The sequence below is a fragment of the Mytilus californianus genome, unplaced genomic scaffold, assembly GCF_021869535.1.
Source record: "Mytilus californianus isolate M0D057914Y unplaced genomic scaffold, xbMytCali1.0.p SCAF_8, whole genome shotgun sequence".
Taxonomy (NCBI): domain Eukaryota; kingdom Metazoa; phylum Mollusca; class Bivalvia; order Mytilida; family Mytilidae; genus Mytilus; species Mytilus californianus.
In genome coordinates this window covers 38,882,689-39,024,039 of record NW_026262734.1, presented here as the reverse complement: position 1 = coordinate 39,024,039, position 141,351 = coordinate 38,882,689, and the positions used below count along the sequence as shown (strand labels likewise).

Sequence of the window (141,351 nt, the reverse complement as noted above, 5' to 3'; positions counted from 1 at the left end):
CTCTGCGGAAGACATGAATTAAATATTCGAGGTGAACGCTATACAAATTTTCTTATTATTATTTCAAAGGATCATATTAAAGCTTATATATTATTTATTTCATTGTTTTTATATATTCCATTCAATTCAAAATGTATTGTCTATCGAAAATAGTACATTGGCGGATTAAGTGATTTTTTTGGTGTTTTTTTTTGGGGGGGGGGGGGGGGGGGGATTTGGCTGGTCCTAGGCCTCTCTTAGTAGAATATTTGTGGTATATTGCATTTTACTGAATTTCTAATTTCTGTCCCTTTGTTTTCTTAACCCTAATTTTAAAACCGTAATATATATGTAGGACTCTAAAGTGCGATGGGGACGCAAAAGGACGATGGTCACGCTAAAGTGCGATGGTGTGCACTAAAGTGCGATGCCTCCATACGCTAAAGTCTGATGGTCCGCGAAAGTATAGACGTAGGAAACGTATTTGGATTATGACGTTTAAGGTCGTTTATACAAACCAAAAATGAATATTCCGGAAGATGAATTAGGAGTATTTGATAAACAACTTTTAAACCAGATGTCTATTACTTAATTTCAGACCTAAACGTGCTTTGTCGGCTGAAGCAAATGTGTCGCATAGGTATCCTGTATCCTGCTTCTATTGGAAGCTAACAGATACATTTAAATAATAGTTTACGTTGCAGTTGACTTTGCGGTCCCCGTCATAATATTGTCGATTTTATTGAAAGTAACGTCGGTAAAATTATAAATTGTCGGCTAAAACATTAGTTTGTACATTGTAGGAAAATGTAACATGTATTTGTACTCGTTACGAAAAAGGAGAATATCGCATTTATTTCGCATTTAAATTAAAGCTTGTTCAAATAAATGTTACTTATTCCGTCAATGAACGCATTTTGTATTTGTAATTTACAATGACGACTGTAAAAGGGGAGGTGGGGGGGGGGGGGGGGGTCAGATTATTGATAGACTGTGTGAACGGCAAGCTACACCAGTTATCCAAATATTTAATACGCCCGAATTGTTAAAAAATCATTTAACAGGAAATACAATATTTTGTGACACCTACATTACCTTTTCAGCAATTATTACATTATTACGTGGTCTTCTAAATTTAGAAACAATCACTTAAGCCTACCAGTATATTATAAAGCCTATCACATATATTTTACCTTAGCATACTAGCTTTTGCAAAAAGATTATTTTATAAAGTCGATGTACTTTAACGTTTTAATCCCTCGAACCTTACCCTATTGGTCCATTGCACTTTAGCGTGATATACCATCGTACTTTAGCAAACAAACAACCATCGCACTTTTGCGTGAGACACCATCGTACTTTAGCGTAGACCATCGCACTTTAGCGAGACCATCGCACTTTAGAGTACCATCGCACTTTAGAGTCCTACATATATAAATCATAAACAATTGTTCATTGTAAAAAACATTGTAGCATGAAATGATATTGAAAAGATTATGAGTCCTCTGTTCTCGGTTCTAAAGACAGTTTTACAAAGAATCTAGTGATTTCTAATATATCTTAATACTCCAAGGTTATGGTAAAATGATTTCAGAACAGAAAATTATCATTAAATTGAAAAGGGTTAAGTTTGATCAAAATAGTTATATGTTTTGTTACTTATTAGGAATATGAAATATTGTCCTTTGCTAAATTACAGTTACAAACTAGAAAACGTTATTTTTTAAGCCAGAGAATGCCTTCTTTCTTAATCACATTTTCTTTGAAAAACCCCGGACCATTTGTTTAAAACCCCGGATGTTTTAAATGTAGCTCTCGAAAAAACACGGACAATGTAAAACACTGAGTTATAAGTGAACTACAAGAAAATTGTGCGTCGTTTGTGCTCAACACATGATTAGTATTCAGAATAAGATAAACAGTCACGAATAAAACTATTATATACGCAAAATACAAGTAAATTGATCTGATCGTGTGTAATATCACTCGAAAAAACCTGATCTACACTCGAAAAAAGTGGACCGATTCACTCGAAAAAACACGATCTCCGCCGGACACTATGCCTACCGTGTAAATAAGATCTTCAAATAAGCAAGCATAACTGATTGCATTTAAGGAAAAACATAAATACCAAAATGGCATATATTTCTTCCAGATGAGCGATTCAGGCTCTTGGGGGCCTCTCTATTAAATTTTATGCAAAATTTTGTTGGAACCAATATGTACTGTTTTTACTGCGAAAGACATAACAACAAGAACCACCCATCAAAATCAGAACAAAGACAAATAACAACTGATGAATAAATTTCGATAAAACGGGATTAAAAATAACATAATCATAGTCACGACTAGTTAATTGGGAAGTTTAATCTGAAGTCATTCGAAGTCAATCCGCTATTTTAGAAATTCCGTAATACTGAAAGATTTGAAAATTACAAGACAAAAATATAGTAGCCAGCAATTCAACATGTAATAATTTTAAAAAAATTATAGAACATTAAAAGTGAATTTACTATATTTTACGAACGTATATCTATATTTAACATTATTCAACAGTAACGCTAGTGTAGTGACGCAACGACGCACAAACAAAAAAGTTTAAAAAAAATTATGGTTTTGTTAAGAATGATGGAGAAAGAGCGTGGGGAGAGAGTATCGATAAACACAAGTTATTCATCGATTCTGATAAGAACACCCAGACGTTTTCGCATTTTACCATCAGTTTTATCAGTTCTTATACCATCCTCTGAACGGAGTTAAGAGATCGATTTGTTAATTGAGAGGAAAGGTTTCTCGCCCAGCTACTATAATTCCAGCGATTGTTAATGATTAAAACGCGAAGATCAGTTGCGTATATATCGAGCCTATGAGCCTGATCTCCAACCGGAAGAGCAGTTTCTTCTCAAGACCCAAAGATGGGTTGCTCGTTCGAATATTTATCACTGAAAGAAACAAGATCAACAATGTGAAACATTGTAATGACGACAAAGAACTGTATCCTTATGCATACTGTATTCTTTGAATACTTCTTACAATCACTACAAACCAATTAATTTAAAAGTCTGAAATGGCCTATATCTGTACTCGACTGTATTGATTTTTACTCGACTAGTCTGAATGGGTCTGAAATTTACTTGATACTAGTATAACTCGACTGTAGTCTGAACTTGTACTCGACCTTTACTCGACCAGTACTTAACCATTTTATAAGTGTCTGAACCTTGCTCGACCATGTCTGAACCTTGCTCGACCTAGTCCGAACCATACTCGACCTAGTCTGAACCATACTCGACTAAGTCTTAACCAACCTAGACCAATTTCTGAATCTATATATCTATTGTAGTTCATCAATTTAGGAACTATTTTTTAGTTATTTCCCTTGGCTATAAATTTGAACAACAATTTGAAATCCAAAAAATATTTAATATAGCATTGAAACCAAAATTTCACAATGAACACAATATAATCATCAACACCATATTCATCATATATATCACCTCTAAAATAAAAATAAAAACAAGATGATCAAAGGAAATGATTTCTAGTCCGATAAAAAAATATCATGTAATAAATTAAGTTTTCAGTTAAATGAATTTTTATATACATCTGACATCATGTTCACATTGCATTAATAATTATGTACATCAAAAATACTAGTCTAAGAACTTTCGACCATTATACAAATATCTTGAAGGTTATTCAAAACTTTTTGAATGTTCAGATATACTTTGTGGTTACTTTGAAAATTTTCAACAATAACTTAAACCTGGAAAAAAATTAAGAAAACGGACAGAGAGTCGCAAGTCACAAATTTGATGGGAAAAAAAGTCACAGGACAAAATTCACAAATAATTTATTTATAATTGTTTGAATATATAAGTGAAAGTTCTTGAAATAATTACTTTTAATGACATTTATTCATGTAACAGTTAAGGAAATTGTTCAAAAGCCTAGATAAATGAAGATTTGTCAAATTTAAATCATGCTAAGGATATACTTCTTGGCACCATAAAGCCATTTAAGTAAGAAGCAACTTTTGACAAATTGTTTTCTTAACAATTATTTGATCATTATTGATTTTTTTAGAAGACATTTTTGTTTACCAAATTGCTTTTATATAGTTCAAGAAAAATACAAAAATATTTTTGTCCTGTGACTTCTGTCCTACATTCTAAATCTATGGTGTCAGTCGAATTTAGTTAATAACGCAATGAACATTTAAAAAAAAAACTTAATAAATTTAAAAAATGACACCAAGAATTTAATATTATAGAACTTCCATATCAATCCTTGATAAACTTTTAAAAAAGAAATTGTGTTCCAAAGTTTCAGTGAAACTTTAGATTGAATAAGTTTTGTCAAAATTTAAGACATGGCACATAAGAAGCACCTTAATAAGGTTTAATTACCTCAGTACAGGTGTGTTTTACAGGTAAAAAGAAATCCTATTGTAACTCGCGTATTATTTTTCTATTCGATTCAAAACTCCTTGCGATTTAAGTTTTACATGTTGTTTAATTTTCAAAGGATGTTAATTAAAATTCATCACTATCTGACTAGGTGTGCTCTTTTAAATTAGTGTGCCTCAAGCATGAGGTATCACTTTATAGTTTACCTCTGATCAGAAAAACAATTTTAATCATTTCTTAATTTTTTTATCCCTTTTAGATATATATATATATATAATATATTCAGTCTTTTTTTTTACCAAGACTCAGACTTGAAAATTAGATAATTTAACTATCTCGATTAGATAAATCTAAAACATGTATTCATGTAAGGATGTAAGGATGTAAAAATCTATAAATATATCTTTACTTGACTGTGGCTGTTGTGATATCAGTTAAAAAGATAGTTATATAAACAGTAACAATTAAAAAAAAGTAGAAGTTATTGGTCAAGTATGGTTCAGACTGGTCGAGTATTGTTCAGACCTTTGGTCGAGTATGGTTCAGACTGACAAAATAGGTCGAGAACTGGTCGAGCATAGGTTAAGAGTGTTTCATACTGGTCGAGTAATAGTTCAGACTTTTTTCAATGGCAAAGATAAGGTTCAAGTATAAATCAGTTTACAGTCGAGTATGGTTAAGATGGGTACGTCTAAACACTGCTAAGGACTCCTACATGTAAGTGCACTAAGGACTAATAATATGCCACTAAGGACTAGAAGGGGTGGTGTTACATGTAAATGTTTTCCTATTATGGTAGAGATTGATATTTAGTGCATTAATTCCAAATTTTATAGAAAAAGAACCACAAATAAATGAGTAATTGGACAATGTTTAGGCACGTGCCAGTTTTTCTTTGATATTGCCGAAAATCAGTGAACCGTTAGACAACTGTCAAATTACATAACTGATTACACTTGTATCAACAAGATTGGTAAAAGTTAGATACTAATAAAGGAATTATTTTCAGTTTCAGATTATTTCAAAGATCAATTTTGATTTGACTTCGCACCGAATAAGTTGTTGAAATTTTATTTATGTTTTTTTTTTTCAGAATGAAGAAGTATTTTGGAATTATTTCTTGTTAATGAAATTGTTTCCTGTGCAATTTTCTCGAGTGTCGTTTTTAATTTGATATAAAAAATAAGGAGATGTTGTATGATTGTCATATGTTCGTATTAATAAATGACAGAAATTTTGGTGTTTTTTTAATATTTAATACATATTCATACATATATTTAACGTTACATAACAATAATCAGACATAAAAATATTAAAAAGTCGTATCAAAATCGCCGCTGTGGTCTTTAGTTTGACAAGGTTTCTTAGCAAGTCGCTGAGGCAATGGAATAGTAAAGTCATACAAAGTACTTGTCACTTATGTTCCCTTTACTGTTGTAAAGCTCGATTTGTCACTGTAATTTAATGATAAAACATAGAAAATTGTTTTGTGTTTTTACAGAGGATGACCTTGAGGTCACTCCGATGTTTTGCTATCGCCTAAATTTCCATTATGCAAATTAGTTTTGGGATTTCAACCGATCTATAAAAGTTATAGATCCGCGGTCATTACAAGGGAAAAAAGTGCATTTTTATACCTGCGATTCCGTTCTCCGTTCGTACGATGTTTCATCAAAAAATGGAATCATTTCATTTGTTGATTTAGTACTGAAAATTTGACTGAATTATCTCCTTATTAAATACGGTTTTATATGTTTAATAGGTGTTTAAGAAAGAGGTCAGGTGCTCATGTTCATTCATAAAATTATCGTTCATTCATGAATTTATCGTAAAATCAAAATCACTACACAGGGTCACACAGGTTGTATACGTAGTCAAATGATTACCTGTATAGTATCTAAAAATAGACAAACTTAACTGACTCCCCTTACTGTAGTGTGTGATAACATTTTGTGAGGGAATTCGATGTTTGCTATACCACTGTTCATTTCAACGCACTTTATGACGATACCACTTTATCAATATGAATGAAATTTTTTGCAGTGTTTTAAGAAATAATTTTACTTTAAAATCGCGTATCATTTGTGAACTATTAAATGTTTTACAAGGACGAATTTTCTGTATAAAGTCAATAATTGTGTGAACTTTTGAAGCCCAAACTTTTTATAGCCTTAAATACGCTAATGAAAGATCCGAAAACTATACCCATACAGAACGACATATTTTTGAAATTGTAGCAAAACGTTTGGTTGACAAATTTTAATTCGTTATAATTGCATAAATATTAACTTGAAATATCTGTCATTTTCTCCCTACCCAGTTTACCTCTATTACTCATTATGATGTGGACTTGACATTGTTATTGAATCTTATGCAATTTGATTGGATTAAGTTATTATTAGATTACCTTCAAACTGTTCATGCTTTTTCGTACGAGTATATTGATTAAATCAGAGCGTGCATGAATGTGTACAGAAAATTAAATGACCTGCAAACTGGACACTGGACCAGTCCATATTATGTTTTATCAATGAATAGATTTTTTTTTTATTTCCCAAATTACAGGGCCCATAAAGGGCATAAAATCAGATACAATTGATTTACATTATTGGTAACAACAACAATAATAGCGGCATACAAATAGATATTTAGTATATAAGCATTGGTCAGAATCAGATGAATGAAACTTAAGGTATGAAAGGTAACAATTGCCACTTTTTATCTTTTCACATAATTTTCCACATACACATTAGATAAATTATTTTTGATAGCCTATTGCGGAGAAAAAAGAGAAAGTTTACTGTATTAACGTTCCATTCCATTAAATACGCCATTTTTCGAAGATAAATGCAGAATAACATTTATGCACGGCTACGCCAGGTAAAATTGTTGTTTATCCTAAAAAAAAATACAATTTTCAGTTTCATTAGAATATTATAATAATAATAAATCCCAAATTTATGTAGTCATTAGATAAAGTCCTTATATGTCCGATCTGCCTATTTTTGGACATCAAAAGACAATACGATCGTTTTAAGGTCAATTTCGTCTACCTCACACAATCTTGTTAGGCACTATAATGAAATGGACCTGAAATTTATTTCACATGTTTCCTGAAAATTGATAAATATCAAAGCAACATAGAGCTGTTTGTTCTAGTTCGTATAATGACAATTTAATGTCATGTTTGTTTGTGATGACCCCCCTTTTCGGGATTGCATCAGAATTATAGTTATCTCGTATCGCATGAGGATGACACATGTCAACTGAGCAATTATGTTTGGGACTTAGTTTTAAGAAATGACGTCAAAGTAACATTATGAAAATATTTTTAGTAAGCTGAAATATATATTTATTTTTTACATGTTTATGTCTTGTAAGATATTTTATTTCTGTCCCGTTTTTCAACATTTGCGTCTGGAAAGTTGAAATGTTTTAACTGAATGGTTAATTTAAATTAATTATGAAAATGGTTAAAATTAAATCAATAAAGGAAATTATTGCCCAGTTACAAACACTACCAGGGGATAATCCATAACATGTTGTCTCCTTGTGAAATATAAAACATATTTAAAATGATTTCCTGCTAAAGTCTTATATTGATATAAAGTTAAAACCGTCTTGCTTCTCACTAGTCAACACTCCTGTCCTGTCAGGTTTAATTCTTATATATATGGATGAAAAATAAAAGTCCACAAAACATTAACATGGCAGCAATTGCTTTTACATCCTTTAAGACTTTTGATTTTTTTTACAGAAGAGTGTCCACCATGCACTTGCATTACACTATAACAATAGTAGAATAGTATGATATACAAATAGATGAAAATTATATATACATGCAACCGTAATATTAACATAATATATAACAACAAACCAGTGTATTCTTTGGAACTATTATTATATTAGTATAATAGTCTAAGGTATACTGATTTGTATCACTACATTATAATAGTTATTACGGTGAGGTTGAATTTCCTGTCATTTATTCATCATCCAAGCACGAACTTGTATAAGAAAAAAAAAATCTCTGTAAATTAACCTCAGTTTCAGGTATAGAGATGTGATCTGTTTCTGTGACATGTGCTTTTGACCATCCACAAGAACCTGCGGTCATCCGATGTTCAGTACTTCAGTACTTTGATTTTTTAAAGTAAAGACAGATGTTTGTCCCGAAAAAAATAGTTGACGCACATCAAAGCCGTGCACTGGTCGGAAGAGAAATAAAACAAAAGCAAAATATTTGTCCTTTTAATCATTGTAAATAAGAACAAAACTTTTATATATTTATAGGAAAGACAATACTTGGTCATGTTTTATGAAGATTTAAAGCCCAAGGCGTAGCCGAGGGCTTTAAATCTTCATAAAACATGACCAAGTATTGTCTGACCAATTTAGAACATATTCAAACTTTCGAGTGACCTTGCAAAATTATCCTTTCCCATTGTAATATTCAAAACTAAATAAGAATTCACTTTTTATAATGAAGTGAGTATATAACATAGGTAATGACCATTACAATGGATGGAATGAAATACCACTGACATAGTTTGTGAGGACAAAAAGGATAAATTGTTCAAACATTTGAGTTTTTCTTCTGCATCAGGTAAAAATTTAATACTTTAAGTATACCTTAAATTTCTTGATTTTAATTAGCACACAATGTTATATCAATCCGCTTTCTGAAATTTGAATATTTTTTGATAATTATAAAACTTACTTTATAAATATTTGAATTACGACCATTCAACATCAGATGCTTACTTTTTATTGATGATGAAACATGTATTGTGGGTTTTTCTCTCTCAAAAAAATCCTTTGCTTTATATATCAGCAGTCTGACAATGTTTTCTTGAGAAAAAAAATCGAATCGAATGTCTGGTATAACAATTGTATAAAAGATGATTTTACCTACATCATTGCCCCCATTTTATTTTATTTTTTGTTTGTTATATATACGTACCATTAATATAAAGATTTGCAATGTTCTAAATGCTTTTTATAATTCTTTTCTCTTTCATCTTTAATCAGTAGGCTATTTTCCCAAGGAAAATGCCTCAGGGGATTGTACACTTCGTTAGTGAAGTTATCAAGAGTTCACTTTCATAATTAATCTACAATGAAAAGTCATTCATGTTTAGCATTTTATAGTGCATGGAAAGCCATGTACTATGAAAATTAGAAGGGGAAAAACGGACGAGAAGGGGTGAGTATGTTCTAAACATTTAGCACTAGTCTTTTCGATACAACTGTTAATTACTTAAAATAGAAAGATTATGATTGTTTAATCAGTTGTTATGTAAGTTGGCACGTGTCAATCAGTTCCCTGATTTTCGGCAATATCAAAGAAAAACCGGCACGTGCCTAAACATTGTTCATTTTCTTATTTATTTGTGGTTCTTTTTCTACAAGATTTGGAATTTATGCATTAAGTATCAATAATCTCTACCATAATATGATTTTTGTTTACATATAACAGCACCCCTTGTAGTCCTTAGTGGCACTAAGAAGTCCTTAGCAGTGTTTAGACGTACCGTTGTTAAGATTGGGGTCGAGTAATATCAAGTAAAATTCAGACTAATTCAGACTGGTCGAGGAAAAATCAGTACAGTCGAGTACAGATATAGGCCATTTCAGACTTTTACTGGTTTGTAGTGAATGCCATCAACAACTGCGACAGCTGATTGATCTTTCAGCGTGCTGAAACGTGTTAAAACCTATCTTAGATCTACAATGGGACGAGAACGGCTATCTTCTCTAAGACTTGCACTATTGCACATTCATGCTGATTTTGAAATTGATTTGAAAGAAATTGTTGACATATTTGAATATACTAAACAAAGAAAAATGTTGTTTGCATAAATGAAACCAGTAAATTGTTGTTATTTGCAAATATCTTGTCAGTTTACAAGTTAAAAACCATATGTTTACCCCTAGTCGTCTTTTTTTGTCATTTGGTTGCTGTCTTATATATACCCCTCATCTTCGTTAATTCACATTAAAAAAATGGAGGTTACATATTTCACAAATTCGTTTCACATCGCTACATGATTATGTGCTTAACCCAAAATGAAGTGAGGAAGTCAACTGTTATATCTTAATAATTTTGTCATTTTCCAAAAATAGTGTCCATTACAGATCTTTAATAGTCTCTGTAACATTTATTCATAACTTTGTTGGTCAGTTAATAGCCTGGTATATATCATTTAGACACTTGTACATTGTTGGAGGACGTTTGTTGATATCTAGTTTGTCGATATATTACTGTCTCGCTTGCGTAACCATTTACTATTAGACATTTGCGGAAACTAGGTCTATACCTAGGATTACATTTAGACTTACGACTACAGTTGACGAAATACAAGGAGTCATCTCAAAATATAAAAATTTAACAATAGATATAGCTAGTAAAACCAAATGATATTTTTGGTTATGTAAATAAGTCTTTCCGACGACACACCAATGCAGCGCAAATGGTCACAACACATTTAAATCGCTGTATTGGATATGTCACCAAAACTCCCAATTACTTTGTATTTTTTTTCCGATGTTCAAGCTTCATTGTATAGAATGTAATAAGTGTGTTTAATTTTTTAGACTTCCGCTACATATTCTGGGGTTTTCGAACAATATGTTGTCTTGTATAAGGTGCCAATACTGGATGTCTGTTCAGATATATTTTGTCGCCCACCAAAAACAGCAGAGAACCATACGCGTTCCCCGAGAAATACTTCTTCCGTTATCACCAAAATTGTATCTTACCTTATTTAAGTATAGCAACTAAAAAATCGTACTGTACAAACGGTGTACTCGAAAATCACGGGAAAATGCGATAAGCTAGTAACACAACATAATTATTAACCCCGCTGTAGGGCAGTGCTTTTGGAATATTTATGTTCTTCGTTTTCACGATAACACTTTTGTATCCGAAACTTCTCCCTAACTGACTTAAATAGTGTGTGATTGTTTTTAACAATTTCTTCTTGCTTGATATACCTTTGCACCTTTTATCTCTTTTAATTAATGGAAAAGTTTTGCGGATTAATTTTGTGTGATCGTCATAAGTGCACTCAAAAGTACAATTTCAAGAAATTGTACAGGTCTCGGCTCATGAGTTACTGCTCATGCTTCGATCAGATCAGACCCACCCATGTTCATTGGAGAGAAAGAATTATCGACACCGTGAAAAAAAAAATCTCTACTCAAATGATTCCGAAGATCTCTATAAAAATTGCACAAAAATAATTAACTCAGAACCCAGTATTCATTTTTACCTGCGTCGCTGAAGGCAAAAGCAGGTCTTGTAATCGCTGGACTCTGTCCGTCCGTCCACCCTTCCGAAAGACCTTGCATAAAAAAACTTTTCTTAAAGTTTTCCTGGCCTCTATCGAAGGGAATGATTTTATATTTGGTCTGCAGCTTAATGATTATGATTTGCAGCGTGTAAGCAATTTTTCCATCTGCTGTACAGCCACCTACTGTTTAAGACTCATTGCACAAGATAAATTTTCGTCAAAGTTGTTTTTGGCTTGTAAGGAAGGGAATGATTTGATATTTTGACTGCAGCTTAATAAATATGAGTTACAGCTTGTAAGCAATTGTTACATCAACCATGAAGCCACTTCCTGTTTTCCGATAGTTTGAAATTTTACAACACCCTTTTTTATAAGGAAAATTCTCGTCAAAATTTTTCTTGTCTTCAATGAAAGGGAATGGTCAGGTATGCTTCAGTATGTATCCAACATCAATCCGTTACTTGCAGTGACGAAGGTCCAGGCCTGGTATTGGTCTTGTTTATGTTGAAAAGGAAGATAGGAAAATTCCAACTATTTGAGTACACCTATTTTATATTTCTACAGAGTCTGACGAATATTCGACACAAATATGCTCATTGATAACGGTATTGTATATTTTTCTTATATTTTTAATTTTTATATACCAAAAACGTGAACAAAAGTGTTTGCCTCTCTTTTGTCCAATTCAGAAAAATAAAAGATAATAAATATATACCAATCGGCAAGTAAAATGCCATGAACAATACAAAGTTCTTAAGCAACCAACCGCCGTATCCTCTCCTTTCCCTTAAAAAAAATATGGAAAATGTATTTCTTAGCATAAACATTAAAATTGTCAACATGCTCCTTAGTTGATCGTCCTTTCTTTACGCATAGCCAACGACAATACGATTTTTGATTCAGCCATGCTGGATCTATGCGATCACTCTGGTTTTGGAGATGGTGCAGTTTACTAAGTTGAAGACATATCATGAAACTAATTATGTGTTTTTGTGACTTGCAGAAACTTTCTACACCATTTTAATTATCAACTGCAAACTTTTGACATGCTGTTTGCCCTTAAATTAAGAAAAGATTGGTCGAATAGTGACTTTATTTTAGATATACACTTGCATATAGTTCCTTTCTAAATCAAAAGTTATGATGATTTACTATTTATGAATTAATTTGAAAAAGTTTTTGTGCATCAATTGAATCAGTTGATAAGAATTTTGAAAGTATTATATAAGTATCTTATGCTTGTGTAAATTATTGTTCAATGAAATGTAGGTCAACATGTGTATTAATATATCTAAGTTGATTCCCACACTTTTTTGAAATGGTATTACTCCAATTCGTTCCATAGGCAAGTAAGAGTCAGAATGATTATTAACTGTCATGATTTTCAAATAAGTATTAATTAGAAACAACCCCATGCTTAATTCATAACAGTTAATATCTCATGACCTGTTACATAATTAAATAGACACAATTTATTACACACCTAACTGAATACACACATTCTTGGCCTCAATAGTAAACCTACAAATGTATTATTTATTTTGATCCAAACTACATTGAAATATTCTGTTAATTTTGCTAGCTAGCTGAATGATTAATCTGATGTGGGTTTTTTTCAAAGAAAATACTTAAAATGAAAAAAATATGTATAAAAAATGCAAGCAAATCTTATTTTACTTGTAAAATCAGTGCCATTATCATCTGACATAAGTCAATAATCAAGTTCTAATTAGTTAGTTACAATTATCAGAAATTTGGTTGAAATATTAAACAAAATTGCATAATTCTACCCTGAGCATTTTCTGCAATAAAATTTATTTGTTTGTTTTAAATTTAAATCCCATTATATTGCTATCTAACAGTAATTGGAAATATCTCAGCATTAGGTATTTGTACATTCAGATTTGAATATAGGAAATGTATTTTTTCTTAATGAAGAATGAACACCAATTTAGATAAAAAATAGTTATTATTTTTTTTTATTTTTGTTGTTGAGAAAGTGCATTTATAAGGTCTCTTTCTGGAAATGATTAAACCTGTCATTATTAATGGCATATAAAAAATATATTACTTGTTTTTGACAATTTTCCTTTCCATTCTTGTCAAAAATAAAATCTGACAGAGTCAAAAATTGAAAGATCAGTATATATATCTATATTTGCATCAATATTGCAAAATTCCCTACCTTTGGACAATAAAATAGAAATTTTACAGTTACATTGGAAATAAAAAGAGAACAAAATTTAGAAAAAAGTATGGTCAGAAAGAATATGAGACTAGCTATGAATATGGCTGGATCACAACATCAACGATGCTTTGATTTTTTTTGGTCTCGTGTAAAATTCATTAATTCATTAATTCATTAACAGCATGTTGAACCTGGATAACACCATGTAGAATGATTAATGTGTACATGCTACTTCATATTATTCTTAAAACACCCGTTGTTCAACTATAAACAAAATCATAGGAGTTAGACTTTGCTTTGGGACGACGGTTTATATTTACGCTTTGAGACGACCTAAGATTTAAATGCTACCTGAAAGTGTAGTTGTAATTATAATCGTAGGTGTATGACAGTTTCCGCAAATGTCTATTGTACCCATTGATTCACATTTATCGGTATGTCAAGCAAACTTGAATAATTGGATTGTTTTGAAATGTGTATGAGTTACGAGTATTTTTACTCTTAAGATTTTTTTGTGAAAAGAGCCGCACACTCCTTTTTCAATGTACGAATCAAACTTATAAGGCTTTATTTGTGCACCTTTTTGTGTAAACTTTTTCGTCATCAGCTGACTGCTTTGGTCTCATCATAGCGGCCAAAACTAGCAACACTCGGGCCTATGACAGCCTCTAGAATACTCAATAGGCAAATTACAAAATTTACGAGAACGACGCCAAGAGGCGGGCTTCAGCTGGCCCCTAAATAATAAAGTGTACTAAACACACATACATTTTTATCGCAGTTTGCTTAGATTTGAGTTTTTTAATTTTGATAATCGTTTCACTGATAATGTTCACCTAAATTATTGATTTATTAATTGATGGATAAAAAGGACTGATTTTACGATTAAAACCACAAATGCTTTTGTTAATTTATGGAGATTTTTTTCTTATCATTTGAAATAAAAATACATCTTATGAAACAATAATCATTCCTCTTTGATACATAATTTACCAAATATGGTAAATTATGGTCATTGGTTGAATTTATTACATTAGACTTGAAAATAAAGAAAAAAAGGAAACGAAATTTAAAATATCAAGAATTATAACACTTAATTATTCCATTTTTAGGCAAAAACGTAATGTCCAACGTTACATTTTGTGTGCAAAAGATCGGAGCAAATTCATTTCATGTACCGTTGATCATTTATAGAATAACTAATCGAAGAATTCAAATAGAGAAAAATATTCAACGAGTGACCGAACAACACATTAATTCACGAATGCGCGTAGCGCATGAGTTAATTATCAGTGTTGTTCGGTCACGAGTTGAATATTTTTCGATATTTGAATTCTTTGATTAGTTATTCTTTTTATTACATTGGCAAATGGCTTTTTTTAATGAAATTAATGTAGAAAATGTAAGGAACTATATCTTTTTCCTATGCATTCACAATTTGTTTTGATCCGACGTTATCGACGTCTTGACAACGCCTATTGTTGTATGACGTCAGAGAGTGAAATAACCACGTTTATTTCACATGTGAAATTATCGGTTTTTATTTGACTGGGAAATCAATGTAATTCATTGCTACCAATGTAATAATAGTATATAATATATATATGACGTTGCGCACGATGTTGGTACTACTAAAGCGTTACACGCCGTTCCGCATAATGAAGCGATTTCGACGATTTCAAACAACGTTTCAAGCGTTCAAGCTTATAATTGATGAGGTCATTTTACTTTGTGAATTTGGTAACCGATTTCGGTTTGTCTGAAAATGCATAGTTTAACAAATAAAACTCAAAGTGGTCGTACACATACTTTTTTTTAATGAATATTCATTTATAGTTGTCAGTCTTTCCAGGCTATAATTGATCATTTTACTTTTGGAAGCAGTTCGCATTAATGAATCATACATTAATTTCCAAATTTATACATATTTCTTTTTAATATAAATTAGATTTTGATTTTATTTTCCCTTTTTAATGCATGTTTATACATACTCCTTTTGTTGCATTTCTTTCCGTTTCCGTTTCCTTTCTATATTTTATCATTTCCCTATGCTTTTTTTGTCGCAAAATTTCTAGGTAGTTAAACATTTTGGATTCATGTTTTTCTCATTTCCGTATCCTTTGTTTTGTTGTAATAGCCAGCAATGGTTTTTCTATATTTTTTTTTTATCAACAAAAAAAAATATGCATGTTGCTTTTGATGATTTAAAACTTGCAGATAGACAACGCTCCTTGAATAAAACAAATGTCATTAATGTGCTGAAAAAAACTAAGATCCCGATATTTTTCATATCAATCTCATGTGGTCAACATTTGAATTTAAACTTAAACTTTTCCTTTATCAAACATTGGTTATATTATAACTTATATTTTTATTTTCATTCGAATTAAACTGGAAACAAATAATCATGATATAAAATTAAATACCCGAGCATGACATCAATTACGTTTTGCGAACGTTGGGACAAAACGGCTATACTTTTTGAAACGATATAAACATCTTGTTGCCTATCAAAAAAATGTTATATATATTGTTTAAAAAGAAAAAGAAAAAAATTTTACCGCCAAGTTTTATTTTCTTTGATCTAACTATGCTTATTTAATTTACAGCCGGTTAAAACCTCAATTGTAAAGAAAATACAGCGTGTTTTTTCGTTGGGACAAAATGGCTATACTTTTTGAAGTCATTGCAATAGAAATTATCCGGCAAAAAAATATCATGAACCAGGAGAAAAGTAAAAAAACTTTCAAAATATCATAAATATTTTTCCTCTCAGCTTTTCCAATTTCACGGTATAAATGCGCAAACCCGATATATGCTCACTTTACATATGCTTGGACATTTTTCAGACCGTTTTCAAAAATAACATTTTCCGGTTTACGGTTTCAGTGATGTTGATTTTGCTTTAACCCGCTAATAACAATAACAATAGCATAATCTTGTGAAGTTTTACGATGGTCAGAAAAAAAGTACTGTAGGAAAGAAACGTAACTCCGATCTTTTGCACACAAAATGTAACGTTGGACATTACGTTTTTGCCTAAAAATGGAATAATTAAGTGTTATAATTCTTGATATTTTAAATTTCGTTTCCTTTTTTTCTTTATTTTCAAGTCTAATGTAATAAATTCAACCAAAAATCACTATATTTTTATCGAACTGACCAGTCTACGTATTTATTTTCATGCTAATCTATAGCAAAATGGAATTTGTACCAACATCGCGCGCAACGTCATATATAAAACGTCTAGAAATTAGTCAATGCTCTTTCTTACAAGGGCGCTGGATCGTTACGAGTATCGATACCTGTACACAAAAAATACTTCGTTTATTGTGTAAGATGACCTTATTTAATTCCTACGAGAAGGTAATATCTCCCGAAACGAAAGCTGATTTTTATTAGCTATAGTTAGAGTAGGGGATAAGAAGTCTGCGCAATGCTAGGCTGTGTTGTCGAAGAAGTGAGAAGTGAAAAGTACAGGTTCCAGCCCCGCTCGGGGAGGAAGTAAAGAATCAGATCTACTCTGACATTGTCAGGCTGATTTTCTAGGCACTTTATAAATATTCTAACGCCTGGTATTTCTTAATCATAAGAAATCCGATGGATAAGGTATAATTGCAGTTGTCACTACACTTAGGAGACATATATATATGGTGTACAAATTTTTGCACCTCATGTTTGCGGTATACCATCTTCTCCTTTAATTTATTATTTTCTGTTTGGTATTAAATTAAATATAAGATCCATGTTACATCTGGTGATCAATTTATTTGGCAATCGTCAATGGCAGTCAGCTGGGTTTAAGAACATCAGTTGTTCGACCTGTTAGTCAAATGCGTTTTGTTAAAATATACTTTTCACTTTTTTGGTCTTTTGGAAAATGTTGTTTGTGCTGTATTTAGACCCCTCTACCAAGAAATTTGTTTTACATGACACGTATAAAAATTTCGGTTTTTATCTAACGAAATCATAGATTTGAACGTTGTTTTCAATTTAGACTTGTTTATATTTTTTTCTTTTTTGCTTGTATTAAACTTGCCTTCGGGTTAATATGATCCGTTCATCCTATTTCGATTCTTTAAAATTCAAGAGTCTATCCTAAATTGAGGTAAATTATATGTCCTTCCAAATACCGTTTAAGAACATCAGTTGTTCGACCTGTTAGTCAAATGCGTTTTGTTGAAATATACTTTTCACATTTTTTGGTCTTTTGGAAAATGTTGTTTGTGCTGTATTTAGACCCCTCTACCAAGAAATTTGTTTTGCCTGCACACGTATAAAAATTGCGGTTTTTATCCAACGCATTCATAGGTTTGAACGTTGTTTTCAATTTAGACTTGTTTATATTTTTCCGTTTGGGCTTGTATTATATTTGCCTTCGGGTTTATATGATCCGTTCATCCTATTTTGACTCCTCAAAATTCAAGAGTCTATCCTAAATTGAGGTAAATCATGTGGCCTTCCAATAACCGTTTCGATTCCTAACATCACTGAAGAGACATTAATTGTCGAAATCCGGATATGGTGTACAAAAAATCTTTGCACCTTTGTTTGCGGTATATCATCTTCGCCGCAAGTTTATTGTTTTCTGTTTGGGATTAAATTTATAGTTAAGATCCATTTATTACACCTTGTGATCTGTCTATTTGGCAATCGCCAATGGCAGTCAGCAGGGTTTAAGAACATCTGTTGTTCGACCTGCTAGTCGAATGCGTTTTGTGAAAATATACTTTTTCACTTTTTTGGTCTTTTGGAAATTGTTGTTTGTGCTGTATTTTGACCCCTCAACCAAGAAATTTGGTTTGCATGCACAAGTATAAAAATTGCGGTTTTTATCCAACGCAATCATAGGTTTGAACGTTGTTTTCAATTTAGACTTGTTTATATTTTTTCTTTTCGGCTTGTATTATAATTGCCTTCGGGTTTATATAAGCCGTCCATCTATTTCGACTTCAAAATTCAAGAGTCAATCCTAAATTGAGGTAAATTATATGGTCTTCCAAATACCGTTTCGATTCCTAACATCACTGAAGAGACATTAATTGTCGAAATCGGGATATGATGTACCAATTTTTGCACCTTATGTTTGCAGTATACCATTTTTTCCGCAAGTTTATTGTTTTCTGTTTGGTATTAAATCAATAATTAAGATCCATTTTGTTACATTTGGTGATCCGTTTATTTGGCAATCGCCATGGCAGTCAGCAGGGTTTAAGAACATCTGTTGTTCGACCTGCTAATCAAATGCGTTTTGTTAAAATATACTTTTTCACTTTTTTGGTCTTTTGGAAAATGTTGTTTGTGCTGTATTTAGACCTCTCTACCAAGAAATTTGTTTTTTGCACGCACACGTATAAAAATTGCAGTTTTTTATCCAACGCAATCATAGGTTTAAACGTTGTTTTCAATTTAGACTTGTTTATATATATATATTAAACAAGTCATGTATAATATTGAATTTATATCATTTTTCTTTTTATTAAACAACTAATATACTATAGAGGTCGAGAATTGTGAATTGAGTTGTGTTATTAATGTCTACTATATGTTTTAATAGCTAACGGTGTACCTGATGCAACCTTTCAAGAAATGATTTTTAACAATTTCAGATTGTTTTTCCCCAAAACTATTACCTTGGACACAGCCTTTATGCCTAACTAGAATCTTCTTTCCACGATTTTTTTAAAATGATTTAGTTGTCTTGTGAGTATTCATCTTGACAAAAATAGTATGCTCCAGCATGGGCGAGGGTCTGTATGGGCGAGGGTCTCCCATTCCTGTATTCTTTAAATTTTTAGGGCGTTTTTCTCAATTTTTTATACTTTTTATCCATTATTTTCTATTGTTTATATTTTAGCATCTCATTATTCTCTATTTTCTTGGTCCATTTTTTCTTTATTCGTTATATTTTTTGCCCATAGTGTCTATACTGTAAACACCCATCCACACCCTCATGGGCCTATTTATCAAATTTGTCCTGAGATCGGTCCGAAGACATGATTTAGGATGAACTTAGGACTGTCCTACGATGTGGCCGAGCATGTACATTGAATGGGGTTTACAGAATAGAGAATAATGACAAAAAAATTAAAGAATAGAGAAAATAGGGTGCTTAAATATAAAGAAGAGAGAATAATGGGGTGCTAAAATATAAAGAATAATTGTGTAAAAAGTCAAGAATAGGGTAAAAAAAAATACTGATTACAGAAATAAATGATTAACAGAATAAGGAAATTGTGCGTTTTTCTACACATACAATTTATTATTGATAATTGACCATAAACTAGTACAGATCATTTGGTATATAATGGCGAAATGATCGTAATCGGAACTGCATGTTTCATTGATCTTAGCTAAGCAATAGACTGGTCCCCTGTCCTTTATCTGTTTGGCTCTGACAGATAATATTGGTTTTTTATTTTTTGGGGGGATATATATTTTTTATATTTGCCGAAAAAGTAAAACGCTGGTACATGTATCTGATCGTATCTGTAGGAGTCGTATAAAGCATTTATGGCATCATATACCCAATATAAGATGTTATAACCATGTCTTGTATGTCTAATCAGGTCTCTATTTATCAGCGTTAATTGATCCTTTGTTTGCCATCATTAGTTTTTGTTGTCCTCTGCTTTGTCTCTGCATTTTTATTCTTCTGGACTGACGCTTTGGTTTTGATACTTTTTTTATCTAATATATAATTTCAATTGCTTCTGACTGACTCTTTTTTTGAGATTTTAAATGTTACAAATAATATAAAAAAAATACTGCTTACCCTTCCGGAGCACCTGAGATCACACCTCGGATTTTGTTGGGTTTTGTGTTGCTCAGTCTTTAGAAATTAGTTGTCTATTTTGTGTTTTGTAAACCTGTTTGTCTTTGGCTGTTTTTGTTTTGATACGCCCATGTATGGGAAGTATTATGGTATACCGTTGTCCTTCTGTCCGTCCGTCCGTCGTTAACACTGGACAATAACTCGAAAACGCTTTCACCAATTTTCATGAAACGTGTAGTTTTCATATTTTAAAGCAATGGGTCGATATGCTGCTGGTGGACTATTAGGGTATCATCAGCTCAGTAGTCAGTACTTCGGTACTGACATGATTTATAACAAACATTTCTCAAATTGTCCGTTTATAATTTTTTTAATTATAAAGAAACTGAGGTTTTAACTCCCTCAGGCAAAGTTGACCTTAGATGGATTTGGCTATTTTTTAGGTACTTTTGGTCATATAACTCTTCAACTGTTTCGGTTCTTATACATCCTTGGTTTTCAAATATTCGGCTTTGAGCGTTCCTGATGAAGGTAAGTCCAAAAATGCGCTTGGGACGCATTAAATATATAACGTGTTGTTTTCATTTTTATATCTATTGACGTAAGATCACTTTCGATTTTTATAAATTTGATTTTATGTTTCTGAGTTTTGGGATTTCATTCATAAAAAATTGAAGATTTTCTAGTTTTCTGACTATAACTAAAAAAAGCTTTGAGCAATTTCATGAAACTTTAGTGAATTGTTTATATATATTGACATACTTTCCTTTCGACTTAATTTTTTTCTGATTTTACGTTTTTGGAGTATGAATTATAGTCATTTCGTACCCTAATCATTTCGTACCTGTCCATTTCGTACCCTGGCAAAAACCATTTCGTACCCTGACCATTTCGTACCTCATGGAATATTAACATGTATACTATTTCGTACCTCATGGAAGATTTGTATGTATATCATTTCGTACCTCATAGAAGTTTTTATGTATACTATTTCGTACCTTATGAAGGTTTGTATGTATACCATTTCGTTCCTCATGGAAGATTTATATGTGTTTCATTTCTTGGTAAAAAATGTCTCATTGATGTGCGCCATTTCGTACCTTATGGAAGATTTATATGTCATTTGGTACCTCATGGAAGATTTGTATGTTTACCATTTCGTACCTCATTAGTCCATGAGGAACGAAATGGTAGTTGCATTTGCCCCATAGGGTACGAAATGGTAACTGTTGGGTAACGAAAAAATCGTTACAAACTGTCCATTTTCACACTTTGGATGGTTATAGCATTTTATTCGTTAAAAAATCGAGGTCACAAACTTAGTTAAAGTTCAGGCGCAGCTCTTTATTTACCATGGCATTGTTAGTTCTTTTCGACTTATGACTTAGAATACCCCTCCCCTTTGGCAACTTCTGCATACGGTATCTCTTTGGTAACATCTGCATACCCTTCGGTAACTTCTGCCTCTCTGTCATAATTATTGTGAGGCACGAATTTATCAAACTGATTGTTTTAAGAAGATCCTGATTTGATGTGGTAAATATCAAAATATACCCCAAAAAATCAAAGACAATATCCTGAAATATTTCAGAATCTCCATAATTCGATTTCAGAATCTCCATAATTCGATTTAATGATGTCCTGCAATATTTCAAGACCGATTCAGGACCTCGAAATCGAAATGTGGAGGTCATGAAATATTTCTGGAGGTCATCAATGATTTATGGAGGTCATCAATGATTTATGGATATCCTGGAGATGTGTCAACGAAGCTGTCTTAGGACTAGAACGTGTCTTCGGATGGTCTTAGGATACGTCTCCTAAGATAAAATATGTCCTAAATTTTGTCCTAAACTTAGGATAAATACATAGGTGTCTTAGGATAGTCCTAAAAGTTTCGATGTCCTAAGTCCAAATAAAAACAAGAAATATGGCCTTTATTCAGGGATTGAAGAATTCATCTTTGTGTAGATACTATCCCATTTCTTCTCCTTAATATTATTCGTCGCCACATTTGATAGGTTGCGGAATAAAATCTATGTATTTTTATTTTTGTCATTCTTTAATTAACATCTCAAATATCGTTTGACATGACTGGCTGAGATATCAATTTGAAAAAAAAAATAATATAAATAGATTATCAGTTTGTGTCCCAATATTTTGGTCATTAAGTCCTCAATGCTCTTCAACTTTGAACTTGCTTTCGAACTTTTTTGATCTGAGCGTCACTGATGGGTCTTATGTAGACGAAACGCGCGTCTGGCGTATTAAATTATAAGCCTGGTACCTTTTGATAGCTGTTATTTGTGTGTGTCTCTGTCCTGTATGTTCTTCCATTTATTTGTATTGTAGTCCTGTCATGTAATCTTGTCATTTTAATGTTATATTTAACATTGCTATAAAAGCGGGAGGTTTGGCTAGCCACAAAACTAGGTTCAACTCACCATTTTTTCCTAAAATGTCCTGTACCAAGTCTGGAAAATGGCCATAGTTATATTATAGTTCGTTTCTGTTTGTGTTGCATTTTAGTGTTGTGTTTCTGTTGTGTCGTTGTTCTCCTCTTATATTTGATGTGTTTCCCTCAGTTTTAGTTTGTAACCCGGATTTGTTTTTTTTTTTCTCAATCGATTTATGAATTTCGAATAGCGGTATACTACTGTTGCCTTTACATGGACTATTTATTTATTATTTCAACCAGATTGCATGGATTGGATATAGACGTTTTATAAATACAGTTACCATGTTGAAAAATGTTGGTGAATAGTCGTTATATTGTCTTAACATGGTGGGATAACTTCACTGAAGGTTCATTATCTGTGGAGATTCCATGAAAGAAATATCCCAACTAAAGCAATTGAATGTAAATAAATGCAATCTAATGTCTAATACTATAAATATTAAATGCCACGAATGCAATAAAGTTGTCATTGAAGTAATGTCTTCATGGGCTGACAACTGTAACAGGTGCTCATCTCTGGCGCTATGATAAGCACCGTGTATGCATTAACATCATCCAAACTACCGAATATATATCTTGGTTCCATTGCATATAATTATGATTGCATTTAAATTCTCTAGATTTTTGCTGTTATCAGAGAAGCTACGTGATTGTGCAATTAATATAAAAATAAGAAGATGTGGTATGATTGCCAATGAGACAATTCTCCACAAGAGACCAAATGACACAGACTGAATGAATATGTTTTACTTATATTATACCGTTTAAGAGTTTTAATAGCAGAAATAACGGCACATTTTCACAGATGATAAGAGGTCCTAATTCAGTTTTAGTGGAAATATAATCACTTCTTTAAATTGATATAAAGTATGATATTGAAGAAATTTCAAATAAGTTTGTACTCCAAACATAAAGATATAAAAGTTTCATATTTTCTCTGTTAAATTAATGACGCTTCTTTAAATCTAAGTATGTATAAATCGTATAAAACATGAACTAAACATTCTTTTCTGACTTAAAAGAGAGATTATCAATTCGCGTCCATTACATTACTATAATTTGGGTTAATTCAGCAATTAAATATTCGTCATCAAAGACCGCCCTTTTTCGTTCTCACGTTCTTTCTTAGTTTGGTCTAAATCTGTTTTAAGGAAACTTTCCTTTGACAAAGTTTCTTTTAACTGATACATTTCTTCCTCTTGACAGAACATGTATTCATCTTCTTCTGTAAAATGAATATTTACAATTTTTTCCGTCACAGGAACATTACCAATTTCTTCTGTAATTTCTTGCCCATTCAGGCAACATCTGGACATCGGTCTTGTCCGTCTGACGACCCTCACCACTTACACTAGTTGTATTTCTTACATCTTCATGTATGTCCTGGGTACATGACTTTTGTACAACAAACTCTTCGTTTATTTCCTCAGTTTTGTCCTGTATTGGGCACAGTTCTACTAGAACACAATTTGGTTTCAACTCGAAAGGGTGGTCGTCAAGGTTGACCACTCTGACTGGCATTCTATTACCAAAAGGATCAACATCTGCTACTATGTGTTTTCTGTCATCTGCCATTACCGGCCCTACCATTGAATCTCTGGTTGACAGTAACTCACTTCTTTCCGCTTCTTTGTCAATGATAAGCCCAGAATTTGTGTCCTTAGCTCCGACTCTGGCTACTTCATCAGTTTGCCTTTTAGTCTCACATTCAATCCACTCACCATTAAAATGTAAGCCATGCTTAGGATTGATTGTGATGTCCATATCATCAATAAAGTCACATTCTAATACCATATTGTCACCAATGGGTGCTACATAAACTGGCCATTTGAAGGTTTCACTTCCCAGATCAACTTCCACCTCTGTAATTCCTCTTGTTGTCAAGTTCTGTCCGGCCTCAGCAACTATCAAATTTCTTGCTGCTCTCCTTAATTTTGGCCGTTTACTCTCAGGAATCTGATTATACAGCTTCTCACTTAAAACCGTCACCTCTGCTCCAGTGTCAATAACTGCATTCGTCACAATCTTGTTAATGCCCACTGGAACTGTAATGGTAGCTGCTGTCACCCGATCAATGATAATATTCTCTTCTATCCTGTTGATCGGTTCTGCACTACCCATTACCTCCTTTGGTGTGTTCTCTGGTGTGTTCTATTGTATCTCCTCAAACAACATCTTTAGGTTTAAGTCTTGGTTCCTTGTTTCTAGGCTATCGTCCTCAAATGATCCGTGTGTGTAAGTCGTACCCACTGTTTTTGTCTGTTCCACCAAATGCTTCTTTTTTGGCAAGGTTTCTCGTCATCATTCAAATCTTTATCTTCAAATTTTTCTTTAGCATGTTTAGGGGCTGACACTTGGCCGATAGTCTCAACCCTTAGCAGTTTAAAGATTTTTCAGTTTGGTGTTGATTCCTTTCTTTATTCCTTATAAAACCACTTCTGTTTTCTTTATGATAGGGGCTTCTCTTTTCTTTTGTACAATCCTTTATGTAATGGCCATCCTCACTACCGTTAAAGCATCTGGAATTCTTCATCTTGGTAGTATGGTCTCTATACACTTGCTTATTTTGCCATGGACTACTGTCATAATCCTGTTGTGTATATATAGTACTTTGCCATTTCTTTTTGAATGATTGTCTCCAGTGACTCCGAAATTCCTCTTTCAAACTGATTCAATCTTTCCTCTGTTACAAATCTTTTTCTTCCTACTTTTCTGACCTCTATATCTTCGGATTCACAATCATTCCTATAACTGTCCTCTGTTGTACCAAGCTGACGAATGTTTCTGTCTCTTGAACCTCTCTTGTAAGTTTCATATAGCGTGACATGGTGTACTACTTCTGTTATACTGGTAATCCTTTTAGTCAGCAGCTCAATAGCAATACTCTTGTCCGGCAGTCTTCTGAGCATATACTCAACACTGAGTGTACTGTGTGTTGCTGTGTCAATTGTGGGGAAGGACTTCCTGACTAGCATCTCGACCCTTATAGCATACTCTTGTATAGTTTCTCTGTCATACTTTCTCAGAGTATGAAGCCCTGTGTGTATGTTTCTGGGTACCCATAATCTCCAAATCTGTTTGACATGGCTGCACAAAAAGCTGAAAATGATCTTTTTGCCTCTGGTGTTAGAAATGAGGCATGATAGATCATCTTTGGCTTTGGTTGATGGACTCCAATTGTTCATTTCCGCAATCAGTTGAAATTGCATCACATATGCGTTCCATGGATTTTTTCCGTTATAGAATGGCACTCTTGTTCTGCGTCCATTGTCATTAAATCTTGGAACTTCTGTTGCAGTATGAAAATACTGTGGACCAATGGAATGCTGCATTGGTAACAAATTTGGCTCTTTGATTGGTTGATACAATGAAAGAAATCACTATTTTGAACTGGATATTGTGAAACATTACTGTTCGGGGCTTGATTCTGTATATATCCGCTTATCTGTACTGTATTTTGCGAATAGTTGCTTCTTTGCATTGTATTATGAGGATAGGTGTTGCTCAAAAATTGACTCTGAGTTTACATGTCATTGTTAAGAACTGGATTCTGTGAAATGTTGCTGCTAACAATATCTTGGTTTACATGGCTTTAGGTACCAGCATATACATTCGGCTCTATATACTCTGTTGACTGGCTGGGTAATTGTGTTGACCAGATTTTGACGAGGGTTAGTTTGACTTGAACTTGGTATAAGGAAGCTGTTTTGTTGGGCTGTTCTCTTTAATTCAAAATTTTCATTTTTTACGGCAATTAATTGTCTTCCTAATTGTGAGAGCTCATCACTATCAGAGTTTGGTGATCTTGAAATTAAAGCGCCATCACTTCTACTTTGGGTTGGAACCAGGAATGGATTGGAGTTATTCTCAATTCCTTAACTTATAGCAGGTAAGTTGACAGAATGATCCATTGTACAGGAACTTTGATCAGTCAAAGGAGTAATCTCCCTTGCCCCTTCATTAATTGAAGTAGGAAATATATTTGGGTACTTATTTATTGTCTCCTCTTGATTAAAGTCAGGGACAAATCTTGCAGTAAAATAATCGTGAGAGTTTCTAGGGCCCTCAAAAATGGGCCTCAATATTTCCAGATGATATAGCATGGTTGGGAATTGCTAAACTACTTGGTTAGTTTATTCCAGATCCCCTTCCCCTTCCTAAAGACATTGATTCCGTAGACATACTAGGTTTCTATTTCTCAAATTATACATCATAATTTTTACTGATGAATAGAGTATAGAGTTTTAATTTACTAATCAACTTGGATTAAAGTTTATCCTTGTTAATCGTACATTTTTTTTTCTTTGTTGAAGTTGGTAAAGAATTTCCTATGCCTTACTTTTAAATCAACTTAGATTAAAAATTTATCCTTGTTGAACACACTTTAAAGGTTAAACAATTTGGATTATGAATCTGTCCTTACTTTGTGAAATAGACTATATAAATTACAAATTTAAAATAGACTATAGACGTTCAACTTACTACAAACTTATATTTATATTTATCCTTGTTGTAAACAAATAATTTTGTGAAGTGGAATATTTAATTTACAACTTTGAAATAGACTATAATTTTTCAACTTTAAACCTATTGAAAAATCACGCACTATTTAATCTAATAATTCAACTTGGATTCAGATTTATCCTTGTTGAAAAAGAATTAGTTTATGAAATGAACTATATAGTTTACGACTTTCAAATGAACTATAAATTTTTCAACTTTGACCGTATTGAAAAATTACTATTTAATTTAATAATCAACTTGGATTCATATTTATCCTTGCTGAAAATATCTCCTTTTTTTATAAAGTCAACTTGGATTAAAATTTATCCTTGTTGAATAAGGTATTCAATCTTATTATAGCTCAACTTGGATTTTATTTTATCCTTGTTGAATATTTGACTTATAAAATTTTCTAGTTTAAAATTCAACTTGTATTAGAGTTTATCCTTGTTGACGTATACTTATTTACTATATTATTTCAATTTGGATTTATATTTATCCTTGTTGATGTATATTTTAATTTACTATATTATTTCTCTCCAACTTGGATTTATATCTATCCTTGTTGAATATAAAACTACTTAACCTCCTTTCTGCCATAGGGCCCATTTGGCCGATGCAGAAACAGTACTTTTGACTGCCAAGGATCGGCCCAAAGCCGATGTTGTTTTCCGCTGTGACGTTGTTCCTTGACGTCATAGAGAATTCGCAGTGCCCAGCGAAGCTGGCGTGGAAAGAAAATCAGCCGTTGTTCAGAGTTCTGCTACCGGGCTCATGGACTTTTCTTTCGATGACGCCCCATCACGATCCAACCATCCTTATTATTACATTATTACCCAAAAGTGCATTGTCATTTGCTTACATTCACATATTTCTTTCTATTGATTTTTCCAAATAAACGGATATGTTTAAAGGTCGTCCAAGCTCCAATATGTTAATTGTATAAATGCGTCTTTATAATATTCCGGGTGCCTTCGGCTATTATCTGCTCTTTGGTCGGGTTGTTGTCCCTTTGACATATTCCCAATTTCCATTCTCAATTTTATAATATAGCAATCAAACAAAACTTTCTTTTATTTTGTTGGTGTGCATATAGACCAATGGACTTAAAGAGCATAAATTATTTATCATTCTAATATGACGTCCTTATTACGATTTGTAAACAAAGCCGTGTTATAATTAGCACAAAATATGTTTGACACATGCGCACAAATTTACTGTTTATATTCTCGATATTTTCATTGTTATTCTGATCATACATGGAAGCTTCTTATTTCTCAAGGTATAAATTTAAAGAAATAGGTTTGCATTGATGTCAATGGAAGATTTTTTTACTGAATTCACCCCTAAACATTTTACATATATAATATTGAGAGATCATTTAACATGTGATAATTTAGAACGAAGTCGGTTTTTTTTTAATTTTTAGTAGACCCTAAAAAAATTATCAATTACTTACAATGTTTTATTTAACCTCTATTGACTCTCTTAAATTATTTGAAGATCAGAAGTGATATTCACCATTATGCAACGAATTTTTTGCAGACTTTTTGGGTTTTTTTTCATATTTCATAAATTAATTAAAATCAAGCGATCATTCCATTACTTCACTGTTTTATGAAGTATCAAATTATACTCAATAGGAAACTAATTCGTCCACTGTGACAGTACCAACCATCAACTGGATGAAAAAGTTAAATCCACATTTAATAGATAGAAAGTTAGATGTAGTGTGCTTTTAAATTTATAGTTTTGCATGTACATTTAAGAAGATAAATTTTAGTGGTAGAGATAAAAGGTGGTGGGTATTATTAGCTTAATTAGTCAGGTTATTAGATATGTAATTTATTTTGTTGTTTATTCCATCATGTATATTACTAGTTTAAAATTGTTATAAATTGAATATGTTCATTTTCATGAAATGCATTTATAAATATGAAAACAAAATTGTCATATATTTTTTTGGTAATTCACAAAAGAGTAGTTAAATTTCATGTTTGAATGTGAAAATCTGCTATAGGTCTATCATTCTGCATTGTACCTTGAATTTGTTGGAACTGCTCTTGAAATGATTCAAGAGTATAAATACCAAATAAATATTAACATAAATTCATAAAATTTTGTGTAAATTTCTTACTGACAACAGACATTAAAGCAAGATTAATATAGTGATTCAGAAAATGCTAATTATCAATAATGCATATTTTGTTCATGTTTGATGTTGCAATTTTTACTTCGATAAAAACATTGCATTAATTTCTGATTTTGCAACATTGTTTTAATAAATTGTCAAATGTTTATAAAGTAAAACTTTGATACATATTACATAAAGCCCCTACAACCTTTTCTTATTACTAATTTTATTAACATCAGTGAAGGTCAGTGGTCATAAAACTGGCTAATTATCCTGTTAATAAAATGTACAGCACTGTCCATATATTTTCATCTTTAACACCTAGAAGTCATTAAATGTAATCAGATATCCTGCATTTATCATGCTTCACCATATGATAAGGTCACATTCCTGAAAGACCCTCCTACTAAATTATTAGAAATCTATAATTTTGCATCAACCATTAAACTTTTAAGTAACTAATTATAATCAGTATTTATTAAAATGGAAATTGGTTAGATTGTATCTTCTATTTAGAGTACAGAATAATATTAAGAAGTAACGTGGATAGTGAAATGTTGTGAAAATGGTTTTTGTAATTTGCTATCATAATAAAAACTTACAAGAAATATACAAATTATTCTAATGGTTTGTACATGGAGTTTAAATTTTAAAATTTAACTGTGAAGAATATAGGTCAGCTGTTCAACATTTAAGGGAGCTACCATTTGATTTTTATGGGGGTGGGAGGCTAGGATGAAAAATTTTGTCCTGCATTTTTTTTTTAGTTGTAATCTCTGTCCTGCCTTTTTATTTTTCACTCTATTCGGTCCTGCCTTTTTTTTTAGTTTATCCTGCCTTTTTTTTACTCAAAAATCCTGTCCTGCCTTTTTTTTTTTAAATTTCATCCTAGCCCCCCCCCTACAAATCAAATGGTAGCTCCCTAAGAACTGCATGTGATCTGATAATAAAGCTGGAGTTGAAAAATTAACGTGATTATGCTTTGATTGTATATGGGAAATAAACAATGAAAACACAACGAAATAAAAAGAAAACAGTTTGTATGTATATTTATACACGAACCAGTATTACCACAAAACACAGATCAAGTTTGAATTTTGATGGCTTCACTTTACCCATTCTAGAGTTATACCCCTTTGCATATGAAATAAATGCTGAATTTTTAGTTTCTGTTTTCTAACTTTAGCTTGCTTCAACCAAATGTTATGAAACTTATACACAATGCTTATTACCACATAATACATATCACGTTTGAATTTTGGTGGTGTCACGTTTCCTGTTCTAGAGTTATGCCCCTTTACAAAATAGAATTTTTAGTTTCCGTTCTCTAACTTTAGTTTGCCTCAACCAAATGTTATGAAACTTATACACAATACTTCTTACCACAAAACTGAGATCAAATTCACATTTTGGTAGTGTCACTTTTACCGTTCTTCAGTTATGTCCCTTTATAGCTTTATATGATATGCCATCGGGGGCACCATCTGTGTCCCATGGACACAATCCCCATTTATATTGGTTGTTAAGCAACACTGATATTTCTAGTAACAGGAACTGCTACTCATTTTTCCTAGTTTGTGTAGTCTTCGAGAAATAAATTATGGAACACCACTGGTACTCTATGGAAAATGCATAACGAATAATTGCCCTCTTGTTACCATGACAAGTATAAACAGATCAAGTTCAAATTTTGTACCGGTCTTATGATTTTGTGCAGAGTTGTGGTTCTTGGACTTAGGAAAATTACGCAAGTAATAAGTTTTTCCGCACTTTATTTGTCATGCTTAAAGATATTGATTTGATATTTAGTATATAGTGTTACAATGACAAGTTGCAGGTCAAGTTCGAATTTTATCCAGGTCTGTTGATTTTTTGCAGAGTTTTGGTCAGGGGACAAAAAATGTATGCAAATAATCAATTCTCCACACTTTTTCACGGTGCTCAAATATATCTATTTGATGTTTGGTATATAATTTGACCATGATAAGTTACAGATCAAGTTCGAATGCTGTTCTGGTACAGTGAGTTTTTAACCGGTATGGGACTATGTATTGCAGTGCAATACTATCCACACTTGATTTGGTAGTTTTACCCTTTGTCTTAAAACTATAAATAAACAAATCATCAAAGGACACTGGAAACAAGATGAAATGGAAAATAAATGCAATCTACATGCAACACTAAACAGAAAACAAAAAAATTACTGCATCAACAAATATCCCCTGTGGATAACCAGCAGACCACCAATACTTTAATAAATGAGGATTTTGATAAGTCTGTTATAAAGGTCAATCCAAATCAGAGAATTTTTGAGAACTTATACAAGAAGAAGTTATGTGAAACAAACATAAATGTGTAGATAGTAGCAAAATATTGCCAATATTTTTGCCAATAGTTTGCCTGTCAGGCGTTTATGAAGTTCATGACTGAGTTTTACATTAATCCTACTAAAGCATAAACAAAATAAACATCAAACATTACGAAATGAGTATTTGCAATTTCAGGCATGTTTATAATAAGCTTATTTTACTATAAACATAGTAAAACATCATTATTACAGGCGTACAAAAGGCTCACACAAGCTCTAAACTATAAACTTTTGTATTTGATTGACATTTGCCTGGAGGAAGCTCAATAGAATAAATATGTTCCCTATCATAGTTATCATTTTGTCAAAGAAAAAAAGAATTCTTTATGTGTAAGGTACATGAAACAATAATCTCAAGTACTGTAACTAACAATGGAACGCCGCTGTCATTGCTTTTCGTCATCTTGACAATTCGCCGTTTCACAATCTACTGCATTCTGGGTAATAGTTTAATAGACGTACATCAAACCGTTGCGATTCATTTTAAATGTCCTAAATAATGAATATTTGACAAATGATTCTACAACGGCGAGTTGTTAGAAATGTCATCAACTCTAGTAGTAGCTCCCAACTGACGGCAATTTCAAGACGGCTTCGATATATGACACAATCTTTGGTATCTATCAAAAACTACAAAAACTGCGTTTGAAGATACATTTAAATGCCAATGAGTAATCAAATATTTGTAAAGACTCCGGTGTCGTCTTTCGGTCAGTAAACTACACAAAACACACAATTTAAGGATGTACTAAGGTGAAATTAAAAAAATCTAGAATTTAAAATTGATACTATAAGTTAGAAGAGAATTAGTTAAGAAACAAAATAAGCTAAAAATATTGATAGGTTATGGAGCTACTTTTCGAGATATTTATTTTTTTTAAATGGCGGGAAAAGCCTGACTCGGACTTTTACCTTATATTTGCAATGGTATTATTTGGGTCTCAAATAGAAAGAAAAGAAATCTAGAATCTGCTTAAATTTTGGTAAATGACCTTTTATGAGCTATTGAAGTCGTATATAAAAAGTAAAATGGGTGTAATTGGGGAAATATTTTACCCTGTACTGTAGGAAAAAACCCAAGGAGTCCGAACATCTGACAAAAACTCCTAAACCTCACCTAAGTACATACTTAAAAGCGATTGCAGACACAAACAGGGATATAGATAAACATAAAGTCTAATATCAACTTCTAGTAAACGTTTCACAATATTTGTTACTGAACATGACTTTGTGTAGACTAAATGCTCCTTTGCCCGCAAGATATAACAAAATAATATTATAAATGATTTTAATAAACAAAAAATAAAATTGTTGTTTTAAAATATTGTTCGGCATTTTACTTGTAAACGTACTATTTACATGGTGAAAACTTATTAGAAAACATTTTTCAATTTCACAACATACAAATACTTAATACATTAAACATGCCATAATTCTATGATTATTTTTTTTAAGCAGTAACACTTCCACTGTGACTATATTTTGTTATTATTTATAGGCAATAATCATTGTTACATCTTTTAAAAAAAATATTGGAATTGTATTTTGTTTTCATATCTATATCCTATTGGTTCTTTTTTAAAGTTTCAATTGCTTTCAACTCATTGATCGTCCTCGGATTATGCACGAAATATTTGCCACTGGATGTTAAGCAAAAATCAATCAATAACTCCTTGAACAAATAAGTTGGATTAATAAATCCTGATGTAATTACCCACAGTGCTTATATATATACCGGTATCTCTATTTGTCAACAAACCAAATTACATTGGTATATACTTAGACATGTTAGATACACACAATATAATTAAATTATTGTATGCACAGCAAAAACACAAAAAGCAAAGAAACAGCGCTTTTATTGCGTCTGCGCAGATTGTCATTCAATATACTAATTATTTCAAACACAACGCAAACAATCTCATTTCAATTATTTATAAAGTAAAGTTTTTGTGTGGATTACTACATCAGATATATTTTATTTTCAGTATAGTTTTTGTTATGGTGTCCAGTCTAGTGAACACAAAAATCTTTCATACGACATTATTTAATATCAAATTCAAAACTTCACCGATTATATTTTATTGTAGACCATGTAGAAATCGTATTTCTCCACAGTAAAAACATGCAATCCATTTACCCACAATACTACAATTTGGTTTTTTTATGTGCTACATGTCGGTTAATTTACCGTCTTTTTGTACATGTATTATGATACTCAGTGCCTTAACCGAGAAATGACCTGGGTCATAACCCAGATTATATTGTACATGTTCGCATATCTTTGGATAAGATCTTTTCACCTGTGTGTTGGACATACAATGTGTATTTTTTAACGGTTTGTATGTATTTACTTTATAGTTAACTTGATTTCAGTTTGATATTTTGTTTAGCTGTGGTGATCCTTTCCAAAGCATCATAAAGTAATATATTTTGTTTTAGTGTAGTTTAATGTTAAAATGAATGAATTAATGCATACTGAGATTGTTACGTATATGTATGTACATGTGTGTGCGTTATCTATTTGTACAACGTTGGTATCCATTAATCCATTCAATGTGAATCACACACACACATATTTATATGTATTTATTACTATTTATACTGTCAGCTGTTGTTATAAATTTAAGCTCAACTGGCCTTGTTCGAAGGGTCCGTCGTCCGGAAAGAGGGATGTTAGCTGGATAACTTTCAGTTGCATATTTCGAGAGAGAAAACTATGCATAAACAGCTGCATGATTAACGGCCCCAATACTACAGTTGGTCAATAATAAGTTTTCCTGTGTATTCGTTTACATAATTATGTACTTATCTCTATAATTATTTTCTTTTAGAAATGGAATTATTTTCCGGGTTCACCGCTAAAGCAATTTTGATTTTTATAGCAACATATGCTTTCTCGCGACTTTGTAAGTTTGCTTACAAATATAAAGAATGGCTCAAAGTTACCTCTCAGATGTCTGTGATAGGACCACTTCACCCTTTGTGGGGATCACTTCACAAAGTAAGTATATTTATCGTTTGTATGATTGTATGATTGGCATGAGTGTATGATTGTACGATTGGCATGATGGTATGATTGTATGATTGGCATGATTGTTTAATTGTATGATTGTATGATTGTACAGTTGGCATGATTGATAGTAAAAAGTGCTACTTTAACACATGTACGCCAAAGTTACCTCCTTTTGTCACAGCACATATTCCACGATACATGGGTTGACGATGGCGACCCATATATTTCCCTGTTTTAACAGCGTCGATATACAACAAAAAATGGATCAAATCATAACTTGTAAGAAAATATTACTTTTTTTCAAAATACTTGAATAATGATCGTGTGTTATAACTTACTTTTCCTTGCAAAACTTATCTTCTCAGTGTAAAAATAAAAAGACGTGTGGTATGATTGCCAATGATACAACTACCTACCAGAGACCAAATAATGTAGATGTAAGCAAGTATTATAGAACACGGTTAGTCATACAGAAAGTTTAAAAAGCCCAGAAATGATGAAATGTAAAACATTTGAAACAAAAAAACCCACATGAATATAATAATAAACGAAAAACAAATATGACAGACAGCGACCAACGACAACTGCTGAATTACCGAAGGCTCCAGCTTTTGGATAGGTACATACATGTGACGAGGTTACACATGTTAGCATGCGCTTAACCCGCCATTAATATGGAACAGTGTTGTGATAGCACAACATAAAAACTATCTATAAAAACCAGTTAAAAAAAAATGACTTATTGGATTGACACTAAGCACAAATAAAAAAAAAACGCTAACAAAAAGACGAAAAACACAAGGAATCGATCAATTACAACTTATGAATAAATCATGATTAGCAGTGAATGTTTGATAGAAACTTCAGTAAACTATAGTGTAAAGATAAGAAGATACGCAATCACAAACCACAAGTCAAAAGAAAGACGCAATCACAAACCACAAGTCAAAAGAAAGACGCAATCACAAACCACAAGTCAAAGAAAGACGCAATCACAAACCACAAGTCAAAGAAAGACGCAATCACAAACCACAAGTCAAAGAAAGACGCAATCACAAACCACAAGTCAAAGAAAGACACACATAGTCATTATATCTTTAATATTGCATGTGATATTTTTGGGTTAGAAGCTAATTACTTCTGTACCTGCCTGAGTAGCATATTGTTATTGTGATTTTTATTTTACTACTTTTTTTTTCATTCGAACAAATAAATTTCAGTTCAAAGATATAGCAGAGTTCATGACAGTCATTAGAGAAGTTATTTCTAAAGAGAGGTCAAAGGTTGTTTGTTATTGGTTCATGTTCTTCTTCCCTGAATTTAACGTTGTTCATCCTGACTCGGCAAGAATTCTGATGAAATCATCAGAACCGAAAGCCATTGGTTTCGGTGGTGCCTACAGCATGATGAAGAGCTGGCTTGGTATGTATTTATTTTTAGATTTCAGATAATGTGATTTTCAACGGCTAGAATCCATTTTTAAGTTATGTAGAACGAGCTTAAACGCTTAAAATTTCTAATACTTGGGCAATATATTCGAGACAGTTAATTTATTCGACTACTTTAATTTGCAACTTAGATTCCAAAATTCTCACTCAAATTTAAGCTGGATTCGAACGACATCTTATATTCTTTCAGTTTTAGGTATGCGAAGCCGCCAATGTATTTCTACATCTTTTAACTCACAACCACTTATCTTGGGCATTCTTGATAAAATTTGCACTTCGGGGATATTTCAGTTCTTGCATTGACTACTAATGATTTCTTGCAAAGTGGGTAGGGAAGTTTAATCCAATAATGCACAATACTCACGGTCAATTTTGAACGTTTTACATAGATTTCCCTTCAAATCTTATTTTCAAATTTCTTAACCAAGTAAGTATCTCTATCCATGAACTTCAAATTGTAATTCAACTGAATATTAGTCATTGATGTATCGATTTGTAAATATTGAAATACAGAAGTTTTCATGTATAACTTCAATATATGAACCTTTAGTATTACTTACTCTTAGTTATTATTCCTTTCCTATTGCCAAAAAGAAGAACAACGAAACGATAAATAACAGTTTACAAAAAACTACACAGAAATCTAAAGACTGAGCTACACTGGTCCTACGAAAACCCGGGGGTGATCCCGGGTGCTCCACAAGGGTCAGCAGATCCTGTTCATTAAGAACCATCAGCCATGTTTCTCTATTTTAAATACGCTTAGGAGTCATATCAGGGGTGTTAATGCATCTCACAACAGCAGGTTGGTAAGTTTCTCTTGTCTTGCCCTAAGGAATCACTATTTCATGAACCATCGGCACAAGAAAATACTCTAACCTACACTAGACGGAACTAGAAAATTTGAAATTATATCAAGGTTTTCGGGACAAAGAATAAACAAGACTTTAAGTGATAGAAAGAACACATGCATTCAATTATAACAAGGTTTTCGGGACAAAGAATAAACAAGACTTTAAGTGATAGAAAGAACACATGCATTCAATTATAACAAGGTTTTCGGGACAAAGAATATAAACAAGACTTTAAGTGATAGAAAGAACACATGCATTCAATTATAACAAGGTTTTCGGGACAAAGAATATAAACAAGACTTTAAGTGATAGAAAGAACACATGCATTCAATTATAACAAGGTTTTCGGGACAAAGAATATAAACAAGACTTTAAGTGATAGAAAGAACACATGCATTCAATTATAGAAAGGTTTTCGGGACAAAGAATATAAACAAGACTTTAAGTGATAGAAAGAACACATGCATTCAATTATAACAAGGTTTTCGGGACAAAGAATATAAACAAGACTTTAAGTGATAGAAAGAACACATGCATTCAAATATAACAAGGTTTTCGGGACAAAGAATAAACAAGACTTTAAGTGATAGAAAGAACACATGCATTCAATTATATCAAGGTTTTCCGGACAAAGAATAAACAAGACTTTAAGTGATAGAAAGAACACATGCATTCAAATATAACAAGGTTTTCGGGACAAAGAATAAACAAGGCTTTTACCGATAGAACAAACATATGCATTCGATTGTGTATTTATGTATGTGGAGAAAAGGATAAAAATAAACTATCATTATTTTCCAGGCGACGGACTATTGATCTCATCTGGAAAGAAATGGGAGCGAAACAGGCGCTTGATAACACCAGCATTTCATTTTGGCATACTTAAACCTTATGTTAACATATATAATAGTTCTACAGACAAATTTCTGGTAATAATACTTTTTATTCATACTAGATTCAATTATATTTTGTCATTTGAGATTTATAGGATAATGATCGATTGGTTGATTGTTGACTGCTTAATCTCCATTTGGAAATAGAATAGTCAATGTATGAACGGTTTAAATTGTAACAAGTGGCAATTTTTATCAAACTTTCTTCAATCACCTGCTCCTTGACTGACACCTTCGCGGGGTGTAAAAGTATATACAATGGATAAGAGTTGGTTCGTTAAAAAGAAATTCCGTACCCCGGAGGGTAAGTGGTATTTCTTTTACAACCCAACGCTTATCCAAAAAATAAGTCATATTCGAACTAATTTCTAAGTATATATAATACTAGAACACACCCGCGACATCGCGCGTCCTTGACTGAATCAAAGTCTGTACGCCTTATTTTCAGCCTGGAATTTTAGTATTCGTATTGTCATTTCATAAAGTCATGCTGATTATAAGGTGCACAATTTTCTCTGCTTTCAAACTATTTCTGTATGAATCTGTCCTGGTTTTCTTACTACAACCGGAAACTACTTGTATATATATATATTTTTTTTATCAATGATTGAATTTAGTAGTATCAATCCCTGTATAATGACGAAGTTCAGGTGTGATTATGACCCGTGTATATAGCAAATCCAAAATTCACCGTTTGGTGTTGCGCCTGACAGAGGCGAAACGTACAGATTAAGTAACAGGTTACAGGTACTATTGGTATCGGTATCGGATTCGACCCGGAACTTGTTAATTTTTGGTAATATTAATTATGTTGAAAACAAAAGGGCCTGGAATGGTAAAATTCTTAATCAAAACCATTGTCCTATATTAGTTTTATATAAAGTTGAATTCTTTGATTCGTCGTTTTAACGTCATGCCGGCTAACAATTTGGACCTCGTTATTTTAATAGTATAGATTTATGTTCCAGAAATTTCTAGCGAGAAACCTATTTCTAGGCATATCACGATTTACTCTCATAGTGATTTACGAATATCCAATTGGAAAGATATGTAATAAAACTGATGAAATCACCCTGTATTTAAAAAAAGAAATGTACATATAGAATGTAATCATTTTATTTTAAAGTACGTGATATAGATAGTAATAATTAAAAACTAACGAAAGGGACAACAAAGAGAAAATAGGAATTCGAACCTAAAACGACAAATATCTACTGTGGATTCATTATTATTCGTTGGATACCAATTTTCGTGGGTTTCGTGGGTGCAGGTGAACCACGAATTCAAATGTTCAACGAATTACAAATGTTAATTTGGATTTGTATGCAGAGATTGGCAAAACCCCGAAATCAAATATCCACGAAAATGTAATTGTTCCTCAATCCACGAAAATTGATACCCACGAACATAAATGAATCCACAGTACTTCTAATTTTTATATTGCAACTCATTCATCTAAAAGAGGGACGAAAGATACCAGAGGGACAGTCAAACTCACAGATCGAAAACAAACTGACAACGCCATGGCCAAAACTAAAAAAAGACAAACAGACAAATAATCTAAATCTCGCGGCAACCAACTTATACTATACGACTGTCTATTATAAATATATAAAAAGGATCAAGCCCTGTGTGTACATTATTTTAAAAACAATCTTCAATCGGATGAAGGAGGAAACAGTGTTTGCTGTTTTTCATTTTTTTTTCTTTTTTCTTTTTTTTATCACAGAACGTGAACTCTCTTTTACTGATAACTTCGGAGAAATATTAATGAAAAGGTTTTTAGATGGTGCAATTGCTTTGAAGTTATCAAATAAACTTCAAAGCAAGTACAGTAAATTGACACAAATTGCTCTGGAAATCGTTGACAGTATGTCTATAGACATTCACAAGCACGAAATTTTACTATGAAATGAAAAATCAGTATGCATGTTATCAGAAGTCCATTACTAGACATGTCTAGTAATGGACTTCTGATGTTATCTATGGTTTATTGTTAATATCTTAAATGCAACAATGTTGTCAAATATTTTATTTTTGGAACTAAAAATAGATAAAACTACGTAAAACACTGCTTTTGTAGTGTGACATTAAATATTGTCTTGTGAAATTAATTGTCTTTCTCGAAAAACTGACTATTTCAATTTAAAGTAAACTACATGTAAATATTCCGTTACAAAAATCGTGTATATAACAGATTCTCTATACATTGTGAATTCCTCACAAAATTTACATGCATTTTAATATCTTTTTAAATACAAATACATATATAGATAATCGTCAACTTTATTTATTTCAGGATAATTTAAACGAGTTTGCTGAGACAAGTAGACCTGTAGACATTTTCCCCTTGGTGTCTCTAGAAACATTAGATACAATACTCCGATGTGCCTTCTCGTATCAAGGAAATATTCAAACAGAAGGGTAGATAATTAGTTATAAATAACACATATGCACTTATCATGATAAAAATAGAAACATAAGTATTTATGCTGCATTTCCATCCTTAAATTTTACCAGTTTTACCGTTTCGGCTGCTTTAAATGAAGGAGGTCTTAAGGAAAACGTCAATGGGACAAAAGCCTAGACAAGAACACGAACAGTTACTGGCATCTTTAATTAAACTTGTTTTGATCCCGGACGATTAAGAACATTAAATGTAGTATTAACGAGTGCTTGATCGTTTCAGTATGTATTTTGATGGTTGATTTTTAGTTACTTATATTATTTTTTTTTAGTTACCTATGTTATTTTTTTGTTGTAAATTTAAGTATATCTAATAATCTTCAAAAGAGCCCAAAAAAGGCATGAATACCCCTACGCATACCTTTTAACATATTTAAAGAAATGTTTTCTTCATTTTACAGGATCAAGCATCCGTACGTCGCGGCTGTTAATCGATTAGCTCATTTACTGGCAGATAGATGGCTGTAAGTTGAAGGTTTATGTTCTGTACCATTAAAAAATCGACAAAACATCATTTATATAATATGCTTTTTGAGTATTTACCATACATTCTAGTAAACATTTGAATATACAGTACTTTTTTTTATATTCCAGATTGTCTCAGTTTCTCCTTTATGGTACTTTTCTATTATTTTTATTAGAATTTGGTACTGCCTTCATCGTACAAAAATACAAACTCTTCTCATTACCACTCTTTTAAGTTTAAGAAATTACCACTTTTTTTCTTTCAACGTGGTATGAACTATACTTGATTCCCCGGAATATCCTTCTTTCTGGAACAACATTTTCATTGTGATATATATTTCCCCTTTCAATGCTTTTAATTTACATCATTATTCTATTTAATTTCTGTTTCATTCTTATGTTCATATATATATTTGCTATTGTATGCATTGTGATATATATTTTCCTTCAATTTTATATGTTAAGCGCTTAGAGTATATTATGTTTATTAGATAGGCACTATATAAAAGCTATGTAATAAATAAATAAAATAAACATGAGCCAAAACAGTGTGTGTGAAACGTCAAACTATATAAAGTGTATAATTTTTGCATATGAAATACTGAAATATGGCATGACTGCAAATGATGCAATCAAAGTATTATGACTACTGTATTATATTCCTGTTTATCTTTTTCCAGCATTGAATTACAACCAAACATATCAGGAGCATAGACTTGAACAAGCGAACTGTATTAATAATACCGATTTTTCAACAATATAGATACATTTTTATTACAAAAAAGTAATCAAAGATACAAGGTCTACTAGTTTACGCAAGACGCACTTTTCGTCTACTGAAAGAGTTTAAACTCCAAGCTAATATAACAAAATTGAAGAGAATTTAAAACCCCAAAACCCAAGAAAGTGTGCTAAATCTGGGTTAGGACATCTTTTCCTGGTGGTAGAAATACCCTAAAAATCGGTTTAAAGCAAAAATACATTTTCAATCAATACAATATCTCAAAAATATTATCTACCAGAATAACCTATATTAGTAGTTAAATTAAAGATAAAAAAGTAATTTGTTTTACAAAAGTTTATGGAAAACCAACGACTTAATGCTGTTGACATCAGCCAATACCAGATAGATAAACTTTAATTTAGAATTCATTCCGTAATTGCAATCGATCAGCAGACATTATACGAGTCTACTAAAACAGATTTCAGAAAAGACATCATCACAATATTCAGATATTGAGTTTTCTTAAATGCGAAAGTGATCCAGCGTACATTCTGACAATGAAGGGGCGAAACTCGCAAAAAATACCAATTTACAGTTAGCAAACCAGTTTAAAGTTGAAATAGTTGAAACTATTTCTTATATTTGAGTATCTCATTTTCATACAGCCAAATTTCATGAAACACTATATTTTGTATAAAATACAGGAAGCCGTGGCTTTATTGGGATACAATATATTATATGACACCTAAAGGTAGAGAATACAGAAAACTTTGCCAATATGTTCATGATTTTTCCGAGGGAGTGATAAGAGAAAGACAGCAAACCTTTGTAAGTTATAATTTTACATTTTAAATTTCAATAAATACTAAGAAACTTAAAGTTTAATACAAATGTATATTTTATTATTATATGCGGACTATTTTTTTCTTTTCACAAAGAGAAAAAAATGTAAAATAACATTGGATGAGTTTTAGTTGTATGTTATAATACCAGGAACAAAGTAAAACAAAATGTGTTTGAGATGCATTCGATATGAATAAAATATGCTTATTATTCGTTATTGACTCAGAAACCAAACAACACAATATCACAAAAAAACATCACAGTGTATTTTTTTTTCTGCATAAAACAATATTGACAAAAATACCGAACTCCAACATAAATTCAAAAAGAAGGGATGTCCATTAAACCTGACAAATCAAACGGTAGACTATATCATACAAATGAACGAATGGAAAACAACTGTATAGAATTATTCCAACAAATTCAACAAGTGTATATCTCAAGTCTTTCTTTTTGGAGTTCATTAGATTGCCTAAGTTTTTATTTTCTTACACCTTGTTTTGTCTCTTCTTAATCGATTTATGAGATTTGAACAAAGAAAACTACTGTTACATTTAATTCCTTCAACATATTATCAGGATGATGGATATTCGTCACTGAGAACGCATCCCCCCAAAAGAAAATAAAAGACAATTTTGTCAATTGATTTGGCAGAAAAATTATAAACTGGATAACAACTATCGAACAAGCGTAAATCATATGTTCATTAGATTGGATTACATTTTACCAGAAAATTTCAATCAACTAGAAGATCACTTTAAATTTTGTGCAATATTGGGCAATCTTTGCACAATTTTCTAATTTCTTTTTGACTGCAAACTGTTTGTTTTTGGTTGATAAGCTTACAGATGGTCCTCCAACTAGCCGCCATCTTGACTTTCTCGACATATTGCTCACCGCTAAAGATGACAATGGAATTGGCCTTTCATTCGAAGATATAAGAGCTGAAGTTGATACATTTCTATTTGAAGGTAAATCGATTACAAAGTTGAAAGTTCAATTTGCCTTTTGTAATTCTATATATAGTATAGCTGGTTAACAAATCATTTTATTCTCAAGATATATCATTTTGTTTACATTTATGCAAATGAAGTGTAACACAACATTATAGTAAATAAAGGCATAGTATGAATGGTTAAAAATGGCAATTGTTTTGGAAATATAGGCATATGAGTGGTAAAAGAATGCCACACAACCATATATTTTGATCATTGCAAAAAAAGTTGTACACTTTTCATTCTATTATATAATATTTTTTGAAACCTCGTTGTGAAACAGCATAGGTTTAGGCGTAAAAGGCGTTCAAAATTAAACATTCCTAAATCTTTGCAAATTGTGGATTTTACGACCAAATAATGTTTTAAAAGATTAAAAAAAAGGATAAAAAAAGATGTAAATAAATCTATCCCGACTGATTATTTTGTAAGCTTTTGAAATATATTTTTTTTAAAGTTCTGTACTGTTAAATGGACAACATTACACTTTTACAATACCATCAGAATGCGCACGCGAGAAACAGGGTTCCGCGAAACTATTTACGAGTTTTATAACTTTTTTTAATCTTTTGCAGGGCACGATACAACGGCATCGGCAATTAGCTGGGCTATATACCATTTAGGAAAACACCAAAAGGAACAAGAAATCATATATTCAGAGTTGTCAGAATTACTAAATAATAACAAGCAAGTGTCATGGTAGGTGGAAACAGATAAAAAAAACATTGAAGGTCCTGACTACTGGAGGCATAAAAGTTGTATTTTTTTTAAGCATAAAAATAATAAATGTACCAAAACATTTTATTTGGCAGTTCTGTCTGGCGCTTTATGGAATTGCCTGTTGAATACTTTCACATATACCTGCATGAAGTCTTCTATTCTGTTATTTTTAATGTTAAATTTATAAGATGACAAAAGGTCGTGATTTCCATTTCCACTTAATATTATCTGTATCATATTTGAAATTGATAGTACCAAATATCTGGATGTTTATTATGCAAAGTTTCCATCAAAGGAATATAGTTATCCAATTCAATGTAAACAAATAAGAAGATTTGATATGATTGCCAATGAGACAACTCTCAACAAGAGACCAAACGACACAGAAATTACCAACTATAGGTCGCCGTACGGCATTCAATAATGAGTAAAACCCATACCGCATAGTCAGCTATGAAAAGCCCCGAAATGATAAATAATGCCTGTATGAATAATAGTGTATCACTGTTTCATTTTGTTTTATTTTTGTTTATTAATTAGTTGTTATTTAGTTATAAAATAATGTTGGCATGTCTTTTATTTTTTAAAGTACTAAAATATCATAGATTTTGGATGTTCACTTGTGCAACATCTGCATCATTTTTTTAATCATATTTAACAGGTTGCTATTCAATTTGTGCCATCTCTGTGTTTTTCTGGTCCTCTCAATAATAAATACAGAATGTGTCACTTAATAGATTTCAGATGGTATATCGCTATGTATTGTGTTGCACATATCGAAATATTGATTATGGAATCGCTAGCTATTTTCTGTAAGTTTATTCACTGCTTTAACTTAAGTAGATTTATTTTAGTAAAAGTTAAATTATCAAACTACTAGATTCGCTTTCAAATAAAGTATTGTTAGGTTTCCGAATTTGATATAAAGGACTTCCTTTTATTACAAAAGGGCAACATTGATAACTTTTACACATTATCGTTTTCAGATAGAAACACTCATATGTGACCAAATAAACTTGGAATAACATTTGATCACCGGTTTTGAACTTGCATGAGCAACACGACGGGTGCCATATGTGGAGCAGGATGTGCTTTCCCTTCCGGAACATCTGAGATCATCCCCAGTTCTTGGTGGGGTTCGTGTTACTCAGTCTTTAAGTCTTTAAGTTTTTCTGTATGTTGTATATTTGTGCATTGGTGTTTGTCTATTTGTCTTTTTCTTTTTTAGTCACGTCGTTGTCAGTTTATTTTCGAATGTCACTTTGGTATCTTTCGCCTCTCTTTTATGAGTTCGTGTATTTCCGACATTTCTTGTTAAACCTGGTCAAAATCGTTACTACTTATTAATTTTATTTATATTAAATATTTGCAGGGTTATTGACGTATGTGCATGTAGATATATGTAGGTACTTTTTTAAGAGTTCTGTGTAACATAATCTAACATGGTATTGCATGAATGAATTTTAAGATTGGTTTAGCTAGAGGTAGATTGAATCAAAATAGTACCTCGACTTTAAAATTTCAGGGAAAATTTACAAATAATGCCAAAGCTTACAGCCTTCGTAAAAGAGTCTATGCGCATGATTGCACCTGTTCCTGGTGTTCAAAGGCAACTGACATCACCAATAACCATAGACAACGTCACAATACCAGCAGGTGTAGTCGTTGACATGGGTATATACATGTTACATCACCACCCGGATGTCTGGCCAGACGACGATGTAATTATATTGTTTTTACTACAAACATGTTCTTCATTTTGCTTATAGTCACTGTTTACCTTAGCAGTATTATATAATCTTTCGGAATTTTGGGTCAATAAATCTCATCAATTGTGTACTTTTTGTTGCCTTTTTACTTTTTTGATTCGATCGTCGCTGATGAGTTTTGTATTTTTAACTTTGATTTATATTTTTAAATCAAAAGAGCTTACATACTTGAGATTTAAACAATTGAAGAAACAATATGTAGGGAGGTGAATCCAAGTTTCCACATCAACAAACTCCATCATGAAATGTGTTTATACATGTATACATCTTTATGTCACCATGACGCCGACCAATGAAACAAAGTTGACACATAACATTGGATTTATATTATAAAAATGCTTGTTTAAAAATTAAAATAAGAAGATGTGGTATGATTGCCAATGAGACAACTGTGCTTATCATATTGACGCAACCTCAATGATAAATGTATATAACATTTAATTTAGGTTCTTTCTTTAGAATATTGTTTAAATTGTAAGCAGATTGCGGTCTCGTGTAATGTTTTCAAATTCATGTTCTAACTCTGGATGTTCATATTGATTTCTTAACTTTAACAGGTATTTAAACCAGAAAGATTTTTACAAGAAGACATTACAGAGCGACATCCATATAGTTTCTTACCATTTGCAGCCGGATCAAGGTAATATATTTGTTTAAGTTGTTATCTATATAACTTGCCTAAAGGAGGTAGCCTTATTATTTAACTGATAGTATTTCTTATCTTTTCAAAACGTTCAAACACTTAAACCACACTAGAATATCAACAAAGTTTGAATTTTGACTAAAAAAAATGAAGGATATAAATTGATTCAGTTACAAGGACAAACATTTTTCCATCAAAACTATTTTACTTAATATCTCAAATTGTCATTTACAGAAACTGCATCGGTCAACACTTTGCTATGGATGAGATCAAAGTTGTTCTTGCAAGATTAGTACAAAGGTAGGATCTGCATGTCTTTTGCATTTGATCGGGTTTGAAGTATATCAATTGGTATGTTTTGATATAAGGTCTCTAAAGAATAATTTGTTTAGTGTCAACTAAAGCAATGTTGACTAAAAAGTGGAAGTCAACCAACAGATTCACACACTCAAGATGTTATCATTTAAATAAATGGATAGGATAAATGTAATTGTTTTTATCTTGGGAGATGTCGTTTTAAATGGTGTTAAAACGTTTAAACCCGCTGCATTTGTTTGCACCTGTCCTAAGTCAGGAACCTGATGTTCAGTAGTTGCCATTTGTTGATGTGGTTCATAAGTGTTTCTCGTTTTTTATATAGATTAGACCGTTTTTTTTCCTGTTTGAATGTTTTACATTAGTCATTTTTGGGGCCCTTTATAATTTGTTGTTCGGTGGGAGCCAAGGCTCCGTGTTGAAGGCCGTACTTTGACCTATAATGGTTTACTTTTACAAATTGTGACTTGGATGGAGAGTTGTCTCATTGACACTCATATCACATCTTCTAATATCTAGTTGCAATTGACTCTGTTTTAAATTCATAAGAATTATAGAATATCTACCTGCGTGTATACAAAAAAAACCATTAAGTTCTGTTTGCCCAACTGCAAAGTGGACCATGAAACTCATATTAAGTATTTTTAATATCATTTGAAGGAGTCAAAATTGACATTTGTACACAATCGAATCATGGAACAGCCAAACGAAAATCAATCAAAGTAAAAGGGTATTGCAAAATTGATAGTTTGGAAAACATGATGGATTTCGAGCTGCTGATGGAAACAAATGACATAATGGATATCGTCAGCAATTTGTTTAGCACCAGGCCTTCTACGCTATAATCAAATCTATGTTGCAACGACCTTTCATGTAGTGGAAGCGTGCATTTCTCATTTCATTCGGCACATGATTTCGTCCCAATTTCGACCTGATAATACTGCGTTTTTATGCACCATGAACCTAACAAACGAAACCTCTTTCAGTATGGACGGCTGAAGTCCAAGTAATGATACTCCCTTTTATTCCGACTTATGTTAGGTTCTAACGGATAGCCGATAACTCTATTTTATATGTGTGCTTGTATATTGATAACGTTAAGAAATGTGGTTCGCCTGCCTAACTTAAAATTTTCTGCACAAAATATTCCCTCGAAAAGCTTAGTTGTAAAATGTGGATCAGTTGAATATAGTTATCAAAGGTACCAGGATTATATTTTAATACGCCAGATGCGCGTTTCGTCTACATAAGACTCATCAGTGACGCTCAGATCAAAATAGTTATTAAGCCAAACAAGTACAAAGTTGAAGAGCATTGAGGACCCAAAATTTCAAAAAATTGTGCCAAATACGGCTAAGGTAATCTATGCCTGGGATAAGAAAATCCTTAATTTTTCGAATATTCATACTTTTGTAAACAGGAAATTTATAAAATAACCACATAATTGATATTCATGTCAACACCGTAGTGCTGACTACTGGGCTGGTGATACCCTCGAGGACGAAACGTCCATCAGCAGTGGCATCGACCCAGTGGTGTAAATAGTTATCAAAGGTACCAGGATTATATTTTAATACGCCAGACGCGCGTTAAAAATGATCTTGTTTTTTGTAATTGACTTTTAACCAGCATTCAGTAACTGCCAGTACCCTCAGATCGGTACTTTGTGTCTTTTTACGTCAGTTATTTTTTGTGCTACGTGTCAATGCGATGAGTCAAGCCAAATTCAACTGTTTTTACAGTTTCTTTTTATATTGTGCTGTTACACCACTATGCTGGGTTGTGGAAGGGCTCACAAACATGCTTATGTTAACAGCAATAACTGTCCTTTCCTAGATTTAGATATTTCAGTATTACACCAGGAACTCCATACAAAAATTTACGACAAAAGGGATGATTTTTATTTCCCTATTGTTAATTTTCCTTTCAAGGACGGTGACATTCCTTTGGCACCGTCTTACGGTGTTTATATATCCCAACTCGTTCGTTATACTGGTGTCTGTAGTGACGTTTTGGATTTCAATGAGTGTAATCTATGTATTACTAGTAAATTATTAAGTCAGGGATTTCGTTACCACAAATTATTTAAAACCTTTACTGAATTATTCCATAGATACAAAGATTTGGTTTGCAAGTTTGGCTGTACCTGTAGAAAACTTATTTCAAACGGAAAATCAAACATCCTAAATTTTACGGTGATGTTGTTAATCGAGCCCGGAAATTTAGATACGATCCGGGTAAACTTATCAATCCTTTAGATAAACTTATTCTAAAAGGTTACCTATTCAACACTGTAATTGAATCGTTGAATATTGTTTTTATTGGTAGAAATATTGGTTTTACTATCAGTAAATCAAAACCATACTAAATATTACGCATATGTTTTTTCACGGTACTACAATCTGTCGATACCTATATTTTGTCATTGCACAAGGTCATGTTTTTTTTTTTTTACTGTTAATGACGTCTTTACACTAAATCCATTGGATGTTGGATGTGTACTGATTGATATTTTAGTCTTAGATACATGATTTTTTTTTATTAGTTGTTATTGACTTTGAACTAGCTGTCAGAAACTGCGAGTATTCTCAGATCTGTACTTAGTGTCTTTTTTGTTGTTAGGGATGAGGGACAGATATATACCCTGCCACGTCCTGTCTGTGTTTTTGTTTGATGTTTTTCTTTGTATCGATCTGATGAGTAAAGCCTTTTTCAACTGATGTTTATAGTGTGTTCTTATGTTGTGCTGTTACACCACTGTCCCAGATTAGGGGAGGGTTGAGCGCTCACAAACATGTTTAACCCCGACACATTCATTATGTGCCTGTCCCAAGTCAGGAGCCTGTTGTTCAGTGGTTGTCGTTGGTTCATGTCTGTCATATTTGTTTGTTAATTGTTTTGTTATAAATTATGCCGTTAGTTTTCTCAATTGAATTGTTTCAATATACGATATGGGTTTTCCTCATTGTTGAAGGCCGTTCGGTAACATATAGTTGCTTAAATCAACCTTATTTGGATTCTTGTGGATAGTTATATCAACGGCATCATCTTATTTCATATAAATATGTAAGCTTGCTCTTTATTTATTCATTTTCAATCAATTTGCTTTCTATTAATATTTCAGATACAAAGTATTTCTGGTTCCTGACCATAAGTATGAAATTGAACCTGAGCTAGTAATGAGGGCCAAGTACGGGATCAAAGTAACTGTAGAAGAACGAAAATGATATCTTCAAGATCTGTTCAAATGTTATATGTAACAACTTATTTAGGCAAAGTTGACGCTAGACTATTTTGTATTCTTAAATTGTTCTGTTTCTTGCTTGGAACATTGGAAATTGGTCATCGAGAGCCAAATACATTTTTTTATTGTTAATTTGATTGAGTTTTCTGCTGTTATAACATTTATCTTCCGAAATCGGACGGGAAGACTCAAGGTTGTAACCAATAAATCCGAACATGAATTAACTCTTTAATGAGATTAAAAAGAAAAGGATTTTATGTTATATGGCAAAGCTAAACTCAACTGGGCATTCTGCATCTTTAATACAAAAATTTATTTAAAGATTGTAAGTATGTTTTTGAGACTCTGTTCAAAATTATTATATATCTTTTATATTGTTCTCGAGTCTAGCATGTTGTGTGCCTGTCAGTTGTTGCACTTGTTAATATACAAGTAATTGAAAACGATATTTAGTCTGCTTTGTTTTAATTTCAATATGACGATTTTTTTTTTCTTTCTTGGTAATGTTTGAAGGATTGTGGGGATGATCATAAAAGATTTTGACTAAGAAAAAAGATACCAAAGCGGCGAATCGGGCATGAAAATGAAAAACGACGACAGTACAAACAAAAGCTCACAAAACAATACTCAGAAAACTTAAGATAATGCTACACAGTTCAGACCGAAAACTGGAGGTAAACTCATGCTCTTCGTAAGGGTAAGTAAGCAGTTTCTGCTCATCAAGTGACATCATACGTGTCGCTCATGGTGAATGACGTCATAATGTAGGAAAAGAGGACGGAGTTGTGGGTACGACAAATTGTGCATATCTAGGGTCATCTTTGATTTATTGTTGTTTGCAGTGGTAGATATAACATGCATGTTCAAGGCGAAAAGGAATAAAAGATGAATACAATAGTTTTGTCCTGGAATAGACAGGAAATTTGGAATGTAACTAAAAAATGAGGGTAAATTGAGTAAGGACAGAAATTAAGCATTGCAGCAGGCCACCTACTGACTCCTCAAAGAGTTGATGCAAGGGTTCTTATTGGCCAAAGATCGTGGCACCCTCTCTATACGAGGCATCGCATTTAACGTCCCCATTCTGACCGGACGTGTCTGCCAATTTATTATGTACAGCCAAAAAAACCGACCCATTTCGGCAAGGGGATAACTGCCGTCGGAAGAATACAAAGGGATTCCCCAATCAACCCCTGGGGTTGTGGTCATCTTGACACAACTATATGATAACGGTCAACAAAATCATAATGGCGTCTGTAAAACGTTCGAAGAGATGGAATTTAAATTGAGTGTGGACTCGCATGGCGGGTGATGCATCCAAAGCAGGAGACGCTTACCCTGTCGGCGCACCCGGTCTGGCTCTTTGTGGAGGATATGCGATTCCCCGCTGTATTTTACTGTTACGTCTTCTCACTCGATTCATTAGAATTTGACATCGTTAAACACGGTTGTCTTAATTAAGATTTGCCGTTACGAACTCTCGGTGGGACTAATTTTATAATCATTTTTAGGGACAACCAACTGGAATATATCACTACTCCAAGCTTTAAGGTATATGATATGATATGATCGAGAAAATCAAGATGAAATACATGTCAAGGTTGCTGACTGAATCATGAGTATCTACAGCTAATTATAATCACATGTCATTTGTTCACGGATGCGATTAAAACCACAGACGTAAATGCATCAGACATTTTTCAAATATATTAATATCTTATAAAATAGCATAATCATGATTGCTATAATAAGAATATTTTATATGTAAAAAATATATGCTATGGTATGTATTTCTGTTATTCAAAATACGTGAAAAGGGTGGGGTATTGAAAGTCTCGTCTGCTCATCCCTATCACGAAAGGATTGAAGAGCCCCCTCCTATAGTCAATTCATTGGTAAATAGCTCTTTATTTACTAGAAAATGCAATCAAATTGGTTTTAAGTTCGGAAGGATTATCTATCTTGGTCGCTGAAATGTTCTTGAGTCTAACTCCCGAAAGAGACATCCAGATTTTCGACATTAGACATACTTTTTATCACAAGGTTTTTGGTGGGGTTCATAGTGTTCAATCTTTCGTTTGTATTCTATTAAGATTTTTGTCATTTTTTCTTATTTATTTTGGTAATTCATTGGTGGTGTTCTCATGTCTTTGTTTTATCTATGATTTGATTGCCTTTACTATTTTGATTATTAAATAAATGAAGTATGAAGCAATCATACTTGCACATTGATATAAGAAATATTTCTTTTAAAAGAGGATATTTTTTTACGAAATATATTATAACCGAAGTATAGTATATGTATGGTTCGTGATTTTGTGTTAAAAAGCAGTACTACAATAAAAACGAGATCATATGAAATATATATGTATGTTATTCATTGATGAAAATGAGTCCTTGAATAATAGAGGGTCTGGTTGGGGTTTACAGGATAGAGAATAATGGCGAAAATGTGCAGAATAAAGGGCAAAATATATAATGAATAGAGAAAAATAGGCCAAAAAAAAAAAGAATAGGGAATAATGGGTGCTAAAATTAAAAAAAAAAGAGAATAATGGACAAAATTAATAAGGAATAGAGAAAAAATGGGCTTAAAAAATTAAAGAATACATAATTGAATGACCCCCCCCCCCCCCCCCCCCCCCATCCAGACCCTCAGAATAGACCACAGTAATATAGCTGCAAGGTAAATTGTAATTCGATGTCAATGAACGGTAAAACTTTAATATTCCTGTTCATACATGTATTACATTTACTTATAATTAGTTTTTTTTTTATCAAATAAAAGATTTGTGTATTTCAATTTTACAATTTGCAATTAAAGCCAACATCCAGCTGCGTTTAAAACTTTGAAAACGATATGCAATAAATAATGTGTCTCTAAAAAATTGTCAACATAATAATTTGGCGACAACAACTGAAGGTAACGAATGGGAAATCTGATTTAGTGGATTGAAGACGGACAGTGAAGATCGCGGTCAAATGACCCAAAGAAAACAACTACGAAAATTAAGACTCACTCGAATAATACTGAAGGATTGATAATTTTTACCTCAGACGTAACTCCTACTGGTTAGGTACTTAGGAAACAACCTAGCGGGTACATTTTTGTACTATACATGTGGAACATAACAACTTTCTAACCCAGAGACGTCATCTAATAACTTATTAGCAAGAGAAAACAATTAGGTAATTTGAAATAAAAACTGTCTTATTTATTCACTTTTTTGTTACCAGTTATATCTATGCTACAAAATGTATCCATGAAATAACAGTTTATAATAACAAGAATGCACACACTGAAATGTCTCGCCTGCTTTACTACTATTGAATTTATGTTGATAGCCCTAAATATAAAGTTTTACTACAAGTATCACATTAACTTAACATGATCCAAGAAAATGAGGTCAAGGTCAAATAAGCCAAGCCAAAAATACATGTTCACCTTACAATCATTCCATACATTGAATATTGTTGACCTAAAGCTTATAATATACAAGAAACAGACCAAACCATGAAAACTTTATATTGACCAATGAACCATGAATATGGGGTCAAGGTCAGATGAACCCTGCCAGACAGATATGTACATTTTACAATCATTCCATCATGCATCAAATATAGTTGACCTATTAAATATAGTGTCTAAGTAACAAACTTAACCAGGAAGATTTAATATTGACCAAGGAACCGTGAAAATGGGGCCAAGGTCAGATGATACCTGCCAGACATTTAAACCTTATAATCATTCCATACATTAAAGAAAGTTGACCTATTACTTATCATAGTTTAAGAAAAACAGACCAAAACAAACAAAAACTTAATATTGAGCAATTAACCGTGAAAATGAGGTCAAGGACAAATAAAACCTGCCAGACTCCTATGTATACCGTAAAATATTTCCATACACCAAATATAGCTGACCTATTGCATACAGTATTTATAGAAAAACAGACCAAAACATAAAAACGTAACTTTAAACACTGAACCATGAAAATGAGGTCAAGGTGAGGTGACGTCACAAGAGAAAATTCAGACGACAAAAAGCAAGCAAATTTGAGGTCGTAATGGATTTCGACCAATGCCGAACTGAGATTTAACGAACCACATGTTGATTATGAATAAATGATCAACCGATCGTGAATAGTATAAATCGGATAAGAATTAGAGAAAAGATTCACGCATTTTGAAAACGACAGTGCTGTTGACATTTGTCGGTATTGGGTAGTATTTGGTATTGCAAAGCTCATATCAATTTTACACTGCTATAGAAATTGTATATAACAATATCAATTTGAATAGTATCTAAATATCTTAGCTTTTTAACTTTGATCTTTCAGTTATAAAATAAGTATAAGTCTAGACAACATTACATTTGTTGTATCACATGACATATAAACGCATTTAACTTGGCGGTCATTTACCAAGGACTTGAATTTCTTTTTCACAATGATTAATTAGGAATAATATGACAAGTTTCTAAAATTTAAACCCACTCGTTTGGTGAAATGATGTAATGTAAATATCCTATGTAAAATAGAATTAATAAGCGTGAAACGCAAAATACTTATGCTTAACTTTATGATCAGGTATTAGTATTTTGGACATTATCAATATGGACGGACTCTTAATCTTCTTTCTTCTAGGTGAGATAATTTTTTATTTATACGATAGATAATAATGATACAGATGAAATATTTCAATAGACTTTCTAAAATGAAGTTTATATTCTATAAGTAAGAATAAAAGATCTAAAGAGTCAATTAAAATTGTTTTCCAAACAAGTTACGTTTTCCTCACTAGATAATTTTACGACTGATTTGAAAAAGACATTTCTTGGTCAATTATTGCATATTAGGTAAAAACTTGAAGGTTTTATTGTTGGAAAGAAAACAAACATATAGGTTTAAAAAAAAGAGCCTTCCATAAAACCACTTTTGTAGAGGAATCTACATGCTAAACAAATGTGTGTCACTCTTATTACAAACTGACGGAGAATGTTTCAGAAAGGGCAGTTGTAAAAGGTACTTTTTTTAGAATGAACCACGCCATGATAAGAAAATGACTGCTAGAAATGAAATCGCCTCTCTGTGCTAACCTTCAACAGGAACGCTCAGAACCAATATTAGGGGGGGACACAAGTTTAATGTAGTAAAACTGTAATTAATAGTTGTTTTCTTTTTTTTTGTAGTCGGTATTAAATCAGTAAAAGGTTGCTCAAGGGATATATTTTTGAAAGAAAATAATTTAATCTTATCTAGTCCTGGATTTGAAGAAGGGAAGAACTATGATATAAATTTGCATTGTAAATGGAATATCCAATCAAATTCGGTGGTAAGTTTTGAAAACTTTATTTTTTTCTTTATTTTATGACCGTGTACCGTAGAATTTTATATAAGTATCACAAGTTTCTGAAAGGAAAGAGGGCGCATAAAGGTGGACGGGCAAAACCATTAGTCGTCGAAGGGGAGACAATACCATGGCTTAACATGAAATAACACACACAAAATAAACGATATATTAGAAACGCTAAACATAAAACCTTATTATTGAGCAACACGAAGTCCACAAAACAGATTCTCCAAAGGGGTTTGATATTCGTGCTTCACTAGTAACGAAACTAACACGGACAAAAATTACACAACATGTCTATTTTAGCAGATTATATGTTACCGTCTAGATTTCTTAACTGAATGTTTTGGGTTAGTGTATCATCGATATTGAAACAAATCAGCAGGTTTAGTGGTTTTTTTTTACTTCTTTTTTATATGATAAGTACACAAATTTTCAGAAAAGAATTGACAAATTATCTCTCTTGATATTTAGTAAACATTTGACAGTCTTAACAACAGTACTATGAAAGTGTTTAAGTCCTCACGTTTTTATAACACTATACAATGACTGGATGGTTCTCTTTATAATGTTATTTACTGAACGAATTAATATTTTAATAATTTGCTCTGGTTATTCAAAATTATCATTCATAAAATATTTTTATATCAAGTGGTATTTCAAATTATGCAAACAATTTCTTTGATTTACGATCTTTGGAATATGAATGTTCATTATAATTGCCCCTACTAACCTTTCATCACATAGTACATACAGGTGTCAACATTAATATATATATAATACACATAAATAATTTTATTCAACTCAATCAATAAAACTTGATTTTGAATGAAGTAATAAAATGCATAGAACATGAGGAATGTGACCTTTCCTGCTAAATACATTTTTTTAATTGTCAGTTAGAAAACGGAAGAGATACTTCTGTATGAGATTTCAGAAGTGGTACATAAGTGGCAATTGCGTGGTCAGTTTGTGGCACTATAAGCAGCGGCAACGTATTAGCTTGATTATGAAATAAGAAGATGTGGTATGATTGCCAATGAGACAACTCTCCAAAAGAGACCAAATGACATAGAAGTTAACATCTATAGGTGGCACGGTAGTATTTCCTGGCCCATAGGGATAATGATAGCCTTATTAAAATTTTCACCACTTTCTAACACTGCCCAAAAACCTACATACACAGTTAACTGAAGTACTTTCATTATAATATTCAGAAATAAATTTGAATATGCATGATGACCGTTTACTTTTTCTGCTATCTTTATAAACCTAAGGCCACTAGTGCTTTTATGTCTTTTATCATCAAAAGAATACAAGTTAAAAAAAATCTCAAAAATTCATTTTCACCTGTATGTAAAATTACTTCATATTTTTCTACACCTGATTCATCCCTCAGCTTAGGAAAGTATGTTCAGTAGATAATGTAATTTTTGTTCATTCACAGTGTTCAGATACATTGACTTATTAAATAAGTAGGGTACAAAAAGAGCAACCTAAATTTCGGAATGTAAATACTACCGTGCCACCTATATGTCACCGTACGGCCTCAACACTTTAGCAAAACCCATACCGTATTTAGTTATGTTCTACATTTTCTTCATTCATCGATCAGCATGCAATATGATACAAAACAATAGTTTGTAATGACCACTGTTGTTGCTCAAACAGCGCACCTGACGAAAGTAATTTAAAAAACTCTTTTGTGCGCTAGATAATTATATAATTTTTTACCTCGTGATAATTATATTCATTAACGTATGTCCAGCTCGGTCACTCCACAATTTATATACATATTTATGAAAGAAGAAAAAATCTAACCACTTTGAGAGAAAATATTATTTAAATACTAGTAGTACTTCGTTTGCTGTATCGTTGACGTATACCGACATCTCCTTCCTTCTGTTAGTATTGTACTATTCGAATCATCTACATGTACATGTATTTAATAATGTTTGGTGGGAGCAAGGATTAAATGCAACCCAGTGTATATTTTAAGGCAAATTATATGTTATAACTACAATAGATTTATATAATCACTCAAAGATGTATCAACTGGCCATGTAATGTTTGATCAGTGTGCAAAACATAGTTACGCCTTAAAATTTCACTAAGGGATTGTTGTGTCCACGTGCATATGACATTATGGTATTTGACTTATGAAGAGTCTGCCAGTTTATTGTTCGTAACTTATCTATCAAACAGTGATATATAATTTTTATGGGCCTCTAAATCCAAATTTCATGCAAAATAACAATGTTGACAAACAAAGCAAGTGTATATACACATGTATATATGAACAAGTCTAAATTGAAAACAACGTTCAAACCTATGATTGCGTTGGATAAAAACCGCAATTTTTATACGTGTGCATGCAAAACAAATTTCTTGTTAGAGGGGTCTAAATATAGCACAAACAACATTTTCCAAAGGACCAAAAAAGTGAAAAAGTATATTTTAACAAAACGCATTTGACTAACAGGTCGAACAACAAATGTTCTTAAACATGTATATATGTATATATAAAATATCTATTCCCGCAAAAGAATGCATGCATGGTCAAAATATATGCCTTTTGATCAAAAGGCCGTTGCTGTCTTTTGCAATTTTTCGGTTTTAAATATATATCGCCTTATTGTTCGCTGGCTTATTGTTCGCTAGCTTCAGCCTGGTAGATGTATATACTCTTTTCCAATATCTCAGGAATCAAAAAATCAATACGTGTCTTGTTTGTTCCCAGGGAAATTCTCAAGCTAAGGTTGGACAAATAAATAAAAAATATCATCCGGAAACTAAATGTTTGCTCTTATTTCGGTGTATAGAAAGCTACTGTGACCTTGACCTAGTTGTTTCAAATCAATATCAAATCCAAGTTGGTAAAAGCTGGACACATTAGGTTATAACGAAAGATAACACCAGGTAACCAACATTTACACAAATTTTTACTTTCTCTCAACAGCTGTTGTATCCTGGACAACTGACTTATTGACCCCAAGATAAATAATTTCTCGTTCTATTGGTGCATTATCACAGAAAGTTCGGGAAATATATTGGTTATGGCCCAGAATAATGTTTATCGGAAACCGAAATTTTGACGTCGGGACGTCAAGATCATCGAATAGCCAGACGCCATAAAGGCAGTCGCCATACAATCACAATAAACCAAGTTGACAACACGGCTAAAATATTTAGTTTTAAAATATCATTTTCATTAATTGTCGGATTTTCAATAATGTCAGAATATATTCTAAATAGAATTACTTCTGTTGTCAGTCATTTGGATTGCGCGTGGGTGATCTACGAGCTTACAATTGCGTTTTTCAAACAAAAGGAAATACAAAGGATGAAACCCCTACCATTTGTTTGAAAATAAATTGTCTACCGGCGAAGATTGTCCTTAAAACATACAAAGTATGTTATTGAATTGAATAACAGTTTTACTAATGTGAACCTGTTTTCAAGCAACAATGGCATAACTCAAGCACGTAACTTCATAGTAAATTGTCGGACCATGTGATGTTTTACACCAATTTATAGATTTTAATAAACAAAAATATGCAAAAATGCAAATACAGAATGATTGCTGAAAAGAAGAAATCTGCAAATGTATTATTGAAAGATGATATGTCATTGAAATACAAATTTGAAGTTCTCTGACATGATGTAAACAAAATTATAATGATAGAGGGTCTGGATGCATTCTTTTCTCTATTCTTTATACTTTTTGTCCATTATTCTCTATTCTTTATATATTGGCACCTCATTATTTTCTATTCTTTATTTTTTTTGTCCATTTTCTCTATTCTTTATAATTTTGTCATTTATTCTCTATTTTGTAAACCCCCATCCACACCCTCATGATAGGTATTACTTTATTTCATGGTGTCTTTATACTTAATATGTTTAAATCTACTACCTCCTATCATTTGAATAATATCATTAAATATTATAGAGGATTTAAAATTTCATTTAATCTCTTTTTAAGTAATAATGCTTGTTAGACGAGGTGAACTCCGTGCCGATTAAGCGCTAAATTTCACACATTATATTAAGATCCGATTTTTTTCTATAAAGAATACAGCTATTCTTATCCTCTTTTAAGCAACGAAAAGAGATGCTTTAACCAGATCGAACCAGTATAATTCATTATTTACAAACATTTATAAAATATTTTATAGTTGATGTTTTTTATTGGACAGTTTACAGAACTAAATTTAACACGTTTTATTTCTTCAGAAATTAATTATATATATTTCAATGTGTTTCGAAAGATTTCGGATTTTGTTATTCTTTATAATGTTAATTGCGATCTGTTATATAATAGGTTAACAAATCATGATACTGAAATGAGAACAACAAGGAAACCTATTAATAAAAAATGACATCAAAGTGTATAGCATTATGTTTGATGAAGATCATTTCTTTCAGGTGAATAAATGATACTAAACCCCTAACGGGAGGATTGTGCTTGATTTTCATATGATGAAGACATAATCTTTTAATCAGTTTAATTGAGGTCTGGAGCTGGCATGTCAGTAACTGCTAGTAGTCTTTTGTTAATTTATGTTGATCATTGTCATTTTGCTTAGTTTTTTTGTTACCTGTTCTAACATCGGACTCGGACTTCTTTCGAACTGAGTTTTACTGTGCGTATTGCTGTGTGTTAGTTTATTTCACATTGGCTATATGTATAGGGGACGGTTGAGATCTCACAAAACATGTTCAACCCCGCCGCATTTTTGCGCCTGTCCCAAGTCAGGAACCTCTGGCCTTTGTTAGTCTTGTATGTTTTATTTTTTTTTTTTTTTTTTTAATTTTGGCTCATTTATATGTTTCAAAGTTTAGTGTGACGTCATTTTCGCTGAAATAGTATACATTATTGTTAAGGGGCCAGCTAAAACCAGCCTCCGGGTGCGGGATTTTTCTTACTGCGTTGAAGACCCATTGTGGCCTTGGGCTGTTTTCTGCTACTTAGTCGGGTTGTTTTCTCGTTGACACCTTCCCCGTTTCAATTATCAATTTTATCATATTTCAAAACATTGATTTAATATTCATATATTAATATTGGTAGAGTACATTTCGTCGGTGATCTCTTTTCGAACAATGTTTCATGCGTATTGATAAACTGCATGCTGTAATCTGTAAGATGAAAGCAAGAGACGAAGCACATTTTCACGGTAAGCGGGAATACTTGCTGAATTGACAGGTCGCTTTCTTTCCTAACTTTAAAACTATAGCTTTGCTTCCGATAAATTTTTAAAAAGTACTTTCATATTTTGAATATATGCTAAATAACTGTCAAAATCTATAAAAATATTGCAGTTTTGCGCTTTCTTTAAACATTTATAAATTGATTATATGATAGATGGTTTTATAACCTATAGTACCAACATAAAGCGTTACTCTAAATTTTAGTATTGAAATATTGGGGTTTTTTTTAAATGGCCATGTGTGTTTAGTGGAATATAACTTTTTCTTTAACAACAATTAGTAAACAATGTAAGGTAATTCCACATGGAAAACTGCATTCAAACTTAAAATAAGAGAACTATATAACATTAATTCACGATTTTTTTTTGTAATCACTTTAAATCACGTTACCCTTCCAGAGCATTTGAGATCACCCGCAGTTTTTGGTGGGGTTCGTGTTGCTCAGTCTTTAGTTTTTTATGTTGTGTTTTGTGTACTGTTGTTCTTTGTTTGTCTTTTTCTTTTTTAGCCATGGCGTTGTCAGTTTATTTTCGACTTATGTGTTTGAATGTCCTTTTTGTATACTTTGCCTCTCTTAAACGTTTTATTCGTCTCTTCTTTTGAAAGAAAAAATAGGAAACAGATGAACACAAACGAATAAGTAGAAATGAAAACAAAATACTTTCCATTGTTTTGACAATGCAAACAAATTTTATGTACACGTAATAATGATTTTTCCAAACTGAAGGCAAACATTTAGAAGAACCTAAAATGACCAGAACGTGGACGTTTTTACGATGCTGATTGTTTTAAATGTTCAACGTTCTTTTTAAATCAAATAACACATGCAACAGCTCTTGAAGAGATCTACAGCATGTTGAGGGCTAAACTTCTGCGAACAAGCGAAAGCATAACACAATGTTGTCTCAGATTTGATGTCAAATCCTTAATCGTCATCAACCTTGAAGAGTTTAAGCAATAATTTCTTCTGTAAATTGCTCTACGTTTAATCCGAATGGAATATAACCACAGACGTTAAGTAAACAACATGCAATTTTCGATTGAAATGAAATAATTTGTTATTAAAAGCTTATTATGTGAAAACATTTTTAACCCCTCCACATTCTGTATGTACTTGTCCCAATTTAATCAGGTCGGGATCCTGTAATGTAGTGGTTTTCGTTGGTAGCTGTCTTGTTTTATATTTTTTTCGTGTATGTTTTTGTCATAAACCAGATCGTTGTTTTTTTGTTTGTTTTTTTTTCGTTTGAATTGCTTAAACATGTTATATCCACTTCTTTTTACCCTGTTGGATAGTTTTCTCATTGGCATTTATACCACATCTCCTTATTTCATATGATTAATGTCACAAAATGTACTGTAGCAAATATTTCAGCTGTGTATGTACTTGCCTCTGTAATGGAAACAATATTTAAGGAATTTGATTGGATTGAATGATTGATTAATTGGTTAATTGATTGGTTAGCATCCAATGGCGATTAATGCGTGATATTGAAGACAATGGGAATTTGTAATATAATGTATATGACAAAAGATAGCACAACACTAAGAATGTGGTCATGGTTTGAATTCTGTAAAGCATTTTTTAACTGATTCAAATATCATTGATGTGGTTGTTTATTTTGCATACGATTGTTAATACAAACTTCATACGGCAATTTAATGAATAAGAATCAAATTCTAAGATTTTGTTACTTTTAATTCTCTCTGAATAGCTGGTTGTAAAATTAAAGGACACAAGGTATGATATGACCTCTGTTTGGCCCATTGAATTCGAAAATAAATATATAAATACATTGCAGTTTAGTTTTTTTTTCCTTTCTTGTGTTCTATCCCTTGCAACATACGGGTATCTGAAACAAACAGATAAAGGACAGGGAACTAGTCTATCTTTTGTGCCTGTCACGTGATAGAAGACTTGTATGTGATTCTCTAATGTCATCTTCATGTATTTTTTCTTTGATAGACTCTGTTTAATTTATTCACATATTATATATACTCGGGACAAATTAGAGATTAAGTTATTGTAAAAACACATGAATATTGTTTAAGAATATATATTGACATATGTATGTTTTTTGATATTTGTGTCGTTGGATTGTGTCAAATTGACGTATTACAACTCACATCGCCTTTTATTCGTCTTCCTCGTTTCACTTAACATTAGAATTTCGGAAATCAATTATAAAAACTTGCATTTAATCTTACATATTTTCCCTTTTGACTTTTAAGGAAAAGGTGCAAATTAAGCTTTCAAAAGTGCCTCATTTTGAGGTCTTCAAATTAATATTTAGAAAGAAGCAACAGCCTTATCCAAAAAATAATATTTCTTTGAGATGTTATTTACCACAATTTTTGTGCAAGTCAAATATCTTACTGCTTTAGGATGTTTCTAATAAATAACCAAAAGGCAGTTTTCTTTAAAAGAATATGTCAATCTTCACATTTTAATGATATCAGAGTTACATTTTCATCGGAAATGACATTGTTCTAATACAGTGTATTCCTTTTTTTTTAATCAGTTAATGTATACAATTGTTTTGAAAGAATAAAAGAATTTTAATATTTTGTTTGAATTCAAGGGTAAATAGATTTCTTATACCTTTTAACTTTTTTTATTCGAGCCCCGCTGATGAGTCTAGTGTAAACGAAACGCGCTTTTGGTGTAAAAAATCATAAGCCTGGTATCTTTGAAAAGATTCTTTGATATATATATATATATATATTTATTACATCGGTGATCCGTTTATTTTGCAATCGCCAATGGCAGTCAGCAGGGTTTAAGAACATTTGTTGTTCGACCTGTTAGTCAAATGCGTTTTGTTAAAATATACTTTTTCACTATTTTGGTCTTTTGGAAAATGTTGTTTGTGCTGTATTTAGACCCCTCTACCTAGAAATTTGTTTTACATGCACACGTATAAAAATTGCGGTTTTTATCCAACGCAATCATAGGTTTGAACGTTGTTTTCAATTTAGACTAAGTCTTGTTTATATATGCATTGTATATATACATACATCCTCCTTTAAATTTTACATTTTTTCTAGATCACTGTAAATTTTACGATTTTCAATTTGGAGTATCAATATAAATGCAACTGGGATTACGTGATGGTGTATGATGGGATTTGTAGGGAAGTGACATCAACAAAATTTTGTGGAACAAAAGCGCCACCTACCTTTAAAGGGGAGATCAGCATATGCATAGAATTTAAATCAGATCATATGGTAACAAAGCAAGGCTTCCAAGTTTTGATAAAGAAACTCCAAGGTGAGAAGAGTCATGTTCCTAACTTAAATCCTCTTTCATCAAAATGTTGTTGATATTTTAATATCTTTGCGTTTGAGAATTTACAAATTAGAAATGTATTTGCACATTAAAGATAAACATTTTCAAAAGCACATTGAATTATTTAACATACTCTAGAAACTCTAATTTTTACCACTGAAGCAATTTAGAATTTTTTAGAATATTTTCAAATCTATTTAATTCAGATACCAATCAACAACAATCAACTGACTATAACCGATTGGAGTCATCTTCTATAGAACAGTTTATTACTGAAAATAACCTAAATTCAATGTCTTTGTCTACTGATGGAGAACTTCACATTGGTTGGAGAAAGGATTACCATTCCTCTGCTGAAATGTCGCCTTCGTTAGAAATGGATAATACTCAAGGATCTACAGCTGTTGAACAATATCAATATTATACAAAAATTCTATCTTTAGATGAGATTGACAATTATTCCCCATCGGGGATGTTGATATCTGCACCAGAGTCTCAAAACGTTTTTCATGCTTCTTTTCTTAAAAGTGAAATGAATGAAATAAAAGTGAGCAATAATTTACATTACCAACATTCACAAATAAAACCGACACAGTCACAAGGTATTGTAGCCACAGAATCATCTAATATTCTGCAGATTCATGTAACAAGCATTGTGCCGACTCAGCAATCAAATATTTTTGCTACACTCCATTCAAGCTTTCTGCCAACACAGTTATTAAGAATTATACCGACACAGTCATACATTCTGTCAACTCCGTCATCAAATATGCAATTGACATTGACGCAGTCTTTGATTAGTTTGGCAACTCGACCCTCAAGTATTATGCCATCACAGTCAATGAATATTCCGTCGTCACAATCATCAAGTATTCTGTCGTCAAAGTCATCAAGTATTCTTTCGCCACAATCATCAAGTGTTCTGTCGACAATTGGTGTGATGGATTCTGCCTTTTCTAGCCACAGTTTTATCTATACTTCAACAAAATGGGAGACTTCGCTACCTAACATGTCGTTATCTGGTAGTTTATTGACTGATATCTATTATGGGTATTCAGATGCATCACAAACGCCTGGAACAATACAAGATGTAGATACATTAAATGATGATAAAAAGATTAAACAAATTCCTAATCAGAAGAAACCGTTATTAACTACTGTGAATACATTGAGCCCTGATACGTCTTTTACTTTAGATTATTTTATATCAAAGATGTATATTCCAACACAAGTAAGATCCACTTCTTCTTACAGACTGGCGTCAAGTATCGAAGAAATAAGTGATATATATGAAACGGATTTTGATTCATCCGATAAATTTTATGAAACAGAAACACCACATATTTATAGTTTTTCTAAATCGTTAGCGACAAATATATTTAAAGGGATATCAGAAACGTCAACTTATGGATCTATATCAGACATTTATATTACTTCTTCGAGCTCGTCTCTTCCAAAATCATCGATTGCATATGATGCACGAAGTACAGAAGTACCATCGACATACATGTATGACTTACCGGTTGCTTGTTTCATGACAGAACAAGTATTAATAAACGGTACCGGTAGCTTGGTTGTAGATATGAAACCGTCAACAGGACAACTTGAGTGTTCGTGGTTGTTGCTTGGACATTTTGATGAGGTTTGTTACAACTGATTATCATAAGAAAGCTTAAAAAGAATTTAAGTACAAAGCACTGATAATATTAATAACTGAAGTTTGAAACTAAGTACATTAGTCTGACGTGACAATTGCTCGCTAATGCATGCCAGAAAGAGTGTTTATAACAGATATGAAAAATATGGTTTATTGCTGACTGAAAAGAGGTTTTTTTAACTCTTTTCATTCTTCAATTGTTAAGCAATATACTAGTACTAAAATATGAGTTCAAAATTAATATTAAAATTACCTGCATAATGTTTTTTTTTTTACCTGCAAGGCTTAATCAATTTATTAGTCTTATCTACTTTCGAGTGTTAGAATGAAAACATTAAGAATGAAGCTGTAAAAAAATAAGTCATATAGTAATATAAGTTGTATAGTACAATGAAAATTCTCTTAAGGTATTTTTTTGTTTTTTTATGTTTTTTGTTTTTTTGTTTTACTGTTTTATTTAATTATCATTTTTCAGACAATTGAAGTCAACATAACAAACTTCAATATTTATACCGGTGTTGACTGTGACACTGAGGGTCTTGTTATCAATGACGGATTGTCAGCCAAGGACGGTGTACTATTCAAATTGTGCAAACATACTTCTCATATAAACCTGTTGTCGTCGGGACCGGCTTTATTTGTAGAGGTCATGACAAGAGGACATATTAATTTAACATTAGAATACGACCCAAAACCGAAAGGTAAAAGTATTTATTTAACATAGAAATAAGACCTCAAACCGAAAGGTAAAGGCAAAACGCTGTGATGTGTCTCAACTACAGACAGCAAAAGTTTAGGATATAAATAGTATTACCATTTAAAACTTAAAATACAGACAACAAAAACAAATTTATTATACAATATCTTCAAAAGTAATACATAAATAAACACTTAACACTGTTACAAAGACATCATCAACAACAACGTATATTCATACACCGGAGAACAAAAATTGCATGTGAAATAACAATGTAGGGACCAAGTGTATTGTCATCATTGAAGACTATACTTGGCTGATTTTTAACAAACATTTGTAAATTTTCCGTTGGTAATGTTTGAAAATTATAAAAAAAAACAACGTCCCAATCCATGAGGCAAAGTTGACCTTACATGTAGCTGAATTTGGCTATTATATTAGGTTCCCTTTTGGTCTTGTTAATGCTCATTGATTCATGACCTACCTGGCAAATAAACAAATAGATAGGTCAGGCTGTTAGTTAGTTTTCTCTTTTGAATTATTTCGCTTGTTGTCTTCCTGTGTCTTTATAGCTTACTTTACGGTATGGGTTTTGCTCATTATCGAAGGGCGGGCAGTGATCTGTAGTTTCCTCTTTGTCTTTTTGTCTTTGGTTGATAGTTGTCTCATTTACGAATTTTGGGTCTTCATTGCTATTCATCTTCGTACTGTACTTTATTTTGCCTTTTGAACTCTTTTGATTCGAGCGTCACTGATGAGTCTTTTGTAGACGAAACGCGCATCTGGCGTACAAAATTTAAGCCTGGTATCTATGGTGAGTTTATTGGCAGTCATACCACATTTCCACTTTTAAGCATGAAATAGTTTACCTGTAAGGCATTTTTTAAATTAGCTTAAATTTAATGTACTGTTGTAATTTAAGGTTTGGATTGTCCTGCCAGGCTATCAAAGTGTGGTGATAGGAACTGTCTTCCATCAGAATGGTGGTGTGATAATGAGGTTGATTGTTACCATGGAGAAGACGAACAGTCATGTGGTATGTTATTGGTCAGGTCTTGTGAAGAAATCATAAAATTGCCCCATAGAAGTAATTTTAAATAATTCAATACCCAACTACGTCTGTATAGAACATACCAATAAATGCATGATCACGGACATTAGAGTTCTATCAATATTAATAAAATAGGGCCAATGGGTGTCACTATTTTCTTCCCATTGGACCTACATGTTTTGTGTATTTTATTAATAATGATAGAACGTCTAGTGCCTGTGGCTGTGGCATGATACCGATTTCAGTAACGACACGTGTTTATTTCAGTGACCTTTATTAGGTAATGTCAGTACCATTAGTTTGGGAAACAAAATACATTAAATCTTGTGATCCATCGAAAAAATATATTCAACGACTGTGAATGTATGGTAACCTTTAGAATACCATTCAAATTATTGTTTTAATACATTTGCACCTAATTCAAATTTGTCCTTGTGGCCAGTTTCCATAGGGCTGCGAGAAGACGAAATAATAATTATTACGGTTGACATACTTGGAAGGCCTATTACGAACGATTCCGATAATACAAATAGGCGTGTTATACACCATATTGTGGATAATTCAATGTAGATTTACGGGATAACAAGTTTCAGTGGGATAGACAACCGCAAAATCGAAATATATCGGAAGTTCGCGACCGGGTGAAATTTCTCAAATATACGAGTTAGATACCTTAATTGCGTTATATTTATGTATATAGGTAAACAAAATTCAGAGACAAGTGCCAATGGTTTTGCAGGGTAATATCAAACGAGTTCATTCCGAATATCTTAAGAATTGTGAGCTGATGTCCTAGAAATTGAAATGATGTACTCATAATTTAAGGTTACAATCAATTCAAATTGAAATGTAAAACATATCAAAAGTTTTGACAAAAACAATGATGCAAGGCAAGGGGTTCGGATTTGAAAAGTCACGTGTTGTATACACATTGTCTTCTTTGTATATACTACCGTAATCTATTTAAAAAAAAGTCTTTTCTTTTGGACGGCTCTAAACTAAGATCTATGATAAACGCAATGATTTAAATGTTCCAAATATCAGCTTGTGTCCCTTGATTTGAAACACATCAATAGATTCCAAAAGGCAATTGCATTTTTTAATTAAACAGGGGTTCAAATTTACTTTAGGCAATGGAAGGTCCAGGACCTTTGACCAAACAGACTGAAAGGTCCTCCTTTATTCTTAGAAGGTCCAATTTAAATTGAACTTGAATTTTGAAATTGAATTTATAAAAAATCAGAAAAGGCTAACACTTCCAAAGCACTCACCAGGTGTAACTGTTTAAAGGTATGATATCTAAAAACCCAAAAGGGACCATGTATGCAATGTTTTGGCAAAGTTTTTAACTAATGATATCTAGGTATGGTCTTTGTTTGATTATGTGACTTTGTGTTGTTTGTGAAAATGTGAGTTTACTGCTGAAGCATAAACAAGTAAGTAAAGTTTATAAACTGATTATCTTTAATTCAGTCTCAAATAAATCAAAACATCTAGTATTGTAACTATGAAGATAAATAAATAAAATGATAATAAATTGTTGCATTGTCATTATATGGCCATTCAAAGTTCTTATATATATGTTTATTTAAAACTGAATTAGTTATTCATTTTAACTCATTTTCCAGACATGGGCAGTTCATATTCTTCCTCTGTTTCATTCTTTTTCCCCTTTAATTTGTGCCCACTGCAGTGAGGGGTTCTGGTGCTATTCTCAAACCAATACATTATACTGGGTAAAGGTTCGAATTCTTTAATAGAAGGGCCTTCACTCATGATATACAGCTGATTTTGCAAAGATTCCTGTGTTAATTTAGTTCTCAATTTACTTTTTAATGTATTCATTAAGGAAAAACCCCTCTCACAGCCGCTAGTAGATGGTGAAATAGTAAATAACCAATAAATTAGCTTCTCAATAGCTGACAGACTTTGACTCTCATCTTCAACTAAAGTAGGACAAGCACCAAGTACTGCACCCTCATTTTTCCTTGTGGCAGCTTTATTTTGTAACACCATACTGTACATATTTAACAATGGATTTGCCCTAAATCTGCTTAAATAAAGTTTTAGTTCTGTCCATTCAGATTTGATTTGCTCCTTTTCATTATCAGAAAATATTTGATTAAACTCCGGTTGATTTACCAATTCTACTATCTGGTCATTACCAAATTCAGCAAGTTCAAATCCCCTACCAAGAGGCCACTGATGGAAATTAAATATCTGAAGAAGTGAGAGGGGTTTTTCATTCAAAGATTTGAATCTTGATTCAATATATTTAATGGTACCATCAATTAATGCATGGAGATCTTTATCAGATTTCATGTCAACAGACTGGACATTTCTTGTACTTATTTTTATTTCCCCAAATGTTTTGTTTGTTACATCAAATTTCTCTACAAATTGTGTACAATATTTCCCAGTACCATTTTTCAATTGAGTAAGATGGATGACAGCTGCTTCGATGTGATCATTTAATTCAATTACTAAATAATCATCAAGTTGAAAAGTACGGGAAAGCTTTGCCACAATGGGTAAGTAGTCCATTAGGAAATGGAGAAACTTAAGAAATTTGACAGATGTAACAACAGTGTGGTACCCTTTAGCTCTATTTGCATCATCAGCACGGGATCCAGCAACAAAATCATGCTCTAAATGACTTACAACAACCTCATAATTTGAAAGCATTGCTTTTACTGCCCTTTCCTTGCTTGACAACCAGCGTACTTGTTTTATATCACCAAAGTGCAAAAGAATTTGATCAAGAATCTCACTTATTTCTGTAAGTTCACGTCTGCGCTTAGGAGAATAATAGTAGAACTTGAAAACTCCTTTCAATGTGGTTTCAAATGTTGACATGTATGGAATAGTTTTATTCGCATCAAGTATTGCCAATTCAAGTTTGTGAGCAATACAGTGAATACCAATTGCTTGCGGTACCTCATCTTCAATCTTTTGAAGACACCAGATTTGTTACCAAAATTAACAGAAAGTCCGTCAAAATTACCACAAATAAGTTTAGGACCAGGGGTATCATAGTGGATCTTTTCCTCATTTAGGCCCACAATTTTAAGAGCATTAAGAATTACATTGAAAATCCCTTCTGCTGTAGCTGATTCTAAGGATATAAGATTAATCATTTTAGTGGTGGGCATACACTGGTCAACATACCGGAGATAAACTATTTCCTGTTCAATAACGGACCTGTCAGTACTACCATCTGACAAAATACTAACAAATGGTGCTGCAAGTAAACTTGAGACAATTTGTGATCTTAATTGCTGGGATATCCATTTAAGGAACAGTTTTCATCCCTCAATGTTGAAATACTGTTCTCCTATATCAACCTCATTTTTTTTCTGTACTTCTAAAATAAATTCATAGTCGGAAAAAGGCTTCCCCTTTTTCCCCACACTTTAAGCTGTATTAAATAAAATCTTGTATCGTTTTAATTGTTCTGGTCTTAATTTTTGCTTCAGAACACACTGACCTAACTTTGTGTCAGATAACAACTCGACCTTTTTATCAAACTTTGGATCCGTTTCTTTTAGCCACTGTTTTTGGCACGATAGATGCTGGGAGGTGGTTTCATGATTTTTGATGGGGTCAAGTTTAAAGTTTTTTGTCCCCCGAACCAGGGCACTTTCCCTTTCACTGTGTGTGGGATACTTGACACAATACGTGCACTCCATTAGACCAGTTGTCTCATCGAAATTAATCCAAGGACGATTAACCTTCCATTGGGGCAAAAATTTGCGTTCTCTCTTTTCCCGATCATATTTCTGGTCTTTGGTAAGATCCTGTTTTTTCGGCTGGGTTTCATCAGTCAACACCGATGGGTCACCTGTTTCATCGGGTTTTCGTTTAGTAGAGGTCACCCCAAAACGAAAAAGACTCATACCGTTTAATAGTAGTCCTGTTTGTCAATTGAATAATATATTGTCAAGATTCGCGGTATCTCGTACGACGACCGGTCACGTGACTACACACAAAATCATATTGTGAAGAATTTAAGCAAAACTCATAAGTTTCCTTTCAGTAAAATCATACATTTGAAGATTATTTTTATACAAATTTTATTTATTATATTCAAAATGCTTTCGATTTTTTTTTTAATCAGCAAAATACGAAAGTCCGTCGGGTCTAGCTAACTACCGGTTGGAAGGTCCGAACCCGAAAATGGAAGGCCACGGACCTCGGACCACCGCTAATTTGAACCCCTGATTAAAAGATTATCAGCAGGGCAGCACGTATCTTCTTTTTGTGTCTAATAGCTGGAAGCATCGTCCAGAACATCACTTGTAAGATTAAATTTTCGAAATGCGTAGATGATGAATCAAATAAGTTATTTACGTTGAATTTTTTTTTTCTGTGCAGGAGAAATCACGTAATCATAAAAAGATAAAGCTGTTAATTGGCTTTTCGAATAATATTTATCACATACAGACCTTCTAAAATTCAAACTGACCATTATTCCGTGCGTTCATCGTGTATCGTGCGTGTTGCGTGCGTGTATCGTGCGTGTATCGTGCGTGTACCAATCGTGCGCTCATCATTCATCGTTCCGTGTATTTTCCGTGTAACGTGCGTGCATCGTGTATTCTTAATCGTGTATCGTGCGTGTATCGTGCGTTCATCAATCATTCATTCTTAACCGTGTATCGTGCGTTCGTCAATCGTGTATAACTGTGTACATCAGATAACGTGCATTTGTCAAACGTTCATCTCTAATCGGGTAACGTTCATTCATTGCGGGTTTTATATGATAGTCGGTTATAGAGCTCATCAAAGCTTATATTTTATCTCACGGTTAAAGTGTATATATATGTTCCGACTTTAAATAAAATTTACATTCATACTTACTTTCTTGTGAACACTTAATTAACTTTATCGTACATAACGTTCATACAGATTCATGAATTTTTGTGTAAAATTTATTTATCATCTGTAAACATTTCGTGGTTATTCAGTGAATCTTGGCTGGGACTGACACATTTTAATATAATGATACATGTTCTACGTACAAACAATAACATGATGACATTTCTACGACAGAACAGTTAAAATTGGAATTTCTATTCAACTGAGCGAAATGGGCTTAAAAATATACTGTTGGCCAACTGTTATTTGTTAAAACAATTTCCGCCATTTAAAAACAACAGTGCTTTTGGCAAATTTAGATGTGGGGTAGCTCCACTAAAAATAGAAACTGGAAAGTATGAAAGAAAAGAAGTCCACGAGATGACATGTGTTGTAGCTCTACTATTGAAGATGAACTTCATGTCATTTTAAAATGCCCATTATATGTAGATTTAAGACAAATTATGATACATTAAGCTAAACATTTAAATGAACATTTTAACCTTTAATTATCAGATAGCGAAAAATTTATATTTTTATTTAATAACGGCAATGTTGCTGCTATAGTTGCCAAAAACATCAACAATATTTCATTGAAAAGAAACGGCATTTTATTTCCTAGTTCTCAAAGAAAAAATGTTTTATTTTCATATAGTACAGGTGGACACTGTAAATTTTAAATGTAAATGAGTAAATATATTGTGTCTTAAAAGTCTCTCATTATTCTTTTTAAGATTCAATGCAAATGTTTTAATGTTTTATGTTTATTTCTGTGATTCTCATTTTATGTTTGTATGTGGTGAGACTATAATAAAATATTGAATCAGTATTAACATGATTAATGTTCAACTTGAGTCATTTCTCCAATGTTGAACAATGCAAGATTATAATTCTTCGCTTATTTGGCAAATTCATAGTCTACTAAATATTCAAACATTTAAGTTTTGATAAATACCATTACAAATATAATTTTTGTCTTCGTTTCTGATGGTCACGTGCAGGTAAGGTTATTCCATTGAGAAAATACAATATACAAGATTGTCGGGTAAATGTGGATTGCGGATTAAGATTTTAGGTGTCAAACTTGAATTAACAAATTAAACTTAGGCGAATTTAACACGAATATGTATTTTCTCTTCAACAGTGTTTTTATTCTCTGTTCTTTATTTTCATTTAAAATAAGCCAAATATGTTTTGTGGAAAATTGAATACAAATAAACATATGTATTTGAAGGCATTTTTTTAATTAAACAAGTATAAGATTACGCAAATATATCCCGTATTCCTTAAGAAGGATTTTAAATTGAGGAACTTTTTAAACTTGAAATTGTGTTTACGAGTTTAAGATATTCTTTTTTATTTAATTTTTTTGATAAAATAGTTAAATATATTGTATTATCATAACAAGTCTTTATTTAAATGGAATAAACATGGAACACTTTCACAGATTCACTTTTCATTGTGTTCATGGTTGCATATCAAGGACACCGTTTTTACATCTATGTATGTCTAAAAGATTAATATCCGAAAAAATAATTCACAATAGTACTTTGTATTAAAGAATGACGGATTATTTTACCATGGGGGTATTTTTTGTTCCGTTACTGAGGACATTTTTTTGTCCTTTATGAATCCATATGACAAATTTGACTCCAATAAGGATAAATTTTATCTTATAGAAAAATCGGTAGTTTTTATCCGATAGATTTTGTGTTCATCTTTATCGGATATAAAAGATTGAAAAATACAAACAATTAATTGAAGTTTCGTATGCATCAATCACGATCCAGCAACTTTTGACTAGTATAAAGGGTTGCCTTGGTTTTATAGCTCAAAACGGTATCATTTGTTTTGCTTTACATTGGGTTAAATAATGAAATGTATGTTTCAGAAATTTACACAAGTTTGATTTCGGCTTTGACTCCCGGGGACACTGTCGTTTACAGTAAAAGACGAAAATCTACACATGTACGTTCTTATAAAAAAGAAGTTGTGGTATGATTGCCAATGTTCATCATTATATCATAATTATTGTACTCCCCCTAATAATGAATCTATAAAATATGCCACTGGACGTTAAACGATCAACTATTATTTCATCCATCTTATCCTTTTAGTTTTGTGATAATTTGCATATCAAATACATGAAACAACAGGGGCGGATCCAGTCATTTTAAAAAAGGGGGTTCCCAACCCAGGGCAAAAAAGGGGAGGGGGGGGGGGGGGGGTTCCAACTATATGTCCCCATTCAAATGCATTGATCGTCCAAAAAAAGGGGGGTTCCAACCCCCTGAACCCTCCCCCTGGATCCGTCACTGAACAACTGCAGAGTTTCACTAAAGTTAGAAGGCCGATATTATTGCACATATAAAACAGACATTAACATCGATCCCTACGTTTTGATCCCCTCACAAAACAACACTTTATAAATTTCATGCACCTATAACGCATTTCTGGATTTACTTTCACTAGGAACGCTCAGTGCTAAATATTTGAAAGCCAAAGAATGTATAAAATAGATAGGAGTGTAGAGCTATATGACCAATAAAGGGCCTATACACATTCATAACATGTATTTATGTGTCTGTCCAAAGTCAAAAGCACGTAGTTCAGTGGTTTTCGTAACATCAATTCTGTTATATACATGTGTTTGGGCTTTTTTTTGTGGCAAGATACATGTAGCTTTGAAATAAAGAAGGCCGTTAGTTTGCTCAACTGAATTGTTTCATATTTTTTTCATGTCGGGGCGGGGCCTTTAATAACCGACTTTACAGTTCCCGTATTTTTTCATTATTGAAGGTCGTATAGATATAACTGCTAGCATTCCTCTTGATTTGAACTTTCTTGAATAGTTGACTCACTAGCAATTTTACCACATTTTCTTATTTTTACATGAGCCTTCAATCCATCAAAAGCCAATTTAGTCTGCTGTAGCTGAAACCTACGTTTCTTACAAAAAATCTAAATTTATATACTGACAATTTAAGAAATGTTTGTCATAGATATCTGTTCGTGATATAAGTATCAAAATATTTTAGCTATGAAGATGTGTAAACCCTTAAATAAACTCTATTTCTTTGGGCAATTTCTACGGGAATTAAAATAATAAAAACCATTATTAGAAAATCGGAATATATATGTGTGTATGACTCGGAGGTGCAATGGAGATCATAAAGTTTCAAGGCCACGCGTGAAGTGCACTGGTCTGCGCCGAAGTGCGATGAGCTGTTCGATGGTTTGCAATGATTTATATAACGCGGGATACCTAGATTAAAGTCTACAGATGTGCAATTATTATGAGCAGTATATTTGTTTCAATGTCAGTATATAAAATCATTTACTAGTGTTATTGTCTATGAATGTAATAGTTAAAGGTGCCGCGTACTAATTTAGAGATCGTCCTATTTGATGTTTTGCATGTGGAAATTATTCTTGCTTCAACATGTACCTTTACTTAATTTGTTCCTCTAATGAGATCATCATTTACCGTTATATAATCATAAGAATAGTTTCACGGTGGACCCGTATGTATTGAGGGAATGACACTTCATCGTACGTAAAAACAAATCTTTCGTATATTTCCCGTTTCACAGTCCTACATGTATATTGAATATTACCCACAACTCAGAAAGTTGACCAGCGCGGGGTATGCTTAAACCTCTTATTCTAGATGTCAATTAACTTACTCGTGTTTATGTTGGATTGCTGTCTGATTGACGAATATCCGTCATTTTATATATATATATATATATAACAAACAAATTAAAATTTTATATATAAATATATATAAAGAAAAGTTAAGTAGAATCCGTATGCTGGTAACATATAAGAAAATTAATAAAAGATAACAACGGTTTCCATTCATCACTTTTACTAGCGCTTTCACGGCTTTTACAGATCTTCAGGTAATATATATATATTTAAATTTGTTTTTTAGGGATGCATCCAGTTGCACCTTTTCATTTAAAATATATTTCCGTGAAGTAATCTCAAAAGATTACTCACTTCAATAAAAAATAAATAAGGGAAATGAAACCTCTTCTCGCATGTTGCACTTTGTGTAATTGTTCTCTTCGACAAAATACTGCCTTGAACTCAATTTTGGTATAAATATAAAGAAGCCACATTTGGTTCTTAAATGGATATTTTTTAAACACCTAAAGCTAGGTAAAGCCTATCTCTTGATATAGGCTCTTAAATTCGGCAACTTTTAGAGACCTGTATAGCCAGTCAAGGTCGCTAAACTCTCATTATCCGTTTAGAGATTTTCTGAAAATACGATGGTTACTGTCTCATTAGAAACTAAAACCTTATCAAATATGGTGGCCTTCGGCTGTCATCTGCTCTTTTCGGGTTGTTGTCTCTTTGACATATTCATCATTTCCATTCTCAATTTTAAAATAACTAAAAATATGATAAACAGTTGTCAGATCAATATTCATTTAACAAGCCAGTGCGTTGATACAGGTTATATTCTACTGAATTTACTATATCCGTTATTATTACGTAATTATATACAAAATGTAAGTCCCGTGTCCAAGTAAAAATAACAATTTGTGGTTTGTATGTCAGGTGAAAGTGACAACGGGTGGTATGTATACTAAAATGTTTATCGTCTTCCATTATACATGAGGGTGTGGATGGGGGTTTATAGAATAGAAAATTATTGACCAAAAAATAAAGAATACAAAAAATAACCAGACAAATATATAGAAAAGAAAATGATGAGGTACTAGAATGTATGGAATAAAGAATGATCGACAAAAGGTATAACGATTAGAAAAAATTGCCTAAAATGATAGAATACAGAAATAATGAATCCCTATTCAGACCCTCATAATCTGACGATGACATTTAGCTTTAGGAGAATTATGGGCATGTGATACAGTTTTAGAACCACAGTGATTTATTTTTACAAAAGTTCACATATATACAAGCTAATTTTTACAAAATCAATTTGTATATGTAATAAAAATTATATCTTCATGTGCTAAATTTAAAAGACAAATGGGTTTGAATTATTCGACATTAAAAAATTTTACTTATAACATTTCGGTTTCTTGGACATTTTTGTCCTTTGAACAGACATCCTTAACTTTTTTGTTTCAAAAGATAAAGATTTGCGGATTTCGGTAAAGAGATTAGGAATATCTTCGTTATAAAATTGGGCTCTACATTTGTGTAACAATTCTTTGTTAATATTTAATTTTTGTGAAAAGAAATTGATACAAGAAGAAAAAACGGTATTTTTGTTGTATATTTATCTAGTTAAAAAAAAGTCGGTAATTTCTTCATAAAAGTTGCAACGAATAATGTTCATACAGTATCAAGCAAAATGTCATGTCTAAAATGAGGGGGCCATAACTGATAACACTTTTTCCTTAAAAAAATGAAAAAAATAATTATTTGGATAAGAAAATAACCCAGATATTTAGATATATTAGAATAAAAATATTTTTCTATTTTTTTAAAAATCATTTAATATTCATCGGTTTATGATTAAATGAAAAATATAGAAAATTGTTAAGTTGTTTTTAAGGAAGGAAAATCATGTTTGTCCCGAGAAAAAGTCCCCCTTCCCCCCTATAAATGATCATTAATTTACCTCAGTGGGGGCTTAAATTTGGAGACCGATCGCGAGGCCTGACTGCCATAAACAACAGATAACGAACATCAAACAGTGGATACACCAATTGATATGTATGAAAGACAACGGCGGACACAAAATGATTGCACTGAATAATTTCAACTACCATTGAGATCGTTTTTTTTCAAATCTCCTTATCAAATTAGAAATGCATTTTAAAAAACCTTGGGATATCTTTTACACTTTGGAATTGGAATTGGAATTAAAAATTGCATTTCCCAAAGAGTTTCAGGTAAAACCCCGAGAATCTCACCTCCTAGAAATTTGAAGTGCCAGGATGTTTGAAAATATGTATGAATTTTATTACATACTTGAAATTGTATAAGGAATATAAAAAAATTCAGTATGTTTACTGTACAAACAAACAACAGACACCAAGTGATGGATACAATTGTGGCTTATATTGTTTAATTCATTTTTACTGAGAGCAAAATTTGATTGATTTATTATTCAGTGGTTGTTTAAACGTCCAGTGGCAAAAATTTCATGCATATTCAGGACGAAAAGTTGTTTCAGAAGTACATTATGAAGTATTTGGTATTACAAATGTTTAAATTTTCTCATTATTTGGTAAATTTCATTTTCTTAGCTATTTCTAATTAATTTGTACGAATCAGATTTTTCTGACAAATTATATATTTCGCTCTAAATTAACTCATACGATTCTGATAATATAAGGAACATTGTAACTTAAGTAAAAAAAAAAGAGATTATGATTGTTTAATCAGTTGCCGGGGGGGGGGGGGGTCAATGCATTTAAATTGGGACATATGGTTAAAACCACCCCTTTTATCCTGGGTTGAGAACCCTCTTTTTAAAAATGGCTGGAATCGCCACTCTTTAAAACGTAGCAATTTATAAATTATTTATATTAAGTAGAATTATAAAATCGATGAGTTTTATAATTTGACAACACTCATTGATATTGGAAATACTATACTACAATTAATTTATTTAATACATGGAGTGTTTAGTAAAACTGTCGACCAATCAACACAGAAAGCGAGATATCTAAAATTTGTATACCCTTATAGATTTTCATTATCATACATCAATTTTAAATGCAATTCCAAATAAAATGGCTTTGAGAACCGTGTATTAAGCGCTTATCGTTCATTCGTCAATGAATCATTCACCGTGCGTGTATCGTGCGTGTATCGTGTGTTCATCATTCATCGTGCATCGTGCGTGTATCGTGCGTTCATCATTCATCATTCATTTTTCGTTAATCCTCCGTGTAACGCTCATCGCTCATCGTGCGTGTATCGTGTATCGTGCATTCACCGTGCGTGTATCGTGCATTCACCGTGCGTGTATCGTGCGTGCGTGTATCGTGCGTGTGGTCAGTTTGAATTTTAGAAGGTCTGTACATTAATTTAAATAAAGACTGAAAAATTTAAAAAAAAAGAATTATAAAGACTATATAACATAGAAATAATTTCTTCACTACAGGTTCTTGTGGAAAAGATGAGTTCAGATGTGGCAATGGTCAATGTATTAAGGACATTTTACAGTGTAATGGGCGATATGAATGTGACGATGCTTCAGACGAAAATTATTGTGGTTAGTAACAGGTTTAACTGTTATAAAGCCTGTATTCTACTGGAGGATTTTGGATTCATTTATTACCCTTATTTCCAATTTTAATGGTTCATAACATTTTTTAATTTTCTGCTCCCATGAATTAATGGAATTACCAAATATTACATGAATCTGTATAACTAAATATTGTGAAGCGAGCAGTTATGGTTTTATATTCAACATATCAGTAACGGTCATAAAAGGGTATAGAATTGATTTTTTACGGGAAATATGAGTATGAGAAAAATACTAGACAGAAAAAATACAAAGAAAAATAGAGGTTTTCAATAATACACCTTTTTTAATTCATTGACAAATACAACATGTCAAAATTCGATGTTCAATGTTTTAGTAAATGCCATCTAAATGTCTAATTAATGTGAATTTCCTTGGTCTTGTTAGTTAGCTATCCCACATATCCATTTATTCAAATTATAATAAAATAATGATTTCATCACAAAAAGAATAAATAAACTGTGAAAATTATGCAAAAATTAACATTTTACATTATGGTTTTGTAGTAATGCTTGAAGATCAGGTTCTACGTATTCGACATGGTAGATTTTGGCTTCCGGTCTGCGCTGATAAGTGGGAGGATACAGTTGGTGATTTAATATGTAAATATCTATCATACGAGTAAGTTATCAGATACTCTATGAATATTTTTTAAATATGATGCCATTAAATTCTTTTATGTATTCTATTGAGAAAAGTATACGGACATCGGTGTATTAGGGGTAATGCATGAAGTGACTACATTAAATCCGCTTCATTTGGATTTTGTAGGATAGTTGTCTCATTTGCATGCATACCATATCTCCGTATTTTATATTTAGATTATGTTTTCTCCCAATTATCATTGAAATCGTAGAATATGTGTGTCAAAACACTGAAAATATGGCTTCATTGTTGTATCTCAATTAAAATAACAAAATTCGTCATCTGAATGATAATCATATATTTCTTATAATCGAACTTTAACGAAATGGAGTTACAATTAGATGCAAAAACTTGAAAGGTCATTAGAATATGTTTTCTTACTGTAGTGTCAATCTATTCAAGTCCATCCTATATTCAAATATCTGATAGCATGAAGTTATATACCTCATAATTAGCAACTAACAATTTTATTTAAGTTTGAAGTCACAGTGTATTGGCTCAACATATAGCTACAAAACTTCCCGTTTTCCGCATTATGGGTATCAAATAGAATTATAATAGAAAAACTAAGGATATGGGGTATCCATCCATGACACAAAATCAGTACATGCACATCAAAAACACACAAAAAGCAAAAGAACAGCGCTCTTATTGCTGTTATTCATCTCAAAGTCACAATGAGGCCTTCAACACGGAGCAAAACAACTCTCACTTAAGTGCAAGTTTGAGACAGCCGCTAGCACCGACTTGAGCGGTTTCTTTGCAAAAATAATTGATAGACTTTGTAAGATGTAACACCACCAAATCGGGCCCGATCAAAAAGAACATAGTGGAAAGTAGTGCATATTTAAAACAAAGTAGTTCCTAAGCATAGGTGTAAATATCATACTATGTATTCTTTTTGGTAATTTGGGTATCAAATGAAAGGTAAAGGACTGTTTCCAGATAGAATTTCCGGAATTCAGGCACACCGTTAGATACAAAACGACTTTAAACAGCCACATGCCTAGTGCATCATGTTACACTATAATAAAAGTTTAAAAAACGAGATGATATATGTAGTGTATTCATTTAAGGTTAAGTTATGCAACCATGTTAAGAGAAAATTAATATTATTACTTATAGGTTAGTTGTTCAAAGACCTTTGCTGGTGTGTGTAGAAATAAGATGATCTATATACAGACCGTAAATGTGCTGATGAATCAGAGATGAGATATGCCCCTTAACGGCTTTTTATACTCTTTCACCTTTTTGAACTGCGTATAAACATGGTTTTTGTAGTCTCAGCTATCATTTGACAGTACCATTAAAATAACTTTAAATATATTTCAGTAATCTATCAGGATCGCAAACTGTTCCTTCCATTCACACTGTATATATGTCCAGCAAGCAAGGACAACAAGATGACAACCATTTGTATAGTTATTTACATCCTTCGACAATTTGCCATAGTAAAACGGAGATGACACTTACCTGTAGTAAGAAAGGTAAAGGTCAATTCTTTTAATCCACGGGTCAATATTTTTTTCATTTTTGTTCTGTTTTTTTTTTTGTGACTGTGTTTTTAAAATATGACATATATTTTATATCTGAATAACCTAGCCGCCTAGTCGATATCAACTAAAGATTACAGCAAAGATAAAATGATATATTGAAACCCATCGGTTATCTCATTTGTTATTCTACAGATATCGTCATTGCACTCAACATAATTTTTATATTTCTGCCTTTTTACAATATGTTAATCAAGGTGTCTATACATTACACTTTCGTAATACATTGTGGTTTACAGTTAGAATGTATAATGCTACGAGAACTGTTTGGGGCCCAAAGTATCATAGTTACACCAAATTGTACCTAGCATTAGATTAATATTTAACTAATAAGTTTTCTTATTTGATAGTAATAAACTATTTAACACATATTTCAGATATATTTTTGATTAGAGCGGCACTGATGAATGTTTTGTAGACGAAACGCGCGTCTGGCGTACTAAATTTTAATCCTGGTATCTATGATTTATGAGTTTATTTGACTTATTCAGCTTTATTATAACAAGATGGTGTTGCCTTATATTTATTGCTTTTTAAAAGATTGTGGAGAAAGAAGCCAATCATTAATGATACCTTATATAATTGGTGGTACCCAAGCATATAAAGGACAGTGGCCATGGGTTGTTGCCGTTAGAAAAGGGAACAATTTTATCTGTGGAGGAACACTGATATCTAACCGCTGGGTGATCACGGCTGGACACTGTGTGGAAAGGTATATTTGGAAGCACATAATTTCAACATTTCATTCGTGGTGTTTAAAAGAAAACCACCTTAATATGATTTAATGAATTAATAAGCATAAAAGGTCTATAACTACGATAAAGGGAAGTTTTACCAGAAGACAGTACATCGGTCCTTATCACATTATTGATTCACATGGTAACTTTACGTCACTTATATATAACATATATATGTAATACATGTATATTTTTTTTTAGATTTCTAAGTAAATATAATGAGTACAAATTTAACGAAACAAAGTATATTTACATATCTATTTTTTTCCTTGTAAGTGTTCTGAGTGTACCACATATGGTCTCCATCGTTACTGGCACTCCAATGAAAGACGGAATTGATGGTAGAGTTATACGTGTATCAGAAATTATTATAAACCCTGACTACAACTTTATCTACAAGGCAGATATCGCTGTGTTGCTTCTACAGATGCCAGTCTCGTTTGATGATTATATAAAACCTATATGTTTGCCTAACACCTTACAACATTTACCACGTGACTCCCTTTGTTACACTGCTGGATGGGGATTAACAGATCCAAAAGGTTCGTACATTTCATATAAAAGTAAATAATGGTATGTATACCTTAGCTGCTAGAATCTGTTTCAATTCCAAAATGAAACAAGGTATCATTAATACTGTGGTCAGCGATCAATATCACAAAAAAATCTTCCATGAATAAAGTTATGACCATTTCAGTATAACTTACGACCAGTTATTGTCGTAAGATTTTTGAACCGTTTTAGAAAGACTTTTCCCCCATATTCTTATATGTTTTGTTTTTTAAACAACTAGGAGAAGATTTGAACGTTGCTTGTTCGGCGTGCTTGGTGTGTTTGGTGTGTTGATCATTTTTATTTGAAATTATTTCATCTCAAAGATAATCGTATAAGCATGCTCCTTTGTAATGTTTTATCTTTAAAGCTAAACGATTACACATGACTTTGTAAGTATTAAAAAATTGTGTATACAAAGTACACTACAAAAATAATAGGGAAATATGATGGTTTGATTGTTGCTTCCTTAACGTCCAGTAGCAAATATATAATGCATTCATAACGCAATAGTAAAGTCATGTACCGGAAGGGTAAGCATTTCTGCTCAACTAGTGGTAGCCGTTTAAATTCTTCTTTGTAGATTATTTGTATATGAAGCTGACAGTTAATGTTCATTTTATTGCAAATTCAACACCAAAATTGATTTTAAAAATATTGATGTTGCGAACTTTTTTTAGAGTATTTATACGAAAATAAATACTCGTGAATTTTGTAGATTCAAAATTTCAAAAACTACCTAATGATTTAATGTATGCTAAGGCGTTCTTATGGACTAACTCGAAATGCAGTTCAGCATATTCATCAAAAATCAATGATAGTATGATATGTGCTGGAATCCTGGCGGGAAAAGGCGGCGACACATGTCAAGTAAGATATATTTCGTTGATAAATTTTAGGCCCCCTTTTCTAATTGAGAAATGAAAAAAGACCAGCAAGTACATGTAAATGATTTGAAAAGGTGTGTTTTTTATAGTTCTACAGGCTACATATATCTTACGTGTCTTTTTAAAGAAAATTTTAGCTATGGGTTTTCTATTTTTATTTTGTTTAACTTGGAAAAACGATTGATTATATGTAAAAAAAAAAAAGAAGATGAATTTATCCAAGTGAGAGAAATATTTAGCTTTATCATATCATCGTGAACATCGGGAACATTGAATAATATTTTTCCTTTAAGTCTTGTAAATGACTCAAACTTGTTTGTGTATGGAATACTGTGATTCTTACTTTCGCTGCTAAATTGGTTTTTTTCTATTAGAAGACTTTGCAAAAAGTGAATGAATATACTTGCCAAAATCATGGAACAAGTTTGAGCTCATCCCACATCCATTTGACTGATCACAGACACCTTATTTGTGGTGATAAATAATCTTTATGTATCTTCTATAGGCAAATGTTAGAGTTGATATTCAAATTCTGCTTTAGAGACCCGCGACCGCCTATGAAAATTTTCTCCCGATGTAGAAGGCAGAACACAAATTCCCCTTAGATTAATCACTTTTTGTCAGGACTGAGTCGATTTTGTATACAACTTGTTTGACCGGTAATTGTAAAAAGTTGTGTAGTGACATCAAAATATCTGTTTGATTAATTATTGATTGCTTAATTGCTCAAAATGGCGTTCAAGATATTTGAGTTCAGACAGATTGGTTGTTGTTTACTAAACATCCAGTGGCAAATATTTCGTGCATATTCAGGACGATGTTTTCAGTTAGCTTGTGTTGTCTGGTTGCTGTCTCATTGGTCTCGTGGTAGCGTGTTCTCCTCGAGTGTGGGAGGTCGTGGGTTCGAGCCCCGGCCAGATCAAACTGTAAAATTGGTATTTGCTGCTGCAAAGACTGGTCGGCTGGGAGTCAGAATAATGTTTCCGAGTAAGGTGACATGTCTTCCTGCGGACTGCTACCTTGTGAACTAGCACGTTAAAAATCCGTCTCTTCTTGTCGGTCTAGCTCAAAGCAGGGTTAATATTCATATTACATTAACATTTTCTCGTCCTGAATATGCATATTAATTTGCCGCTGGACGTTAAGCAGCCATCCATCATTATCATCATCATTGTTTATTTTTCTTAGTTTTAAATGTAATATATACTCGATAGGGTGATAGTGGTGGTCCGCTTATGTGTCAAAATAACCATGGAACTTGGCAAGTGGTTGGTGTGACCAGTTGGGGTGGTGGTATTTGTGGTAAATCTACGTTACCGGGAGTATATACGAGAGTAACAAAATATGATACCTGGATTAAGTCTGTCACAGCAATCAGAGGTATTAGTTAGCTAGCTACTTAATATGTCTTTCAGTATAAATCATCTGCACTTATCCAATCATATATACATATAGTGTTTAATTGATTCAATAGATTCCAATATGAAATTACATGAAATTACATGTATGATACAGATAAATATGCGATCGACACGTGTTTCTAGAGAAACCTCAGTCATCTGCATCATCTGCTAGGGAACTGGACTTTTTTTTTCTTATTTCTTCTGTTTTTGTCGTCTTTTTTTTTTGGGGGGGGGAGTATATGCGTGTGTTATCTTCTAAGAGTAGAGTAAGAAGTAGATCTAAAGCCTCAACTACTTTTAGTTTAATTATCTAGTAGATGATATTATCTACTTTTTTTTATGTTAGGGGGAATTCTATCTTTAATTTTGAAATTTTATCAATAAAATTTACAGTACGTATTTATCAGCCTTAATGACTAAATGACACGTTGACATTTGTGTTTAGGTAGCTGGAAATTGGAAATACATCTAGCAGCACAAGTATTTGCATATTTGTAAATGTGTTGTTTGGTTCTTCCTTTTATAAATTCCTGCATTCTTCTTACTCTTATTCTTAATAACAGTTACTGGATATTTTTAGATTATTGATTTTATAATAAATAATTATATATTAAACACATATTCTTGATATATTATACATGTATTTCAAATTTTAGACTATTATCTTGACACTAAGTGTGATTTTGAAAAGCCTGGAATATGTTCACTTGAGGATATATCAACGGGCAGTTTTATGTGGACAAAACGAAAAGCAGGCTGGAGTTCAGGAGGTCAACCTTTAACAGACAGTACGACTCGAACATCTGAAGGTATTTTGCTTTATCAAAGTCCCAATATAAAAGGGGTTTAGCGGAATGATTCGCGAAACTCATTTTAATATACAATATTCACCTTGAGATCACAATGACCTCTTTTTTTCTATTTCATGATTTATTAATCTATATGACTTCCATAAAAACTAACTACACGACAAGTAGGGATGAATCTGCAAAAACAGTAACAGAGCCAGAAAATTTATCCTGATCATTTTTGTACTGCTAAATATTTTATATTTGTTATGTATTTTTATGAACCATTGTTTATCTGGTCTTTCTATCGTAGTCGTTCTGATTTATTGTATTGTCAGAAATTATCTTTCTTAACTGGTTTCCTTTTTTCCCTGTTGTCTTAACGAATTTTTTTTTTTTGTATCTATTCCAGGTCATTATTTATACGCAGATACATATATGGTACAAGCAAATCAATCCAATAAAGCAGTCCTTAAATATAGGTTCAAGGACATTGGAGGAGACAGATGCTTGACATTTTCTTACAAGTTTTTCAACCATAACTGTTTAAAATTATCAGTTGTTGACTTCAGAAGTGGAAGTTTTCAGCATGAGTTATGGGAATTATCATACATATCCGGTGATTGGACGGAAGCAGCCATAGCAATTGCATCACCAGTCATTGAAATACATGTTATTGCTTCCCGGGTATTCAGCCATTCAGATGGAGGCGTTGCTATAGATAATATTGAAGTTTTAAATAGGACATGCAAAGGTACGAATGAAAAAGTGAAATCGTTATTCGAAAAGAAAAACAGTAGTTGCTTCGTTTTTGCCAATACCAATATTACGAAAAGATTAAAATTCTTAAACTCTGCATCCACTTCCGTCAAGGAAAATTTTCAAATACGGATGATATGGGGAAAATAATTCAATATTGTAATAGCAATTCGTTTTGCAAAATTGGAAAAATCTAAATCGGTAAACTTGTACAGTTCTTAATCTTGAAAATTATGCCTTGAAATGAACGAGCGAATAACACGAAATGCACATTTGAACTTATCATTTTTTTGGCGTTTTTGTAGCTTTTAGTTTTACGGTCTTCTAATTTTAGATACAAATGTATTTAACTGTCATTTCAATAACGGAGATACATGTGGATATACAAATAGCAAGACAGACATTGGATACTGGGAAATGCATCAATCTATTGAACTTCCCAAGACCGGTAAGTACACTGTATTGTATTTTGCAGCCTTATGGGGTCTTTTCACTGTTATATATGGATCAACGTTTTCAATGCGAAAATTATCAATGATCCTACAATATGCTGTATTGTTGTCATTTACCCAACTTTGACTGATAATTATTTAGGACGGGGTGTTATCTTTTGTAACATACGTTAATAGTCAACTGAGCAACACAATGGTTGTTAGTCATGTTGTCTATAGAGGCATAACATCACGCAAACATGTTCATATCATAACTGGAAATGGAGTTTCAGTAACACATAATGTATTTGGCGCCGATTTAAGGAATTCGCCCTGGTTATTCAAGACGTTACAATTCGATGTCTATTTGAAGATCAACTTGCATTGACGTTAGTAAGTTATCGGACGTCGATCAGAATTATAATATAAATATATGCTCACTAAAACCGGTAGCACGCGTTACTATGGGGAATACTTACACTTTCGGAACAAGGTTGTATTATTCAAAATATAATTGTCAATGTAGTGTGTAACCGCATCGGTGATCTCGTGGTTGCGTCTCTGCCTCGAGTGCGGGAGGTCGTGGGTTCGAGTCCTGACCTGGTCATACCAAAGACTGTAAAATTGGTATTTGCTGATTCTCCCATAAGCACGTGACATTAAGAAGTAAGAGACTGGTCGGCTCGGAGTCGGAATGATATGTCCAGGTAGGGTGACATCCTGCGGACTCTTACCCTGTCAACTTGTACGTTGAAAATTCAGCTCAGTGTGTCGGTCTAGTACAAAGCAGGGTTAATATTCATATCACACCAACATGTTCTCGTCATTAATATGCATTTAATTTGACACTTAGCGTTAAACAGCCTCACATCCATCCATCTATCTACTGCATTCTATATAAAAAGATTAGGTGTGATCTAATTGCCAATGTGACAACTGTCCATCAAAAAGTTCCATGGACAAAGATGTATCCGACTATGTCTTGATTTTGTTATTTCGTGTGTTTCATCTTGGCCAAGGTTTTGTTCGTTTTGCTCAAGCTGACGTCTAATATAACACCCCCTTCCGTGGTATTTTTTCATCAGCTTTACCTAAGTACATATTGACAAAGAAATAGTATATATATTCATATCAGACCGAACAAATCAATGGGACAATACGAACAACTTAGTGTAAAATTATGAAAAATTCAATATGTTGCTTCAAAAAATCGAAGAACTCTATAACAACAACGACCAAAATAATTGCTTGCCGTCTAACACATGGTAATTTTGTTCTAACAACAATGAACGTCTTTTAGTTCAGGAAAACATTCATTTGGATAGGAAAAAGAAAATGAGGCGGGTATACCATATTCTTTTTTTTTCCGTTTACATAAATATGTGACGGGAAATTTTTCAAACAGAGATATGCAATGACAATTCATTTCGATTTATTTTCTCTTTTTTCAAATTACACCATAAAGCAAATATCATTAGTAACTCCGAAAAAAACGTTTAAAATTACCTTTCACATACAAGACAAACATCCAAACAATGAAGACAATTTTTTGGTAAGATCTCAAACGATTTAAATACAGTATTGTTTTACGTCATATTTTTTCCAGAATGGTGTTTACGGTTTAATGGTGACAATTTTCCACCTGGGACAAAAGCAAGGTTAACCTCGTCTATTCTACAGAGTACTGGCCCAAGATGTTTCAGTTTTGTGTACAAACTTTGTTACCAAAATGCCAATTACCTGTCTGTTTTAGTAGGATACGTGTTTAATGGGTTAAAGTTCTATGGATCGAGCTTATGGACTAGATCTGTTGGTAACATGGATTGTAGTGTCTGGTCTAAAGGACATGTTGATATACCATCGGTGGCATTAGATCATTTTATTGCTATACAAGTTGAAAGAGGTCATAAATCGGATTCTGTTTATATAGATGATATCATGCTCCAGAGTGGGAACTGTTTTAAATGAAATAAAAGAGTTGCGCATTGCTGATAGCAAGCAAAAACCAAGACGAACAGCTTCTATTCTGGATATGATCCCAAATCAGAAAAATCTGAGAACAAAGCACAAGTGATGCGTTCTAAATCGTCGGCAAAGATTTTACAACGACGACAACACATCTACGGTACTGAATTTCAAAAAGCAAGACACAACGCATCTTTAAATTCAATGTGTTATATTGCTAAATTAATTACATACCAGGGCATCGGTATTGAAAGAATATTTGATAATGTTTAACACTGACCTTACAATGTCAGAATTTATAAAACTAGTAACAATAATGTTCAACTTCTGTATATTAATTCATAACCACTTTTCAACTTCATTGGCTTATGAGAAGTATATTTCAAATATCATAAGAGATCATAAACAATGTATGTATCTAGAACATAAATATACTGCTTTGAGGCTGAAAACGAACCGACCATAAAAGATTGCAGTCTTTCGGGATATTTTCCACGTCACCCAGAGGACCTACATTTATGTATATGTTTCAGTTTATTGAACTCTTGGGTTATTCCTTACATGCTTTACTCACAATCTGTCTTTATCATGGGAATTGATGGACACGAATAACACAAAATACTCAAAAACAAACCCAATCCCGAAAAACGTCAAGAACACAAATTATAAAAATCATGTCATTTCCACGGACAAGATTTATTTTTCCAAAACACAATACCTTTGTTGGAAGGAGATAGATTTGAAACGGATAACTTTTCCGAATTATACTGGGAAATACTTGTAAACACTTATCCTTATACAATGCTTTATTACTGTTCTTCATCCTGAAATTGCTATGCTATCTTCAAAGATTAGATGATGTTTTAAAACTTGCATATCACAGTAAGATCAGTATGGTACATAATTCGACTTTTTCATAATAATCTGTCCCAACTGCAAATGTTTTGAGGGGTCATATTCTTATCGATAAAGGACAAGCATAGCTGTTCATATGTAAACTTTTTACAATGTATCCATCGCTGCTATTGGACTATCACCCACTGGGGTACCATCCGCTAAAAAAACACCGTTTCTGTTCTGGCATGGTATAAAAGAAAATTCTTATATGATTTGCATCTGCAATTATTTGAATGTGATTGATCCGTTAGAATTTTGATTCCTTGGTTTTCACTTCATTCGTAAATTATGTTAACATTATGTCGATTTCACGGTGATATATTCATGCGCGAAATACATGAATGGATAAAGAACAAAAATAACAAATGTTTGTGCTAAGAAAGAAAATTAAGGATTTCTAGATATCATTGATGTGTAAACTATGCTGCTGACTCAAGACCATTATATACAAGTCATTCGGACTTTAATTCAGTTTGATAGTTAATCGGTTAATTTGCACGCCAATAACCTCTCGAAACATGTGATTTGTTTGCATATTTCCAGTCTAAGAATTATGTAATTAGATTTAAAATAAGGCTGACACTTCCTTTGGCATAGTTAACCTAGACAGTTTCTTTTGCTGTTCTGTTAAAGCAGTCAAGGCTTTGACACAAGGTAACAGTCCCCTGGAAAGCATGTCAACCTAACCGGACTCGTTATTCCGACTCCGGCCGTCTAGTCGTTGCTCTTACTCCCAAATGAAGCGTGCTAAGCGGAGAAGTATTTGGTCATAACCTGCGACCTCCCGCCCACAAGACGAGCACGCTATCACGAGACCACCTGCGGTTCTATGAGTATTGACATGTTTGGTTTGATAAGTATCATTGGTGAGCTATTGTGATATTTGGAACATAAATCTTCTCTTTCTAGACTCACCAATCCTAATATGTTAAGTAGTTATACACCATGTTCTATCAATATGTAGTCCACCCTTACATGTGTTCATACATACACTTTTCCATATAAAAGTTGTCAAGACACTATATAAAAGATGTAAAAATACGAGCATTCTTAAAATCATTTACATTGACAGTAGTTAACTTAAAGGAGACACATATATATTTTTTTCTCCATCGTTTTTTTTATATAAAATAGAAACAAGCATACATTGTCAACCTTTGTTTTCTACAATATTAATTATATCTCATCTTCAACGAAATTAACCAATTTCCTAGCTGCCATCTATAACTTTATAAAACTGTATATTTCTTGGATTTTCATTTATCGATGCTTGAAATGGTAAGCGTAGAGTTTGCAGAACTATTCTTTTCCTTTTTATCTTCCAATTCTACTTTCGTGAAGAATTTACTTTTTGTCTTAGTTATTTCTTTTGGAGAATTAACAATCCACTTTCTACGAATATGTTCTGAAATTAAAATAGATAAATTGATTAAATATCATGTAAACTTTGTTTTTTTTAAATCACATCATTATCTTATAACCAACACAATGACAAAATGCAAACATGAATACAGAAATTTGAGAAAAATACCAGGTATATGTCTTTCCTTTTCTGATGAAAGAATTGATGTGTATTGTCCGGGGGCAAATTAAAAGCATATCAAGGACGAGAGACAGGTAGACATGCATATGTCGCCCTACCCGTGCTGTGGATTTTTTTCGTTTGGATCAAACACTCTTAATAATTTATAATTTGATAGACATTTAGACTTGTAGCGTGATGCTACATCTAAACAATAGGCGATTAGCTTAGATGATGTTACCATAAGATGCTATAAAAAAACAGGCGATTACATGTCATAATATTGGTTTACGAACCAAATGAGCCTATATATTTATTATTATTCCATTAATTTTGATCAGATGCGATCTGGATATTGTTCAGGAAAGTTAAAGGCTATATATTAATACAAAATGATATATATTTTAACAACTACTTATTTGTATATGCATTCAGGTTTGATTATTTTAGAAGACTGTTTAAGTTTCTAGTTTTTTAGGTTTTTTTTTTTTTTTTTTGCTGTACCCCTATTTTTGACATTTTTACGTCTTTTTTTTATGTCTGTTTGTTTTGTTCATACACCGTTTTCAATATAATGGAATTTTATGCGACTGTCATACAAGTGAGAGGTTTAGCTAGCTATAAAATCAGGTTTAAAACATTTTCTACATGAAGAATTGCCTGTACCAAGTCAGGAATATGACAGTTGCTTTCCTTTCGTTTGATGTGTTTGTGCTTTTAATTTTGACATTTCCGTTTTGAATTTTCCTTGGAGTTCGGTATTTTTGTTATTTTATTTTTTTCCCCGCTATACCTGCTGTAACTCTGTGTCCTATTGATGTTAATAATAAGGTTAGCATAGCAAATGTCACTTCCTCTTTTTCTAACCATCTCCGGAACACAAGAAAACACTTTTCTTCCTGACATAGTGTACTGTCATTTGATTTTTCAATTTCTTCTACCGCTATGCCCAACATTGCTGCTATTTGTTTCCATTTACAAGCTATATCACGAACTTTAGAAACCATTACAATGGCTTTGATTAGATTAATATCTGGAATAGTAAATTTGATTGTGTAAATATAGATTATGTTTTATAATATACTATTCAGTTTTGGATTTTAAAAAACAGAAGTAGTTCATGACCAATATTTTCTGTACCAACATATTGTTTTCTAAAAAAAAGATATATTATTTTCCGCTTATAGAATTCTCTATATAGAGAAATAATGACTTTGAAGGCTCGGACTTCTTTCACTGTATTGTTGCTGCCGTGATATTTCTATTATTCATATTTCCAACTTTTTGTGTATTTCAATTTACGAGTTATTTGCTGCGGATGTTCATGAAAGCTTTTTTCGAAAACACCCGTTGTTTAAGCGGCAGTTTAAATTATCCCTGCCTTCCAACCTTGAAGAACTTAATTATTGTCTTAATAATTATGTTTATTCACCTAAATATGCATGAGATAATTGCCACTGGACCTTAAAATCAATCAGTCATTAATGGCAAACATGTATATCTATGAACTATGAATTGAATTTTACTAATTGCTAATTTGTTTGACGATATTGGATAATTTACTATTTTACAGAGTGTGTACCGTATGCATGCTTACCGTATTTTGTATTCACACCGAAATTGTCAACCTGAAAAAAAAATCACTAACATGTACATCAAATTCATTAATATATTTTACCAGCTTAATCAGACTTCTACCACATTACATTTACAAGTAGATTTACATGGCAAAGAGAGACACTACAAATGTGTTAGATCCAAAATCTTTCCAAAACACTCATTAGTACATTCATTATTCAGCTCAAAGCACTGACCAAGATCTGATGATACATAGTGATTGTAAATGATAAGTGTATAAGTAAAATATTTTTTTAACGATTATAATATTTCATGCAAGCAAAATTGACCGTAGATTTTTTTAAATATTGTATTTATGTCTTTTTGTCGTTTTCGATTCTCTAAATTTTCATGTTTTTGGTGAAAAAATACTTGTTTGTTTTGAACGAACGTAATGAGGCTATTCGGGAATAAAAACTGTCGTAGACACTACGATAAAATCATAATATTCATCAGTTGTATCTTTAACAACATTGAATTTATATGATAGGTACATATACATGTAGTTAAAAAGCTAGACCTACTATAGTGATCTTACACAGTACATCATCACCAAACTACATAATTAATATTGCCTAGAAGCTATGTTTTTCGATGCAAACATGTAGCAAGATCGACATTAAGCAAACAAGTCTGCTCAAACCGGCTTTAGGGTCCAACATCCACTTGTAATGAGAACAAGGTTTTTTGAAAACCTCATTGTAACTTGAGGAGGAGACCGAGAACATCAATAAAAGCACCGTGCTTTTGATTTTTTTCATATGTAAGAAGTTTCTTATAATTGATACACCATATCATTTGTTTCCATTACATTCATTTAAAAACAAACATACCGGATAAGGCGTGATACTTTCATCATAACATTTACCAAGCAAAATGAATAATCCTTAGATACAAAAAAATATGTATTGACAGATGATATTATTAACTAAAATTACCCATAAAATTTTAGAATTCTTTACAGTTACTTCTAGGTTTTTCCTAAAAGAAAAGAGAAAAACCAATGACGTTATTGTAAACGGCATGGATGCGTATTGATATTTTACTCTGGGAAAACATGGTTTCTTTATAAGTTGAAATAGGCGTTCAAATAGCTTCAGAAACTGCGAGTTCTCTGAGATTGTATCTTTGTGTTCGTCATGATTTTTGTTAATTTTTTTTTTATAGTTTTGTATAGATCTGATGAATCAATCACTTTCCAACTGGTTTTTTACAGTTTGTTCTTATATTGCGATGTTACACTGCTGTAACTGGTTAGATGTTGAGCGTTCACAAACATGTTTATGCCAGTCATATTCTTTATGTGTATTTCCCAAGTCAGGAGCATGTTATTCAGTGGTTGTCGTTGGTTGTTGTTTGGCGACGTATTTGTGTCTCGTTCATTGTTTTCAATATTAATAAGAACATGAATTTTCTCTTTTTGATTCCTATACAGAATGGATTTAATGCCGTACAATTATTAGAGTTATGTTCATCATTATCCATTTGTCTCTTGGGCATAGTTGTCAAATTTGTAATCATACCACATCTACTTTTTCAGTATTTAAAGAAATTATAGGTAAAACATATTAATGTATTGTAAATATATCACCAGAACACATAACGAATGACCAAAACATTTATTGATGAACTCTTTGGTGATTTATAAGCATGTGATATAAGACATGCATTATTCATAACCGGTGTGACTAGACAGAGTCCTATTTTCTGACAACCGGGAACCTTAAAAAGTGATTTTTGATGAAAGGTCAAAATCACTTATAGGGTTACATTGGAGTTGATGACTTGTATATATAGCACACATAAAGCATGAAGCACAAACCATCAACGTTTACAAATGATTCACGCAATAGTTTTTATAAAAAGGGGAACTGAAATGCCTTTCTGCAGATCCAATTCCTTCCACAAAAGAAACACAAAATTTACTCAATTAGGACAACAAATTATGCTAAAAAACATTAACTGCTATTTATATGCACACAATTTATAGCTTGCAGATGGTTTAAGATATAGCTTAATTTGACTCCTGTATATAGGTAGATAAAGTTTTGTTTTTAAATCCACTTTTCAGAGATGAGGGAACGCATAGCATGTTTTTCAGAAGTTATGATCTGTGATATGAGCTATATCGGTTACAAATATTTAATGAACATTTCTATATTTTGTAATAATATAGATACAATAACATTAACGGTACAAATTTTTCTGCACCAGATGCGCATTTCGACAATTAATGTTTCTTCGGTGATGCTCGAGGCCAAATTTTCGAAAACCTAAAACTAAAAAACCGAAACGAACAAAAAAAAGGCCAAAGCCGGGCAAGGAATCAGTGTTTTGCATGAGGAAGATACATTCTTTAATTTTAAAAAATTTCCAAAAGTTTGTTACAGCTTCTTGTTCAAACAGCCATACAGTATTAAAAAGTAAAATAACAAAAATACCGAACTCCAAGGAAAATTCAGTCGGAAAGTCCATTATCAAATGGCAAAATCAAAATCTCAAACACATCAAACGAATGGAAAACAACTGTCATATTCCTGACTTGGTACAGGCATTTCCTTATGTAGACAATGGTGGATTAAACCTGGATTTATAGCTAAAACAAGTTCTATAGTAAAGGTTAGAATCTTTTATAAGATATGTTATCGTTGTCTTCGATGGGGTTCGGAGTTTGTGTATGTTAGTAGGTAGAAACCTCTTAAAACACAAACGTTCAGCTTCAAATAAAATCAGGTATTCTTTAATAGACAATTTTCTTATGTATGAAGGAAATTCTACAGACAGGACAGGTGACGATCTTTCAATTACGATATCAGTATCAATTTCCGTAAAAATTGTTATTTAATATCGACGTTATAGTTCTTTGTATTATCAATAATGATATCACTATATAGGTGTAATACCACCATTGTTTTTCCCCAATTAGTCTTTGTTAAATTTGCACTTTTCAAAAAATTGTGCAGATTTTATCTTTGTTACAAATAAAGAAATACTTGGTTTGAGTAAAGTTTTATCCTTTTCAGTACTACAGACAAAATTTCATCTAACATTTCATTGCATATAATATAATAACCATCACTGGAAGTTAACCAATCAAATTTTCATCCCTTTTTCCTTTGTACAAGCTTTAGTAACCATGTAACTTCAAGTTTCCAAAATATTCTATAGAAAAACCAAATAAAAAAAGAATGGTGCTATGAAACACCCAAGATATATGTTTATGACTCAGAAATGTTTTACTGCAATGAAATGTAGAATAAATTTCCTACAACTGTCTAATTCAAGGGAATATTTTTTTCCGACCCTTTTTCGTATGCAACAGGATGTGATGTACTATGATTTGGAGGTATTACACTTAGAGAAATCTTTTTAGTTGAATAAACTTAATGTTATTGTTTTCCTTTGTAATACTAGTTATTTCAAGCATTACTATCAAGTTTTGTCATAATCAGTTCAATAGTATTAGAAAAATCTTGTATAAAGTAAGACGACATCAACAGCGATTCGAACAAAATTTCTTCGAAAAATCCAAATCAAGCCACATCATGAAAGAATATATTGTAGACAAATAAATGATCAAATATTTATCTCATCTGCCAACAAACAGTTGAATATGATACAAAAGATGACTATATGATGACAAATACCACTAATGGACCTCTTTGTCTTCATTATAATGTCCCTTTTGGTCCATTTATACCTCTTATTTCCTCAAAATTTCAACTTGTTAGGCCAATAAATCAAAATTTTGGGGTACCTTTCACACATTTATGCAAGAAATGTAATAATAAATGAGTAATTGAAGTATTCAAGCTGAATCAAATATCCATATAAAAGTTTACTGAATCCATGCAGGTTTCAATAAGTCCGTACGTAAAACTTAACTTCATGTCGCGCATCAGAGAGGGACATTAAAAGCTTCCCTTTAAGTGAATGATTTGTTGTTACTGCTTCAAAAATAATTTCATTTACTTATAACTGTATATTTATTAAAGCATTACTTATGAAAAAGTTTTCTATTATAGCAAAATATAAGAAATAAGGAGAAAAAGCTCCCCAAAACACTGAGTAGGGCTTGCTCTGTCTACTAATATTCATGGTAGAGTCCTATTTCATGGCTATTTTCTCTTCAAATGTGTTTTTGAGACTCAATCCACTCAGAATATTTCATTTTTGTAATATTTCACTTAAATAGCATGAAATCTTAACAAATAAGAGTACATACAAGGCCAAAGGTGCATGTACAGCTTCCCATAATAGGTGTAATACCACCATTGTTTTTCCCCTATTAGTCTTTGTTAACTTTGCACTTTTAAAAAAATTGTGCAGAATTTATCTTTGTTTCAAATAAAGAAATACTTGGCATGAGTAAAGTTTTATCCTTTCCAGTACTACAGACAAAATTTCACATAACATTTCATTGCATATAAGATAATAACCATCACTGGAAGTTAACCAATCAAATGTTCACCCCTTTTTTTCCTGTGTACAAGCTTTAGTAACCATGTAACTTCAAGTTTCCAACATATTCTATAGAAATACCAAATAGAAAAGAATAATGCTTTGAAACACCCAAGATTATATTTTTATGACTCAGAATTTTTTTTTACTGCAATGAAATGTAGGATTAATTTCCTAAAACTGTCAAATTCACGGGAATATTTTTTTCAGAGCCTTTTTCGGATGTGACGTACTATGATTTGGTGGTATTACACCTATAACCTCTAAACTTCATCAAACTAAATTGGAATTTTATGTATTTCTTAAAAGTCTTATTTTATACAAATACAAATATTTAAAATACATTGTAATTTCAATAGCTATATAAAAAAAAGTAAAAAAAAGAATGGAAATTAACATACGCATACCGTACGTTGTCTTCAAAATCACGACAAAAATACTATATAAGATTACTGGAATGTCCATATGTCAATATTATGATTTTAAATTTCCATTCCATTAATACCAAAAATGATCAATTTATATTGAAATTAAGATAAGATATCGGTTACTATATTACCATAAGCAACAAACATACCAATGCTTTCTTGTGTTATACATGAAATCGAAGCCATCTTTATCTTTCTTCAAAACAGAATTAAGTCGAATATGTTCCTGTTCAGATCCCTCTTTTGCTGAAATAATGTACTCAGCAGGATGATCTGAAATTTTAAAAGATAAGTAATCATTTTTATTACAGCTTCTATTGATTTACTAATTTATCCCTAATGTGTACTTTCATTTTACAGTATGTAATCACGCATATGTTCTACTTGTAAAATAAGGAATCCGCCTTTTTTCCTAGAATGTGAACAATCCCTAGATAATTATAGATATTTATCATGAAAAATGCAACTGTTGCTTCTTTAAAGTAGAAGCTGACTATCCTTCTGGAACACATTTTTAAACAATTGGTTTTTGATGGCGGTTTCTATTTTAAGTTTTCTGTGTAGGAATTTGTTATTGTTATCCGTTTGCCTTTTTCATTTTGACCATGTTGTTATCAGTTTGTTTTCGACTACTAGTTTGCTTCTCCCTTGGTAGTTCCTCCCTTTTTGAACGAAAAGCAATAGTTCATATAATATTGATGCTATAGCACTTTATATAAATAAACATTGTATATATCAAAACAAAAATCTCACCGGATTTCAAATTATTTCCATCTGTAGATAAATGTGGCAGATGTACTGTCATTGGTTTCTCTGGTGGAAATTCTAGGATAACATTCAAAATTGATGCAGTTTCACCAGGCATTGTCTACAATAATGCATCAATAAATCATAAAAACATTACTGTTAATGCCCGAAGATTTTTTAACTCGTTAAGCTCGTATTGATAATCAAAGTGCAATAAAGATCTAGTAATAGTATACTAAAATATTAGCTCTAAAGGTGTTTACAGGAATTATGGTATTAGTATTGCAATTTCAAATATTTAAAAATTTATTAAAAAAGGTATTTCTAATTAAGACAACTTTGAAAGAAATTTAGAAAAAAGAAGAAAAAGAAATTTCGCAAAAGTTTTTACAATCAATTTTTTGAAAATAATAATTTATTGGTATTATCTTCTCATAATAAATAGAAATTAGTATTTATGGACTGTTCATAGAATTTTCCATGATATTCATGTTGAATGTAATGTAAATTAAAGGGAACTTTATTTTGTACATTTTACTCAGAAAGCAAAGAAAGAAGAATTCACACATTTTTGGGAGTGCAATATCGTACAAAATATTTGCCTATCTATTTAAGAATGGATACGAAATTAAGACAATGTAAGATATTGTCTAGCCTTTTTTTGTTCAAAGAAACTAATTTTGGTGTGTCTTCAGTTTTTTTCTGGTATCAAAAATTACACAAAGATACCAGCATAATAATTTGGTGAGTCAGACGCACGTTTCTTGTTCACAAGACTCATCAGTGGCTCTTGAATCAAAAAGTTAAAAGGCCAAATAAAATACGAAGTTGTTGAGCATCATCAGGCGAAAATTCCGAAAGGTTGCGGCAAATACATTTAAAGCAACTTATGCCTGGAGGTAGAACATCCCTGCTATTCCAATAATTCAACATTTTATAAACAATATTTGCAGAAAGTGAATATATCAATGATATTCCATGTCAACAGTAAAAGAATACATGATAGTATGTATATGAAGGACTCGTAGATACCATGGGGACGCTGAAAGTGCGATGGTCACGCTGAAGTGCGATGGTCTTCGCCGAAGTGCGATGGTCCTTTCGCTGATGTGCGATGGTCTACAGATGTTTAATTATTCCAATTATCATAAGATTTTGTTCTTTTATTAGTTAGTATAAACTAGTAAATACAAATATTCAATATTTTCTCCTGTTGCAGTAAGAACTATCTTGTTCCTTGTTCTCATTCACAACAGCCGTATAAATTCTCCGCGTATTTTGTTCCGTTCTTTCTAATCAAGTAGTGTTTGGAATCTCCTCCCTAGGAATGCTAAGAATAGTACTTCTGTTGGGGCTTTCAGGAATTGTGTCCATCTCGGGTGACTCAACCTCCAAATTATTATTACATTAATAAGCGATTAGGTCAAATTTATCACTCAAGACTTCGAATGCAGTTCAGTTCTCTAAATCAACATCTTTTTTGTTAAAAATATAGTGGCCTCGCCACTTTGTTTATGTGGTGCTATAGAAACAACAGCGCATTACTTGTTGCACTGTCTGCCATTTCATATCATGCATGAACAGCATTTTTATAACATCAGAATCATACATTTCTTGTCAGAAGAAATTTTGTTATACGGTTCAACGGAACTCAGCTACGAACAAAACATTGAAATATTCTTGGCAGTTCAAACATTCATACTCAGCAGCAAAAGATTTGTTATATGATTTCAAACATCAACAAGTCTACAGTGTATATTTATATCTTAAATAATTGTGTCCGTTCAAAAACATGCACTTTATTATTGTATTTCCGATGTATCTAATTTTTTTTTTCTCTCTTCTCGTGTTCACAACCTTATTATATGTTTTGTTTGATTTCCATCTTGTGTAACATTGTTTAATTTTATACATTCTACTCCTTGAGTATTACAATATGAAATGTTCTTATTTGAATTAGGAAACGGATTAATATAAGTTACCAGCTTGTTTCCGGATCCTATTAATTATTCAATTGTATTACTATGTAAATGCCAAATTGTGTACATTATTTAACTTGAATTTAATTAATAAAATATGTTTACACTAAAGGAAAATAAACTTTTATGTAGCTTTTATAGTGGTCAATATCTAAACGATTGTATGAACTATAATAAATAATTGCTTTTTTGTCTGAAGCTATTTACAAAGTACTCTACAACGTTACAGTTAGGACTGGAAAGGCAATGACTATTTATCATGACTGTTTTGAGTTAAACAGGTTATACTCCCGATGTTTTACCTTTACAATAAACCTGAAAAGCTACTTCCAACAAACAATTCACTTCTACATTTACATGTGAACATTGATTTATGTAAATGAACTCATCATAGATACCAGGATTGAAATTTTGTATTTGCGCCAGACGCGCGTTTCGTCTATAAAAGACTCATCAGTGACGTTCGAATCAAAATAAGTTAAAAAGACCAAATAAAGTACGAAGTTGAAGATCATTGAGGACCAAAAATTCCTAAACGTTTTGCCAAATACCAGTAAGAAAATCTATTCCTGAGGTAGAAAAGCCTTAGTACTTCAAAAATGTAAAGTTTTGTAAACAGTTAATTTATAATTATGACCATATCAATGATAATTAATGTCAACACAGAAGTGCTGACTACTGGGCTGGTGATACCCTCGGGGATTAAAAACTCTACCAGCAATGGCATCGATCCATTGCACTTCACCGTTACCACCATCGGACTTCGGCCTAGCTATCAACAAGATAGCGTCACAATCACACCATCGCACTTCAGCGTGATCAAAAATGCACTTCAGCGTCAAACCATCGCACTTCAGAGTGACCATCGCGGTTCGGAGTACCATCGCGGTTCAGAGTCCTACATATATATTACTATATATAGAAGTGTAGATGTAAGAATATGTTGCAAACAAAATATATAATGAAATATTTTCTTTATTTCTTAACCCCTGCACAAAACATTAAAAGAATCAAAATCGGCAATTGGTAGAAGTAGCGTTTCATTACTCAAATCCCAGGTTTCCTATTTTATCTAATATCGTTCCTTATATCTTTTTCATTTGCGCAATTGTAAATAAATCTACTTAAAACTATATAATGTAATTTTTTATGTTTCATTTTGAAGAAAAAAAATTACGAAATATTGTGTTTACCAAATGAATTGAAAGTTAAATAAAAAAAACAATACAGAGAAGTAAGTGAGGAGTGAAACTTTGCTGCATATTGAAGACCTGACTGTAACTACTGTGTGTAGGGACTTTGTTTCGAAAATTAATACTTAATCTCTTTGTACCGTTTCGAAGAGTGTATTCATAAGTCACAAGCACACGAAACAACACTATTGCTCAAGGAAAACTAACATAAAGACAAATATTAGTTAACAAATCATTACTTAGAATACATTTGTTTCGATGTGTATACTTTATTTACCCTTATTGAAACTGAGCAGCTTTTCCTAAACGTATCTTTTGGAAATGAAACAGTAGATTCAGTATCATATGATGGAAATATAGTCCTTCCTTCCTGTTGAACCTGATACCATTCACATGGACGAATCCTTTTTTCCGAGTCATTCTTAACTGTCTCCATCGTACAAAAATGGAATGGGATGTGCTGTAATGATGCATGTATTCCTGAATTTGTCTGAAATATCACGTACATAATTACACAGTGTTTTCTTTTTTTTTTGTGTTTGGAAAGGATGTTGTCATTTGGTTCTGCTCCTTTATCTAATGTATCGATAACAGACAAAAGCTAATAAAATATTGGTATACACAAGTTGATGCTTTATATTTGTTTACAGAGCCCTTTTATCGAAAAGTTTTATATCAAGAATGACTATAGCGTCCTGAAGGACACTACATATTACATAGCAGTATGTTTTGCAGAATGAATGGGAGCAATGAACATATTTCAGTAAACACGAAATGGTTTTTTTTTCCGGGAAAACCTTCATTGGATACATCATACCCTAATCATCAACTTTTCGGCATGTCAAATATATATAATGATTTAAAGCATGGAATCAAACACGATTTATGAATAACAGAAGCACTTCGGATGCACTGAATTTATAATATGTTATTTTAATTGGTTGAACCTGAATAAATGAGTGTCAAATTTGACTGATTTAAGCATTAACTAGATTTGTTATTGTTTATATTATAATTATTATCATTATTATTATTTCAGTGCATTTTTTTAGATTGTTTTCAGAATTTTTCAATAAACACCTTCAAACAACGCAATTTCGTTATACTTCAAAATGATGTTTACACACATATATAAATCTATATTTTCATACGAGAAAGTTTATTATTTTTCGGACAAATCTATTTGTTGCACCAACTTCATTTATTTATTACACATTAGAAAATATTGATGTTTTCTGTTAAAAAAGTTATAACAAAAATACTGAACTCCAAGATAAAAACTGACAAAATCAAACGTTACCAACCAACGGAACGAGTGAAAACCAACCGTCATATTCCTGCCTTGGTAAATGAATTTTTGTTAAAACTGGTTGTAAAGCTAGCTAAAACTCCTTCAAAGTTAAGACCTACCTCAAAACTATATTGTTTCTCCCATACAGAATTTATGTCCGTTTTAGTAACAATTGTATTATACGTCGTGTTTGGTTTATTATTGGAACTAATAACTTCTAAATTGACAGATCCCTGAAATTCAACAAACATATTTTAGACTTTTTAAGGAATATAAACATGATAAAGATATTTGGCTTTGGATGTTAATTGATGTGTGTATGAACAATAATTCCATAATATTCTAACAGGTTTGATGTAACGTAATGTTAAAAAGATTTTCAACTTCATGTTTCTTTATTAGATACATTGTTGATATCTAGAAAAAATGATAATGATAATTAAATTCAAAGCATATGTACGTATTTATTGATATGTGTTCCAGATTTTGAATTTGAATACACATAGAGGTATGTTTATATTCGTCTACAATCAACACGGAAAATAACAAGTATCAATAAAGTACAGCTTTGTATATAGATATGTATGATAGATGTTTATTAGAGAACATATGTCGTAGCGTGGTCGTAGATAAGAGATAAGTATAAACAAATATTGTGTGACTGTATGACCAGTTTTTTTTACATTGCCGTTCTTTACTGTATATTAGAATTAAGCTACACTGCTTAGGTAAGTCATCTCAAATCTATTATAGATCATGAACTGTGCTACAAGCTTAAATAATGCCGACTTTACTTAATATATAATATAACTAAGTTTCCTCCATAACCTAGGTTGTCAATTTGTTTCTATAAGGTTTAGACTTTCAGATATTGTGGACACGAGGCTCGAGCTCACTGAAGAGACATTGATTGTCGAAATGCGCATTTGATGCAATAAACTTGGTACCATTAATGGTATTGTCTAAGACACTTGGCACAATGCTGGTGGTAATGCCGTTGGTTCCTCAAAAGTGTCAATATTCCATCTGACCTTTGACGTTTTAAAACAATCCACTTTGGTCAGTGGTTTAAACTTTCACCTTTACAAAAGAGGGACGAAAGATACCAGAGGGACAGTCAAACTCATAGATCGAAAACAAACTGACAACGCCATGGCCAAAAATAAAAAGACAAACAGACAAATAATAGTACAGATGACACAACATAGAAAACCAAAGACTAAGCAACACGAAGTCTTCCTTTTAAAGACAAACTATAATTCGACCTTCGGACTTACTTTCAAAAGTTTGTTATCTGAAGTGCAAAACATAAAGGAATTGCCAACAACTCTGTTTTTCATTTTTCTTGCAGCATCACGTCGCAAACTGGGTACTAAATAACATAATATATCGATTTCTACTACACATGACAGAGTAGGAACAGATAAAATCACCAATGTCTCTCCTGTTGAACCATATCCAAATCTGAAAATGAACCCAAAATAATGTTAAGTAAACTATAGCAATGTATTAATAATATTTGTAAGCAAAGCAAAGAGATAGCAAACGTTTTTAAATATGAGCAGCAGTAACATTGTACCGTAAGTTCCTTTTCTATAACATGTTTTATTAACTTCCCCCTTTTTGAATTTTCCTTGGAGTTTTGATATTTTTGCTAATTTATACCTTTTTGAGTCATAATTAATGGACGATGATGATGACAACTTCAATAAAAATTTTAAACTTTCAAGTGCATTGTTCGATAATTTCATTAATTAAGTGATAGTTTATTTATATATTATAGAATAGTGTAACGGCATTATAAATTATGTTATAAATCTCAAATTAATAGTTATCAAAATATGAATTGAAAATGTAATAACCATTGTGTGAAATCGAAGAAGTGAAAAACTAAAAAAACATGTATACATACACATATTTAGTAGCAAACTCATTCCACTGGACGTTAAGACAGTCCAGCTTCGTTCGATATTTGTCCAGTTCTATCATTTTGATCATCATTCTGGCAGTCAATTTATGTCGTTCTAGATCATTTTTCTTCATTGTATTCGTCATATGTTTTAATTTTTCAAGCTAAAAAGCAGTAACAATTATAAAACTAACTTAATATATTCTACATTTTATACTTACGTAAAACTTGTTAAGCACAAACGCATTGTATGCTTATTTCAAGTTAGGCTATCTTGACCATATTTTGTTTTTCTAATTTATCTTTTTTTACATGTCTGGATTTTTTTTCGAAGGAGTCGGGTGTTGTTGGTTGAATCAGTTTGTTGTACTGTGCGGTATTTTTGGCGATTTTCTTTTATTGGTTTTAATGTATCATCAAATTTCAGAATATTTCTTCTTTCTTTATCAATTTTTGCAGGTCCGTATGTCAAGATAATCAACGATATATGCCAAAGTCAGAATGTCCACAACGGAACGACTTACATGAGTCACTGTATCCTATTTGTTTTGCTAACATTTTACAATGACGCCATCAACAGTGAACAAGAGTGCACGCGCTGAAATGTCTCGCCTCTTTACTGATCATTGATTTTATGTTGATAGTCCTAAATAAAAAGCTTTACTACAAGTATCACATAAACTTAACGATTCAGGAAAATGAGGCCAAGGTCAGATAAACCAAACCGGAAATACATGTACAACTTACAATCATTCCATACACAAAATATAGTTGACCTATTGCTTATAGTTTCTACGAAACAAACTTAACCAGGAAAATTTAACATTGACCAATGAACCATGAAAATGAGGTCAAGGTCAGATGAACCATGCCAGACAGACATGTACACCTTACAATCAATCTATGCATTAAATATAGTTGACCTATTGCTTATAGTATCTAAGAAACAAACTTAACCAGGAATATTTAACATTGACCAATGAACCATGAAAATGAGGTCAAGGTCAGATGATACCTGCCAGACAGACATATACACCTTACAATCATTCCATATACCAAATGTAGTTGACCTATTGCTTATAGTTTAAGAAAAACAGACCAAAACACAAAAACTTAACACTGAGCAATGAACCATGAAAATGAGGTCACAGTCAAATAAAACCTGCCAGACTGATATGTTATCGTGAATTATTTCCATACACCAAATATAGTTGACCTATTGCATATAGTATTAGAAAAAAAGACCAAAACAGAAAAACTTCATTTTAACCACTGAACCATGAAAATTAGGTCAAGGTCAGATGACACCTGCCAGTTGGACATGTACACCTTACAATCATTCCATACACCAAATATAGTAGACCCATTGCTTATAGTATCTGATATATGGACGACGACGAAAACTTAACCTTGTTCACTGATCCATGAAATGATGTCGAGGTCAGAAGAAAACTGTCTGACAGGCATGAGGACCTTGCAAGGTACGTACATACTAAATATAGTTATCATATTACTCATAGTAAGAGAAAAATTAACATTACAAAAAATCTTACTTTTTTTTCAAGTAGTTACTGAACCATGAAAATGAGGTCAAGGACAATGGACATATGAAAGACGGAAACTTCATAACATAATGCATCTATATACAAAGTATGAAGCATCCAGGTCTTCCACCTTCTAAAATATAAAGCTTTAAGGTAGTAAGTTAACGCCGCCACCGCCGCCGACGGATCACTATCCCTATGTCGAGCTTTCTGCGACAGAAGTCGCAGGCTCGACAAAAATGATTAGGACCATACGTAGTTTACTCCCAATAAACGTGTAGACACTAAGGTAAAATCATACAGTAGTCAAAGTATCTTAAGTTGGTCAATACGTACACAGGCTTGCAGTTTCTCCAATTCATTCCTTTTTCGCTTGACCCCTAAATTAAAAACAAAATCATCGATAAGAATAAAACTTTAATTTCTTTTCTGGCAGTTGGTTGTGCGGGTTTTTTTTTGTGTTTTCATTAACGACATATAGCCTAGATTTGATAAAAATGAGGTTGTAACTGCTCATGTTAAACTAGATTAACATAACCACATGTTGTGCCTGACTTAATGTACCAAGTGGGGCATTCCAGATTTAATTCGTTTTGGGTGTCTCGGTTTGAACGTCTTTTTTCAGATAAGACGTCTGTTGGGAGTTGATATGGTATGTCTCGATACTTTTTTTAATTCCCACTTGATAATATACCCTTCTTATGTGTTATAAATCGACCAGAGCAATCGACCATGATATAAAACTATTTACCATGTACAATGAAAACGTTTTCTTATTTAAAAAATAGTACAAAGCAATTTTATTAAAATATTTTCCAAAGTATCAAAAAGAATTTATATTGCATACGTTATGATACTTACAAGAAAAACAAAATCTGTCTATGAACCATTGTAACATTTTGTCTACTTTATACCAGAAGTGTGCATTAAGTTTTTCGTCGTAATGAAGAGTGCCATTTTTTAAACCTTCTTTTACATCGTTAAACGATATAGTCAATAACACAAAAAACACGTTCACTAATGTAATGGTAACCGACATAGTGTATATTCCAAAGTAAAACTTCACAAGTATGTCATCAAATTCTTCAGACTCATATGTCATCATCGCTAACAAAACGGTCACCAAAGTATATATAGATTCGGGCATACTTCTGAAGAGCTCATGTTGTCTGCCTATTGTGAGATACAGGAGAGCAGCAAAGGCTAATAATTCCAAAGCAATTATAAATATAAATGCAAAAATGGCTGTTCTAGCTATCTTTAAAGATGATACAAGCATGAAGAAGTGATAATTAAATTCCAATGGTTTAAGAAGATCCAGTGTAATTATGAAGAGAACCGCTGCTAGGCAACCATTGTAGGCAGCATCGTACAATCTTACTAGTTCAAACGATACGTAACGTCCTAAGGAAACAGAGAAATACGTTATTCAATAAGTCTTTCATACAGTTAAACAGATTGTAGGTTTTATATAATTATTCACAAAATGACTAATTTAAATTGAAGCTTACATGCACTCAACGAAATTTTTAAAAGTGCAATAGTGTAAACAAATTCTCTCCAGTAAGAGTTATAACCTTTATTGTAGAATTGAACGCTGTTTTTTTCATTTTTGTCGAGATGAAAGTCAGTGAACAATAATGTTTTGCCACGAAAAGTTATTTTTGTCACTGGTCGTTTCATCTGCTGGTGGACTGATATAAAAATGCGGATACTTTTTTACTGAAAATAACTACAATGTACTATAAAATATTGAAAATCTTTTTAAACAAGGAATGTATCGTCCTCATACACAGCTGAATGTTGTCCGTATTTGGTGGTATATGTTCGTTGTTGTTCTTTGGTTTGCATGTTGTGTCGACCATTACATTATTTGTTTGTGCGTTTCTCTGTTATGAATGTTCTTGCGTGTGTTTGTGATTTATTTCTGTCACGTAGTGTTTTAGCGATATTTTTTAACATTGTCATAAAGCGGGAGGTTTGGCAACCATGAAACCAGGTTCAACACACCATTTATTCTTAAATGTCCTGTACCAAGTCAGGAATATGGCAGTTGTTATCAAATATTTCGTTTTTATGTGTGTTGGCGTTTGTTTTGTTGCACTTCGGTGTTCCTGTTGTTCATTTGTTTTCCTCTTATAGTTGATGTGTTTCCCTCGGTTTTGGTTTGTAACCCGAATTTGTTTTCTCTCAATCGATTTATGACTTTTGAACACCGGTATACTACTGTTGCCTTTATTTGGCGTCAGTTTTGTCATATTTGGTTTCATTAGATTTTCAACGTTCGTATTAATTTTTTCACTTACTTAGAGCCCGAGCATCACTGAAGAGACATATTTGTCGAAATGCGCATCTTGTGCAATAAATTGGTACCGTTGATACTTTTGCGTTCATTTCGAATAAATTCTCAAAAAACCAATGTTCAATTTTTATATTGACAAATCATAGAAATAAAATATGTCGGTTATTCAGATTTAGAAACTAAAAGTAAAGCGATTTGTCGATTTAGCAGATAATCCAATATATATATATTGTTATCATTATCATATCTTATATACGTATGTCAAACTTCAAACGCCCCCGGTCAAAACTACCGATAATCTGCTATCACCATGATTTCCTCCTTGAACTAAATCATTAGGATATAACTAAACTACTGACAATATTCTCTACTTTGATCAGGATTCTTATATTTTTACTTAAGAATTAAATTTGAATGTTATATATGATTTACAGTCTGTGATAAATAACATTTACATGAAATTAACATAACTCCTTCTTACCTATGCTTTTCTTTAAGATTGCTATAGCTGATATTGTAGCATCTATTCTAAGTATACAGCACACGATAGCTGCAGCACCAAAGGTCAATTCCATCAAACGTAAATAGGTTGATATACGTATTAAAGCACGTGTTTTCAAACGATACAGATTTACAATGAATAAAACAAACCGTACAAGCCAAACAATAATAAAAATGAATTGAAGCAAAAGTACAACGTAGTCTAATGCATACACGTAAGGATAGAGATTAGCAGACCATACTTCCGTTGTCAAGGTTATACTTCCTGTTGTTGGGAGTTCAAAAACAATTTTAATGTGACTGAATAAACGTGTATTAGCATTATACGTCACTACATCAAGGAACAGTGCCCTTGTGCGATAATCAATCCAATTGCTTTCCTGTAGCAAGTTTACATATTGTTTAACTAGGCTCTGTTTTGGTCCAAGATCAATATAATACCCGTCTGGTCCGTATTTTCCATGTTTCCCTGTGTAACTCAAATCTCCCGCAGATTTGCTTTCACCGAAGTTATGAAGAAAACTATATTGAAATTCCTCGTTTTCGTCAAAACAACCTGTTTCGTTGAACTCTTCCCATGCTGAAATGACAAACGTGAGAAAACAATTATCCAAAGAACACTCAGTCCCTTTAGTTTGTTTGTACTCTTTATTGTGTTTTCATTGCTGAATGCAAATTGAAAGAATGAAGTATACACTGCCGAATAATGTGGTCACCAGTACACGCATTTCAGTTTGAACATTAATTTTAAGTTAACATCATGATGATTGCCTAAGCATAGAACATGTGTGTCATGTGAACATTTAGTCGTTTTTCTGTAATTGTCGTGGTAATACATTTTAAATCGTTAGAAATCAATCCAGAAATGCTCTTCAGACAATTGGGTATTTATTGTTTTGCACAAGATGTACCAGCTCCTTAAATATTATCAAAATGAATTGAAGAGACCTTATTTGTACGCAAGGTATTGTATGAAAAGTGAGTTGGCAATTTACTGAAAGAACATGATTTACTTTCACTTCTCCAATGATTAGATTATTACAACTGATTTAAAGAAAACAAAGCCGTTTCAGTTCACAAATGTATTTCCTAGTGCATTGAACGCAGACAATCTTTTTGACTCCGTCATTTTTATTTTCAATAATAATAAAGCAAATCCCATCTAATTTAAAAAAACACACATTGGTCATTCACATTTTATACATGACTGCAAAAAATAGTATAATAGCACATGCTATCGTCAATATCTAAAAAAGTAACAACATAGGAAAACGAAATATGTCTTTTCAAAACACCTTCGTTATTTTTCAACGACAGATGCGCCGTGAACCTCGTGAGTAATAGTTCTTAATTGCAGTGCTTTCTTTTTAATTTTGTTATAAAAACTCTTGTTACAACGAAAGGCAAATGGTTGATTACTCCTCAGACAATTGGGTATGTTAAAATGTTATATAGATTGAGGAGACCTTATTTGTACGCAAGGTATTGTATGAAAAGTGAGCCGACAAATTTCTGCGAGAAAGAACATGATTTATTATCACTACTTCATTGATTGGTCTATTACAATCGATTTAAAAGTAAAAATGCCGTTTCAGTTCAAAGTTAATTTCTTAGTGCATTGAACAGAGGCAACCTTTTTGACTCCGTAATTTTTATTTTCATTTTCATCTTGAAATATAAGTTTGTCAATAAAAATAACGCGAATTCCATTTAATTAAAAAAATTAGGCATTCACATGTTATACATGACTGTCAAAATTTTATAACTGTACATGCTTTCGCTAATAACGAAATAAGTAACATAAGAAAACGACATACGTCTTTTCAAAACACCTTGGCTAATTTTAGTTTACCGATGTTCAAATTTCATGAATCAGATAAAAATGAAGGGAAAACAACAAACACTGAGGGAATCGCATCAACTCCAAAAAAATGCGAGACCGTGTGGGTAAACAGGGTAAGTGTCTGCTGTTATGCATGCATCAACCGCCATGCCAATCAATAATCAGTCCAAAGGTCACAATCTTGAAGAGGACACAATCGGTAAATTTACGGATCAGACGACTATATTGATGTTTGCCAAATTATTCGTGTGTTAGGCCTTTGTTCTTTTTCGATTTTACTTAATAATACACATTGCTTGAACATTTTTGGTCAAATATGCAATTAATAACATATTGATTACGACAGATGCGCCGTTATTCTCATGCGTGATAGGTTAAACAAGAATGTGTTCATAGTACACGGATGCCCCACTCGCACTATCATTTTCTATGTTCAGTGGACCGTGAAATTGGGGTCAAAACTCTAATTCATCAAAACTACCTTGACCAAAAACTTAAACCTAAATCGGGAAAGACGGACGAACGAACGGACGGACAAACGAACGGACGAACAGACCGAAAAACATAATGCCCCTCTACTATCGTAGGTGGGGCATAAAAAATAAATGTATGAAAGAAACAAATATTGATTCCTGCCAAAATTCCTTTTTACATTGTTTCCCTTTTTGCGACATGGTTTAACTACATGTCGTTTTATATTAACAAAATAATTTGGAAATACGATTTGTTGTATTCAAATATACACTCACAAGTACAAAAATGTCCGGTTTCCGTCGTCTTTTCACTGAAAGTTGGTATGCATGTATCAACTGCGTTCCTTGTTACATCTGGAACACTACAGTTACCTGTTAAAACATTACTAGACAATAACAAATACCACAGTGCTACCAATTTTCGTATATATTTAGATATATGATATCGATATATATACATATTATTGCGACTTATGATATAAGTTTTGTTTATTTACTTTCCTAGATTCTGCTTTTAGAGTAGTTGCTGCAGTTTACACGACTTGATGTCTTGATAGCAGTTATTTGCGTATGTGACTGTTGTTTTCATGTTGTATTTAATTGAAGATTAATAAAACTATCCCTTCTTTCATTAAAGGGGCACTAGCTGTCAAATTCTTGATCACCGATTTGACTCAAATTCTCATATTTGATTTATAACAATGTAAAACATTTATCCAAATTATAAAAAAGTATAAAATAAACAATTTACAGGGCATGGGCTCGATAATATGTAGCTTCGTTTCGTGTGTATTTTGGTCTAGACGCCATCTAATTAACTATCGAGTTGACCTCCGAAGACCTCCGATGCTCATATAAGCGATATAAACATAAATATAGATATAAATAGATAGTGAATACGTGCAATTGGATTTTACTAGGTCTGTTTAATTTCATATTATAGATTAAAAATATATGTTAAACATCGTTCTTACCTTTATAAGAATGATTTTTTGTGGATCGAATCAGTCAATCAAATGATTTACTTTTGTTTCACTTTCAATGTTGACATTCCTTTCCTTTGAATAACAGAACACGCACAATTCATGCGTTATCCATCTCTAGCTAAGGGGTTAAATTGAAGTTCACATGAATACGGATTCAATGAGGTCGAATTATTCACTTGCCAGTGAATAATTCATCATCAATGTTTCATAGCTTATTTTGACAAATTTGAACCATACTGGCTGCTAAAAGCAAATTATTATTTCACTATTTCACTTTCATTAATGATTGAACAAAAAAAGTCATAGCTTAGATTTTTTATATATCTCGTAGCTAGTGCCCTTTAAAATTTGTGTTTATATTAAAATACATTGTTTGCCTATCCTTATCTAATTTACAGTTTATAAAGGTATAATTTGCAAAAACTCATCAAAGATAGCAGTTACGCCTTACCCGATTCTCATCTACATAAGACTCTTCAATGACCTACAAAAAGTTTTAGAGCACTGTAACCCAAAAATGCCAAAACATTTAGCCAAATCTGGAAATGGTTATCTTTGTCTGTGGGTAGAAAACCTTAATGTTTATCAAAATTTGAAAAACGGTATATTTACAGAAAATTATTATCTTGATTTCTAAATTTACATACCCTGAACTCTGACTTGGCGCAAACGTGACAATGTGATACGAAAATTGTACGTATTTAGCGTAAATCTCTGTATGTATGCTCGTCGTAAAAGTTCGTCATCTTCTGATTCCCACCACTTGGGGTAAACAGCACGGTTAAAGGTAGTTTTAATCCAGTCGTAAATCTCATTGGTTGAATTAGGCTTAAAATGAAATATAAAGTGTAGGAGAATCAAAACGTTATACTTTAGATCATTCATTTTGGGCTATTTAATAATGGTTGCTATGAGACATGAGGGAAAGTTGTCATTACTAATAATCAACCAAAGAGACAGGTACAAAACGATAAAACATAGCAAACGCGTTTCCTGACATCTCTTGAGATAAATAAGTTTTTTATTTTTTTTATTTTAAGACATGTCGGACGACACAACATTGTCTCAAGACATCTTAATCACTGATGATCATTCACTATGAAATAACCGAAAGAAATCATGATATGTGTGCTTACTTCATCCCCAAATACTGTTTATAAATCATCTAACTATAAAAATCAGTTGAAAAAGGCTTAACTCATCAGATGAATACAAATAGAAATACATCTAACAAAACACAAAGTGGACGTGGACGGGTATTGTATATCCCAAAAACAAAAAGACACTAAGTACAGATATGAAAGTACTCGCAGTTACTGACAGTTAGTTCAAAGTGTTCCTTATATAAATTAATCAACAATAGCGCTTCGCACAGATCAAATGTTTCAGTATGATATACTCACTGTATAAGTTGTAGAAATGGTTTGCAATAAATGTTCATTCTGACGATAGGCTGTTGGTACATCACTGTGCGAACAAATAAGGGACACTAGTACCACATATAGCAGCATTCCTAACCAGGACTGAAATTTTGACCACATTCGTTTGTCAATCTGTGCTTGTTGACGAGCAACAACTAGTTCAGCATCTTCTTTCTCTAACCCAGGAAAATCAGGATATATGCACGATTCCTGTTGGGTAAGTGTTTCCTCCCCTTTTTCTGTATTAAAAAGAACATCCGGATTGAGACAATCAATTAAAAACATGAAATAACCAAACAAATAGCTGAACATAAGTAAATGGTGAGAACAAAATTACAGTTTTGAGCATTTTGAATATACGACGAGGAAGGACCTACCTTTCCCTTTTTGTGATATTGTTTTCGTACTTTGCAATCTCTTATCAAATATATGTAAATAAGGTATTAAACTATATCATTGATCTATCATACTGTCGTCGATTCTTGTCACTGGCACGGCCAGGTATTGTATTATTTTTTATCATCTTCTGAAAATGTCTTTTTTCATTTCAATTAGTAATTAATGTTGTCAATTTTAGAACAAGTTTAATCTTTGGTAACCTACCAAGATCTGTCACATCTTTAATTGTTTCTACAACCGGAATTACCATGTTTTTGTCGGCTAATTCCCTGCTTCCCATCTTTTTAAATAGACATGCTACAAAAATGGCTAATAATATTGCCTAAATAAAACAAAATACAATTTAAGTGCATACAGAAATGACAAAATCTGCTTATAAAAACTCCTGTTTCAGTTAAATGTCCGATCAAGGTAAAAATTGTCAAGACCTGCAACCTTTGGTCGTGTTTGTTTATACCAGAACCTTGTGAATTTATTAGAATTATGGTCGATGGTTTCTTCCATGAATTCAAATATTAGCTGATAGATTTTGTAAGGACCGAATTGTATTGCTAGTGTACTGCTCCCAGTGTGTATACACAATGTCTATTTTATATGACTCCTGTTATTATATCACATTGCATTGCATGTTCTTATTTGTGTACCACATTTTACTAAAATTGGTAGTGATTACTGAATTGCTTATGGTCCAGTTTGAAATATATCATGCAAATTTTGGAGGAGATCAAATTTACAATTAATCTTATAAGTCTGTTCAAAGTGATCGTCTAGGATGAATGCGAGAATTCGACTACCAATGCAAAATAAGAATACTAGTATGTTGGATAGGGACAGAAAGTTTGCTGTGATACAGATCACCTGCGAACCCCTAAAAGAGTTGTTGAAAGGGTTCTTTTATTTCAGAGAACGTGCCAATCACACACAATAAATCGGACTATAAAATCCCTATCGCGACTGCGTATTTGCGAAACGGACACCCCTCTACGCATGGGTGTTATTGCCGGGTGGATGTAGTACAAGACATACTGTTTGCACCCAAGTTAAACCTTGGGGTTTTTAAACTAATGTTTGTATACATTATATCGTAATAGGATTATTCAAGTAATTGTTGTTTTTGTTTTTGCTGTTTTTTTTTTTTTATACGTTTTTAAGATATTAATGCAGAAACTTAGGTTGACTTGTAATTCATATTTATTGTTGTATTGCTGATTACACGTATATAAGAAATATATGAAAAATAATCCAATGCTCACCTTAACAGGTTCTAGGATAATAACACTCTGGAAAATTGCCAATACAAATGAAACCATCCATTCTAATGACTTGGGTCCTCCCCATTGCAGGGAGTATAGGAAAACAAACGTTCCGCTTGTACCGACACACAAAAATACCAGAATGTAAGCCAGAAAAATAAACCACCACGGTACATGACAACCGGCAGTTTTTTCTCCCTTGAATTTTCGGTTTTTAAATATTAACACTAATAACATACTTGGAACCAGTGCTATAAGACCAGACATCAATCCAACGTAAAATTGTTTGTAGTTTAACTTAAGCGGCCCAACACTTATCGTCTGCATCTTGTTGTCATCTGGTGTGTCATACCACATGGCAGATGATATCATAGCCAGGAACAATAGGGCCAATAAACACCATAACCTCTGAACTCTTGTAAACCGACTACATCTGGGTCTTTTGAAAAGCGACATCCACAAATGATCATCAAATAGTTTCTTTTGAGTCAAATTATAAAATAATGTATCTGTTTCAATATCATTTTCATCGAGGACTTCTACACTTCGCCATGTTTTGCCGTCTTCGCTATCTAAAGATAGCCATTTACCACACAAAAATATATATCTGTAAATATTCATTAAAAAATGAAAACATAACGTTATAAAGTTCATGCATCCGACGTGCTTTTCTGGATTTACCTTCATCAAGTACGCTCAAAGTCGAATATTTGAAAGCCAATGATGTATAGGAACCGAAACAGTTGAAGAGCTATATAACCAAAAAGGACTTAAAAATAGCCAAATCCATCTAAGGTAAACTTTACCTGAGGGAGTTGAAACATTAAATTAGGAACATAACATGTTGTAAATAATGTAAATGCAATATCTTAATTAATGTTTCTGTTCTCTTAATATTTTACGTGTTTAATTCATTATGTTTATGTGGGCCTCGGTGGCCGAGTGGTCTAAGTAATTCATCTAATGTTTCGCTAGCCTGTCAACGCTGAGGTTGTGAGTTCGAACACCGCACGTGGCAGGTACGTTCGACTTCAATCATAATTTGACTAGGACTGTTAGTTTTCCTTATGACGGTCGGTGGTTCTCACCGGGCACTCCGCCTTCCTCCATCAATGAGAACTGGCCGTCGCAAAAAATCCAATAGTGCTGAATTTGGCGTGAAACACCAACAATCAATCATAAGTAATTATGTTTTGTGTCCAAGGTTTTATATTTTTTTCCTTACTTTGTATTTTTCTACCAATAAATAAGCTGTTTATCTAAGGACCTGTTATATATATAACACGCCTTTTACGAATTAACGTGTTTGATTCACGAAAATCGTCGCTTTGAGTGGATTAAATATGTTAATGAGTAAGGCGTGGCTATAAATGATTTGTAACATTAATGGGCGATGGCACATGTCAAGGTTAAAAGTTTAACTTAACTGTACTTTTCATGAATTACATATGTCAATCAAATAGTGGCGCTTTCTTTGACAAAACGTCTTTTATCTCATGGATCGGATTTGTTAGTAGGATTTGATTAATGATAGATGTACATGTAAATGAATTGTAGCCGTGAAACTTTCTTCAATGATTTTAAAAGACCAGAGAGTGATTTTTGTGTTATTGAAGTGTAAATAGTAATATTTTTAAGCATGCTCAATTCACGGAGATATATACCTTTTAAAAGTGGAGGAAATTAAACGACTATAATAATATCAAGTGACAATTTTTTGGAATATTTATTTTGACATGATAAAAACAAGTGTCCAACAATTTATCTATATCGCCTCTTCGTTTATAGACCACGTTATTCCTTTTTGTAGCTCTCCTCGGGCATTCATTTGTTTCAAGTATAGTGAACAGGGTCAGGTTTATAAGTTTGGCTAGCGTTAGCGTAGGTCCCCCACCCCCTTTCCGGATTTTTTATTTATATATATATTGTTGTGTATGCATCATTTGTTTAAATTTTTAGGACATTTTATGGTCATAGATTTCATTGTTTACTAGGCCAAGGAGGCGGAGCTAGACAGTGAAATAACTACTTCTGAGATGGAAGTTAGAGCACTGGTCTAAGCTCCTCCTATTCGATGCTTTTCCTATGACAAGCGACACACAGTGGGACTTGAGAGTGCAATAACTAAATCAAAGTACTGAAGTACTGAGCATCGGATGACCGCAAGTTCATGTGGATTGTCAAAAGCACTTGTCACAGAAAACAATCACATCTCTATACCTGAAACTGAGGTTAATGTACAGAGATATTTTTTTTCTGAGACAGGTTCGTGCGTTGATGATGAATAAATTACAGGAAATTCAACCTCACCGTGATAAATAGTATATTGTAGTGATACAAATCAGTATACACTGGATTGTTGTTATATATTATAGTTACCTACTTCATTTCAAGAAAACAGTATGCGATACCGTTCACTTGCTTGTTATATTTTAATAACTGAAAACTTGAAAAAAAATCATAGACAGAACTCTCGATTTTTCACAACTTCTCAAGCGCCATTTTCTAAAAATTAGGTCAATTTTTACTACAAGTAAGACGTAATTTTGCAAAGAAGAAACACGATTGGTTAGCTTTATTTAGACTTTCCTTAAAAGGAATTTGACCCATGAAACAATGTGAAAAGTATGATCGGGTTTAATCGTATGTTCAGTCGAGTTCTTGCCGACAAAAACAAAAGTATTGAAACCACGCCCCTTGTCAGTGTCAACAAACACAACGACCGGAATGCAGCCCCTGTTCGCGAAAATTAAATACTTTTACAAGCTTTGAGACATGTAAGAATTAATTACCGATGTACTTATGTTGTTTCCTCTTCAAAAAAAGTTGATTAAACATCAAAATACTTTCATATACGACTGAAACGCTTTCGTCATGGTTTGTCCCACATTGACGAAAATGGCGGCAGATTTTGAAAACAAATTCACTCGATTTTCAGCTGTTTATTTGTTATCTCCCACTTTCCTGAATCAAAAAGTAACTCAAAAGAAACCATAAAACCTACTGATTTCAGAATATATCGAATTACTATGCTAAAATACGAGGGGGAGGAACACGAAGCTCGTTAACTGAACATGGCCATTTTCACGAATCCACGATGCCTGAAGGCATCGTTCGGCCTCCCACCGGCGATGTCTTGAGGCATCGTTCGGCGCATGAGCGGCGATGCCGTTCGCCTGGAAAGGGTTAATAATATAACAGTTACATGTATATATAATTTTCATCCATTTGTATATCATTCTATTCTACTATTATAATAAGAGTGCAGTGCAAGTGCATGGTGGACACTCTTCTGTAAAAATTCGATTTTTCTAAAAGATTGGATATGAGTAGGCATTCATATTTTCCCGCAAAAACAATCTTCCATGCAGAGTTACCGGTCCTTGCCGGGATTGTCGCAAAATGTTCTTGAGATATTCTTCCCCATGCTTTACCATATCAATGATTTTTTACTTATATATATATCTAACGATAAAACATTTTCATATTATTAATTTATGTTCTAAACAAAAATATTGGTTATCAGTATTCATTGAAGAGATGTATTTATAACAAACGATAAGGAATGTTATTTTGCACTTGTAAATATCCGCGTATTTATCATGTTTATAGATCAGTTACAAACCCAAAACGAAAGTTACGCAATGGAAATCTAGGCGATAGCAGTACATCGGAATGCCCTCACGGTCATCACGATGTAAAAACCATTCAGTTAACGCACTCCTCTAAAAATAACCGAGGTTAACTCATTCAAAGATCAAAGGAAAAATTACCATTCATGTTACAATTAACTTTAATGTTTTTGAGAGTAAAATAGTGTCATTTTTGTCAATAAATAGTAGGATGTGCAATTAATGAATATTATATTAACGGCATCCTTAATTTTAAATACTAATCTTTACTTTATACCTTTCCGCTGAATTTGCCTTTATAACAGTGATTTTCCGTAAATGCCATGCTGTTTTTTCATCAACGTTATCATGCCACACTTGTATTGTCTTTAAGTCTCCAAGATCTTTATTTAGCCTCATTTCAAAATGCGATGATGTTCCACGTTTAAAATTCTTATCAAAACGAAAACATGTTAAATTATTCTTATTGCAAAATATCAATCAATTTATAAATAACATTTTTGTTCAATTCGCACTATAAAATAATTTATCAAATATTACTTTCAGAATTTTATTTCAACATTATATCTCCGATGAAAAGTATGAATGTGATTTGCATGTTTGATGCTAGGAGCACCCGAAATCAAACTACGTTTTTAGGTGGGAAGAGGTTAAACTAGCTATAAAACCAAGTCTAATCCACCATTTTCTACATACGGAAATGCCTGTACCAATTCATGAGCATGACAGTTGTTTTCCATTCGTTTGACGTGTTTGAGCTTTTGATTTTGCCATTTGATAAGGGACTTTCCGTTTTAAATTTTCCATGGAGTTCGGTATTTCTGTTATTTTACTTTCTGTGTTGCTCAGTATTTATTTTTTTAATTTAGCGTTTTGTACACTGGTGTTTGCCTTTTTGTCATTTTTTTTCATTCTAACCAAGATTTTGCCGCCTCTTTTTGAATTATGAGGTTTTGTTTCTTAGTTTGTTATCTTTCTCCTCTTTTTCTTTAATAATACTAAAACACTTTTTTTTTATAAACGAACCATAGTCGACAGATACATCATCGAAAAGAAAAACGCATTTGTATATCAATTTTTTTATTTGAAAGACTTGAAATCCTACCATTCTCTCATAGCACTCTTTGCCAAAATGAGTAAAAGCCGAATATTTAACATAAGTTCATGAACGTGAGTACATGTCATTAATTTTCTTCTAATTGTTTTGTATCCAATACATTGCACCTTACCTGTCGTGTGCCGTCGTCTAATCTACGGGTACCAGACGGACCATCTTTTCCAATGATATTAACGTACACCGATGATTTCATAACTTTAGGAGACGTCATAGAAGTCTCTACAGATATAAAGTACACTACTGCTGCGGAGTGTATATTATCCATCAAAGGTAGGAAACTCCACTAGAAATAAATTGGCATCGATAAATATAAATTGGCATCGATAAGTATGAATTGGCATCGATAAGTATAAATTGGCATCGATAAGTATAACTTGGCATCGATAAGTATAAATTCCGGTTTTATATTGTATGGAATTCGAGTCCTAAATAAATTGAAATTCAGAAATATAGAAATCCATGTAGAAATAGCGAAGCTAATATTCTTATATTACTAAGTATTCAAAGATTAAGGTCAATTTAGATTTGTTGTGTTCTATGTGAAAATAAGCAGACGTGATATGACCCATTTTCTGGATCAACGTCATGTTCAATCTTCCTCCCGAATATTTTCCAAAGGCTAAAATTTAAATCACGTATTTGCTATTTCACAAAAAGTGACCAAATAAAAACCGACAACCGCAGTTTCAGAAATAACTGAAACAAAATATATCTTTTATGTGAAAAACAAAATGCCATCAATGTCTTGGTAACATAAAAAAAAAATTTGTGTGCTAATCTTATTTTTCAGTTATATGTGCTTACATTTTTATGCTTATGTGTACTTGTCTAAGTTGAAACCTTATTGTATTGTGATGTTTTGTAAACATGTTATAGCCGGTTGCAAGTTAAGCGCATTTTTATTCGTTATTGTACATATGTTCCGACACTTGATAAACTTTACTTACTTACTTACTTAAAAATACACAAATTTTACTTACTTACTTACTTAAAAGTACGTTATAAGTTTAACTATCGACATATGTTTATAAACCAGTGTATGAAATTATTTTGGTATACCAATATTCAATTTTCAGCATGACGTGGTTTTTGTTTTGTGATTTAACATGTAAAAACAGAAGGGCTAAAACAAAGATTGCAATATATTACCATAATTTCATCACTCTTGTCCGATCGATACAAAGGAATTGTCAGAAGACCAAATATGATAATGATGCAGACGATAGCTGCAAATGCATACGGACTGTCCTCGAATGATGATGTGAAATTGGCAAAGAGTTTTGAGAAGTCTATAGGAGTAGGTCCAATGAAAAACATGTCGGCTGAAAATGTTCCAAAGAAATTACTTTTAAATTGGATTTTCCCACTGTCAGCTCCGATGTCCTGTAAATAAAGGTATATTTAGTGCATTTAAAAAACACAGTACAAATAAATAAAACTCTAAAAGAGGCATTGCTTATAAAAACGTAGTACGTAATGATCTAATATCCGTGCGATAAAACTGGAATGATCATTAACTCTTCAACTTCGTTCTTTATTTGCCCTTTTAACCTTTTTGATTCGAGCGTCAATGATGAGTCTTTTGTAGACGAAACTTGCGTCTGACGTACACATTTGTTATCCAGATACCTATGATGAGTTTACTTCATCATGAACGCTCGTGACAAAAAGTTTAGAAATCCAAAATCTTGATATACGTCTGATGTCATAACAAGCAAAAGGTTCAATATTTATAGGTATTTAGAAAGATATACCAAAAAATGATGAATTCGAGTACAGAGATTATCTATTGTTATAACATCTATTTGTTATTTCAACTGCTTGCCCTGCGCATTTTGCATATTCTTTGAGTCCTTTTAGCAATTTTCAAAATGAAAAACAGAAATATAAGTGCCATTACTTCATTAAATACGTATTTTAATATTTTAATTCGTGATAAATTTTTACTTTTTAAATCTTTTTTTGAACGGAATTATATATTTTTGTGAAAATCAGGCACAGTTATGGGTACGTATAGACCACTTTGTATTAGTGGCAGACATAACTTTTGAAGTAATTATAAATAATGTCTTCTGTATGCATCTGCAAACATACAAATTTACCTTTAACCGGTCATTTGATGTCCAATTTCCAGATCCGTCCTCTAGTGTCCGAACGTTTAAAATTCCCGTTCTAAATTGATGTTTAACTTTAAAAAGAAAATGTGTTTTCGTCATTTAAGGCAGATGTCATTGTAAACAGAATTTTCAATAAATGTATACACTACTTCAGTGTAAATTCATGAAACCAATATTACATTTTAATTGAGATCGCAGGCATTAAATAAACACAGTAGACTATTTCCGTATTATACTTATGAGGTTTTGCTGATCTTGTCTCTCCGTTTTTAACGTGTACCTTAAAGTTTTATATATAATTAGCCGCTGCGTATACGCAGCACATTAGATCAATGTTTCTCTTGGTTGTCCTCGGTATCTTATTCATTTAATGTTTCTATAAATTCAGGTTTTTTTGTGTGACGTTCAATTATTTCCCTTGTTTTCAGTCTCGGTCAATTATCTTTGTCCTAGACTAATTATATTTTCATTTAAGAACATGACAGTACATTGGTCCATATTTTTTCCATTGAGGTGTGCTGTGGTGTGCTGTTGTTTGGATATCTTCTTGTACTTAAGTCATATCTCTTAATCTTTTGTCCAGAGACCAAGGACTTACATTGTACATTTGTAATAACAACATTAACGGTGCCAATTTTATTGCACCAGATGCGCATATCGACAATTAATGTGTCTACAGTAATATTTGAAAGTCCAAAAGCTAATACAAACCTTTAAAAGAAGACAAAACCAAGAAGGACCAAAAGAAAGGCCAAACCTTAATCTAAATGATTCCGAAATTTTATAACAGCAAAATAAAATAGAACAGTATCCGTAATTTCCGTGCCATTGCCGAACTTCTGACTACTGAGGTGGTGATACTCTCGGGGAACCAGTAGAGGTATCGACCAAGTGATAGTAATAACATAAGACGAAACAATGATAACCTGAAATCCTTTTCTATTCTAAATTATTCCCAAGATAATCCAATATAAACAATGAAAAACTGAGGATATTAAACTACAGTACACACTAGATCGGTGCACAGTTATACTGATCTGGTTGAAGAAGCCTCGTGTAGTTGATACTGAAAAGAACATTGGGGGCTTTAACTAAAGCATAACGTGTCTAATCTAAGTAAAAGCACTCGTATACATTACATATATCGCAGAGTCGGATTTAAGCCTCCCCCATTATAGAGCTACATTTGCGGCCCACTCATGACGTTGCCTTGTTGGTGCCCCCTTTCGAAATCTAGGATCCGCATCTGTATCGGAACATTTTCGCGTAGGCTTTTGTTTGCGATTTTTTCATTAAAAAGGTCAGTTGATTTACCGCTGTGTCTAATTTTTGCTATTTGAACAGATTTGCATGTCTATAAGTATACAAGACATTTTTATGCAATAAGAAATTTCGCGAATTGTATGCATTCGCGAATATATAAAGAAAATTACACAAATGAGAAAATGACTCGATCTACGGTCAACCTTTCTAAAAATGTTGAACAAAAATGCACGCGTTGTCGAGCTAAGCATACCCCATTCATATTTCTAAGTTTCGGTATGACCAGCAGTAGGGTCCGACCAAAAAGCACACACACGATAAAATTTATGAATTTTGATGTGCTGACCAGCATTGCAGAAATTTGTGACCACAAATTTTAAGTTCATTTAACATATTGAAAAAATCAAACAGAAAGTAGGTATCTGACATATCATTTACATTCACACGTGACAACTCGTCATTGTCAAGCTGTTGAATATGTAAAGTCGTTCTGAGAAAAGAATGACATAACACCATACATTTGTGTAACTCATTCTCGCAATCTCAAATTGTGACTGTCCGCCATTTCAGACAAATTTCTGCTACACAGGACGTTAAATGTTCTCCCATTTCCAACTTGTTTCTGCATGAAACCGATGTTGGACGACCAGAAAACAGCTTCGAAAAGTCTAATATAGTGTCTGGCATAAACATTGGCGGAGCCAGGGGGTGTTCTGGGGGTTGGACTCCACTCCTCCCCTTTCGATATCTTTTAACCGCTTTTTATACGCCCGTCAAAATTTTGACTGGACGTATTATGGTATACAAATGTCCGGCGTCCGTCTGTCTGTCTGTCCGTCTGTCCGGCGTCCACATGTCGCACAGTAACTTGAGAACGACTTATCCAAATTTCATGAAACTTAACATAGTTGTTTCTTATGATGGTCAATCGATCTGTATACTTTTTGGTGAAAATAAGATTAAAACTTTTTGAGTTACGGGACTTTGTAACTAAAACAGGGGGGTGTTTATTTCACATGTCGCACCGTATCTCAAAAACGATTTATGAGTATTGCTTAAAACTTTACACACTTCTTAGTTATATTAATCTAAAGATCTGTATACTTTTTGCTGATGATTCATAATTTTATTTTAGAGTTATTGAGATTTTTGTAAAAAGAGGGGGGGGGGGGTCACATGTCGCGCCGTATCTCAAAAACGATTTATGATTATTGCTTAAAACTTTACACACTTCTTCATTATATTAATCTAAAGATCTGTATACTTTTTGGTGATGATTCAAAATTTTATTTTAGAGTTATTGATTTTTTTATAAAAAAGGGAAGTTTTCACATGTCGCGCCGTATCTCAGAAACGATTTATGATTATTGCATAAAACCTCACACACAAGACGACGGGCGTATCATGCACTCGTGGTGCAGCTGTTTATTTTTTAATGATGTGAATGTTTTCGTTCCGGGGTTGGAATCCCCTATTCAAAAAGGCTGGATCTGCGCCTTCATAAGTGCCGTGTTCGTAAGGCTTAAAACAAAACGACATAAGAATACCGATTTATTCAGTCCGGTTGGCAGCTTGTGTTGCAACGATGAACCTATTTCTACTTACCTAATGATAACCCAGTTGCACGTTTACGTCGTCCGCCACCACTATCGCTGTCCGCTCTGTCATCTAGATGTACAAATATATATGAGATATAATTATAACCTTTACACAAAAAAATGGTTAAAATTGAATCGAAATCAATAAAAAACAAGTTTTTGTCAATGTCCATTGTTTAACTTTCTCCAATTCATTCGTGTTTATTTGCTCAAATAATAAGACCACTTTTCGTTTGCTACACAGTCTATTATTTCATTATTATCTTTTTCATGAAAATTTACTATAAATAATTGGTTTCCTTGGGTTTCATTTTTATCATAAGATTGCAAAAAAATCCATTAGAAAGTTTTTTCATTAACATTTGAGACAGAGGTATACCTTATTTAAAGCAGACATGAAAAAGTACAGATTTGTCTGGCAAGCAGCTGGCAATTAACATTTTATTATCTTTTATACGCAGAACACACTTATAAATACCTTCGCAGCTAGCAGTGACAACTAAAGGCTGCATATTTCCATCTTTTTTCGGTGCTACAGTTATCTTTAGTATCTGTTTTTGAAAGGTCACTCTGAGGTCAAGTGGATCTCTGTACTTAATTCGACTTTTTCCTTTAGTCTGCACATATATTTCGTAGTTATCTGCATCTGGATAGCTTTCATATTTACAATATATATCACAGATTTTCAACGAAGTTAGTTTTATTTCCATCATAAATCCTTCTGCTGTTTCGTTGGTGTCAACATAACTTATATACACACCAGAGTCTGCCAGAGATTCTGTCATATCTTCAAAGTATCCTTCTTCGTCTAATTTGTTCGTATTCACATATACATCAATAGGATCATCTTTGTCTTCTATGTCTTTCTCTTCTTTACCTTTCTTGTCGAGCACGTGGAGTTTAATAACGGACGATCCTACAACTCCCGGGTTATCAACATGTAGGTATGGACTTTCTTTGTAGGCTAGAACCTGTGAAATATATGAAACTTTTATTTGTTTTAACCTAGTGGATACGTCTTGTAGCTTTTACCATAGAATAACACAAAAATAAGTTGCAACCATCGTATACTTATACACAAGTATACATTTCGAGTCGAGAGTATGCAACACGAGAAAAACATTTTGTCCATGCGTGTATAGTTAAGACTAAATGTGAACGATACAAATAGCATTCGGTAAAGGCTGTATGCAAACGGTAAGTATAGATTATTACAGGCATTTTTCATATCAGACCCTTTATCGGCCCTAGGTCATGATATCAGCCCAAGAGCCGGAGGCTCGAGAGATGATATCATGAACGAGGGCCGATAAAGGGTGTGATATGAAAAATGACATGTAATGATCTTTTTATCATATAATTCAGCAGAAGAAATACAGACAAGAACTATTAAAATTTTGTATTTCTTTGAACTTCTAGATAATAATTTACAGACAACCAAATACAAATTTATTAACTTTGATTGTTTTTATTGATATAACAAGCGTTTGATTTATCATGTGACATATCACAACAATTATCAGGTTCTTAGTTTGAAAAATTTATTGTCACGTCTGTCATGTTTACAAACAAATTTCCGGAAATGCACGAAGTTGCATGTGATAAACGGACAATAACGGAAAGGCATGTAGTAACATTCCAGAAGCAGTCAATAAAGGTTTGTTTATCAGCAGGCGAGGAAATTCTTAGGAATCTGGTTGATAAACATAATAACCCTTTCATAGCCTTTTAATAGCTTTTAAATGTACATTTAAATACTGTTATTCCCATCTTTTGTTATCTATGTGTAATACTTCATATACAAAAAAACATCAGACGTAGAAGATAGATTTATCACGTGTTTTTTTTATTATTTTTTTAATTATGAATACAATGATTAATGCAAACATAAGTAGAACTTACATTTATAGATACATTTTTCTTTCTCTTTTTATCTTGAAATGTTTCAAAGAATGGAAGAGCAAATCCAGCATCTCGGGCGGTGTACTCGATTGGTACATCACGACCTTTGGCTTTGACTACTCTGACAGACACATCACCCGTGTCAATGCTTGTAGACGAGGTATTTCCTGTGTCTCGCTTGTCTAACATCAAATTTACCATAGTTATAAGGTTTGTTTCTGCAGAAGTCACTGCTATTTCAAGCTTTGATAAAATATTGATTGTGTTAATATATTAGCTAAACAGATATAATTGGAAACACGGAAGATACCAAGAAAATCTTACAGCGCTAAGGGAAAAAACGAAAAACCACAAAAAGACGAACACTTCCAGAAAACATTACATAGTAAACTAAAGTTAAGTAAACAAAAATAACCAAAAACCGGGAGTGAACTCAGATGTTGCAAGGGTTAGCACTTCCTTTTATTAGAAACATGATGCTATGTTTGATTCACAAATAAAATAAAAAAGATTTGAAACAAAAGACAAATCAAATTTGAATATTCCGTGCATTGTTTTTTTTAGCATAAAGTCTCCTCGCACTACTGTACATCTGAGAACATAAGATTGTCAAATAGAAGACAAAAGTGACATATAGTTGCATATATCCAAGTCTTTTTCGCATACAATCATGCCACATCTCATTATTTTTATAACAATTCCAAAAGATGAAATAAACAAGATAGAAAATGTATATAAACAATGAAATATCAAATTATAACAACAAGCACGAAATATCTTAAGGGATATGAAATTTATTAGTAAATTGTTATTGGAAGATATTGTAATATTTAAAGTTTGCCACTTTCTTATAAAACTTAACGATATAAAAAAAAATGTGTTATAGTATATGTAATTGTATAGATGACTATACGATTGGTTTTGTTCATAGTCAAACTAGAACAAAGAGATAAATTTAAACCTTAAATGATTCGTTCTCGTGTTCACATTAAAGAACTATCTGGTTTTTTTGGTTTTTTTTTTTTTTTTGCTTTCTTTTTGGAAGCACCGCCGGCGTCAGTTGTGGTTATGTAGGTCGCAAATTAAGAGATAACTGTATTGTATTTGAAGCTTTGCGAACGTCCATCGGTAGTTTTACTGTCGCAAATTGAGTTTACCTGGCGACGCGTAGCGGAGTCATTGACATTATGTTTTTGACAGATAATCCGGAATTACACCACAACACTTTAAACACATACATTAACTTTGTTCTTTATTATTAAGCAGACGTCCTTAAAAGTGGCGTTAAACGTCACATTGCTTACGAATTTATAATGCTATAAAATGCGAGCCTTTTAGATAACATATTCCCGTTGTCAGAAACGCGGAAAAAAATTCAATGACAGTTTGTTTTTCTCCTGAGTTTCTTGCTCGACTTTCATGTTTTTACCTCATCGGTTGTCATGTCACTTTGGGCTTGTCTGGTTCCCTTGAGTACATCGGTTGTCATCTCGGTAATATCTGAAATAAAATTATTTATTATATACTTATTAGTAAATACATGTAAATTGTATGTGTAAGACGATCAATGGTAATCGTGCTGTATCAGCCATCCGTGATGACATCGATATCAGTAACGGTTGCCAAGGCTTTATCACACCCTTAATCTATATGACGTCACGTCATCGACATCAGTCACCGTTTCAAAGGCTTTATCAAACCCCTAATCTGTATGACGTCATGTTTCATGAAAAAAACATCTACTTGAAATATATAATAAAGTGTATATGATATGGCTTTTTTCAATACCACACACCGTATCAACCCTAAACCAATATAATCCCTCGAGCAGAGCTCTTGGGATTATATTGGTGTCTCGGGTTGGAAAAAGCCATATAATATTCTCTATTTGTTACGACCATCAACTTTTTTATTTCTTGTGGTTTTGGACACACTGTGGTTTTGGACATTCTGATGCAACATATACCCCTTTTACTGTTCATTTCAAGATTAGTTTTTCAATTATGTTATAGTGGAACTTTCACTGCGATAATGTTCTGACAGTTATTATTATTTGGAAATCCAATGTTATTATATATGTGATTATATGATTCAAAGATACAAAATATATAGTTTATTAAGCCTATTATGGCGCCCATTGCTCAGCATAGTAATCATTCATAACAAAACAAAATAAATATATTAAACAAACTTAAAATCTTTTTAAAATTAACAAAAACAGATTAGTTACAATGAAATAACAAAAGACATTCGTAGTAGCCAAAGCAAGATTTAAAACTTACCAGCAGTAAGTCCAGATAAATCCACCACTGCATTGTCAGCTAAATCCTGGTCATTTTTGATAATTGTCAAGATTGAGTTTGCTATTGTGTTTGTGTTTTCCTAAATAGATAAGATTAATTTTCAGTAACAAACATGTATCCTCTTCGACATAGTTTTTAAGAAAACAAATATAAGCAAAGTATCTGTATTCACCAAGAAATATATATCACATTTGTAAGATTTGCGCACTTTCATGACATATATTTATTATACTGTCCATCAAAAAAGAAGCAACTACTAGATTTGTCTTAACTCGATCAATTCTTGAGTTACAAGTCTTACACCTCTCAGACTTTTCAAAACTTTTAACTTCAGCTTTCCTTAAAATTACACATCGTATCTCATATAAAGTCGGACGAAGGAACGGACACATGACATATGATTTGTGTCCTGTTCTCTATATAATGATGGAAAATGTTGATTTATTTAACAGGCGTAATGGTGTTCTATGTTTATTTTTTTTTTTTATTTATTTTAAGCAGTTTTTATCCTCTATGTATTTAACCAAATTACTAGGTGATAAGCCCACATTCCTGATAGTTTGCTCGAACTCCAAATCTACCACGGCGTCATACCCATTTTTCGGCGTAAGTCCGTTTTCTTTGATAGTTCGCTCCGACTCCAAATCTATCGTGAGTCATGTACTTTGAGGGTATGAGTCACGATAGATTTGGAGTCGGAGCAAACTATCAAAGAAAACGGACTTACGCCGAAAAATGGGTATAATATATAATTATATTTTCCGTATCAAGTAAGTTAGGAAAGGTTGCATGCACAACCATGTCTATTATAATCTTTTTTTGTGACCCGGGAAACTGTTTAGGCTTTCCTTGTCGGGTAAGACAACCGTACGCTTGACAAGATATCGAGACTCAATTACGGCTACGTTAGGTTACTGCTTGTTTTGGTCCTTTGTGGTTTATAGATATATCGTGGTTTCTATTCAGGGATGATGTCAAAATGGCCGCACGCGGAGAAGTGATACTCTAAATTTGAAATCGATGGTGATCTCTTATCTAGCAGAATAAAACTTTAATATTTATGAATTTGTGGTTTTTTATACATAATCAACATAATATCAATTTTTCATTTTTTTGCGAAGTATCCCTTTAAGTAAAGATTTTGATAATCCTTTAATTGCTTTTATGTAACTAAATAAAATGTATGTCAATCATATAAATCTATAACACAAAAGAGAATAGTTGACCAATCAAAAGTAACTTTAGAAAATTCAAAATTGACGCTAAAATTTCATAGGTGAATAAAATAGTTCCAATCAGCATGTGGTGTTGGGTTTAAAAAGGGAAGACCGCAAACTCCCAACATCACATATCACACTTCAATTTAGATTGCTGTTTGGAATAAATCATTAAAACATCATTGTATTTTATTCACCAGGTATGTAAATTGTTTAAGTGTAAACTATTTTCAATTGACTTTTTGATGAGGGACACACACACTGAAGGTATTACATAGACCGAAAATGAGTGAGCTAGAATTCCCCAGGACACAGCTAGAATCCCCGAAAAATGTTAGATTCCCCAGATACCCGAATAGAAGCTATAATTCCCAGATCACGAAAGAAGCTAGAATCCCCAAATACACCGAAGATATGAATAGTCCCAAAGAGAAAAGATATCCGTCCCCCGTTATTTAATTTAGTAGTATTTACGTTTTGGAGGGAAAGGGGAGAGAACCTGACAGAGCAGCGATTCTTCCCCTTTTTCCGGCATTACATCTATCATAAACTTGCTTTTTTTTTATTTCGAATACGTTTAATTTACACAATTAGTTTTTCAAATATAACTAGAATGTGTCCATAGTACATGGATGCCCCACTCGCACTATCATTTTCTATGTTCAGTGGACCGTGAAATTGGGTTAAAAAAACTAATTTGGCATTAAAATTAGAAAAATCATATCATAGGGAACATGTGTACTAAGTTTCAAATTGATTGGACTTCAACTTCATCAAAAACTACCTTGACCAAACACTTTAACCTGAAGCGGGACAGACGGACGGACGGACGAAAGGACGAACGAACGAAACAACGAACGAAACAACGAACGAACGGACGCACAGACCGAAAAACATCATACCCCTCTACTATCGTAGGTGGGGCATAAAAAGAAAACAATACATCTTACAACTGAGATTTTCATTCCACTGTATGTAGCACTAATCTGGTTATCCATCATGGTCTGTGCTTCTTGTGCAAACTCAGCAGCTTTACTAAGATCTGCGGTAGCCACCTTGCCTTGTACCTCTGTTGCAAAACTGATGAGTTCGCCTTCAAAATAATGATAACTTAGTAAGTGTGTATTATTGGTTATGGTATCGTTTGGCAGTAATTTTCAATGTGATTTAAGGGCATCCGATACAGTTTCAAGGGAGTTAACTATTGGCGCGACGTTAAAGCGTTCGAATTCCCGCAAAACGTCACTTTCGGCGGGAAGTCATGCGTGTCATTTTCCGTAATAAAAAAAAAACCGATTGAACGGTATTTAGTATACATAAACGATGCTCCAACTTATGTATCTTACACACGTCAACTTCTATGCCTTAAGGATTAGTGCTTTTGATTCTAACATTTTAATATATAGAATCATAAGAAATTAAACGCTTATTACTGTTTCTGCTGTTTCTCGTCTTGAAGCTTCTGTGAGGTCTTGGACAATGAAGTCAACAAAATATCGTACAGTAAGCAATCTCAAGACGACTGAAGCTTTTGATGTTCACAAAATGCATGCCAATTATCATTTTTATTATCATTCATTCCTGATCGAATTTTGATTTGGATCCGATTTTCTGACAACACGCAAAAAATAGTTTTACGGCGCATCTTAGTAACAAGCAAAGTCAATATCAATTTATGTCAAATTTCATATCGAAAGTTCAGATAGCGCAAAAATCCAGGTTTAATCATTGTAATTCCACATCAACACTTATGACGCAATTATGACCGATGCTTCAACTTTTAAAATGATATATAGCAATTTACTAACAAAACTACGCTAAAATGAAAGTATTAATTCAGATTTTAATCGAAACTTTTACAAAAAAGAAAACATGAAATACTGTTTATTACGAGGAGGAATGTATGCCAACATAATAGTACAAAACCAAAAGAAGTAGGGCCAGTTTTCCATAAATTTATTAAACACTGATAGTCTTTTTTTAAAGGTCTTTAAACCTGTTAAAAAACATCACAGCTTTACTTTGAGGTTTCTTCAATATTATATGGTATTTCTGAACAATTATTAACCAGACTATAAATACTTTAAGTGACTTGCTTTAAAATTGCAATTTCGGATGGTATATTTGGGAGATGAATAAAAAGGACACAAAAACCAAAACCAAAGTTATGAGGGATGCATGTATAGGTAACAGGTTCCGTTTTTTAGATATAAATTGAATCACTTTTGCCAACTCAATATTTATGTTTCGCATTTTTTTTTCCAAAACAATATTATTATTTTAAGGTAGCTCTTTATAAGCAATATATAAACACTTGGAAAATATAGCCGATAACCTTGCAGGGAAAATTGGCGAGAGACGTCGAAATTGTCAGCCAGCGACATCGTGCATTTTCGCGCTAACGTTGAGGTTACCAGGGGGACGCAATTTTTAGAATAAATCGCGATTTATCTTCGAATACTTCACGGTGACATATATTTTTTATTTGCTATTTGGAGAAAGCATGACAAAAGACAGTTCATGTAGAATAAATGACATTATAAGAACCTCTCGATTTCCACATTTAAAGGTAAAAAAATATCCCACTTTGAGCATCTTATCCGTAATTTTAAGCATGGCTTGAATAATGAACTAGTCATTCTTGACGGGATTTATTTTTCCCTTATTTTCACTTATCACAGCTTCAGATTGAATCCAATCTTATCAATTTATGACGAAGAATATCTACTCCAAAATTTTTATAACTTTGCTCAACTTTTTTTTTAAAGTGCAAAAATCCTCAATTTTCTGCTTCAATTTTCTCGAAAACAAGCACAGTAACCTATTTTTTATTTGGTGATTTCTTTTATAATTCGTCCAGGGCTACAACATATTTCAAAATTATAAAAATGACAATATAACGTGAAACTGTATCGGATGCCCTTAAAATGTTGAACTAAATTAAAGAAAAAGCAATCAAACGTTACAAAAAAAAAGACATAAAATGTTCCGTCATAATCAATAAACAAGTAAGTGTATAGTAAATGAAGCTTCAAATCCCGAATCCAAAAAAAGCTTCGAACAGATTTTACAGAGATTAGCACTTAATTGACTAGGCGGGTTATCTCCCTTGCAGCATACGGGCATCTAAGTCAGAGCCAAACAAAAAAAGGACAAGGAACAAGTTTATAAATTGACAAGACACAATTACAACCTGAAAGTGATTAAAGATTGCGTTGTTATACTATGTACCGTCTGATCTTAATTACTAGCATAGTATTGTGCCACAACATTATTTGGGTAATTGACATGATGTAGACCTAAACATACTGTATTAAGTCAGGTCAGTTAAATGTTTTGTGTCAGTATAACCGATCACTAGTCTATATTTATAGATTATCTATCCGTCTCCAATCCAATAAGTCTACCAATTTGTAAATGATTTCATAAACCAATTTGAAGACCGATGGTTTTCTCGATCAGGTATACAGTATGAGTGTTTCTCGTTATTTAAGGCCGTACGGTGACTTATGGTTGCTTCGTCATTTCAACTCTGATGGATAGTTGTCTCATTGAGAGCTGATAATAATTTTGCACGCGAGGGCTGATATTGAGCGTCATCCCATTAATATTGCATTGGAAGCCTACATCAGCCGAAAGGCCGTTTCACCCACTGATCTGTCAAGTACTGTTTTGATTATGCCATATAAGAAATGCAAAACCAACGAGAAATATGTGATAAAAAATTTCAACCACTGACATTTGGTCCTAACGGCGATGTGGATAAAGTAAACGTCCATAATCAGAATGAGAAAGTTAAAGAAAATCTAAAATGCATTAGAAACAGGAAGAAAATCTAGGCTGTATACTTTCGCGTAGAAGGCAAGAATGAACAGTCACGCAGACTGTATTTCAGTTTAGCCTTTCGCTGATGAGAGAACAGTCTCTGGTTTAACCCACCATTTTCTTCTAACAATGGCTTGTTCCAAGTTAGGAGTACGACAGTTGTATTCCATTCATTCCATTGGTTGATATAGTTTAACGTTTGATTTTGTCAGGTTTTATGGACTTCGATCCCCGTTTTTGAATTTACCTTGGAGTTCGGTATTTTTGTTGCGTGAACCCTGAGGGTTCACGCATATATATTAATTGATGATATAGTCTTTCGGAATACCGGAAGACACTATTGTCTTTTCGGAATACATCTGTTCTTTCTATGGCCAACTGCGTAATAGGAAATTAATTGATCTAATGAATATTCAGTACCGTCAATGGAGAGGGCGTTTTTAGGATTTAAAAAATTGGCCATTTTAGCAAAACTAAATTAGAGCGGAGTCCATTTAAGTAGCTATGAAACTTCTACGCCCAGGAAAGCGGCGTGTAGGAAAACAAATATATATACACTTCTGTAAATTAAAATTACTTCCATTATTTTACCTAATGGAGTAACCATAATCGTTTCAAACGGAATATTGTAGGAAAAAATATATATTCTTAACCGTCATCAAAATAGAAACAAAATTTAATAAAGTACGGCCATGAAAGCCGTACGGTTGCCTTATATATAGCTATTATTGCATACATCCACTTCATTTGAACTCTAGTGGATCGCTGTCTCATTGACAATCATATTACATCTCCTAATTTGTTTTATTAATCTTATAAAAACGAATGACAGTTAACTCTGGAAATTTGGACGAAATTTTAAAGGCACCTTTTGTGTGTGTTACATAAGAGACATATAATACGGAATTACGGTCTCTGGTTGAAGGCAAAAAAATATGTCATATCAAAACAACTGAGTAATTCAAAAATATTCTATAGATATCGTTTCACGTTTTTTATATAGATTAGACCGTTGGTTTTCCCGTTTGAATGGTTTTACACCAGTAATTTTTGGGGCCCTATATAGCTTGCTGTTCGGTGTGAGCCAAGGCTCCGTGTTGAAGACCGTACTTTGACCTATAATGGTTTACTTTTATAAATTTTGGATGGAGAGTTGTCTCATTGGCACTCATACCACATCTTCTTATATCTATATAAAGCTATTTACGGATACTGAGTGATATTCTTTGGAGTGAGGCGATGACTTTCTATTCATCTAAAACATATGTTCATTGCAATTAAAAATAAGAGGTTTGATATATTCCTCGATGTTTGGCATCAAAATTATTGTAAATTATTACCGGTATGTGGTTTGGAAGAAAAGATTAGCAATTGTATAAGTACTTATAATACCAGGAAGAATAAATATTATTTAGCTATGATTATTTTATCAAACTAAAAAAGATCCGTTTGTCATTTTTTTTAAATGTGCGAGTTTTCCAATGGACACCTGTGTCGACTACCCTCTCCAAAAATATATATTTAACAATGGCAAAGTCAATTCGTGTGTTTTTGGTACATGTATGTGAACCCCCCCCCCCCCCCCCCCCCCCCCAAAAAAAATAAATCAGATTAAAAGTTAAAGTAGCAAGTGTACAACTTCGTATCCGATCTATAAAAGAATCATTGCAAGTTTCTGTGAATTCCGTCAATTCATTTTCAAGGAGTCGCAGTAATCTGTATTCATAAGCCTAGTTAGAGGGTATAGTTGACAGAGGCTTAGAGCGACAAAATATGACGATATGTTTACAAAATATGACGATATGTTTACAAAATATGACGATATTTTTACAAAATACGCATACAAACAACATTGTGTTCATTAGCTAATAAAAAACCGGCTTAGTACAAATAATTTTTCTTAAAATCAATATTTGTACTCAACGGACAGGCGATTCCAAAACTGCAGTTTATAACTGCGTACTGGACATGATTTATACTGCATCAGCCCTGTTATTTCTTCAGTCTGTCAGATAACCATATTTAAAGCAACAAAACAACAAATCCATTATATTTTGGGTTATTTACAAAAGGAAATGAAAAAGTGAGATTTTTTTGAACAAGTATAAAGTTAAGGTTTCAAACTCTTTCACTCCAAAAGCTTGGTTGGAGTTTGTTGCCTGTGGTATAAATAAATTGAGATCAAACATATCTGGAATATGATAGCCAATGACCAAACCATATAAACAGTTTCAAAAGCGGCTTTAGTTCGGATTATCAAATTAGAGTAAATCTTAGAATTTTGAACTATTTTCAAACTGGCTATACAAACAAATAATCATGATTAATGTCAGTTAAATTTCTTCACATTTGCATTTCGACTTAAGCCTGGAAACTAACTTTCATTTCAAAAACAGCACCTCAGAATTGAACATCCAGAGGGGGAGGGGCTCCTATTTAAAATGTTGTAATGTTATCTTTCGGGAGAGAGAGGGAGCGAAGATAGACAAATGATTCTTCTAAAAAGAATATTTTGCCCCACATTGAACAGCAGTTACATTAACAATACATGTCAGTTTCTATATCTTATACAACAAAACTTAGGCAAAACCATGCATCTTTATTAAACAATTATCTGATCTTTCATGTCAAACAGGCATTTAGGTTCACGATTGCATTTCTTTTTTTAAAGAAAGCAACTTGTTACTACTTTCTTTCTCACAAATGCAAGTATTTGTATTCAAATATTGCAATACAAGTTTATTGGTATAGTAAATGGCCTGGTGTTTATCGGTAACGTTAAACGTGTTAATTTCATGTCACGATAACAGAATATAAGTCTACAAAATTAAAGACACGTTGCAACTTATAACGTAGGTCAACCAAATGTACTAATACCATTTAGAAATGAAAATGAAAATGCTTAAAAATCATCACAAAGTGCACTATACCTTTATTCAAGTAGTTCACAAAATCATTAAGGGACATAAAAACAAGTAATTACATAAGATGTATGTTTCATTATAATACGTTATTCTGATTGGCTAACTGCAATCTCGCGTTATTCCTTAATCAACTTCATTACACAATTACACAATGAAATTTATCATTCATGATGACACGAGGTCCCACAATGAAGTGCACAGGTAAATTAAATAAAAACTTGATAAAAATCATGATCCTAGCTAAAAAAATGTAATTATAAGTATTGAATGCTTCTTTTTGTAACTTCATAGGGTTGTAAAAGCGTTGACCGTGCGCACATTTTTAGAATGAAGCGCTTCCGCGCTTCATACAAAATGTACTTCGGTCAACGCTTTTACACCCCAATGAAGTTACAAAAAGAAGCATTCAATTCTTGAATGAATATTTAATAACATTGTACTTACTAGTGCTACATGTTGAACCTGTGAAGCCTTCTTTACATATGCATGTTCCAGCATTATCACAACCTGCTCCATTTTCACAACCATAATTAGCAAAACATGGATTCTCTACAAAAAAGAAATTACTTTTTTCGTCCGATAATTAGTTCGTGTATTTTAGTTCATAGATTACTAGAAAGTAATCCGTACATTCAAATATCAAAGCGGGCAGCAAAAGAAAGCGAGAAGAAAAAAACTGAGTATCTGATGGAGCAATTCCGATAATAATAGTCTGAGAATAGACTCGGGGAACTTATTTTCTTAAACCAGTTGGCTTCAAATATTCAGCACATAACTTCAGGTATAATCGGTACTTTTACTCTTCGGATTTGCTATGGTTTAACAATTGTATTTGTATATATTTCAAGGACTTGGTCTTGTGCATAATATTACGAACTTATCAAGTTCGAAACCCCTCTTCATTCTCTTCTTCTCGTTGGTGAGCAAGATAACTAGACTAGTTAAATTTTACCCAACATTTATACTGCAGGAAAACCCAAAACATCCTCTTTCTTCCAAAATGGGAGAAACTTTGTACAATGAAGAGAAATTCATTTTTAAATAAAAGAATCAATTAACATTTTGGATGAAACTGAAATTTTATTTATTTTAACACAAACTAGCAAACAATCGATGTATTTACTTATTTAAAACAAGACATGTATGTTTCATTAGAATCCGTCATTTGATTGGCTGACATCAATCGTGAAGCACTCCAATATCAAATTTGTTTTCCGTATAAATACAATCTCTATGACTGCATGTGCTATCCGTGACCATGTTAAAACGATGCATAGAAAGACAAACGAAAAGCTTGATCTAACTCTTAATTTCATGGTGGTAGCATAAAAATGTGCGCACATTTTTAAAATGATGGGCTACCGCGCTTCATACAAAATGTGCTTCGTTCAAAGCTTTAACACCCCAATAAAATTATAAAAAGAAGCATTCAATTCTTTATTGTTCATTACACATGATACAAAATAAACTAGAAGGTTTAAATTTGCAGACTACACAACGGCCATACGCCTAGTGTGAATATTTTTGACGTTACCGCATTCCACAATATTTTATTGTTAGTTTAACTTGGCATTCAAAGACAGGCGAAGTATACTGGACATTCAAAGGTGCGTACACAATGTTTTTGTAATTATACACGAAGAAAGTGTATGGTCTATAATAGGAAATATGTAAATGCGGGAAGCAAGAAAAATATGCACAATCCAAAATAATTTTTTTTCTGTTTGAGCCACTCGCTTTCCTGAAAAATTCGGCAAATCACAAGCAAAATGGGAAACAGTCATTCATCCAAGTCGTCACACATACATTATACATGTACCGTTCAGACAATGAGAACTCTCATAAAAGCCGTACTTGTTATCGAGTAGTCCGGAAGAGATAGCTTAGCCATTCACGACCCCAACGCATTTTGCGGCGTAAAAAAAGTTTTTTCACTAGTATTTAACCCAGTATTTCTAATGACTGCAAATTTGCCTCACACGAATAATTCACAAACTTACAAGTTTAATTCACAAACTTACAAGTTTAATTCACAAACTTACAAGTTTAATTCACAATCAATTCAAAATATAACACAATACAGATGTTTGTGGTGTTTTGGGTCCTAGAATTGTCGACCTTTGTAAATTAGACACATATATTATATTACTAAAAACATTATTTAAGGATGAACCTCTCTCCCTTAACAATCGTTTCAAAACTTAAGTTTGTACACAGTTGTTAACTTAGGATAATGAACACTTTTGTTGTTTCAATGCTAAACATATGGAAATTTTATAAACAAAAATCCGCTGCTTTCCCCTTGTTCTTTATTTGAACATTCTGTGCTTAATAGACAGAGGACTATTACTAGCAATGATTTTCCTAAAACAAGTATATCAATAAAGATATTGGTTAAAACAATTATAAAAATGGACTTATTCAAGTACACCTTCTATGGTGCGCTCGACCTTAGTGACTCAGCACGAGGTTTTATGGATCCTGAAGGTTGTTTTGGATTTTTGTAGACAATAAACGCTAGCACATCAATGACAAAAAAGTGAGTAATGTATATTTAAATTTTATAACGAAAATTTCTGTAATAAGTCTGTGGAATTTTTGCAAAAATCTTGGCTTTATCTGCCACTAAATCCCCATTTCCTATTAAATGCAATGAAACATTTAACAGTGTTGCTTTTGGTAAATGTACAAAATGGCACGTCACTTTTATCCTGTGTTCTTACTGTTTTGATAGTGTAGCACTTTGAAAATGTCGTAATACACAGGCCTACAGAAGGGATCACTAACCTTAGTCGACTAAGAATGTCGTAATACACAGGCCTACAGAAGGGATCTACAGAAGGGATCACTAACCTTAATCGACTAAGAATGTCGTAATACACAGGCCTACAGAAGGGATCACTAACCTTAGTCGACTAAGACTGTCGTAATACACAGGCCTACAGAAGGGATCACTAACCTTAGTCGACTAAGAATGTCGTAATACACAGGCCTACAGAAGGGATCACTAACCTTAGTCGACAAAGAATGTCGTAATAAACAGGCCTAAGAATGTTGTAATACACAGGCCTACAGAAAGGATCACTAACCTTAGTCGACTAAGATT

The 141,351-nt window shown here is 32.5% G+C and overlaps 5 protein-coding genes and 1 long non-coding RNA gene across 7 annotated transcripts; 2 read left to right on the top strand and 4 right to left on the bottom strand.

Moving 5' to 3' along the window:
- Positions 1-34,303: 34,303 nt before the first annotated feature.
- LOC127711327 (cytochrome P450 4F2-like) lies at positions 34,304-50,952 on the top strand. Of its 2 annotated transcripts, none has more exons than XM_052217326.1 (13): positions 34,304-34,447; positions 34,944-35,113; positions 36,346-36,547; positions 38,229-38,356; positions 40,620-40,744; positions 41,188-41,250; positions 42,680-42,803; positions 43,660-43,789; positions 44,389-44,512; positions 46,059-46,254; positions 46,860-46,942; positions 47,180-47,245; positions 50,385-50,952. In XM_052217326.1, exons 2-13 carry the CDS (start codon positions 34,946-34,948, stop codon positions 50,485-50,487), a joined length of 1,512 nt encoding a protein of 503 aa, XP_052073286.1. In that variant the 5' UTR covers positions 34,304-34,447; positions 34,944-34,945; the 3' UTR covers positions 50,488-50,952. The 2 variants fall into 2 exon arrangements, with proteins under 2 accessions (XP_052073286.1, XP_052073285.1); XM_052217325.1 differs by having other exon boundaries at positions 34,304-34,451.
- A 4,061-nt stretch (positions 50,953-55,013) lies between these two features.
- LOC127710796 (uncharacterized) lies at positions 55,014-91,926 on the top strand. The gene is made up of 17 exons (XM_052216755.1): positions 55,014-55,150; positions 55,696-55,838; positions 64,116-64,338; positions 64,563-65,998; positions 66,489-66,714; positions 67,633-67,746; positions 79,718-79,828; positions 80,368-80,482; positions 81,839-81,993; positions 82,600-82,771; positions 83,073-83,338; positions 84,067-84,218; positions 85,450-85,615; positions 86,295-86,447; positions 86,839-87,180; positions 87,520-87,633; positions 89,223-91,926. Exons 1-17 carry the CDS (start codon positions 55,120-55,122, stop codon positions 89,582-89,584), a joined length of 4,281 nt encoding a protein of 1,426 aa, XP_052072715.1. The 5' UTR covers positions 55,014-55,119; the 3' UTR covers positions 89,585-91,926.
- LOC127710797 (uncharacterized) lies at positions 91,735-93,028 on the bottom strand. Its single transcript, XM_052216756.1, has 2 exons — positions 92,794-93,028; positions 91,735-91,883 (listed from the first exon to the last, which is right to left on the bottom strand). The coding sequence occupies exons 1-2, from the start codon at positions 93,005-93,007 to the stop codon at positions 91,735-91,737; spliced, it is 363 nt and encodes a 120-aa protein (XP_052072716.1). The 5' UTR covers positions 93,008-93,028.
- Positions 93,022-108,567, bottom strand: LOC127712012 (uncharacterized). The gene is made up of 10 exons (XM_052218169.1): positions 108,031-108,567; positions 107,506-107,549; positions 105,629-105,789; positions 104,994-105,180; positions 103,836-103,949; positions 102,703-102,915; positions 99,260-99,374; positions 98,656-98,779; positions 94,556-94,598; positions 93,022-93,033 (listed from the first exon to the last, which is right to left on the bottom strand). Exons 1-10 carry the CDS (start codon positions 108,446-108,448, stop codon positions 93,022-93,024), a joined length of 1,431 nt encoding a protein of 476 aa, XP_052074129.1. The 5' UTR covers positions 108,449-108,567.
- Positions 108,568-115,298: 6,731 nt separating this feature from the next.
- On the bottom strand, positions 115,299-116,947 carry LOC127712123 (uncharacterized). The gene is made up of 2 exons (XR_007986954.1): positions 116,348-116,947; positions 115,299-115,416 (listed from the first exon to the last, which is right to left on the bottom strand). It is a non-coding gene; the product is annotated as an uncharacterized LOC127712123 (long non-coding RNA).
- Positions 116,948-121,685: 4,738 nt separating this feature from the next.
- On the bottom strand, positions 121,686-128,177 carry LOC127712011 (uncharacterized). Its single transcript, XM_052218168.1, has 5 exons — positions 127,977-128,177; positions 126,553-127,045; positions 126,082-126,144; positions 123,199-123,284; positions 121,686-121,715 (listed from the first exon to the last, which is right to left on the bottom strand). Exons 1-5 carry the CDS (start codon positions 128,175-128,177, stop codon positions 121,686-121,688), a joined length of 873 nt encoding a protein of 290 aa, XP_052074128.1.
- Between the last annotated feature and the right edge of the window lie 13,174 nt (positions 128,178-141,351).

Coding starts and splice junctions, on each gene's coding strand:
- LOC127711327 (XM_052217326.1), top strand. CDS start 34,946: ATGGAATTATTTTCCGGGTTCACCGCTAAAGCAATTTTGATTTTTATA. Junction 40,745..41,187: donor GGAAATATTCAAACAGAAGG/GTAGATAATTAG, acceptor TTCATTTTACAG/GATCAAGCATCCGTACGTCG. Junction 46,255..46,859: donor ATGTCTGGCCAGACGACGAT/GTAATTATATTG, acceptor TAACTTTAACAG/GTATTTAAACCAGAAAGATT.
- LOC127710796 (XM_052216755.1), top strand. CDS start 55,120: ATGGACGGACTCTTAATCTTCTTTCTTCTAG. Junction 66,715..67,632: donor ATACGACCCAAAACCGAAAG/GTAAAAGTATTT, acceptor TTGTAATTTAAG/GTTTGGATTGTCCTGCCAGG. Junction 82,772..83,072: donor GCTGGACACTGTGTGGAAAG/GTATATTTGGAA, acceptor TTTCCTTGTAAG/TGTTCTGAGTGTACCACATA.
- LOC127710797 (XM_052216756.1), bottom strand. CDS start 93,007: ATGGTTTCTAAAGTTCGTGATATAGCTTGTAAATGGAAACAAATAGCA. Junction 91,884..92,793: donor AGGACACAGAGTTACAGCAG/GTATAGCGGGGA, acceptor TTTTAATTTCAG/AACATATTCGTAGAAAGTGG.
- LOC127712012 (XM_052218169.1), bottom strand. CDS start 108,448: ATGCTTGTATCATCTTTAAAGATAGCTAGAACAGCCATTTTTGCATTT. Junction 107,550..108,030: donor AGACAGATTTTGTTTTTCTT/GTAAGTATCATA, acceptor TTTTTAATTTAG/GGGTCAAGCGAAAAAGGAAT. Junction 105,181..105,628: donor GAGTTTGCTACTAAATATGT/GTATGTATACAT, acceptor GTTCATTTTCAG/ATTTGGATATGGTTCAACAG.
- LOC127712011 (XM_052218168.1), bottom strand. CDS start 128,177: ATGGTAAATTTGATGTTAGACAAGCGAGACACAGGAAATACCTCGTCT. Junction 126,145..126,552: donor TGTCACTGCTAGCTGCGAAG/GTATTTATAAGT, acceptor TTGTACATCTAG/ATGACAGAGCGGACAGCGAT. Junction 123,285..126,081: donor TGCAACTGGGTTATCATTAG/GTAAGTAGAAAT, acceptor TTCTTTTTAAAG/TTAAACATCAATTTAGAACG.